Source organism: Lissotriton helveticus, chromosome 12 (genome assembly GCF_964261635.1).
Source record: "Lissotriton helveticus chromosome 12, aLisHel1.1, whole genome shotgun sequence".
NCBI classification, from domain to species: domain Eukaryota; kingdom Metazoa; phylum Chordata; class Amphibia; order Caudata; family Salamandridae; genus Lissotriton; species Lissotriton helveticus.
This window is the reverse complement of record NC_136073.1, coordinates 233628019-233772197: the sequence shown is the minus strand read 5'-3', so window position 1 is coordinate 233772197 and position 144179 is coordinate 233628019. Positions and strand designations below refer to the sequence as shown.

General features: G+C 45.0%; 1 protein-coding gene across 1 annotated transcript; it reads left to right on the top strand.

Annotated features, from left to right (window-relative positions):
- The first annotated feature begins 40807 nt into the window (after positions 1 to 40807).
- On the top strand, positions 40808 to 132249 carry MVD (mevalonate diphosphate decarboxylase). The gene is made up of 10 exons (XM_078670355.1): positions 40808 to 40940; positions 44091 to 44161; positions 44763 to 44877; positions 77678 to 77824; positions 80929 to 81128; positions 93852 to 93926; positions 94431 to 94649; positions 98493 to 98608; positions 126856 to 126964; positions 129035 to 132249. Exons 1-10 carry the CDS (start codon positions 40871 to 40873, stop codon positions 129113 to 129115), a joined length of 1203 nt encoding a protein of 400 aa, XP_078526481.1. The 5' UTR covers positions 40808 to 40870; the 3' UTR covers positions 129116 to 132249.
- The last annotated feature ends 11930 nt before the right edge of the window (positions 132250 to 144179 follow it).

Genomic DNA, 144179 nt, shown 5'->3' with positions numbered 1-144179 from the left:
CAGATTTATACAGCAGAAACTAGACCTGAAGGTACTGGAGCACTTTACACGAGCACCAGTTACGTTACACAAGAGCACATTCATTTTTGGTAGGCACGGGCAGATTAAGTGGTTTGCCCAGGATCACAGGATGCTGAGCCTACGTAGAGGCTGGTAGCTGATTTCCTAGCTCAAAAGTCGGCATCTCTAGGCATAAGGCAAAGTACGAGCCGATTAGTGAAAACATTCCTCATGTAAATGATGCATCACACATCTTGAAAAAACACCATAAGACGCCATCCAGCGGATTAGAGCTTTTGCCCTTTAAAAGGTGAACTAGGAAGAGTAAAGGCATTGGTAGAATGCGATGCACAGGTGTAAAGCCTGCATCTTTAAGCCAATAGAAATTGAAATCTAGTGCCCACATTTTTATCGTTGCAGAAACAAATAGAAAACAAAATACCTTACTAACAAAAGTCTCCAAACTGGATGAAAACGAATTTATATTTTAAATATACAAAAGATACACTAGGAACTATATTTTTAAAACAATCAACAACGATTCTTGTATATCCATGTGCCGTATAATGAAACTAACAATGCATGCACACACAGCGTAGGAAACTTCATTCACCACGCTTTCAGTCATACACAACAGTTTCGTATTTCAGAAAGTAATACATAAAAATTATATTGTACAGAAGAATTGGGGAGCTGCACATAGGAAGGAAACGGGGACGGACGTTAAATATTTTCATGCTGTGAATAAACTTGGATATTTCTGGGCCTGATTTTGTGTCTGGTAGGACTTTCATTGTCTCTGGAGGTAGACATGAGGAGGAAATGTTGCAGACACTTTCATTTTGTTTTCATTCAAAAATGTGCTAGGGTCTTTAACCCTGTACTGCGGTCTGTCCAAGAATCAAAAGAAAACGTGGCGCGATTGATTTAGTTTGCCGCATGCATAAGGCGCCTCAACTACCAAGAGATTCTGTTAGTAATGAGGAACGATGTAAGGAGAACATTGTTTATGCCATAGATGTGCCTTATATATTCAGGCTGTAGATGTCACTGGCCACCACGTGAGGCACCTTTGTTTGGTTAGGTGTGCACCAGGCGTTGCCGGAATACTCACTGATAGCTCGGCTGTGTGTACATAGGCAAAGCAAAGGTGGCAGGGCGTCAAAATAAAAAGCCTTGGCAAAGCCAAAAGAGCTAAAACATAAACAAAGTGTGGTGTCCCTGTAGCGGGCACCGCTCTTATCTTTAAAGAAAAAAAAAGGAAACATGAAGCGCAGTGTCCCTGAAGTGGACACCACACTGAGGTTTAGAGTAAAAAAAAAACAAGGATGTAGGCACCCGAACTGTAAACTGTGGGTACCAAGAGAGGACCACAACGAGGCTGGAGAGCAGAACCAGTGCCAGTGTTAATCACGTCATGATATCTGTCACACACTACCATGGACCTGCGCCTGATGCCCAGCAGTGTCTACAAGGAAGTAGGCACCCGGACTGTAACCTGTGGGCACCCAGCGGGGACCACAACAAGCCCAGAGCAGCAGAACCGATGCCAGTGTCAATCACATTATATCTGTTCCACACCACCTGCGCCTGGTGCCCAGCAGTGGGGTTCGGACATGGGGACAAGTTGTAGAACCCACTAGAATCGCAAGCGTGGGATACGGGGCTAATTCCAGGGAAGCTCCTTTCCTGGCAATGTGCCCTACGCCGAAAACATGCAAACGGTGTCCGCACGAGTTTACTGGAAGCAAAGTGCTGCGACGAGGAGACAGCCTCAGCACGGGTCTACAGCCCATCTGTGGTTGTGTGCCTGCAGTCCTGATGCTAATTTAAAGGAATCTGCTTTACAACCAGGATGTGAACAGGTGTGTGCGCCAGAAACATACAAAAGCTGTCAGTGGAAAGACGGGGTCACACAGTCCCGATTCACCCAGTTTCCTGTAACTTGGACGGTGCACCAAGGGCGCTAGAGGCAGAAGTGACGCATTGGGAGAGGCTAAATGTGAATCGCAGTCCGGGATGAATGCACACTTGAAGAACACAGCGCCGCTGTTTGTTAAAGTTAATGCAGCATGGAGATCTAGGAACTCACATACCTAACAATGAACGCCGCGGCTTGTTAAAATGAAAGTGCCGCGAAAATCAAAGAAGTACCATATCGAAGAACGTTGCGCCACTGTTTGTTAAAGTGAAAGCGCCATAAAGATCTAAGAAGTTACATAACACGCAATAAACGCGGCACACTGTTAAAGTGAAAATGCAGTGAAGTGTAAGAAGGCACATACCGGGAAATGCAGTGTAGCTGCCATTGTCCCGAACCGTGTGTGTATAAAATAGTACTGAACCAACATATGAATCCCACTATGTCACGCCGCCAGTGCACAATCCAATCCAGATGGGCGAGCCGAAAAGGAGATAGGGAGGGAACAAACAAGCCTCACTTCAAATAGAAAGCAAGCATTTACTATAAAGACTGACGCGTGCCAATAAAAAACATGGGCGTAGCTTCCACTCCACTTCCGAAATCTCCTCGATAACAAGAGCTCTCGCGGAGTGAGCAACGCATGCGCTGCAACGCTAGGCGAGACCTGAAAAGGTGCTGGACACGGTGGTTCTGTCGTTTTGTAAACGTTCTCACCGTGCACGTGAAAGTCTACAAAAACATGTGAGCAATTTTTTATTTACTGAGTTAGATCAGTAAATAAAAAAATAAGTATTTTCTGTTTTCTTTTCGAAGCACAGGGAAAGAAACACAGGATTTGCAGCAAGCATGACATTTATTGTAGATTTTCTGATGCAGTGACTCTGCAATCTTGGTGTAAAAGAGGCTTGAGTGAGTGGGAAGGCATTAGGGGCCACTCCACTTTATGTGCCAACAGGAGAGTGGGAACCTTAGCGCTTAACAGTTCCACCATCTAAGCAACATTGAAAAACCATGCACTCTCTGTGAACAGTTCCAATGGAGCTGAGCTCTGTTGTCCCACTATGCCAGAACTGTGTCTTGATATATCTGGTATAGGAGGTGGTGGGCAAGAGCAGGCCCTAGACAACAACTGTCTGATGCTACCTAGCAGAGAAAGTGCTGTATAGCCTCAATGGGCAATGCAGCGATATCTAAGGCGCTGCCAGCTTATCTCATGTTTTCGGTGACTGGCGTCAAGGGACCGCAGAAGGAAGCTTCAGATTTCACAAACGAACAAAGCAAGATGTGTGACATCACTAAGGGCTTAGAAAACCTGCATCACACCCCAGCAGCCCTGGCCAACTCTCTACATGCCATAACTCCACAGAAGATATCCGGGAATCTCCAAGCGATGAACAGCAATCCTCTTGACGGGCTTTCTTCTTCACAGGCACCGGCGGCAGTTCCTTCTCAAATGCCTTCAAAGCATCTGGCTCAGGCAACTGCGATCGAGGAGATTCTACATCAAATTTTAGGTGAACTTTGGGAGATGAAGGTCTCGCAGGAGGAAGCCCATAAAAAGACGAATGAGCAATTGGGCCAGATCAACGCCAATATTCAGTTGCTTACTTATCGGGTTTCTCAAGTGAAGCAAAGAGTCTCGGAGCCAGAGGATTTTAGACATGAACAAGATTCAACAAGTTTGAAAATTCAAGCAGAATTATTCGAACCACAACTGAAACTCTACGATGCTGAGAATAGAGTACTCTGCTCTAACTTGTGGTTTGTTGGATTTCCAGAGTGCCGTGAAAGTGGTCAGACTGTCATCGAATTTGAATTGGATCTTATTAACAAGCATGTGTGCCCTGAAATGGCAACTAAAGAAAAAGACCTCCCAACTACCCAGGCCTACTACATCCCAGCATTTCAGCCTCCCAACGCTAAATACCCTCACACCATTTTGGTGAACTTTGGCGACTTTTGTATCAAAGACTGAATTCTGTCCAAAGCCATTAGGGACAAAGCACATCCTACCCCAGAAAAATATTCCTTCAAAATATTTTCAGATATGTCTCTATTGGGAGCATGGCGGAGTCGGGACTTCAAAGGGTTGATCAATAACTTCAAGAGCCAAGGTGCACCAGCTGGGATCATCCAGCAATACAAGTTGAAGGTCCTCTACAAGGGACAATCATGAGTTTTTCACTCAGCGGATCAGACTAAGGACTGTGAAAACACAATATTCCCCTAGGGTCCTATTTACCACTGCATATTACTTGCATCTACCCAACAACAGTCATACATTCCCTCATGCACACAATCTGTGGGATATAATACAACTTCAACGGGCACCCCCTCTACAGGAATGGTCCAACCAAATAAGCTTACTGAGATTGAAGTATAGCGCATATAAAAACTGTTAGTTTATTAAAAATAACAATTTATAACATTAAAACCACGAGGATCACTCCTCCAGCTACTGGGGTTCTAATAGAGACAGTTTCATAATCATCTAATTTAAACAAATCAACTTACATGTATACAATATACAGTGACACAATACAATAAAGAGAAAAAAAATCATACAAATGACTACATGGGAGGAAACCCTATTCACATAAGGAAAATTCCATTGTCTGTCAAAGTCCAATTCTAGCATAAAGGGAAGGAAAACCAGGTGAGAGCCTTGCTGTTATCTTTATCGTTGTTCCCTGATGGATTCCTTGTACACAAAACTGGCGTCGACGCGTTTCGGTGGTGACAGAGAAATTTAAAAACCACCTTCTTCAGGACAAAAGGTATTACAGGAAATTATTCCTCCATCTGGTATCTTGAGTAAGGACGTGCCCTTGGGAGGTAGCCTCTGGGGCTTGTGAGGTCGTCTAATCCTTTACTTAAATCCCCTTCTTGTTGATAAGGTGACTTAAAGCTCCTTGTATAAAAACTCTCTTATTCACTCTAATATTGGGGAGTGATGCCCTCCAATTACATATTGAAAAAGAGAGACGTAGGTAGAATGAAGTGGTATTCACGTTGCAGGGAATCTTCTATTGTTCCCACATGCAGCCCGTCCGTCTCATGAAGGTCAGGCCTAAACCACTGCTTGTACTCGGTATTCTCCTACCGCGGTTCGTGTCTTGTGAAGGACTTCCTACACTTAATTCAAAACTCTGAGGTGGGAGGCGGGGTGGGAGAAGGTAATATTTGACGCAATGTTCCATGTTTGTTACTGAGTGGATCTCCTTGCATTTTGGTTATGCATCTTTATTAAAGTGTGAGATATGTCTTTTTTTTCTGGATAAAGGCCATGGCACTTCGTAGTAGACTTGGAAGCCCTCGGCTAACCCTATTTGCAGTCTCAGGAGAGCCATGACAGGGGGGGAAGGGAAGGGGATGGGAGGAGGAGTGGGAGAGGGCACACACAAGGGTGCGGGGGACACTGCTTCAGAGGGAGCATAGGGCAGGCGGGCTCCTGGGGCAGAGGGTGATGGGTGGAGTTGTGCGGGTGATAGAGCGCACAGGTCACCCGACCAACAATTTTACCACATACGTATCGGGCCCATATATTTCAATTCTCCATATTTATTAATCGGGTAACCTTACACTCTACTACCAGTATCCCTTATTCCTTCCTATTTATTCCTACTGTACCCGACTTACCAATCCACCGTTACGGGTACCTATGATCACAATGGATCAGGGAGCTAGCTGTAAATGAAAGGCAGACACAAAAATGCCTTTTCTATCTTTGCACTCATGAAAATAACCAGAGACACGGGAAGTTTTAAAAACCTTTATCTAAACTTCATCAGATTCCGAAAGCATAAGATTTATAATAAGTAAACAATCAATAACCAAGATTACAAAGAGCACGTATCCATAAAGGAAGTAAGTGAGACCAACCATTTGGATCTTATTAACAAGCATGTGTGCCCTGAAATGGCAACTAAAGAAAAAGACCTCCCAACTACCCAGGCCTACTACATCCCAGCATTTCAGCCTCCCAACGCTAAATACCCTCACACCATTTTGGTGAACTTTGGCGACTTTTGTATCAAAGACTGAATTCTGTCCAAAGCCATTAGGGACAAAGCACATCCTATCCCAGAAAAATATTCCTTCAAAATATTTTCAGATATGTCTCTATTGGGAGCATGGCGGAGTCGGGACTTCAAAGGGTTGATCAATAACTTCAAGAGCCAAGGTGCACCAGCTGGGATCATCCAGCAATACAAGTTGAAGGTCCTCTACAAGGGACAATCATGAGTTTTTCACTCAGCGGATCAGACTAAGGACTGTGAAAACACAATATTCCCCTAGGGTCCTATTTACCACTGCATATTACTTGCATCTACCCAACAACAGTCATACATTCCCTCATGCACACAATCTGTGGGATATAATACAACTTCAACGGGCACCCCCTCTACAGGAATGGTCCAACCAAATAAGCTTACTGAGATTGAAGTATAGCGCATATAAAAACTGTTAGTTTATTAAAAATAACAATTTATAACATTAAAACCACGAGGATCACTCCTCCAGCTACTGGGGTTCTAATAGAGACAGTTTCATAATCATCTAATTTAAACAAATCAACTTACATGTATACAATATACAGTGACACAATACAATAAAGAGAAAAAAAATCATACAAATGACTACATGGGAGGAAACCCTATTCACATAAGGAAAATTCCATTGTCTGTCAAAGTCCAATTCTAGCATAAAGGGAAGGAAAACCAGGTGAGAGCCTTGCTGTTATCTTTATCGTTGTTCCCTGATGGATTCCTTGTACACAAAACTGGCGTCGACGCGTTTCGGTGGTGACAGAGAAATTTAAAAACCACCTTCTTCAGGACAAAAGGTATTACAGGAAATTATTCCTCCATCTGGTATCTTGAGTAAGGACGTGCCCTTGGGAGGTAGCCTCTGGGGCTTGTGAGGTCGTCTAATCCTTTACTTAAATCCCCTTCTTGTTGATAAGGTGACTTAAAGCTCCTTGTATAAAAACTCTCTTATTCACTCTAATATTGGGGAGTGATGCCCTCCAATTACATATTGAAAAAGAGAGACGTAGGTAGAATGAAGTGGTATTCACGTTGCAGGGAATCTTCTATTGTTCCCACATGCAGCCCGTCCGTCTCATGAAGGTCAGGCCTAAACCACTGCTTGTACTCGGTATTCTCCTACCGCGGTTCGTGTCTTGTGAAGGACTTCCTACACTTAATTCAAAACTCTGAGGTGGGAGGCGGGGTGGGAGAAGGTAATATTTGACGCAATGTTCCATGTTTGTTACTGAGTGGATCTCCTTGCATTTTGGTTATGCATCTTTATTAAAGTGTGAGATATGTCTTTTTGTCTGGATAAAGGCCATGGCACTTCGTAGGAGACTTGGAAGCCCTCGGCTAACCCTATTTGCAGTCTCAGGAGAGCCATGACAGGGGGGGAAGGGAAGGGGATGGGAGGAGGAGTGGGAGAGGGCACACACAAGGGTGCGGGGGACACTGCTTCAGAGGGAGCATAGGGCAGGCGGGCTCCTGGGGCAGAGGGTGATGGGTGGAGTTGTGCGGGTGATAGAGCGCACAGGTCACCCGACCAACAATTTTACCACATACGTATCGGGCCCATATATTTCAATTCTCCATATTTATTAATCGGGTAACCTTACACTCTACTACCAGTATCCCTTATTCCTTCCTATTTATTCCTACTGTACCCGACTTACCAATCCACCGTTACAGGTACCTATGATCACAATGGATCAGGGAGCTAGCTGTAAATGAAAGGCAGACACAAAAATGCCTTTTCTATCTTTGCACTCATGAAAATAACCAGAGACACGGGAAGTTTTAAAAACCTTTATCTAAACTTCATCAGATTCCGAAAGCATAAGATTTATAATAAGTAAACAATCAATAACCAAGATTACAAAGAGCACGTATCCATAAAGGAAGTAAGTGAGACCAACCATTTATAAGTCTAAAGGAAGGTAAGAACAGGGAACATGCTAATATAGTGTTCAGGGTTTAGACTCAGTATGCTGTCTAAAGGACGGGAAAAATAAGGAACATACTAGAATTTCACAGTGAAATATTTCCCCATGAAGAGGAACTATAGGTAAAGTAAGAGTGGACCATACTAATAAAACGGTGCAATTACGTGAATCGACTAAAGGATGGGTAAAGAAAAAGAACATCTATATATTGTTTGAGTAGTACTTAGAATAGTGCTTATAGGATGGGGAAAAATTGGAACGTGCTAGTATAACAACTACAATATAAGACTTTAACATTTGTCAGTAATCGGGAGGGTAAGAAAAAGAACAATATGCAAATACGATTTATTCAAAAAGCAAGAAATGGAGAATGCAAATGGACGGGTTCCCTCATAATTATATTTACCTAGAACGGTGTGAAGACCAACCCTGGCCACGGGTCAGTTAAGAACAGGAGGAACCCCAAAGAAGGACAGTCGCCAGTAGGCCAGCAGGTGCAGAATGGACAACCCAGGACAGGACAGGAAAACCAGATTAGGATCAGGACAGGACCACCAAGGTAAGACCAGCACCCGCAGTTGGGAAGCAACGCCTGCGCTCCACCCTCTCTGCAGCTATCAGTCAGAACCCCGATTGGGTTATCGAATTCCCCAGCAAAAGTGCTCTGCCAGCACTTAAGGTTTCCAAAACCCCGCTTGGGTCTCTGGAAATTACGGACAGAGTGCTCCGCAGCAGTCTGTATCAGTCACCTATTGAGTGCGTTGGGTCAGTGACAGGTCAGCTATTCGGACAAGTCGGACAATTTCTCTAGCTAAACCTAGGCTAGTTATACTGTTTTCGGGTCAGTGTACCACCCCCCAAATGTTGCAAGTGTCAGAATCCCCAATTTCGATTGGTCCTCAAGTAGGATAGGTTAACACACCAACCAGGACAAACTTCTACAATACCACATTTGCATATTCTGGGACCGCCTATTGAATTTGAGGTTCCCATGACCTAAGTTTCTATATTACAATAGAGCATCTATGAATTATGATACATTGAGAACAGTTCAGCTTCTTTTGCTAGGCGAAGGTGCATCTTCCCAGGCACATCTTGGCTGGGACTTCGGATTGGCACCGTTTCAATGTCACTGGCAGAAGACGGTCATGCGCAGAAAGGCTGTTCAATATGGAATCACAAGTGTTCCTCGGGCCCCAAATAATACGATACATGAAAAGTAAGCGAAAACAATTTAGAAATACAGAAAAAATGAATACACTGTATACCATGAATAGCTACTCTATACCCCTTACTTTATAATAACTATAGCATTAGGGTGAGTGCGGAACAAACAACTTCGCGAAAGCAGCTTTGCAAGCACGGAGCATATGAGAAACAAAGCGGCCATTTTAGCTGTATTGCGCATGAGCAAACATTTCCCACCAGAACTGCGAGTACGTCACGTCACGTGAGTGTGACCAACGCATGCGTAGAAGAAAACCCCGCTAAGCAGCGGCCATTTTAATGACAAGCGGTATTATGTTTTAGTAAATACGTAAGCAAGCATCGCTAGGACACCCAAATGTCAGAATATCGGGGAAAATTAGTAAAACAAACATATTGGATTAATCTATTATTGTTATTCAAGGTTCATGAGTACAAGCAAGTCGCGCTACGTGCGAATTCTGGCTCCATCAATCCCCTCTTTGATGATATTTACTATCATCACAAAACAATAGAATCAGATGGCAACTTTTTACAATTTGCCCATTTCAATCTCTTCCAACATTTGATTCAACTTCTCTTTCGTTTCTTTGTTAGGGTGAGAATTCTTCACCCTTTTATAAATCTGATTATTCAGTTCCTCTAATTCAAGTTCATCCACATTCCGTTTCACGCCTCTTTTGTTCACAGTATATTGCTTTTGGTGTTTGCGACATTTGCAACAGACAAATATGAGGAATATGATAAAACCTATTCCTGCAGTTGGCATCAGTACCTTAAACAACAAACCTCTACCTAAATTTGCAAACCAATGACCTACAGCAGAGAGACCATCAGTAAGTCTCTTCCAGGCACTGTCAACCTCCAGTGGTTTAAGCTCTTTTTCCAAATTTGTAATGTTCCTCACATACCTTTGGATTCCTACGCTTTTATCAGGTATGTAAGTGCAACAATGTTGCGCTTTCAACATTCTGCAGACTCCGCCCTCTTTTGCTAATAGAGTATCAAGAGCAAGTCTGTTTTGTAAAACCATTGATCTGATCGCAACCATTTCGGTATTGACCATCAGGAAACCTCCAGCAGTGTCGGTAGATAACCGATCTAATACTGTTGACAATTTGCAAATTTTGTTTGCGTTCAGAACCACTCCCACTGCAGGTATTATTGCGCTAAAAATATCTCCTACAATCTCTCCAGCAGTTTCTCTTTTATTGCGTACTAATTGGTTAGTTTCTTCAGTGCTTCCAGTGATTTTCCCCACATGGTATATCTTTGGGAAGACAATACCAAAATAGCAACTCCCGTACCAATGGTCGGGCAATTTGAAGTAAGCCTTGTTCCCACAAATAAAATAAATTCCAGGAAACACAGGCTCTGTCCCATCTTTGAAACCCCAACCTCCAATTACCTTGTAATTATGTTCACATTCACTGGAACCAATGAAAACATTGTTATAATAACTAGTCTTTTCCCTTTTAAGACACAGCTTCCCCTTCTTTTCGAAATCAAGGAGCATAGCAGCATTTCCTCCACCATTTGAGGTGCTCCCTATACTTTCTGCCCATTTAGGAACCTTTTGGTTCTTGTCTTTGGTCTTCTTTTGGAAACTCTCTCTTCTCTTCTCTACCATGTCCAGGAATTCTTTTTCCTTTTCATGTAAAGAACAGGTCAAGTTATTTTTATGTGCATCATCTATATAAATTTTTCCTACAGTTTGAAAATAATCACTCATGAATTTAGCTACATCTCTAGTCGTATGTACAGGGTTCAGGTTTCTTCGAACAGGAAGTTCAGAAAATGTTACGTCAGAGTTTGAATAGTAATACTGTAAAGGTCCTCTTTTGTAAAATAAGCTAGTTAGTATGCTACAGGAGATTCCATAGGTTAAGGGCAAGTGATGATAGGTCACGCCTTCAGCTACAGAAGTAGGTAGCTTCATGCAGACATAACAGTCGTCTATTTCAATAGTTTCTACATAATGCAATAACAGGTTTGCGAAAACATTTAAATGAGTCTTGTTCTTAATCTTGTTAAAGTGTAATACTTCCTCATCTGGTGCTTCTAAATCTAACTGTCTTCGTTTCAGACTAAGTGGTTTGTCCAAAGTGTCTACTCTTCGTGGTGTAATTCTAGTGTGTGATTCTACAGTGTCGTCAGGTAAATTATTATTTGGGTACAAACTTGGGTTCTTACTTATCATAGAAGGAAGGGTTACTGTTAGTCCTATCCAAAGGATCAGTACTATTGTTACACTACATAAACATACTTGGCAGCATGTTTTACAACAACTTCGTCTCGGTCTTTCATTCACATTTGAATCAGACATTTTCTCTCAAAAGAAGCTTTCCAACCCCTCTTTGTAACTTTGCACAAGTTGCTTACACTGGGCAACTTCAGGTTGGTTCTTCTTCTTCGGCAGACTGGTCAACAGTCAATTCTTCATCACTCGTCACTTATCTCAAGATCCTCAAATTCCTCCAACACCAGGTAAGTCCATTCAGGACCCCGATACTTTTCGTTCAGTCTTTTTATTCGGTCACTTCCTCGCTTGGTGTTCTCACCAGTTCGTTCTGTTTTACTGGAACCTTGCTTTCTTTGCTCAATCTTTTCTTCTACTGTTTTTAGACTTAGTCTCAGTCTTTTGATGTACCTTGGTTCTCTATTCTTTTTCTTGAATCTTTTAACTGGCACTGTGGTTTGGCTTTCTTCTAATGCTCTTTTATTTTCGTTTTGTTGTGGCACTTCTGTTTCTGTTTCCTCCCTTTCTATCTGACTAGTCCCAGGTCTTATTTCAGTTTCTTCTGCCTGGTTGCTAAGCTGGCCTTGTTCAGGTGTAGACTGGATTTGACTTTTAGATGTTTCAATTTCTGTGTCCTGAACACATTCGTCTAATTCTATCTGATCCTGTTCAAGCACTTCGAACCTTTGATTTTCTTCCGCTTGAACTTTTGCCCTAATTTCTATCAGTCCCTTTTCAATCTCAGGAGTTCGTGGAGGTGTGTCGATCACCTGTTCTGTCCCTATATGATCTTCTTCCTCATCAGATTTGACATGGATTTCGATAATCTGATTGTCTCCTCCTATTCCTGTCTCTTCCTCACTATCCCACTCTCTGTCTGAGTATGTTTGGCTTCTGGTTCTTATGGGATCAAATGTCAGGTCGATTACAGCTATCCATCCATCTTGACTGGTGCTCGGTTGTTCGTCATCAGCTACCTCAGGACCAACGTCTAGAGAACCCTCAGCTGGACAACCTTCAGCGTCAGTTACTTCGTCTTCGGTTACCTTTTTCGTATGGCTGGCATGGATCCACTTTGGCACACCGGCACACTTCACCGCTGTTGTGGTCACCAGGATCACTTGTCTTGGTTTTCCCCACTTTGGTGCAAGGCAACTTGAACGGGTGTGTTTCTTTAGGACCACCCAATCACCTGGATTCAGATTATGGACTGGAGTTGCTGGGCTGGCGACGGCGTCTTCCCCAATCTGGTGAGAGATAGAATGCACTTGGTCACCCAGTTGCTTGCAGTACTCTCGTACAAAATCATCAGAAATGCTTATCAGTTTGTGTCCTGGTACCCATGCTTGTCGCATTACTCTTCCCATCAGGAGCTCATGGGGACTCAGACCTGTTTCTCGGTCTGGAATGCTTATGATTCCCATCAGGACAAGAGGTAAAGCCTCTATCCAGTTCATGTCAGTAGATTCACACATCTTTCCTAGTCTGGACTTGATAGTGCCATTTAGTTGTTCCACCACTCCAGAAGCCTCTGGACGATATGCACAGTGCAGTTTTTGAGTAATTTTGAATGCTTCACAGATCTGACCAATTATTTCATTCTGAAAATGCCCACCTCTGTCTGATTCAATTGTGACTGGAACCCTGTACCTAGGTATTAGTTCTCTCAGTAACAATTTGGCTACAGTGATGGAATCATTTTTCTTGGCCGGATAAGCCTCTACCCATTTTGAAAACAGGCAAACAATGACAAGGACGTATCTCATTCCTCTACAAGGGGGTAACTGAATGAAGTCAATTTGTAACCTTATAAAAGGACCGTCTGCTTTCCCAATCTTCCCCAGGGAAACTACTGTTTTCTTCCCAGCATTGTATTGCTGACATGTCAAGCACCTCTGGCAGAGTCTTTCTGCTATCTTCCTGAATTTCGAATTGAACCATGTCTTCATAGAAGACACGAACCATGGCATCCCTACCGATGTGTGCATCTCCATGTATTAACCGGGCCATAGGAGCAAGCAAGCTGTCAGGCAACACAGGCATACCATCAGAGCAAACAATGACACCATTCTCGTTTCTCTGTTGACAACCAAACTTTCTCCATCTTCTCTTTTCCTTTGGTCCTGCTGCACTCTGTAAATCTCTCAGTTCCTCCCAGTTCGGCACATTCTCAAACACCATAAGTTGGCAGCTGTTTACATATCCCCCCCAATTTGATGTTGACTGACATTTGATGTCTTGCACAATGTTGGGCCAGTTGGTCAGCATATCGATTACCGGCTGTCACATTGTCATCGCCAGATTTGTGAGCAGCACACTTGACCACTGCCAATTCTTTTGGTAACTGGATTGCTTCCAGTAATTCCTGTACCACTTTTCCATTTCTGATAGGAGTACCTGAAGAGGTCAGAAACTCTCTTTGCAGCTATAATTGGCCAAAGTCATGCACAACCCCATAACCATACTGACTGTCAGTATATATGGTTACTCTTTTATTTTTCCCAATTTTACAGGCTCTTGACAATGCAATCTATTCGGCTACTTGTGCAGACTTTATTCCAAATAGATAGGATGCTTCTACAGCACGTGATACTGTGACTACAGCATAGGCAGCACTTAGGCCTCCCTTCTCATGTCTCAGACATGAGCCATCTACAAACAGCTCATAATCTTCTACAGGCAGGGGCATTTCCTTGATATCTGGGCGTGGTTTGGTACTAAACTCAGTCAGGTCAATGCAGTCATGCTCGACCTCTCCCTTTGCTTCTGCAATCAGTGAATCTGGTAATAGGGTAGCTGGATTCAATATGTTACACCGAGTAATGATTACATTTGCCGCACCCACAAGAATCCTCTCATATTTAGTCAGCCGACTAGGTGTGAGATACTGGGTTTTAGTTCTGCTCAGTAAGATTACAACTGCATGTGGAACATACACAGTTACAGGATGTCCCATTATGATGGATTCGCTCTGTTCAAGACTCATGCAAGTTGCAGCTACCGCTTTCAGACATCCAGGCAATCCAGCAGCCACTGGATCCAAAGTAGCAGAGAAGTATGCTACTGGACGTCTAGTCAAACCATGCTCTTGGGTTAGGACTGACAGTGCACAATTGTCTCGTGTATCACAAAAAAGTGCAAATTCTTTCGAATAATCAGGCATTCCCAATGCGGGGGCTGTACATAGACATTCTCGTAATTTAGTAAATGCTGTCATGCTTTCTTCATCCCATTCTACTGGGTCCTTTGCTCCTTTCCTGGTCATTTTTATCAATGGTTTTGCTAGGACTGCAAATCCCACAATCCATTGTCTGCAGTATCCTACAACTCCAAGAAACATTCTGATTTCTTTCTGAGTATTGGGTAATTGCATGTTTCGAATTATTCTAATTCTTTCTGAAGTAACTTTCCTGATACCCTTCTCTATCTGGTGCCCCAGATATTTTACTGAAGTGGTACAGAACTGTAGTTTGTCAGGTGATACTTTGTGTCCTCCTTCCCCTAAGTGGTTCAGTAAGGCAATGGTGTCAATGACACAGTCTTTCTGACTTTTAGACGCCACCAAGAGGTCGTCTATATATTGCACCAAAACTGATTCTCCAGGTAAAATCAAAGATTCAAGGCACTTTTTCAGAATCTGATTAAAGATTGAGGGGCTTTCTGCATACCCCTGAGGAACGCGATTCCAAACGAACACGTGAATGTCGAATTCAAATGAGAATAGAAATTTGCTGTCTGGATGCAATGGGATCGAAAAGAATGCGTGGCATAAATCAATTATGGTGAACCACTCAGCATTCCATGGAATTTGATACAAAATCACTGCTGGGTTCGGAACAATAGGACAGCAAGGATCAACGATTTTATTTACCCTTCTTAGGTCCTGCACTACCCTGTACTTTCCACTAGGTTTCTTGATTCCGATTATGGGTGAGTTGAAGGACTACTCAACACTTCTTGTATGATGTTTGCTTCTAGCAATCTTTTTATTTCAATGGCAACTCCTGCCTTTACTTCTGCACTCATTTCGTATTGTTTAGTATTTGGGTAAACTGCATCTCCCTTTATGGCTATTTTAATTGGGTCTACATTTGCCATTAATCCTACATCTTTTCCAGTAAAGTCCCATACTTCTGGCTTCACTGTTTGTTGAAGTTCTTCAGGTAAGTCTTGTATTGTTAGTCTTTTAATTTCTGTGTCAGGCCTTATTAACATTAATTTGTATATTCCATCTTCGTCTGGGGTTTGTATTTCGACGCCCTTTGGTGTGCAAAAGATGGTGCAGTTCATTTTACACAACAAATCACGTCCCAATAGATTTACAGGACTGGAATCACAGACAACAAATCTATGCATTTCCTTGAAATTCCCTATTGTAATCTCCATGGGCTCAGTAACTGGGGTACTAATCAGTTGATTAGATACACCCACTACTTGGATCGCTTCTCCCGAGATTGGTAGGTTTGGAACGTCTACTGTTCTTACAGTAGAACGGGTAGCCCCAGTGTCCAACAGAAAGGTGACATCATTTCCTTCAACCTTTCCTTCAATGTATGGCCCTGACTGGTCTACCAGCAAGGAGGCGCCAAGTACGCACTCATCGTCCCCCCCCCTCAGGCACCGTCAGTAAGGTTCATCACAGGGGAAAGTATCATTCAACAAAAATTGTGAAGTTGCTGCATTTCTAACCTCCTTTCCTCCCCATACCTCGATGTCTTCACCCTGCTGTGCTTTACCCTTAAAATTCGGTCTAGGTGTACGGGGCAACTGACTCTGTTTTATCTGTTGCTGGGTCTTTCTTGGCTTTTCATTCTGCGTCTGTGGATTTAAATCATTAAGTTGGGAGTTATCATTTTGTGCGTATCGACACTCGTCTCTCCAGTGCCCTATCTGTCCGCACCCGTGACAGTGGAACTTCTTTTTGGCCTCCTCTCGGCTCATTTTTACTTTGGGCTTCCCCTCCACCCCCAGAACCTTGATTTTGGGTATTGTTATTCATTTTACTCAACTGCTTTTCCTGCTGTTCAGCTAGTTTTACTTGTGCCCACATGACCTTTTCCTTTAAAGCCTTTTGTTTGTCAGCCATCTCATCTTCGCAGTATTTTGCATACCTTAAAACTTCATCAATTTTCTTAGATTGCCAACAGATTTTGTTGTCTTTGATCCATTGGCAAATTTCAGGTCTTAAACCGTTTACAAACCTGTAAATGAAGTGAGTCATGTCCTTCATCTCAATGTTGTCTATGCCGCTGTAAGTTTTGAACACCTGTAACAGTCGTTCATAATAGGAATGCACAGTTTCATCTCTATCCTGGGTAGTTCTATCTATTCGGGTCCAATCAGTTTCCTTTGCAGGCACTTTTCCCTTCTAATGCAACATTACCTGGTTGTATTTTGCCATTACATTATCAGAAGGAGCCCCTGTGAGAGGGTCCCTCGGGTATTCCTTATTAGGCCAATCAACAGCAATTTTACATTCTGTCCACAAATCTACAGGAACTATGATATCGAAAAACCCATCCAGATCTTTCCACAGGCATTTTTGTACTTTCACAAACCTTTCTACCTGCCTATACCAATCCACAGGTTTCTCTCGTAATTTTGGGAAATCATTGGTAAAGGACACAATATCCTGTCGGGACCATGGAACATGTACATATTTTCCACCTGGCACTTCTCGCATAGGATATCATTTTTCTGCTTTGTCTGCCTCCTTTAGGACATACTCTGAAGCCATCTCTTTTGATCTAATTTCCTCCTTTTTTTTGCCCACCTGGCTTTCCATTTTTCTAATTCTCCCCATTTCTGCAATAGGTTTAACAATTCCCTGATCTGTACCTTTTTCCCAGACACATTCATGTTATCTAAGTCTTTATCCGAGAATTCTGCTCTATAGGGTTTTTGCAATGATTTAGATTTCCCAATATCAATTCCCATACTAGCCGCGGTGTCCATTAATTTCTCATGAAACACCCGGGTATTACGGGTGATACTCTTACAGATAAACAGCAGTTCTTCTTCCGAAAAGGTATTTAGTCTGTCTAACCCCACATTTCCAGCCGTTAGTTCTTCCAATTCTATTCTTAATTTGAAAATATCTAAAGGTTTTGTCTGGGGATTTTGTTTCTCCAATTCTCGACTCCATCTCTCAATTTCATCAAGAGTCACTACGGTAGCACTTCTAGTACCGGAAGCTGACTCTATCTGTACTTCTCCTGCACTGAAAGGAGTGTTCTTCTTTCTGGAACCCCTCTCTGGTTCTCTTATCGGTAAATCCATTAGGGAAATTACAGACTCACATTCACTTTCTTGGTCATCTACAATTAAGGGCTCTTTTCTCGGCTGTACTACAGCTGGAGTAATAATTGGAGTCTTTGCACACCCCTGTTTGTCCCCGTACAATGGAACCACTGGTCCAATAGTTACTGGAATTGTCAAGGCTTCAGGACTTGTGTTTAACTGGGAAATTTTCTGAATTAATTCTGTTCTCTGTTTGGCTATAGCCTCTTGCTCTCTTTCCTGTAGTATTCTTTCCAGGCTTATCTCAGGTACTATTTGCGGAGTCAAAGTTGGGGCGGTTGGATGCGTCATACTTGGTCCCTCACCATAATTAGGTTTCATGTATGGATTTCCTGTGCTTAAAGGTCTCGGCATCTCCTGATAAGGAGGTATTTGACAGTTGTCTCTTACATTTACTGGTCTAGATCCCTCCTGGTAAGGAGGTCTCAAGCAAGCATCCCCTAAACTTGAGGATCTGGGTCCTTCATTATAAGGAGGTGGATTCTTCATGAACAAATCCTCCAAATAATCGTCATCCGAATCTCCACTGGTTACCCAATGTTTGTTTTTTTCTGTCTTTTTCCCTCCCACCGGGTCTCCTAGGGCCATCATAGGGTACAATCCTTCTACTATCATTTTCTGCCTCCACTCTTTCATTCTTTTCTCTCGAGTTTCGGGTTTCACTTTAGGATACCATTTGGTTAACCCTTTATCCATTCGGGGTTTGTCCCTCTCAAAAGCCTCTATCTCCCATTCCTCTAGGGCTTCGTACTGTGTCAATCTGGGTCTGAGATGTAAATCGTTCATTCTGGTTCTCAAATTGAACAGAATCCTGCCATTAAACGTACCTTCTAACGGAAATGCCAAAATTCCGTCATTTTTAGTGTATTCCACCCAATTCTCCAACCATACACACGAGTGGTACCCTTTATCAAACATCATGAATGATGCGGGAGTGTTAGGTGGTGGAATGACAACACCTTCTCTAGTTTTGATCGGCTTATCCTTTTTGAAATAATTCCTCACCTTGTTTACTAAGGTCATCTTCCTCTTGTTTCCGTACATAATGTCGTATCTACGACCTTTCCACTTTTCTTTCCCAAACCCTAAATATTTTGGATCAGGTCTAGTCTCCGGGTTAGTTATATGCCACATATACTTTCCCGCAAGCAACTTTGTTTACAAGTCACTTCCAATCCAATTGCGTCTGTTATATATTTTTTTCTTTTTTTTTCTCAGCAACCAATCAACGCGGTGGTTGCAAAAATTCTCTGACCAATGGGTGCGCGGCCTTTTCGCGAGACAAGTTCTCACGCCTCGGCGCTCACCCCTCCTTTACAATACCAGCTCCGCTACACACCCGCTGTCTCTACCAATCCCAGCGCGGCACAAAGTGACATCAGAGCAGCTTCGCAACTGACTCCCTCCTTTACAAGGTAACGGAAACTTTCTTTCCCTCTTAAAGTGCAAGTGCTTTAATTAATTTACAACATAACACATTCGCCACTGTACTCGAGTGTCTAGAAAGGAAAGATTTGTTTCACTGCAAGTAAACTTCTTCTATCTACTTTTCATACACTACGGATAGATCTCTTCACTCAAGCATTAGAGAACCTGCTACTTCTTTGACTCATCCACTCTATCCGGGATATATATTAAGTCTAAAGTTTCACTAGCGAACCCTTTTGCTATCACCCAAGCTCCGATGAACCTACTACTGCGTTCTCGTGTGACCCTTACTAGGTTATATCACAACTGAAGTTTCATTAGCGAACTTGTTGCTATCATTTATTCAACTATTCATACAGAAACCCTAATTAGCGCTTCCAGTTCTGCCTAACCATGCACTAATTTTCCTCGAGCCACTGACCTCAGAGCGAAGTGGATTCTCCTCACCACTCGCTATTCAATTCCCGGGGATTCCAGACAAACATATAACAATTTACTAACGAGTGATATTAGTACATTTATCAATATAACAGCAAGAAAAACAATTTAAAACATTTCATAATTTTTCAAAGCAATAAACATTTGATCGATCGATACCTTTAGCAGCAATAAAATGTTCACATTTAGCAGCAAATAACCTATCTTAACTAGTCCTACCTAACATTAACTAGTCCCTAACCATAGCTCTGCTACCAGAAAAATACTGATAGAGCGCGCAGGTCACCCGACCAACAATTTTACCACATACGTATCGGGCCCATATATTTCAATTCACCATATTTATTAATCGGGTAACCTTACACTCTACTACCAGTATCCCTTATTCCTTCCTATTTATTCCTACTGTACCCGACTTACCAATCCACCGTTACGGGTACCTATGATCACAATGGATCAGGGAGCTAGCTGTAAATGAAAGGCAGACACAAAAATACCTTTTCCATCTTTGCACTCATGAAAATAACCAGAGACACGGGAAGTTTTAAAAACCTTTATCTAAACTTCATCAGATTCCGAAAGCATAAGATTTATAATAAGTAAACAATCAATAACCAAGATTACAAAGAGCACGTATCCATAAAGGAAGTAAGTGAGACCAACCATTTATAAGTCTAAAGGAAGGTAAGAACAGGGAACATGCTAATATAGTGTTCAGGGTTTAGACTCAGTATGCTGTCTAAAGGACGGGAAAAATAAGGAACATACTAGAATTTCACAGTGAAATATTTCCCCATGAAGAGGAACTATAGGTAAAGTAAGAGTGGACCATACTAATAAAACGGTGCAATTACGTGAATCGACTAAAGAATGGGTAAAGAAAAAGAACATCTATATATTGTTTGAGTAGTACTTAGAATAGTGCTTATAGGGAGGGGAAAAATTGGAACATGCTAGTATAACAACTACAATATAAGACTTTAACATTTGTCAGTAATCGGGAGGGTAAGAAAAAGAACAATATGCAAATACGATTTATTCAAAAAGCAACAAATGGAGAATGCAAATGGACGGGTTCCCTCAGAATTATATTTACCTAGAACGGTGTGAAGACCAACCCTGGCCACGGGTCAGTTAAGAACAGGAGGAACCCCAAAGAAGGACAGTCGCCAGTAGGCCAGCAGGTGCAGAATGGACAACCCAGGACAGGACAGGAAAACCAGATAAGGATCAGGACAGGACCACCAAGGTAAGACCAGCACCCGCAGTTCGGAAGCAACGACTGCGTTCCACCCTCTCTGCAGCTATCAGTCAGAACGCCGATTGGGTTATTGAATTCCCCAGCAAAAGTGCTCCGCCAGCACTTAAGGTTTCCAAAACCCCGCTTGGGTCTCTGGAAATTACGGACAGAGTGCTCCGCAGCAGTCTGTATCAGTCACCTATTGAGTGCGTTGGGTCAGTGACTGGTCAGCTATTCGGACAAGTCGGACAATTTCTCTAGCTAAACCTAGGCTAGTTATACTGTTTTCGGGTCGGTGTACCAGCCCCCAAATGTTGCAAGTGTCAGAATCCCCAATTTCGATTGGTCCTCAAGTAGGATAGGTTAACACACCAACCAGGACAAACTTCTACAATACCACATTTGCATACTCTGGGACCGCCTATTGAATTTGGGGTTCCCATGACCTAAGTTTCTACATTACAATAGAGCATCTATGAATTATGATACATTGAGAACAGTTCAGCTTCTTCTGCTAGGCGAAGGTGCATCTTCCCAGGCACATCTTGGCTGGGACTTCGGATTGGCACCGTTTCAATGTCACTGGCAGAAGACGGTCATGCGCAGAAAGGCTGTTCAATATGGAATCACGAGTGTTCCTCGGGCCCCAAATAATACGATACATGAAAAGTAAGCGAAAACAATTTAGAAATACAGAAAAAATGAATACACTGTATACCATGAATAGCTACTCTATACCCCTTACTTTATAATAACTATAGCATTAGGGTGAGTGCGGAACAAACAACGTCGCGAAAGCAGCTTTGCAAGCCCGGAGCATATGAGAAACAAAGCGGCCATTTTAGCTGTATTGCGCATGAGCAAACATTTCCCACCAGAACTGCGAGTACGTCGCGTCACGTGAGTGTGACCAACGCATGCGCAGAAGAAAACCCCGCTAAGCAGCGGCCATTTTAATGACAAGCGTTATTATGTTTTAGTAAACACGTAAGCAAGCATCGCTAGGACACCCAAATGTCAGAATATCGGGGAAAATTAGTAAGACAAACATATTGGATTAATCTATTATTGTTATTCGAGGTTCATGAGTACAAGCAAGTCGCGCTACGTGCGAATTCTTGCTTCATCACGGGCACTGCAGGTGAAAATTCAGGTAGAGAAGTCTGGGTGTCCATCTTTTGTTTTTGGAATGATTAGAGAGTGGCCTCAACATGGTTCTTGGAGCTGGGGGTCGCAGGAGGATTGGGCAGAACCCAATCTGGTGGGGGAGTCCAGCCTGGTACTATTAGGGTGTGCTACCAGACAGCCACTAAAGTCAGTATGAATTCCCCTGTCATGAATCTCAGGTGTTTTAGGGTTGTCTCTTATAAAGCCAATGGTATTAACAACCAAGCCAAGGTTAGGTCTATACTGGCGTGGCTCAGGGAGTCGAAGGCACAGATTATGCTTTTCAAGGATACCCACCTTAAAGCTTTGGTTGAACTACCGAAGACCCCAAGCTTTATCTCACATGTATTATATGTGTCAGCCAAAGCGGCATTCAGGGGGGTGGTAATCTTGATTTCACATGATTTCCTAGGCAAATTGCAACAGGTCATCAGAGACACAAAGGCCAGGTGGATCTTGGTTAGCTTGATGGTGGATAAACAGCTCATCCATCTTGCTAGTTTTCAAAGCCCAATCAAGGATGAAGTTACCTCCCTCAATGAGGTGTGCAACACTCTCCTCCCATTGAATAGCTTATTGATAATAGGGGGCTATTTTAATATTATACTAGATCTCAGATTAGACTCTTCTTGCTGCAATAAACATCAAAATAAACCAAGAGCACCACAATTTCCAGCAAAAGTGAACAGCGATCTAGCGTTAATTGAACCCTGACAAATAAATCATCCGCAAGAGAGAGAATACACTTGCTTCTACAAACGCTTTAACTCCGCCTCGAGAATCGATTTTGTTCTTGGTATCCTATAAATGAGCAAGAAATAGATTGGTTATTCTGTCGAACCCGTTTTTGCATCATTCAGTCCCCTTCCTAGACATGTCAGTGAATGATCATCAAGTCCTGTGGCAGGGAAAGAAGGCCTGCACGAATTTGATGACACTACAACTCAATATTGATGATGGTGGCTGGTGCTCCAAGCAGCCTTTCTTGATTGACTTATTCGAGCAGTATCCTCGAGTAATCAGTGAAATTGTTTTTACATCTAGCAAATGCTACACGATGCCGAGATTCAGCTCCCAGTTTTTCTTAAGGTCCCCAAAGATCCCGAAGCGTACTAGATATAAGTTCCCACACGTTCTGGACTTTGGATACACAAAATTTAAAGGGGAATTCGAGTTTTCCCAATTTCATCCCTGCGTGTATATTTGGGAATGCGCCCTTTTAGGTATTCAGCTAGAAAATTGAGTTATAAGGGTTTGGGGAAAGATGGGCTTTTCAAGGCTTTGCGACTTTATGCTGGCTGGGACAATGAAATCCTAGGAACAGCTGACTACCAGTACTTTTGCGACCCCCCCATCAGCTTTTTCTTATGTACAAATTAACCACTACATGAGGAATAATCAGCAACAGACAACCAATTCCCTAGCGACAATCATCAGCCAAGCTTACTTTGTACACAGCTTAATTGGAATAGCCAACTGGTATGGCTTGCTTCAACAGCAATTACGTGAAACGGTTGTTCCTGCCGCACTGATCAAGATCGAAACTTCCACAGGCAGCCTGTTCGATCAGCGTACTTAGGGCTGGTATAACCAAATGGCTCACAAAGCCATCAGGGGTGCACATTTTAAAAGAATGGCTTTTTGCCCAAATAGATGCAGCCCTATACGCCTTATCGCATCCAGTAAATATTTTCAACTAACTCAGTTGCATGCTTTAGATGTGACAGAACCAGGATGACTTGCTGCATATATGTTTCACCTGCCCAGCCCATGTCCACTTTTGGACTAAAATATTCTTGTCGATTAGGAACAGGCTACAAGTCCACATGAACCCTGAACCTCTCAAGGTGATATTTGGTATACCGGCCCCTCACCGGCAAATTACTTGAAGACAACAATAGATTTTTTATTGCCACCTTGGTAACCAAATCTTTAATCCTACAAAAGTGAAAGTCGTCTACCTACGATTCTTAAATGGGCAAAATAAAGCAAAGAGAAAAGTAAGTTGTATGCACAAACAACTGAGGCCCTTATAAAAAATCGGGATATTTGGTGCTAAGTGTCGGAGTAATTGAACTATCATGGTTGCATTCATTAGATAAAGCTTGTTTTGTGCAAGCCCATGGTTTCTTTCTGTAAACACAGGGAGAGGATAGATGGAGTGCTGAAACTTTTCAGACACTCTCCCCCAGGCACAGATCTGGGTTGAATCCATTATCGTTCTTTAGCTCACTTTGCCACCTCAATTCAGACACAGCTAAATGCAAATCAGTCTTGACCCTGTGCCTCATGGAAACAGTCCAGCCCGAACTGCCAAACCAGGTCTTCCCTGAACTGGAAACAAGCATCCTGGGACCGGTTTCGGGTAACACCCCTCATCAGCCAGGCTAGCTTGAATCCAGTGGCAAAGTGAGCAAGGGCCCCACGTCTGGGCATACCCTGCCAACAGTTCGGGCTGGACTGTTCCCATGGGGCTCATGGTCAAGAGGGATTTGCATATGGCTGGGTCCAAACTGGAATGGCGTTGCGAGCAAAATAACAATGAATTAAACCCGGATCTGTGATTGGAGGTGAATGTTTGACAATGTTCAACATTCTGTTCACATTTTTGTGTTGCATTTTCACCCTAAGTGGGTAGGGAATGCCCAGACGTGGGTCACTGCTCGCTACGCCACTGGTTTCAAGCTATCCTTGCTGATGAGGGGTGATGCCCCGATACCGGTCCCAGAATGCTTGTTTTCCAGTCCAGGGTGGACCTGGCCTGGCAGTTTGGGCTGGACTGTTCCCATGGGGAAGTGTCAATACTGATTTCCATATGGCTGGGTCCAAACTGGAATATAAAATAACGTTGGATTACACCCAGATCTGTGACTGGGGGTGAATGTTTGACAATGTTCAACATTCCATCCATCATCTGTTTCTGTTGCATTTTTTTGTGTTTCATTCTTTGTGTGCCAGTACGTAAGAGGGATTCTCCGGCAGCTCACTTCTGCTGCTCTTCCATATTTGCTTTACATAAGGCTGCTATGAATTGTTGTAATGAACTTACAAATTCGGAATCATGCTTCTGTGCGTAAGGGTGGTTTTATACCCCCACGCCCTTCTGGAATGGCTTCAGCCTGGGGTTCTTCTATTCATTTTTGTTGATTCTATATTTATTGTGTGAATGTTGGGGCTTTATTTACGCAAGCGTGTATGTATTATTACTATTGTTACTTTGAATTCCAGCTGATGGACTTGTGCAGAATGAATTATGCCAATTGTTTGTAACGATTCTTTTCTACTTAATCAGGAAAATAAAATGTTTTTAAAAAAAGGTTTCATGTGCCTGACTCTCAGAGACACAAACGAAGAAGAATAGCATCCTTGGGTGATCAGATCACCTGGCAGTGGGCCTGCACTGAATGGTCTGGGGGCGGCGCAATACCCACACCACAGCTGTTAGTGTCTCAGTAAGTGAATGTGAATGACCTCATACTAAACACTAGAAATATTATAGTTATACCCCTCATTTCGAGTGTTTCTTATTTCTAAACGTTAGATCCTCGGTTTCGAAGCATAATATATGTGACTGCAATAAAACTGTCAAATAAAAAGACGTGATGCTACTTGCTGCCATCTACAGGTCACTTTGAAAAATACATCTTATTTTCTCGGGAGGGCTTTCTTCAAATATCGTACATATTGATTAATATCAAATATCGTACATATTGATTAATATCAAAGGAAATAAATCAAAATTGTATTTTTAAGAGGTTTCTAGTTGTATATTAATGCATGCCTCCGTCATCAAAGTTAGAGTCAACAGTATTTTTCCTTGTTGCGGCACCTGCCGCAGTTAGTAGCGGGGGTGGCGCCAACTGGCCATAGGGTCGCGACCCCAGCCTAATTGAATGTACACTAAGGAGCAGATTTACAAGCCCCATACGCCACTTTTGCACCGCCGGTGCGCAGCGGCGACGTAAAGCCAGTGCCATCCAGCGGTGTATTTACAACGTGATGCATCTAGGGAGATGCTTCACGTTGTAAAGCCCTGCGCCACATGAAACCTGTGTCAGGTTTCCTGTGGGTGTTCTGGTGTAGGGGGGGGAGGGGGCGTTCCGGCGCAGGAACGCCTCGGAATAGTGGCTGAGTAAAATCTACAAGATTTCACTCAGTCACTTTTCCGACCCCACTGCGTCAAAACCTTGCGCCTGCTTGAAGCAGGCATAAGGCTTGACGCACCATGTTAGACATAGGCAGGGTTGGCACAGTGCTGGAGTTGCATCACGCCTGCGACACAACTCCAGCACTGCGCAAACATTACGGCAGCAGATGCGACACACATCTGCATTTCCAAGCGCCATGATGCGCCGCATTGTAAATGCGGCGCATCCGTGGTGGCGCAAGGATTGACATGCGTGTCGCAAGTTTCCTGGCGCATCCCTGCTGATTTGCAGGGATGCGCCCGGAAACGTAAATCTGCCCCTAAGTATCAGCTCACCTAGCTAGACTGGTCGGCGCTCGTGACTTGCATGACATGTTTATGTATTTGTGTGTTTTTATATAGCGCATACTTTACCCAGAGGTGTCAGAGTGCTTTGCAATACAGCGAATAACATTAGATCAGACATTCCAGGTAACATGGCAGAAGTGGCACAACGTATAGCTACTACAGTTAAGCAGAGTGATGCTTACATATTTACAAAATATAAATTCACAAAAAATACACATTGCAAGCTAAAGTTGGAGGGAATAGAGTTTGTAAGGTACATACTCCACAGTTGAAGTGGAAGGTTGAACTAGTTCTCCAGTGAGGAACATGAAACAATCAGAGAATTATTGGTAACAGTGTCTTTGGAAGAGAAGAGCTTTAAGGTCCTTTTTGGAGATGTGGATAAAGTTGTTAGTGCAAAGGCATAGACGAAGTGAGTTCCACATTCTGGTCGCACTTCCTGAGAAACCTAGGGGCCCGATGTAGGTAAATCTAATTTACCACTTCTAAAATACCGAATCATACCGAATCGGTATTTTAGAAGTGGTAAATTAGAGGGGGGGAGATGTAGGTATTTCAGATTCGGTAAATACCGAATCGTTAAGATTCGGTATTTACCGATTCTGTAAATACCGATTCGGTATTGCCCATTGAATCCTATGGGCCCTGAAGCCCATAGGAATCAATGGGCAATACCGAATCTGTAATTACAGATTCGGTAAATACCGATTTTAGCAAGGGTGCAGGGGGTGTCACTTTGACACCCTCTAGCACCCCAAAGACGGGCATGTTTGCCATGTGGCACACAGACATGCCCTAAGGGCATGTCTGTCTGTCACATGGCTAGGTGTGCATGCACACATGTGCATGCACACCTGGAATCGGTATTTTACCACCCAATTGGATTGGGTGGTAAAATACTGATTCTGTAAGGCCATAGGGACTCTGAAGAGTCCCACCTACATCTGGCCGTTACCAAATCGGTAAAAATACCGATTCGGTATTTTACAGATTCGGTAAATTTACCGATTCGGTAAATTTACCGAATCTGTAAAAATGGCCCCCTACATCTCAAGATGCCAAATACCGGTCGGAAACGGCCGAATTCGGCCGTTTCCGACCGGTATTTGCCACCTACATCGGGCCCTCTAGTGACATAAGTCTCTCCCTTTTGAAAGATGGATGATCGATCATTATGTTTTCAGTATTACGTGAGGGTCTCGATCCACCTGAAATTTTGAGTTTGTTAGCTAGATAGCACAGGTGGAAGTTTCAATGGCTGTATATGGGTAATACAAGCCGGCTTATGTATTGACCTGGCTTCAACAGGAAGCCACCAAAGAGTTATGAGCATTCGCATGATATGGTCGTTTCTTTTGGCCTCGTAGATGAAGCGCGCCGCCAAATGAAGGATGGATTTTAAAGGAGAAAGATGGATCTTGGGGAGGTCTGCAAGGAGTGATTTACAATAGTCAAGTCTGGAGACTACCACAAATTGAACAGTGTTTTTCAGGTCTTGTTCAGGAATGAGACGTCGGATGCCCCTGAGAAGGCATAATTGGTAGCCTAACGTTTTGGCCATGGTGTTGATTTGGGATTGGAGGTTATGTCTCTTGTCCAGGATGAATCCTAGGGCTTTAGTACTGTGAACTGTGGTAGGTTTGTAGTTAAGAATATTCAGATTATCTATCCAAGATTGTACAGGAGTTGCAGAGTTTAGATAAAATGGAACTCAGTTCTCAAAGGATTTAGTTTTAATTGGCGATATGTCATCCATTCTTGGATAGAGCTGAGGGTGGTGGCGAGGAGTGAAATGTCATGTGTGGAAGACACCTTGAGACAGAGTTGAGTGTTGTCAGCATAGAGGTGATAACAGATCCCAGACTTTTGTTGTGGTTCTCCTAGAGGTTCCATGTAGAAATTGAATAGGGTGGGAGCAAGGATAGAGGCTTGAGGGACACCATGATCGACAGACTTTGATGTTGAGAAACAGTTTTCAATTTTGATCATTTGAGATTTGCCTGTGAGTTATGACTCAAACCATTTAATAACTGCGCCTTAAAAACCCATTCACTGTTTTAGTGTGTTGAGAAGTGTGTAATGGTCTACACAGTGTCAAAGGCTGCAGGGAGGTCAAGCATGATAAAGAGGCAGGAGCTACCTGAATCGAATACTCGGAGGGCATTGTTGATAACATGTAGCATCGCTGTTTCGGTGCTGCAGCCTTGATTGAAGCCAGATTGAAATGCATCAAGTAGGTTATTATCCGTGATGTGTCTTTCAGTAATTTTAGTAAGGAAAGGGAGAAGGTGATAGGGTGAATGTTATTAAGGTGATTCACATCAGCAGATGGTTTCTTTAATAGTGGGGTCACCTGACCTATTTTGAGGAAATCAAGAAATTAACGGTCGCTAAGAAAGAGGTTAATCAGATCAGGCCAAAAGGAGAGCATGTGGGTGTAAAGGTCTATTGAAAGATTGCTTGGGATAGAGTCCAAAGAGTGATTTGAAAGGTTTGTTTCTAAAATCTTCTTGAGGTGGGTATTATAGGGGAGGAAGTCAAAGCTGTGCTTGGAGCCTTTGAATTTGTATTCCTCGTGTGGGATTGAATGTGACATATGGACAAGGAGCAAATTAACTTTTATATCGAAGAATTGAAGACTATCTGCTCCTTTCTTGGGAGGGTAATCAAAGTTGATGTTTGAAGAAGAGGGGGTATTAGTGGTAGTTCTGATTAAGTCAAAAAGTTTCTTTGGTTTTGTAGGACTTGTCCCTGCTTGCAGGGTCATCCCGGAACTTTTTTGCCTTCCCCCTAATTTTTCCCAACGTGAAATTGGTGGTTTAAAATGAAACATAATAAATATGTGTGTTTGGTGTGGTTGAACAGAGAATAATAAATGCTGCGCATTAGTGTACGCAGGTTTATTCTTACTGTGTTAGAAGTGTCACTTTCCATAGTCGCCATTTTGAAGTACCTTGGGCCTGCCTGCCAGAGGTGGGTTGGCGGTCTAGTGCTCGAAGTGACAGGGTGCCATGCACCTCCCCAGAGTGACAGTTGGGACTGGAACTGCCAGGACCCTTCTAGAGACTTCTGGTCCTTTCTAGTAGGTGGGGTGAGGAGTGTATATATAGGGGAGCTGAGACTCCATGTGGGAGACTGTGCGTGGACTTTGATTGAGAGGTGACACTCTGGCAGGAGGTCCTGCAGCAAAGGCCTGTGTGCTGGCCCTGAGCCCATCTGTACCCCTCTGCTGTCCACAGGGCCTTGGAGAGCCCTTTGCTGGAGTAAACACTGCTATGTCAGGAGGAGTGCCACTTTATGGGGGTTGACAGTTCCTAGGAACTGCTGTCCTGTTATGATGAGTGCCCACTGTCTGCTGACCTTACCCAGCATTGCCTGTCTGCTCTCCTGCCCTAGCGCCTTGAGATAGCTATCATTTGGTGACCTGCAAGGAGGTGAGGAGTGTGGGCGCTACCTTCTCGTGTGGAACCCTGGAGCTGCGAGCCATCTAGCACCTCATGAGTGCTACAATTCTCCTTTGCTGGCTGTTGTCACCTCTGTGCCCCAAGTGAAGGGAGAGAGAGGGACTGGCTCCTGCAGCGCGAGGCTGCGAGGGAATCCCTGGTGAGGGATTCCCCCTTGTGCTCCTGAAATCGGCAGGAGCCCACTCCGCATTTATGTGCACTGATGGATATTTGAACTGGCTGGGTGCCCAACCCGCATGCTGCCAGGGAGAGCAGCAGATTTAAAAATACCCCAGGAGCCTACCCCACGTCATTGTTGTGTGGTGGGAGCCCACCCCGCACTCTAGGATTGCCACCAGAATTACCGACGCGACCTGAGCCCAGAACGAGAAAGGAGCCGCCGCGCTGCCCGCGGCGACCTGGAAGGAGACAGGAGCCTATCCCGTATTGCTGACCTTTGCGGACTCCCACCCCGCGCTGTGTCACCTTTTAAGCGAAGGTGGGCGCCTACCCCGCGCTTCATGGATGGAGAGAAGAGTGCCATAGAACAGAGAACGGAAGACAGGCGCCCGCGTTAACGGGTGAGCGGGGCCTGCCAGGAAACCATCCGGAGACGCAGGGCTCCACACCGAAGTCCCGGGTCCCAGGAGGGGGCCCAGGTGAAGTCCGGTGAGGTGCTGGCGTTGGTGGGGCTCCCCGTGAGCAGAGGAGAGCGCAGCGTGTTGAGCCACTGTTGGCCTGTGTCAGGAAGTGCGGGTGAACGGAGGACGGGAGCCTACCCCGCCTCCGCCGGTGAGGAAGTGCGGCAAGTGATTTGCGGGGCTCCCAGGTGGGAGAGCCCCGTGAGCAAGAGCAGCCAAAGTCCCAGGTCCCATGAGGGGCGGCCCGGGTGAAGGGAGACCGGAGCAGCGCGAGAGGAGCCGGGTGAGTGGGGCTTGGTGGCGGATCTAGGGGGGTTAGTTGAGGCACACTGTTGGTGCCTTCCCCCAGTATTCCCAAGCCCCAGAGAGAGAGAGAGGGGGCTCCCACGTGCCCCGGTGGCCGGGGCTGCATTGACCTACTTTTCCAGCTGCCCTGCTTGACAGTGGGCAGCTGCAACGAGCAGCCACATTGGTTGAGAAGCCCCCGTGGGGCTTTAACACGGACTGGACCACAGTGCCACGAGGGGCTACCCGGCGCCACCGCAGTTACGGGTCGCTGCAACAGGAGGCATTTTTCTGAGCCTCGGGTCCCTGGAGGGGACTCAAACTTCGGCACCGACTTGTGCACCACAGGCTACATCACTGCAACGTTGTGGGCACCTCCATTTTTGAGAGGCTTTGAAGAGGGGCTCCAACTTGCCCAGTACTGTTTACTTTTTTTCTTTCCCCAGCTGCACCGCGGAAGCGGGCAGCTGCAATGCTGGACAGTGTATTCATACTAGTGGCCATGCCAGGATGTTTTAGGGTTAGGCCCCTGCTAATGAGGCTTGTACCTAATGCTTGGGCCCTACTGATGATGCCCTGTTGATGTTAGGTATGAGGCCCTACTGTTGATGTACCTTAGGCCTACGCCTGATTCATGTATAATGCACCCATACTACTGTTGATGCTCCTATACTCACAGGTTTATCCCTAAGGCTATGAAGTTTATGCCTACGGTTATGTTCCTGCTGGTGTGATGCATAATGTACCTGATACCCCCTGTTAATGAGGGTTATGCTTATTTTTATGCATAAGGTGTCTTTATGCCTATGGAAACGCCTCATGTGTTAGGCCCATGCTGGTTATGCATAAGGTTTATTTGCTGACTCATAACAATGTTGACAGGCCCATGTGATTGTGCCCAATGCTCATGTGAGGAGGCCTAATGTTAATGCCCACATGTTTATGCCATTAAGAAGCTGATGGTCAGGCCTGCTGTTATGCCATGCTGTTTTAGGTTTATGCCTGACCTAATGTGCTCTGGTGCCTGAGATGATGCCTTCTGCTATTAATGTTTCCAGGCTAATGAAGTTTATGCTTCATGTTTAGGCCTAATCTGATAAATGCCTGAAGTGATTTTTGCTTACCGTAAGGTTGCTCAGTGCACGGTCTTGCCAGTAACTACTGGCTGTTGCACATTTATTACTGATGCTCTTACATTTATCCTAACTGCGCTTGTGATGGTTCTGGCAGCTGCCCGATTGGCCCTGCCCTGTAAATAGTCCCCCTGTATATGACTACCTGGTGCCAGTTGGCACAGTGTTATATGTGACTGTGATAACGAGTCTAATGTGGTTCTTAATACAAAGACTAGTTTTACACAACATGGTGTGAAGTCTCTTTTTGTAGTGTGCCTGGTGTGTCGCTTGTGAGTGCCTGCGCAGAAGCTTTACACAATGCTCCTGGTTTAGCCTACCGCTCCGCACCACGCTACCCCGTTTCTAACAGGTCTGTTCTTGGCAGAGACATGAAGTGTTCTGACGTAATTCGTTTTTTGCAGAAAATTTGCTTGTGGTAGCGTGATCTGGCATATCGGAGACTGGAAAGATTAATAGTAGAGTGTGACTGTCTCCATTTCTTCTCCAGCTATCTTAGATGTTTTCTTTTGTCATAGAGGGACTTATTGAACCATGAAGCAGAAGGTATGGGGCTTTTCCATTTGCTTTGAAGTGGAGCTAAATTGTCTATCAAGACAGAAAGGTTGGTGAAAAATTGGGTAGTCATGTCATTAATGTAAGAGTTGGAGCTGATGTCTGGAAGAGCCATCTTATCTAAACTGATGAGAGTGTTAAGATTTATGTTTTTTTGGGTGTGAAACCAGGTAGTGGTCCTTTTAGATTGACCCAGAGTTACAACATGAGAGAGGTGGAGTGAGACGGGGGTGAGGAAATGGCCAGACCAGTCTTCTGGTACAGGATCATCTACTGTTAACATGTTGATTTTGGAGATGATAAGGTCAAGCGTAGAGCCCTTGGAGTGTGTTGGTTTAGAATTATGTTGCAAAAACAATGACAGGAGTAGTCACCAGGACATAAAACACTAATGGTCTCAAAACAGAGAAGAATGAATGAGAAAAAAAGAAAAAATAAGTTTTTTTCTTTTATAAGAAACCCCTCACTCACCGACCTGGTCGGTGACATGCTTCATCATCGGGGCCCACCCAAGTAGACTAGTGCCACTTAGGTGTGCTACGACGCCTGCAATTGCAGCGGAGCTGGTTTTTTTGTGTGTAGTGAGGGGTGAAAGAATAAAAGAAATAGTATGGTAATTAAAAAGTATACATCAGATACTCCTTCAGACAAATTTATTCTGGAGTCAGTGTAACCAAATTAAAAACTGGTGAGATACTGCTCATGGTGCTATTGGCCATGTAGTATCTAGAAGTGATTTAAAAGGTGGTCGACATGTTTCAACTTCTTGTAATTATAGGTTTTCTTCAGGACCAGAATGGGAAAGACGAGAGGTCTGCACACGCTAAGGTGCACCCTTCTTAGACCCTTCAGTGCAAATACCGCGTACTCACGGTTATCGTTCTATGTACAGCATTCTGTGTAAGGACTTAAATAAGGTACTAAATGTGCCTCATGGACATCGTGGGGGGGGGGGCAGCCTTCGAGCGTTTTGTCGGTCGGCGTCAGCCCGCCAGAAACCTATCTTTCCTGCACAGTGTCTCCACAACACAGTAACTTTACAATACGGTTGTTACAACGACCGCGTTGTTACCACGCGTGCCATTACATCGGAAGTCGGATCAACGACTTGCTGTAGGGGGCGTGCAACCAACACCTCCCCTGCTGTTGCACAAACTTGAGTAGGAATAGTAATTAATACTATTCCTAAGTCCAGCGTGCCCCCTACAGCAAGTCGTTGATACGACTTGCAATGTAATGGCACGAGTGGTAACAACGACTGCGTTGTAAAGGCATGCGTTGTAACGTCACATATTCGCTCTATTTCCGTATGACCAGCTGTCCTCGTTTTAATTAATGGGGCAGTAGGAATTTCAATTTGTGAATGGTTAATGACATCAGTCCTGCCAAGCGTCACGCAACAGGTGTGACGCTCACGCATTTCAGTGTGGTGATCCGCATCACCGCACTGAAATGCATTGTCACGCATTTTGCCTCCTGCTGCCAGGCGAGCCACCAGCGGTGCCTGTCACTGTGCCCAGGCTCTCTCTGCTGCTGAGGTGCGCCTGCTTCTGAGTTCCTAAACAGTTAATCAGAGACTTTTCTCAGCTCTGAGCGCTACAATGTATTTCTCTTTGCACTCTGCCTATTGCCGTGGAAACAAGGGTGCGACGCCAGCGCGGCTCATCATGTCATCACACACTGCAGGGGGTCGGGCTGCATAGCTGCCAAGGTTTCAGATTGCTGTGTGTGACATTTTCATAATTTCAGGGTAATTATGAGTGACATTTCAACGACTATGAGTGACACTTTCTCGGGAGCAAAATCAAGGAATGAAGATGCTGGAAACATATAAATATCAGAAATTACAGCTATTTGGGCATCGAGAAACTGTAAGAAGGTCTGAAAACTGCTACAAAGCACCAGAAATGGAAGTGCACTCATTGGAGGCAGACTGTATGACTACAGTTCTCAGTAACAGAGGGCCGGCAGGCACTGCAGCCGCTCAGAAGATTATTTCATTGATATGATCATTCAAGACCACTCGCTAGCCTAAAATGCACACTTTATTGCATAGCAAGAGCAACTAGGAGATTTTACCGTTACTCCGTCTCAGGCACTTACTGTTTTTGTGAGCCTGGCAAGCTGGAACCGCAGCAACAGGCAGGCCCTGTCACACTCACTAGCCCAGCTGCAGATCTCCATGGCAGCATAAACTTCACAAGACAGTGTATGAACTACTTAAATGAATGCAGAGTTTAACACAAAATATATATTTCCTTAAACAAGAACACAGGTAGCCATTGGACAGAAAGTGCCTGCCTGCACAACAACAAGAAACAACTGCAGCTAACCTTGAGATGTGCAATGAAAACATAAAAAATTACGTGATAACGTCAACTTTATGCGTGGTAGCAATACACTCCAGGGGAAACATGTTTGTATACGTTAAATTACACAGTGTTCCTGAGTGGAAAGTCATGCTCCGTTTGCATGAGATATGTGCAGAATCTACAGTGTCTTTGGTGCTCCTTAAAACACATTTAACTCCTTGAATGCTTCCCTTGAGCTACCTCGGTAAAGACACTGGGACCTCAACCCCAGTTTGAAACTCTGGTATTCAAAGCAGCATGTAGTGCCTGGAAGTGAGTCAACGGAGCTATGCATCTGGGCTTTTACTGAAGCTTGCAAGTGCAACACTGCTATACAAACCTACTCACTTTACTGGGGCGCAGTGGTGTGGGCACTGTTTCAGCCTATTGCTTGGTGGTTAGTGGTGCTGTTATAAATAAAAGGACAATGGAGTGACAGTTCGGTTTCGCTAACTCATAGTGCTGTGTATATAAGAGTTGTATCACAGCCCTGAGACAAGTGTTTCTCATCAAAGTACAGTGAGGGGCAAGCCTGACAGTGCATCTGTGGGTGAGATGCACATTTTGTTAGTGTTTAAAATATATCTTGCATGACACCCGTAAATTGCTAGTAATTTGACAGGTGTGCATAGTTTAAAATATATTGTCTGATTTGGTGCTAAATTGAAGTAAATATATTTTTGTCTTTACACAGCTGATCTACATATTCTCCTTCCTTTTTTTAGCAGTGAGTTGGTGTGCTGCCTTGCGCTGATGGGCGGCTGTCTGTGTTTTCACCCAAGGTGTTACCAATTCTAAATGTTAGCCCCTGAAATGCAAATGCGTCCTGTCTTGTCAGTGAGCTGCTAATTGCTCTGTCACTGCACCAGGCCCAGCAGTAACTCAGAGAGTCACCCCCTGCGGGTCACAGCATGTGCCTCAGTATTTTTACACTACGACTTACACAGTAAGGTTTACACTAAGAAAAGCTACGGGCCTGCCGAGCCTGGCTCACTATTTACTTATGGGGCTGGATGCCCCTACAGTCCACTCCTGCCTCGCGGCCTTTTAACTTGTATTGGAGCAGAATTTGAAAATTGGGTGCAGCAAGGAACGATCGGCTCTCCAAGCCAGTGTGACCTCGAGGGCGAGGATTTCCCTGAGAGGCCGAAACTACGGGATTTAACATCAACAGTGACCAGCATTTCGCAAGAGAAGCACTAGAGGCTCTGGTCAAGAGGCAGGGGCTCCCATCGCCGGCGCCTGCTTCGAGCTGCTTCCCATCTGCTGGGTACCTGGGGTGAGAGTTAATTTATCTTTGTGTCAATAAGAGGGCGGGCGTGCTAACAGACGTACTTCATTAGGAATCACTGTGACCAGAGCCTGGAGTCCAACCACGATATTTTGTGGCACGGTGTGGGACCTGCCGCTCCTCTCCCTCTCACGTACCCCTGGGCCACTGCAGCCCATCGCAAGGGGGGAAACGGACATGCCGCGGTCCACAGGGTGGCTTAGTCTTCTCTAACCAATCACAGGAGGAAGAGTAGTTGCGGTCCACAGCGTTGCCCCAGAATGGGGAGGAACGGAAGGATCTTCACTCCCCGTTCCCTGCCTCCCGAGTGGCCGCACCATTTTGTAAACAGGAGTCGGCATTTGATCATTTTCATGCACAGGCTGGAACTTACTTGGGCCTCTGCTGCAGTGGCTGACGAGGGTCACAGTCCGGACTCGAAGACTGGCAGCAGGCTGCTGCTCCATAATTGCACGCACGACTCTGCTGTGCAGGGCTGGCTGCACCTGGCAGGCAGGCTCAGGCCGTATGCCACCACAGGCTGCAAGGTATTCAGATCCTATTTTAATAATCACTGGCTGATGAGAGAGGCTGTCTCGTGACCAGCCTGCACTCTCTCAAATCCCCCCGCCGCTTCTGCTAAATTACTTTCTGTTCCTCCGGACGTGACGGCACTCTACAGCCACACATCCGGATTTAATCCCGGCCCCCTGGTGACACGGTCGGTGATTGACACAATTGCAGTACTATCGGTCTGAGGGCAGCCCGGCCCCCTGCAGTGTGTGATGACATGATGAGCCGCGCTGGCGCCGCACCCTTGTTTCCACGGCAATAGGCAGAGAGCAAAGAGAAATACATTGTAGCGCTCAGAGCTGAGAACAGTCTCTGATTAACTGTTTAGGAACTCGGAAGCAGGCGCACCTCAGCAGCAGAGAGAGCCTGAGCACAGTGACAGGCACCGCTGGTGGCTCGCCTGGCAGCAGGAGGCAAAATGCGTGACAATGCATTTCAGTGCGGTGATGCGGATCACCACACTGAAATGCGTGAGCGTCACACCTGTTGCGTGACGCTTGGCAGGACTGGGGCTGCCCTCAGACCGATAGTACTGCAATTGTGTCAATCACCAACCGTGTCACCAGGGGGCCGGGATTAAATCCGGATGTGCGGCGGTAGAGTGCCGTCACGTCCGGAGGAACAGAAAGTAATTTAGCAGAAGCGGCGGGGGAATTTGAGAGAGTGCAGGCTGGTCACGAGACAGCCTCTCTCATAAGCCAGTGATTATTACAATAGGATCTGAATACCTTGCAGCCTGTGGTGGCCTACGGCCTGAACCTGCCTGCCTGGTGCAGCCAGCCCTGCACAGCAGATTCGTGCGTGCAATTATGGAGCAGCAGCCTGCTGCCAGTCTTCAAGTCCGGACTGTGAACCTCGTCAGCCACTGCAGCAGAGGCCCAAGTAAGTTCCAGCCTGTGCATGAAAATGATCAAATGCCGACTCCTGTTTACAAAATGGTGCGGCCACTCGGGAGGCAGGGAACGGGGGGTGAAGATCCTTCCGTTCCTCCCCATTCTGGGGCAACGCTGTGGACCGCAACTACTCTTCCTCCTGTGATTGGTTAGAGAAGACTAAGCCACCCTGTGGACCGCGGCATGTCAGTTTTCCCCCTTGCGAAGGGCTGCAGTGGCCCAGGGGTACGTGAGAGGGAGAGGAGTGGCAGGTCCCACACCGTGCCGCAAAATATCGTGGTTGGACTCCAGGCTCTGGTCACAGTGATTCCTAATGAAGTACGTCTATTAGCACGCCCGCCCTCTTATTGACACAAAGATAAATTAACTCTCACCCCAGGTACCCAGCAGATGGGAAGCAGCTCGGAGCAGGCGCCGGCGATGGGAGCCCCTGCCTCTTGACCAGAGCCTCTAGTGCTTCTCTTGCGAAATGCTGGTCACTGTTGATGTTAAATCCCGCAGTTTCGGCCTCTCAGGGAAATCCTCGCCCTCGAGGTCACACTGGCTTGGAGATCCGATTGTTCCTTGCTGCACCCAATTTTCAAATTCTGCTCCAATACAAGTTAAAAGGCCACGATGCAGGAGTGGACTGTAGGGGCATCCAGACCCATAAGTAAATATTGAGCCAGGCTCGACAGGCCCGTAGCTTTTCTTAGTCTAAACCATACTGTGTAAGTCGTAGTGTAAAAATACTGAGGCACATGCTGTGATCCGCAGGGGGTGACTCTCTGAGTTACTGCTGGGCCTGGTGCAGTGACAGAGCAATTAGCAGCTCACTGACAAGACAGGATGCATTTGCATTTCAGGGGCTAACATTTAGAATCGGTAACACCTTGGGTGAAAACACAGAGAGCCGCCCATCAGCGCAAGGCAGCACACCAACTCACTGCTAAACAAAGGAAGGAGAAAATGTAGATCAGCTGTGTAAAGACAAACATATATTTACGTCAATTTAGCACCAAATCAGACAATATATTTTAAACTACGCACACCTGTCAAATTACTAGCAATTTACGGGTGTCATGCAAGATATATTTTAAACACTAGCAAAATGTGCATCTCACCCACTGATGCACTGTCAGGCTTGCCCCTCACTGTACTTTGATGAGAAACACTTGTCTCAGGGCTGTGATACAACTCTTACATACACAGCACTATGAGTTAGCGAAACCGAACTGTCACTCCATTGTCCTTTTATTTATAACAGCACCACTAACCACAAAGCAATAGGCTGAAACAGTGCTCACACCACTGCGCCCCAGTAAAGTGAGTAGGTTTGTATAGCAGTGTTGCACTTGCAAGCTTCAGTAAAAGCCCAGATGCATAGCTCCGTTGACTCACTTCCAGGCACTACATGCTGCTTTGAATACCAGAGTTTCAAACTGGGGTGGAGATCCCAGTGTCTTTACCGAGGTAGCTCAAGGGAAGCATTCAAGGAGTAAAATGTGTTTTAAGGAGCACCAAAGACACTGTAGATTCTGCACATATCTCATGCAAACGGAGCATGACTTTCAACGCAGGAACACTGTGTAATTTAACGTATACAAACATGTTTCCCCTGGAGTGTATTGCTACCACGCATAAAGTTGACATTATCACGTAATTTTTTTTGTTTTCATTGCACATCTCAAGGTTATCTGCAGTTGTTTCTTGTTGTTGTGCAGGCGACACTTTCTGTCCAATGGCTACCTGTGTTCTTGTTTAAGGAAATATATATTTTGTGTTAAACTCTGCATTCATTTAAGTAGTTCATACACTGTCTTGTGAAGTTTATGCTGCCATGGAGATCTGCAGCTGGGCTAGTGAGTGTGACAGGGCCTGCCTGTTGCTGCGGTTCCAGCTTGCCAGGCTCACAAAAACAGTAAGGGGCAGATTTATGAAGCTCTTGCGCCTCGTTGCACTGCAATTGCGTCACTTAATTTGACAAAACGGTGGCGCAAACAATGCACCCTATTTACAACGTGACGCGGAAAGCCCTGCGCCATAAGGAGGCGTTCCTGCGCAGGTGGGGCGTTCCTGCGCAGGAACGCCTCCTAAAAGTGGCTGAGTGAAATCTATGAGATTTCACTCAGTCACTTTCTACGTCAATTCCTTACGCCTGCTTGAAGCAGGCGTAAGGGTGACGCACCATGCATTGTAGGGGTGGCCCCTGTGCATTGCAGGAGTCATGTCGCACTTGCGACATGACTCCAGCAATGCGCCGCCCGTACGCCGAAAGATGCGTCACGCATCTTCCCTGCCTTGCACCATGGTGCGCCGCGTTGTAAATGCGGCGCACCATGGGTGGCGGAGCTGTGGCGCACATTAACTGGCGCATCCCTGGGGATGCGCCAGTTAACATAAATCTGCCCCTAAGTGCCTGAGACGGAGTAACGGTAAAATCTCCTAGTTGCTCTTGCTATGCAATAAAATGTGCTTTTTAGGCTAGCGAGTGGTCTTGAATGATCATATCAATGAAATAATCTTCTGAGCGGCTGCAGTGCCTGCCGGCCCTCTGTTACTGAGAACTGTAGTCATACAGTGAGTGCACTTCCATTTCTGGTGCTTTGTAGCAGTTTTCAGACCTTCCTAGAGTTTCTCGATGCCCAAGTAGCGGGAATTTCTGATATCTATATGTTTCCAGCGTCTTCATTCCTTGATTTTGCTCCCGAGAAAGTGTCACTCATAGTCGTTGAAATGTCACTCAGAATTACCCTGAAATTATGAAAATGTCACACACATCAATCTGAAACCTTGGCAGTTATGTGACATTGTGGTAGAGGAAATATAATTATATTCCAATAAAGTTCCCTTATCGCTATTTGTGTAACAAGACCATAGGCTATTTCAAGATGGCCGCCATACCGACCAGCCTTCTCCTTCTTTGGTCGGGATCAACTTGTAAGACCTTTCACGCGACCTTTACCGCCTCATTTGTAGTATTAAAAAAGTTGACGGATCACCCCTGGGTACACCTTGCTTTTATTAGTGCTTTACAAATCCAGCCCAGGGTGCACGAGACAGTGATTCTCTACACCCCGAGTCACCCAGTGTCCTTTGATGTGAGCTTTAACTCCGCCCCGAAGAGGCGGATTTTGTATCTTTCGATTCATATTATTGGCTGAATGGCTCAGCGGTATGCCAATGTGTGCCACTCACTGACGTTCCGTTCAGGAAGTAGCCAATGGTACGTGTGGCGTGGGATGGGCCGAGGTTCGTCCGCTCGCCAGACCTGGGTGAGGGAATATATTGCAGACTAGAGCGCTGACTGTGTTCCGATCCCGAGCACTGAACATGTCTGCAGAGAAGAGTGTCAAAACTGTAACTTGCACTGCCCCAGTCAACATCGCCGTTATTAAATACTGTGAGTATTCTGCAGATTGTTAGTGTCACAATTGCAGTGGCGGGAACGTCGATTTATGGTACAGCTGATGTGAATGCACGTGCAATACGTATGTCTGTTGTGAGTTTTACACTGCATTGACTATTAGTCTTGTGAGTATTCTTTACGAGTAATGTTTAGTTACTGTCCAGTACTCTGACATTATTAGTATCGGGAATTTACGAATTCATTATGGTGATATGAAGCCTGTGTGTGTCAGAAGTGTGAGTATTGTCATTAACCACTTATGTGACTACTGTTTATTGTTATCTTGTAATACTGTCACTAAGTTTTAGTGCCGTGATTCACATTTAATGAACACGTTTTATGGCTGAGGTTGTCGCTGCTGTGGGAATTTCTGTCATTGAGCACTGGAGTATTGTGCACTGTATAGCATAGTTATAATGGTAGTTGTCTGCCATTGCACAGATGTGGGGACACTGCCTTTTTTGTTGTGCCGAGTAATCTGAGATTTAATTTTAGAATAGTAAACGCATAACTATCTGCTATCCCGTGTTTCCCTATTCCCGAGGGTGTGATCTTGTGCATGGTTTATGATGTCACAGAGTGGAATGCTCCTCCTCTGGCTTCCCTGTTCACTGTTGCCAGGGTACTAGACTGCGAGGCTGAGCAGGTTCACTAGCCTCGTAGTGGGCCATAGACATGTCTCTACCTATATTAACCTATATTTGAAGTAAAGAAACTGAAGCAACCTGCTATCTGCGTGATGACCTGTACCACCTGGTAACCTGCATTATAATAATTGCCTTTAAATGATTCCCATTAGTAGCAGTGTTATGAAAAGTGTTGTCATTGAGTACAGATGAAGTGTGTTTTCTGTCATTGAGCGATATTGATGCAGCTGTCTTCTGTCACTAACTACTGATGATACCTGTACTGCTTTGTTGGTCACTAGGGGAAGGGGGGTTTGTGACTGAGTTGTTGGCCTTGAATAGGCTGAGCTCCAGCACTTGACCAACAACTGCGTCCCTCTGGACACACCACTTTACCATTTTGAACCATGAATAGTACATTAATGTGCTGTGTAAGTTATTATCCCGTTTATCACCATAACCACTTCTTTATGTAACCATTTTTTCGTTACTTGTAGAAATTGGTAATATATTTAATCAGTTATGCAACCGATCCTACACTGAGTATTGGAGGTTATTGTGCTATTATTGAGTATACACTTGGATGGGATTAGGTGACAAAACAGTATGAGCCTGACTGCACATTGGCGCGACACTCTCAGCTGGTACCATATAACTTGCGTTTAACGAGTGAGGGCAAAAAACCTTTAAATACCAAATAGTGAGGAAATATTATTAAATGAGACCTCTTTTTTCTGCAGCATTTCCCCTTGTGCCACATACAGACCCTGTACCAAGGTTGGGATACTCCAGAATGTGTTTAAAAGGCCTGTCCTAGGCTTGACACAGAACAAACTAGGACTCCTAATGAGTGAACGATCTGTACACTCGAAATCACATGTTTAAACTGTATACCTGGATCTGGATCTGCATGTATAATGCTGTTTCCTTCTACAGCTTACATTATCCGATTGCTTGCTATCTAAAAAAAAACTCCCCCCCACTATACTCCTAAAACACTGCATGAAAAATTTACCTTGACGTACTTCCACTTGATTCCTCTCTTTTCTTTCTTCAGTGACCCTCTTCTTACCTTCTATCCTCTGCATGCCATCTATTTCTGAGTATAATCTCTTCTCAGTCTCATACATGCCATAATCTTTCTTATTGTAACTCTGAAATTGGCTTACATTTCATTTCATAGATCACAAGCTCTCCTCTTTAAAACCCTATCCCTGTAAACTAACAGTAACTAATCTCCACCAGCCTATCTGACCAACCATGCACCTGAAACCACAGAGTCCCCACTAATGATCACACCTAACTTGTAGTAATATAATTTATCAGAAAGTAACAAGTAAATACTTGCCATTTTTTTCATTCGAGCACGTGATTAATCACAACCAATAGATTAAACAGTATACTTGGGTTCCGGAGTAGCGTGATACTCGCCGTAAAGCATTTCAGTGTCTCGCCAGGGGTAATAAGCATTGTATAAATACAATTACAATTCGCATTAAGTAATGATGTAAGCATTTTTCCATGATACTGCCTGGGAGTGCAGTGTCTTGGTGATGTAGACAGTTGGTTGTGGAGCATTAGCGATGCATGTACTATCATACTTTGAGTAAGGTTTTGTCGCTTAGTCGTAATGCTGGGGTTCTTTCATAACTAATAGGATTGTGAGTATTCTGCCTCTACATATTATTTCTGAGTGTTCTGTCACATTAAGCACAGTTAGAATATCAACTGTCAATGTTTTCAGAAGGGATATATGTGCTAGGGGCTTTCCTTTCCCACATCTTTAGTTCACCACAGCCAAACCTTCGAACCCCTCTCAGATCCTTTCACTCTGCTGTCTGTGTAATAATAATGTATCGGTAATGTGTGGCAAAACAGAACTCATCAAATGTTATCCCTGCGTGCAGGAAAAGGATTCTATTGATCCCAGCTCTGATCACCAATGTAATAAATCGGGTTATTAGTTGTGATGGATATGAGTTCTTCACAAGTAATAGGTCCACAGTGGTCTCCTTACTGGGAACCAAGTAGCCCATTGTAGCACTTGACTCTCTCAGGGTAGTGTAGCTCAGCAGTTCAAGGCCTACTCAGCGGAAGTGGTGTAGGTTAAAAATCTTTATTTGCTGGCACGCAACAATAATGTATTTAAAGAACGTTGGTTAATAAGAAAGTGAGGCACAGAGCCGAAGCTCACCTCTATGCTTTCTTATTTTGCTCATCCCTATTAATTGTGGTCAGAAAGTTTACTCAACACTAGTTACTTTTAGGCCAGGTCGTTTTTCTTACTGGGCAGTCACCTCATAGGATTCATCAGAGTGAATTGATCTAATGTGTAAGTAGTATTCATCCATGTTGACCTCATGTTCTATCTTCTCTTTCAATTGGAATGGTTCTCTCCGTCAGTGGTCCATTTGAAGAGCAACACTTTACTCAGTACAGCTTTATACCTCAAGTGAAGATAATCCAGGAAATGTTTTTCCTTTTTGATGCTGAACATAACCTGTGTAATGTCTTGCAGGGGGTAAAAGAGACGAAGAGCTGATTTTACCAATCAATTCATCACTCAGTGTAACACTGCACCAGGATCAGGTAGGTATCTGCTCGTGCACATTGCAGTGTTAAAGCTCCTTTCTTTTTGAGGTGCCCCCACATTCTAATTTTGGATTCTTCTATGTTTTTAGGCATTATTCACTTACTGATTTCTTATGTTTGTTAGTAATTCCTTTTGTATATTAAACATGGCTAATCCTCAGACGGGATTTTGTTAGTATGTCTGGGGTAAACCTAGCTGCGTATACTGTTACTGCGTATTTATTGGAAAAACAAGGTAACAACCACATTGCCTCCAGAACAAATAACTGAAAGTTTCTATTGGTCTAGAAGGGATCATAATTGGCGTAGATTTTGAACAAGGTGGGAGGATGGCCTTGGTGGTGGCCCGTAAGGCTTTATGCTGCCAAGTGCAATGTCCAACACGCCTTTACTTCTAGCAGCCCTTCGTGCTTGGTTAAAAGTTGGAACTATAACTCACTCATGCTCAGCTTAAGGAGAGAATGTGGTTAATTGAGATTTTAAATAGGAGGACTCTTGCCTTCCATTGTTTTAGGTCTACCAAATTGTTTGCAGCATTTCCTTTATTCAATTGGGGTCGAGTGTGTTTTGGGGGAGTGAACATATTTTTCTCTTCTAGTTGAAAACCACCACCACTGCTGCCATCAGCCGAGATTTTAAAGAGGACCGTATATGGTTGAATGGTGCAGAGGACAACATTAACCACCCACGTTTGCAGTCCTGCTTGCGAGAGGGTGAGTAACGTTTGAAAGGAAGGTCCCCTTCACGTAGTGTGCAGAAAAACCGATGGCCTTATTGTTAATTGAGTTACACCACGCCTGCAAAATTCAGCTAACTGTAATGGAAATGTGGCCTTGTGACTGAGTTCTCAAATGTGGGATCTCGTAACCCAAGTAGTTACCTGTGGCTGGAATTAATTTAAGAATTCGATGCATCACTTTTTGTGCTGTGTAAACTGCAGTCATATCCCGGCTGTCGATTTGCCCAAATTGAGTGACCATGGACAAAACCCATTATTACCCTATGTTCCGGTTCTCTTATTTTCTAATAACTACCAGTTGTTCAAACCTGCTCTTCCCCACAATTAAGCATTATATAGACAAACTCTGTGCTGTACTGGCTTACTGAAACCATTATAATATGTTTTAGCAGATAGATCCTTGTTGAATGAGCCTTCAGAGCTCTATATGCAGGATGTAACCCCATGAAAGAAACAAAAGTGATAGTAAACTACTCTGCACTAGAAGGTATTTGTATTTCATTAAACTCCTCCTATTGAAGAGGTCTTTATCAACATTGTCCTTTACATTGTTCCAGGTCTAATCCACCTCAGTCAGAAACTATTTGTAAACATTGAAAAGTTCAACCTTGTATCAAGAAGTGTGTAGTGTCCAGTGTGTCCCCATTCCCTGTATGTCTGAGCTGGTGTCCGTAATGCTGCGAGTGAATGATGTAATACAATGCAGGTGTGGGGTTGGGGTGGAAGCTAGGATTTGAGGATGGAGCTGTGACCGGACCTCCCCTTCGGCTTGGTCCATGCTTGGGGTACCGAAGGACAGAGCGGGCCTCATTTACCGAGCAGTTGCCGGGTGAGGTGAGGCGTACTCCCACAGAAAGATGGGAAAGAAACTGTATTTTTACTAACTCTGAAACCTTTGCACATCTGTGCTCATCAGGTTCTGGTAGGGTGGTTTGTAACCACGATTATTCAAGTTTCTGTTTGAAGTAATGTTTTTGTTTTTATTTGTAACATTTTTGCAGTAGCGTATAGTGTTCTGGGTCCTGGCGAAAGCCGGGCATTGTTACCTATACGGCTGAAACATGTTGATCTTTTTCCTATTGCTATAAGATAGTTATTCTTTCAAACTATCAGGTTTTGTTTTTAAACTTGAGACTAGAAAAACTTCCATTACAAATTTCTTTTGTTTGTCCTGGTAGCCATTTTTAATCTTCACATTCACTTTGCACTGCAAATTATCAGCACCATTTTTCGAGATCACACTTGGCTAGGCCGATCACTGGTTTTGAATCTAGTGCAGTAGAGTTCCCCCAAATAAGGGGTGGACTGCATTGATTTCATGTTACCAGCTCTCAGATGACGATGCTCCGCCAGTGTGGTGGGCTCATGGGATTTATTTCGACCAAGTGAGGTGGAATTTGTGTTGCTCTGAGCCTTTCTTCTTTCTGAGTCTCTTTTTTTTTTTTCTGTGTGTATTGACCGGTAGTCTCCTCTTGTGTGTTTTTTCGGATATATTGGGGATCCGAGACCACCGGGTCGGTAAAATTTTTTCCCCAGGACCCTCTTTTGTAAATATGTGTTTTGCTGTGACAGGACCTACCTGCTGTTGCTGTAACCAATGGGCCAAACGTGTAATCATACTGCGTGGCTCTGCCAACAAGGAGTCAGGGATAACTGCTTAGCACCAGTCTGACATGTGAAAAAGGCCGTTTGTCAAACGCGAGGCGTGACTGGGCCAAGAGCAGGCCCTCCTTCCCCCATCATTGTCAGGAAGAGGCTGGGCTGGGCCAACCTGCTTGGCGCCCCCGTCGGTTTCTTCATAGCTGCTCCTGGAAATCATTCAGGGTAGTTAAGTTCTGTGGCATACATGCATGGGGCTTTATGCTTTTCTTCCTCCCTCTTTACATTGTGCTGATAGTCATGTACTAAAAGGAGTGCCATTTGTGGGTCTTTCCCCTGACACTATTTTGCAATTGAAGGGGTGCTGTGCCTGTCTATGCTGCTGCTGATTTCCCCATATTATTATCCAAGTACTATGGTAAGTGGGAAGTTACCCCTGCGGCACCATAAACTCAAGTCTAGAAAGCTATGGACTGCTTTCTTTCCCGTGCCGTAGGCGTTTTCTCTAAGGAAATTACATTAGCTGAACGCCAACTCTCACTCTCAGTTTTCGAAGTTGCTTCATCTTTGTTGCCCGCCCCACAGACCCTTAGTGATGGCTTGACTGGTGACCATGCTTGTCCTGGAGTGTGTTCAGTTACAGAAAGCGGTTCTAATGGAGGAGACGGCTTTAACATTGACACATTTGAAACTAGCTCTCCTGGCCCTCCCCTGGTGGCTAAGCAAAGAAGAAGAGCCCTGAAGCCTAAGAAGAAGTCCCAAAAAGCCAGATAATCTCCAACTCGCCTGGCATGGCTTCAAACCCCAACCCACCGCTGCCTACAGCATCAGATTGCTCACACCCACAAACACAAACCCCAAGCACCAGATCATCCACAGGGACCCTCTCACAACTCAAGTTACTATTTCCATCATGAACTCTGTGCACTCGAGTATACCCATGGACCCCTGCCCTTACCACGTCTTCAACCTCGAAAGCAAGACGATTGGCGACGAGCTCAAGAAAGTCCTGAACACCTCCAACAACATGGCCTTCTTCCCTGAGGACTGTAAACACACTGAAGTGAGACCACCTCCTGAGGAAACCATCCTCCGACCCAGCAGAACCAAGGATTTTGAGCTAACCACAGTACAGAGATAGCCCTGATCGTAGCCACCGATGACATATGAGCCCTCCTGGACCGTGGCGAAACAGCAGCCCTCATCCACTTGGACCTGTCAGCCGCCTTCTTCTCCCATCACATCTTGAGCAACAGACTCCACCACATTGGAATCTAGGGAGATGCCCTCATCATGCCTCAAATGGATCGCCTCATACCTCATTGAACAAACCCAGAGAATCAGTCTGCCACAATTCACATCGGAACCCAAGAAGATCATCTGCGGCGTCCCTCAGGGAACATCTCTGAGTCCCACCCTGGGCCGGACTGGCTACCGGGCAGTTAGGAATGCTGCTGAGCTGGGGGCTGATTTCGTTAATGGGGACCTGCGTGAGCTAAACAAAATTCGTTTTGCTTTCAGTATTTCGAATCGCACGCAGGTCTCCATGGACAAAATCAGCCCCCACTGCTGTAAAATCAGGCAGCAGCTCGGCAGCATTCCAAACTGCCCGGTAGCCAGTCCGGCCCTGGTCCCACCATCTTCAACTCAAATGAGCAGAGACTTTCTGACTCTTCTGAACCATCTTCCAGTTCCAGCGTCATGGGGGGGAGTCATACGAAGGCTCTGCCCCAAGAGGGCAGGCATCCAGTCCTATTAGAGTCGATACCTGTTAAGTTCCCCTTCTTTTGATTAATCTTTCTCCTGCCTCATGTCCATACATTGCCATCCTGGCAAATGTACCTAGACTGGTTCCCGGGGATGATGCAGTCTATGCTTGAATTGAAAAATAAGGTGAGTCATCGGCTCGACATAAATGTGAGATGTCATTTAAATCTCTATGAGGAGATCCTCTTTGTACATAGAGTTGAGGGGGTGGGCCCCTTACCCAAGAATTTCGATGGATACTGCATAATTGTAACTTACCACCGTCCTATGGTCGCTGGCGAAATTCTGGCTCAAGCTAGGGCTGGTGCAGTAAGGTCCAGCTCAATAAAGATCTTACTTTTGGGTTTTTTCTACACGCACCTGGCTCCTACCATCCCTGTGCAGGATGATAAACATGCCTCATTCCATTGCCTTCAATATGTGGCCCAGTCTTTAATTGGGAATAGATTTATGATGTTATCTGGACTAGAGGATACTGACTTGCGGAGCAGAGCTTGATTGTACTATTTTCATGGGCACCCGGATGTCTGCGATAACAGGCAGCGTGTCCTCTGGTTGTAAGATTATTCTTCCCACACTGGAAACTTCGGCCGGTCTAGGCCTGCTCACTGGATATGAAAACTTGAGCAGTGAGTCTTGCCACCAATCCTCCATATTAAGTCCAACGGAAGAGGAGAACCAGCCCCCTGTTTGTATTTCTCCCACTCTGCGGCCTCCAGTATGGAACAGATGATAAATCACCCTTATCACTTTAATGTAGATGTTTAGATTGTTATGCTGGAATATTGCTGGGTTGGCATCCATTGATGGGCATACATGTTTCAATCTTCCAGCTTCCCCATCACCCTCAGGATGGGCCAGGGGGATTGGGGGGGGTGGAGGGGGGCTGGCAACTTGGTTTAACATTGATTTTGGCTGCAAAATAATGAAGATACAGACAGTGGGAGAAAATATGCAGCATTTGTCTTGAGTTGGGGCTCCACTCTTAGTATAATCCTGATTAACTTGTACAATAATTACTTTTCTCCAAGTGATAGCCAGAATTTCCACGGGCTATTCACTCTTGTGGGAAAATTAGCAGATGGGAGTGTTAACCTTGGTGTACCATTTAATTTAATAATAGCAGGAGGTTTTAATCCCACAATCGGTTTGAATGTCCCCGCAATGTAACTTCGTACTATGTCTCAAATCTTTAGCGAGGGTCATGGTTAAAATTATAACAAATCCAGAAAGCCAGGGTTTATAATGTTGCTCGCGCCGCGGGAGAATTTGGCAGTGTAATCACCCCTTAGAAAGAAGCACTGCTAGTTGGAGCTGATTATGAAGCTTGCTCCCAGTCGGCCTCAGTAGCTCTAACAGTGGGATTAAAAAGTCGTACTGCTTATCTTCCCTTTAATAATTAGGGTCGAATTTCCAATAACCGGCAAAGCCTGTCAACATCTGAGAGTTAACCACTTTGTGTAAAACAGATACAATGTTAAAAAACACTGTTGCTTGAGAACCTTGCGCTTCAGGTGCCTTGTCGTCAACAAGTGTCCGTAGCTGGTAATCCAGATTCGTGAATGAAAGAGGAGATAGTCGCTGCGGTCCCCGGAATAACCTTGAGTGGGTTTTTACTTCGGGATGATGGGGAAATCCCTTGTCAAAGGAAGCCTGTGAGTTCCGTGCCGTTGCCGTCATGTGACTGAGCACCTATGACTGAATGTCCTGTGTACATAAATGTTGTATGCGGTCATTGCGAGTGTGGAGACATGTGGTGGAAGGACCTCATGTCTGAGGAGATCGCAAGAGGCGCACATCTTTGACCTTTTTGCGATTGTAGTCATTACCTATTTGTTGTCTTATTTATTCTTTGTGTGACATGAGATGTTGGAAGCATCATGTCTTGACCCATCTCTCAGTTTCTGTGACTTCTGTTTTTTTGTTTTGTGGGTATTGAAGAGTTTAACAAGATGTGGGATAAATGTGCCAGCTAGACATGGAGATTGAGTGATTGTGAATGAATATGCGCAAGGCAATCACTGTTCTTTGTTTTGTTGCTTACAAGAAAGGGAGGTGTGTAGTATGCTGTGTATCCCCATTCCATGTGTGTCTTAACTGGTGTCTTCAATGCTTAGAGTGAAAGATTTAATAGAAGGTTGGTGTGTGGTGTCGAGTGGAAGTTAGGGGATGGAGAGAGATGGAGTTCTGACAGGGCCTACGTGCTGTTGCTGTAACCCAAGGGCCTATCATGTAATATAGAACTTTAATCCTACTTGAGTGGCTCCATACTATTGTATGAAAACCCTGCCCACCAAGTACTATAGGTTGCTAAGACTGGAATGGCGTTATTTAGACTCGAATATCTATGTAAACAGGAAAGTATACTTTTTAGAATCCCAAAAAATGCAAAGAATCTACATACTCGGCTTAGTTACATGAATAACACTGTGCAAGACTAGACTGTGGTTGTGTTGCACATTGTGGGAGTTCAAGTTGTGTTTGTACATTAACAGCCGGGAAGCCGAAGAGGCTATGTAGTGTTCTACAACACCCAGTCACCATGTCCTGTAACTCCTTACTCCTCAGCCTAGTACAAGTATGCGTCTTTTCCGCCTTTATGGAGGGGCCTGAGCCATTGGTCCACAGAGGTCCTTCTTCAGATAAGTTGGGCGAGTTATCAAATCTGGATTCCAACCTGTGAGGCTTTTAGAGTGGCTCCCTGAGACGCTCCTGGTATGGTGAACCACATGCTTTATTGGTGCCTCCTGCAGGCCAGCTGCAGCCCTCCCAACGCTGCTAGATAGGTACAAATAGGAGTATATGTTAGTTGAATCTGTGATCGTTTATTAGTTAAACCCTTGATTAGTTGAAAAAATGCATACTCTGCCCCCTGCATTTATTCCTGATGAGTAGCCTTAAGCAACATGACAGCAGAGAGGCCGAACATTTATTCAAGGTTGATCACATTAGTCATATTCACTTGAAGACACATTTTAAAAAGATGAGTTGATAGGAATGTCATTCACAAAGAGTAGGTCACAGCTCAACTGCTGACTGAAATACTCTACCTTTAGGATCATATTAGAAGTTTAAAGATCAGGTTTAAATTTTATGTAATTGAGTAGTGCAAATGGTAAAACCTCACTTGATTTGAAAAATCGAAAATCATCTCCCAGCCAGTCCAATTATATACAGTACTCCATTACTCACAGATGAGGTTTATCTTGCATATAAGAACCTTAAATATTGCAATACTTATAAAAGTAAAAAGGGTAGTGATCAGAAAATAGCAATGGCCTACTACTGTCAGGCACATTGTGCGCCTACTTGGTGTGTTCAGAGAATAATGTCTGCATTGCTCAGGGCAACCTCTGCCCTATGCAAGTTTCTAATATGGTTCCTCACTTTGTTAGCTCATGTGAAGGAGCATTCTTGACTCCAGGCACAACAAAGAAAACAATACCCCAAAAACAACTTGCCCTTGTCTGATAGGATCAGGACAATGACTCCTTCCTGCACATAGCAGCCAGCAGTGTGTTAACTCAAAAGGCCCAACAGGTGAATGAGGGAAAGAGTGATAGAATGGACAGAGACAATCCACTGTAAAATTCTGAAGACAACATCTGAGCAAGCTTACGGACAAGTAACTCATGAAATACTAAGAAAGACACCATGAGAGCTACCTGCTGCTAAAAATGGACCAAGAAAGAGAAAAGCGTAAAGGAAAAGATTGATGTACAGAGCACTGTACAACTACCTATGAAATGTACCTATAGGGACCAGCGTGTAAAGTTAAATCCTGGAGTGGAGTTTAAGCAACTCGGGCTTGACCAGGGCAGAATGAGAACACTGGGATGTACATTGATGTGGAGAGCCAGCATGAGCAGGAGATGCACAAAGGGAGTTCACTGGCTCTGACTGGCATTTTCAATGAGGGCAGATAGCCTCTACAAAGCAGGCAGAGCCACGCATGTGTTTCCATGCCTTAACCACACATGTCTTAACCAAGCATATGGGCAGGAACAGGAAGCGTCGGGACAGAAAGCTTGACGTGGACAGGTAAGAGGGGCAGTGTTAGATTTTAGGGGTCAAAGGTAATTTTTAGAGCTCGGGGGGGAGGGTTGTTTATAGGGCAGGAGCCAAGGATTTAGGGTTCAGGGCAGAGGGGCTGGGGTGTGATCTTTACCACACATCCCTTTACCAATCATGCCTTTAACACAAAATTGCATGGTAAAGGAATGCGTTGTTCAGATGCATTTGTTGTTCGGGCTGCTTTGTTGAGGCACGCCTGGTTTAGCCATGCGTGCCTCTGTCATACAACCCTTCATGAGTGGCAGGTACACCAGTAGCATCAGCAATAAGAGTGAAGATTGGGAGCAGCAGGTTAGAGCAGTGGAAACTGGGAGCAAGACCACTGGAGACAGAAACACACCTGAAAAGGCAGAGGGGCTTTGCAAGTTTAGTGATATTTTGATTACTGCTACTTAAAAGCATTTCTTCAATAGGAAACAAAAACAGCCTCGGGTTGTATCTAGAGAACCACTGCTGACACCAGTCGTGTTACTTCAGAAAGGGAAGCAAGGTCATGAAACATCGTTTTGACTTCTCAGAACCTCCCCGAAATTATTATTGGAAGCCTGGGACCCTCGGCCTAAGCTTTTTCGATGAAATATTTTATTTAATTCCCAAAGAAGTTAAAAAAGAAATACAATTTTTTATTTTAATTGGAGCAGTCAGTCAGTCATTAAGATTTATTTAGACTGTTCAAGCCATAAAAGCTACGCAAAACTTACATAGTAAAACACAGTTAAAAATAAAAAAGAAGAAAAATTCAAACAAGGCAACCCACAATAGACATGCAAAAACTTATAGCTCAAAATTGTAATTTGACAGCAAATTACCTGCATGGCTAAAACATGTTAGTTCAATGTGATCAAAATTGCATAAGGAGCTCAGTTCAACTACTCGCAACAGTTAGAATAATAAACACACCCCTGTAACAACCGGCAAATGCATACCTTCTCAGTTCGACAGCAGTCAGCTGAGAGTTGTACATCATCAGAATATTTAGTACATTTAAAAATAAGATTCAATAATTCAAAACGTGTGTGGAATATAAAACTAGTGAAAGATGGTAAAAGCATCTATCAGAAGAAGTCATGGGGTTGACCTTAAGGTACACCTCTAGCAATCCGGTTATGCAATCAATCTACAATAAAGTGCTTGTGCTACGTCTAAAACATGTAGGAGTAACCTAGGTTTAGTCCCTGGAACCCAAAAGGCAACTCAAACTAAGGGTCAACCTAGCCCTTACTAAGATGATCTCATAAGTGCCTTCCTTCTAATGCTCCACATGTGGCTTAGGAACTTGGCCATGGCACAGGCAAAAAGGGGCCTGGCATCCGACTTCAGTATGCGAGGTACATCCCAGTGGTACCTTGTGCCCAGTTGACAACAGACTGGTTTGAGCCACTTGTCCCTGGGCTGTGTAGAAGCAGGACATGCAAACAACACATGGGCTACGGACTCCACTGAGGCGTTCCAACCGGGGCAATTGCTTAAACTTGAAGAGTTAGGGTGCCACTTAGCTGTAACCTCGCCAACAGGAAGGGTACCAAACCTGAATTTAATGTATAATGTTCTGTCCTGGGGGACCTGGATTGTCTAGATAGGGTTCCAACGATCTAACCTGTTTATGGAGCAAAATTCCTCTGTAAGTTTCCCCAGAGTTGGCTTGGTAAGCTCACGTTGCTCTACCCATTTCCAGTAGTATTGCTTCAGGACCTCTTTTCGTAGCAGGGTGGGATCTGGCTTGTCTTAAAGTCCCTTGAGCCCGACATCTGACACCAAATTCCTGAAATTTTTAATCCACCCTACCCTATTGCACGTGTCAAGACTTGTGACCTCTGCCAGGGCTTCCACAAAGGGCAGTATCTCCGCTGTCCTCCTAATGCGTGCCCAGTAAAGCAGCGGGCGGAGCTTTGCTCTGTCACTAATAGTGTGTCTGCCGATAACGAGCATTAGTGGTGTAAACGGGGTACTATGGGAAAGCATCACGAGGTCCCCGAGAAATGTATTCTCTGAGGTACTAACCTCAGGTGTCTTATCAAAGACCCACAACTCTGTGCCATACAGCGCTGCTCTAACCGCCTTCAGATCATAGACCTCCAGGGCTGCAGTGACCAGTCTACTATGCGAGGAGCGATGTTCCCTCTCTAGCACTCCGTGACACGCTTGTGGCCCAGTAACATCTTGGTTATGTGGGGATTCCAGGACATTCTATCTGGGAGGCGGACACCCTGGTAGTCAAAGTTACCGACTCTTTCCAGGGGGGACCCATCTAGCACTACACTGTCTTTAAATGACTTATGTGGGTTAAAGGCCATGAATTTGGTTTTGGTAGTATTAATGACCAAACCCCTGGTATCACAGAACAATTCAAATCTATTGATCAGAAGCTGAAGTCCTGCCGGAATCTTGGACACCAGCAGGTATCGTCTGTAAACAATAGGGTTGGTACCTTGTCACCCCCAAGGTTGGTGCGTCTGCAGGTTCCTGTTGCAAAAAGTTGACCACCCCGTTCATGTACAATGAAAAAAGGGTGGGAGCTGGGACGCAACCTTGGCGCACTCTCCTACTAACTGGGATACGCTCTGTAAGTTGTCCCTGTGGCCCCCATCTGACCTGTGCATAGTTCCCTACATGCAATAGAACTAGCAAGCCGAGGACAGGTGGCGGAATCCCCTTGTCATTAAGCACAAGCCATAGCTTATGCCTGGGAACTAAGTCGAAGGCAGTCTTTAGATCGATAAAAGCTAGATAAAGACTGCCCCGAATGATCACAACCACTTTCCAGTAGAGAAGGAGAAGAAATATTTGATCGATAGTCCCTGTCATTTCCCTAAAACCTGCTTGGTAATGGGAGAAGATTGCATTTTCTTCCTCCCAAGCCTGGATTTTGTGCAGAAGGGCTCAACGGAAGACCTTTTGGAGGGCATCTAACAAGCTCTGTAATTTGAGGGTTTGCCTCTGTCACCTTTTTAGGTCGAGCCTAGCGTTGCAGCGCATGCGAGGCATGCTGTAGTAGGGTATGTTTTAGAAGTGGAGTGGAAGCCCCGCTCATAATTTTCATCAATCAATCAGTCATTTGTTAGGCGCATTACATACCCGCGAGGGACTCAAGGCGCTGGGGGGGGGGGGGCGCTACTTATCGAACAGCCAGGTCTTTAGTGTCCTCCTGAAGGTCAGCAGGTCTTGGGTCTGTCGTAGGCTCAGTGGGAGGGTGTTCGATGTCTTGGCGGCGAGGTGGGAGAAGGATCTCCCGCCAGTGGTTGTTCTTCGGATGCGCGGGACGTTGGTGAGTGAGAGGTCGGCGGAGCATAGCTGGTGGTTGGGGGTGTAGAAGGAGAGCTGTCTGTTGAGGTAGGCTGGGCCGGTCTTGTGGAGTGCCTTGTGTGCGTGGATGAGTAGCTTGAAGGATATCCTCTTGTTGACGGGGAGCTAGTGCAGGTTTCTCAGGTGGGGTGTGATGTGGCCGTGTCGTGGTACATCAAGGATCAGTTGTGCTGAGGCGTTTTGGATGCATTGTAGTCGATTGATGAGCTTGGTCGGGGCTCCCGCGTAGAGGGCGTTTCCGTAGTCGAGTCTGCTGCTGACAAGGGCCTGGGTGACTGTCTTTCTTGTATCTGTCGGGATCCATCTGTAGATCTTGCGGAGCATGCGGAGGGTGTTGAAGCAGGAGGAGGAGACGGCATTGACTTGCTGGGTCATTGAGAGCGTTGAGTCGAGGATGATTCCCAGGTTGTGTGCGTAGTCGGTGGGGGTCGGGGCTGCTCCCAGTGCCGTTGGCCACCGGGAGTCGTCCCAGGCTGACGGGTTGGAGCCGAAGATGAGGACCTCCGTCTTGTCCGAGTTCAGCTTCAGATGGCTGATCTTCATCCAGTCGGCGACAGCCTTCATTCCTTCATGGAGGTTGGCTTTGGCGGTAATGGGGTCCTTGGTGAGGGAGAGGATCAGTTGAGTGTCGTCGGTGTAGGAGATTATGTTGAGGTTGTGCTGTCGGACGACGTGTGCAAGCAGGGCCATGCAAATGTTAAACAGTGTCAGGCTAAGGGAGGATCCTTGGGGAACGCAGCAGATGATCTTGGAGGCTTCAGAACGGAATGGGGAAGGCGGACGCTCTGGGTTCTGCCGGAGAGGAAGGAGGTGGTCCATTCCAGAGCCTTGTCTCGGATCCCTGCGGGGTGGTGGCGTGCGCGTAGTGTGCGGTGGCAGACGGTGTCGAAGGCGGCGGAGAGGTCTAGGAGGATGAGTGCTGCAGTTTCCCCGTTGTCTAGCAGGGTCCTGATGTCGGTGGCGGCGATGAGGGCGGTCTCGGTGCTGTGGTTGCTGCGGAACCCTGACTGGGAAGGGCCCAGGATTCTGTTCTCTTCGAGGTATCGGGTTAGCTGTCTGTTAACGATTGTCTCAATGGCCGGGAAGGGGAGCAGAGAGATGGGAAGTACTTGAGGTATCTTGGGTCTGCCTTGGGTTTTTTGAGTAGGGCGTTGATCTCGGCGTGTTTCCAGCTCTCTGGGGAAGGTCGTGGTCTCAAGGGAGAGATTGATGACGTTGCGTTGGTGGGGTGCGATGAAGCTGCTTGCTTGTTGAAGACGTGGTGCGGGAAGGGGTCTGACGGAGAGCCAGAGTGGATTGTGCTCATGATGTTGTAGTTCGGACTGGACTGTTCCCATGGGGCAACAGGGTCAGAGCTGATTTGCATAAAGCCATTATCTGACCCAGGGTGGTGTGGAGTGCAAAAAAACGATGGATTTGGGCCCAGATCTTTTGACTGGGGGAGTGTGTGACATTGATCCACATTCAGTCCATCACTTGTTGTTTTTTGCAATTGCCGCCCTAAGTGCGCTGGGGATGCCCAGACGTGGGTCCCAGGCACTCCACACCACTTGGAGTCAAGCTAGCCGGGCTGAAGAGAGGTGTTACCTCGAAACCGGTCCGGTCCTCGGATGCTTGATTCCGGTCTGGGAAAGATATGGCTGTTGTAGTTCGGACTGGACTGTTCCCATGGGGCAACAGGGTCAGAGCTGATTTGCATAAAGCCATTATCTGACCCAGGGTGGTGTGGAGTGCAAAAAAACGATGGATTTGGGCCCAGATCTTTTGACTGGGGGAGTGTGTGACATTGATCCACATTCAGTCCATCACTTGTTGTTTTTTGCAATTGCCGCCCTAAGTGCGCTGGGGATGCCCAGACGTGGGTCCCAGGCACTCCACACCACTTGGAGTCAAGCTAGCCGGGCTGAAGAGAGGTGTTACCTCGAAACCGGTCCGGTCCTCGGATGCTTGATTCCGGTCTGGGAAAGATATGGCTGTTGTAGTTCGGACTGGACTGTTCCCATGGGGCAACAGGGTCAGAGCTGATTTGCATAAAGCCATTATCTGACCCAGGGTGGTGTGGAGTGCAAAAAAACGATGGATTTGGGCCCAGATCTTTTGACTGGGGGAGTGTGTGACATTGATCCACATTCAGTCCATCACTTGTTGTTTTTTGCAATTGCCGCCCTAAGTGCGCTGGGGATGCCCAGACGTGGGTCCCAGGCACTCCACACCACTTGGAGTCAAGCTAGCCGGGCTGAAGAGAGGTGTTACCTCGAAACCGGTCCGGTCCTCGGATGCTTGATTCCGGTCTGGGAAAGATATGGCTGTTGTAGTTCGGACTGGACTGTTCCCATGGGGCAACAGGGTCAGAGCTGATTTGCATAAAGCCATTATCTGACCCAGGGTGGTGTGGAGTGCAAAAAAACGATGGATTTGGGCCCAGATCTTTTGACTGGGGGAGTGTGTGACATTGATCCACATTCAGTCCATCACTTGTTGTTTTTTGCAATTGCCGCCCTAAGTGCGCTGGGGATGCCCAGACGTGGGTCCCAGGCACTCCACACCACTTGGAGTCAAGCTAGCCGGGCTGAAGAGAGGTGTTACCTCGAAACCGGTCCGGTCCTCGGATGCTTGATTCCGGTCTGGGAAAGATATGGCTGTTGTAGTTCGGACTGGACTGTTCCCATGGGGCAACAGGGTCAGAGCTGATTTGCATAAAGCCATTATCTGACCCAGGGTGGTGTGGAGTGCAAAAAAACGATGGATTTGGGCCCAGATCTTTTGACTGGGGGAGTGTGTGACATTGATCCACATTCAGTCCATCACTTGTTGTTTTTTGCAATTGCCGCCCTAAGTGCGCTGGGGATGCCCAGACGTGGGTCCCAGGCACTCCACACCACTTGGAGTCAAGCTAGCCGGGCTGAAGAGAGGTGTTACCTCGAAACCGGTCCGGTCCTCGGATGCTTGATTCCGGTCTGGGAAAGATATGGCTGTTGTAGTTCGGACTGGACTGTTCCCATGGGGCAACAGGGTCAGAGCTGATTTGCATAAAGCCATTATCTGACCCAGGGTGGTGTGGAGTGCAAAAAAACGATGGATTTGGGCCCAGATCTTTTGACTGGGGGAGTGTGTGGCATTGATCCACATTCAGTCCATCACTTGTTGTTTTTTGCAATTGCCGCCCTAAGTGCGCTGGGGATGCCCAGACGTGGGTCCCAGGCACTCCACACCACTTGGAGTCAAGCTAGCCGGGCTGAAGAGAGGTGTTACCTCGAAACCGGTCCGGTCCTCGGATGCTTGATTCCGGTCTGGGAAAGATATGGCTGTTGTAGTTCGGACTGGACTGTTCCCATGGGGCAACAGGGTCAGAGCTGATTTGCATAAAGCCATTATCTGACCCAGGGTGGTGTGGAGTGCAAAAAAACGATGGATTTGGGCCCAGATCTTTTGACTGGGGGAGTGTGTGACATTGATCCACATTCAGTCCATCACTTGTTGTTTTTTGCAATTGCCGCCCTAAGTGCGCTGGGGATGCCCAGACGTGGGTCCCAGGCACTCCACACCACTTGGAGTCAAGCTAGCCGGGCTGAAGAGAGGTGTTACCTCGAAACCGGTCCGGTCCTCGGATGCTTGATTCCGGTCTGGGAAAGATATGGCTGTTGTAGTTCGGACTGGACTGTTCCCATGGGGCAACAGGGTCAGAGCTGATTTGCATAAAGCCATTATCTGACCCAGGGTGGTGTGGAGTGCAAAAAAACGATGGATTTGGGCCCAGATCTTTTGACTGGGGGAGTGTGTGACATTGATCCACATTCAGTCCATCACTTGTTGTTTTTTGCAATTGCCGCCCTAAGTGCGCTGGGGATGCCCAGACGTGGGTCCCAGGCACTCCACACCACTTGGAGTCAAGCTAGCCGGGCTGAAGAGAGGTGTTACCTCGAAACCGGTCCGGTCCTCGGATGCTTGATTCCGGTCTGGGAAAGATATGGCTGTTGTAGTTCGGACTGGACTGTTCCCATGGGGCAACAGGGTCAGAGCTGATTTGCATAAAGCCATTATCTGACCCAGGGTGGTGTGGAGTGCAAAAAAACGATGGATTTGGGCCCAGATCTTTTGACTGGGGGAGTGTGTGACATTGATCCACATTCAGTCCATCACTTGTTGTTTTTTGCAATTGCCGCCCTAAGTGCGCTGGGGATGCCCAGACGTGGGTCCCAGGCACTCCACACCACTTGGAGTCAAGCTAGCCGGGCTGAAGAGAGGTGTTACCTCGAAACCGGTCCGGTCCTCGGATGCTTGATTCCGGTCTGGGAAAGATATGGCTGTTGTAGTTCGGACTGGACTGTTCCCATGGGGCAACAGGGTCAGAGCTGATTTGCATAAAGCCATTATCTGACCCAGGGTGGTGTGGAGTGCAAAAAAACGATGGATTTGGGCCCAGATCTTTTGACTGGGGGAGTGTGTGACATTGATCCACATTCAGTCCATCACTTGTTGTTTTTTGCAATTGCCGCCCTAAGTGCGCTGGGGATGCCCAGACGTGGGTCCCAGGCACTCCACACCACTTGGAGTCAAGCTAGCCGGGCTGAAGAGAGGTGTTACCTCGAAACCGGTCCGGTCCTCGGATGCTTGATTCCGGTCTGGGAAAGATATGGCTGTTGTAGTTCGGACTGGACTGTTCCCATGGGGCAACAGGGTCAGAGCTGATTTGCATAAAGCCATTATCTGACCCAGGGTGGTGTGGAGTGCAAAAAAACGATGGATTTGGGCCCAGATCTTTTGACTGGGGGAGTGTGTGACATTGATCCACATTCAGTCCATCACTTGTTGTTTTTTGCAATTGCCGCCCTAAGTGCGCTGGGGATGCCCAGACGTGGGTCCCAGGCACTCCACACCACTTGGAGTCAAGCTAGCCGGGCTGAAGAGAGGTGTTACCTCGAAACCGGTCCGGTCCTTTGATGCTTGATTCCGGTCTGGGAAAGATATGGCTGTTGTAGTTCGGACTGGACTGTTCCCATGGGGCAACAGGGTCAGAGCTGATTTGCATAAAGCCATTATCTGACCCAGGGTGGTGTGGAGTGCAAAAAAACGATGGATTTGGGCCCAGATCTTTTGACTGGGGGAGTGTGTGACATTGATCCACATTCAGTCCATCACTTGTTGTTTTTTGCAATTGCCGCCCTAAGTGCGCTGGGGATGCCCAGACGTGGGTCCCAGGCACTCCACACCACTTGGAGTCAAGCTAGCCGGGCTGAAGAGAGGTGTTACCTCGAAACCGGTCCGGTCCTCGGATGCTTGATTCCGGTCTGGGAAAGATATGGCTGTTGTAGTTCGGACTGGACTGTTCCCATGGGGCAACAGGGTCAGAGCTGATTTGCATAAAGCCATTATCTGACCCAGGGTGGTGTGGAGTGCAAAAAAACGATGGATTTGGGCCCAGATCTTTTGACTGGGGGAGTGTGTGACATTGATCCACATTCAGTCCATCACTTGTTGTTTTTTGCAATTGCCGCCCTAAGTGCGCTGGGGATGCCCAGACGTGGGTCCCAGGCACTCCACACCACTTGGAGTCAAGCTAGCCGGGCTGAAGAGAGGTGTTACCTCGAAACCGGTCCGGTCCTCGGATGCTTGATTCCGGTCTGGGAAAGATATGGCTGTTGTAGTTCGGACTGGACTGTTCCCATGGGGCAACAGGGTCAGAGCTGATTTGCATAAAGCCATTATCTGACCCAGGGTGGTGTGGAGTGCAAAAAAACGATGGATTTGGGCCCAGATCTTTTGACTGGGGGAGTGTGTGACATTGATCCACATTCAGTCCATCACTTGTTGTTTTTTGCAATTGCCGCCCTAAGTGCGCTGGGGATGCCCAGACGTGGGTCCCAGGCACTCCACACCACTTGGAGTCAAGCTAGCCGGGCTGAAGAGAGGTGTTACCTCGAAACCGGTCCGGTCCTCGGATGCTTGATTCCGGTCTGGGAAAGATATGGCTGTTGTAGTTCGGACTGGACTGTTCCCATGGGGCAACAGGGTCAGAGCTGATTTGCATAAAGCCATTATCTGACCCAGGGTGGTGTGGAGTGCAAAAAAACGATGGATTTGGGCCCAGATCTTTTGACTGGGGGAGTGTGTGACATTGATCCACATTCAGTCCATCACTTGTTGTTTTTTGCAATTGCCGCCCTAAGTGCGCTGGGGATGCCCAGACGTGGGTCCCAGGCACTCCACACCACTTGGAGTCAAGCTAGCCGGGCTGAAGAGAGGTGTTACCTCGAAACCGGTCCGGTCCTCGGATGCTTGATTCCGGTCTGGGAAAGATATGGCTGTTGTAGTTCGGACTGGACTGTTCCCATGGGGCAACAGGGTCAGAGCTGATTTGCATAAAGCCATTATCTGACCCAGGGTGGTGTGGAGTGCAAAAAAACGATGGATTTGGGCCCAGATCTTTTGACTGGGGGAGTGTGTGACATTGATCCACATTCAGTCCATCACTTGTTGTTTTTTGCAATTGCCGCCCTAAGTGCGCTGGGGATGCCCAGACGTGGGTCCCAGGCACTCCACACCACTTGGAGTCAAGCTAGCCGGGCTGAAGAGAGGTGTTACCTCGAAACCGGTCCGGTCCTCGGATGCTTGATTCCGGTCTGGGAAAGATATGGCTGTTGTAGTTCGGACTGGACTGTTCCCATGGGGCAACAGGGTCAGAGCTGATTTGCATAAAGCCATTATCTGACCCAGGGTGGTGTGGAGTGCAAAAAAACGATGGATTTGGGCCCAGATCTTTTGACTGGGGGAGTGTGTGACATTGATCCACATTCAGTCCATCACTTGTTGTTTTTTGCAATTGCCGCCCTAAGTGCGCTGGGGATGCCCAGACGTGGGTCCCAGGCACTCCACACCACTTGGAGTCAAGCTAGCCGGGCTGAAGAGAGGTGTTACCTCGAAACCGGTCCGGTCCTCGGATGCTTGATTCCGGTCTGGGAAAGATATGGCTGTTGTAGTTCGGACTGGACTGTTCCCATGGGGCAACAGGGTCAGAGCTGATTTGCATAAAGCCATTATCTGACCCAGGGTGGTGTGGAGTGCAAAAAAACGATGGATTTGGGCCCAGATCTTTTGACTGGGGGAGTGTGTGACATTGATCCACATTCAGTCCATCACTTGTTGTTTTTTGCAATTGCCGCCCTAAGTGCGCTGGGGATGCCCAGACGTGGGTCCCAGGCACTCCACACCACTTGGAGTCAAGCTAGCCGGGCTGAAGAGAGGTGTTACCTCGAAACCGGTCCGGTCCTCGGATGCTTGATTCCGGTCTGGGAAAGATATGGCTGTTGTAGTTCGGACTGGACTGTTCCCATGGGGCAACAGGGTCAGAGCTGATTTGCATAAAGCCATTATCTGACCCAGGGTGGTGTGGAGTGCAAAAAAACGATGGATTTGGGCCCAGATCTTTTGACTGGGGGAGTGTGTGACATTGATCCACATTCAGTCCATCACTTGTTGTTTTTTGCAATTGCCGCCCTAAGTGCGCTGGGGATGCCCAGACGTGGGTCCCAGGCACTCCACACCACTTGGAGTCAAGCTAGCCGGGCTGAAGAGAGGTGTTACCTCGAAACCGGTCCGGTCCTCGGATGCTTGATTCCGGTCTGGGAAAGATATGGCTGTTGTAGTTCGGACTGGACTGTTCCCATGGGGCAACAGGGTCAGAGCTGATTTGCATAAAGCCATTATCTGACCCAGGGTGGTGTGGAGTGCAAAAAAACGATGGATTTGGGCCCAGATCTTTTGACTGGGGGAGTGTGTGGCATTGATCCACATTCAGTCCATCACTTGTTGTTTTTTGCAATTGCCGCCCTAAGTGCGCTGGGGATGCCCAGACGTGGGTCCCAGGCACTCCACACCACTTGGAGTCAAGCTAGCCGGGCTGAAGAGAGGTGTTACCTCGAAACCGGTCCGGTCCTCGGATGCTTGATTCCGGTCTGGGAAAGATATGGCTGTTGTAGTTCGGACTGGACTGTTCCCATGGGGCAACAGGGTCAGAGCTGATTTGCATAAAGCCATTATCTGACCCAGGGTGGTGTGGAGTGCAAAAAAATGATGGATTTGGGCCCAGATCTTTTGACTGGGGGAGTGTGTGACATTGATCCACATTCAGTCCATCACTTGTTGTTTTTTGCAATTGCCGCCCTAAGTGCGCTGGGGATGCCCAGACGTGGGTCCCAGGCACTCCACACCACTTGGAGTCAAGCTAGCCGGGCTGAAGAGAGGTGTTACCTCGAAACCGGTCCGGTCCTCGGATGCTTGATTCCGGTCTGGGAAAGATATGGCTGTTGTAGTTCGGACTGGACTGTTCCCATGGGGCAACAGGGTCAGAGCTGATTTGCATAAAGCCATTATCTGACCCAGGGTGGTGTGGAGTGCAAAAAAACGATGGATTTGGGCCCAGATCTTTTGACTGGGGGAGTGTGTGACATTGATCCACATTCAGTCCATCACTTGTTGTTTTTTGCATGATCTTGATGGTGTCATAGACGCTCACGCTGGTCAAGGCTAGCAAGGGGACGTGGTCCATGGTGTGTGGAGGGTCTGTTGTGTTGCTGTCTGTTGGGGCTGTCTGGGTGTTGAAGCTGTCGTGGATGTCTGCTATCTTGCGGTGGAAGAAGGTGGCGAGGGAGTCGCACAAGGCTTGCGACGGCGGAATGTCGTTGGTGTTGGAGCTGGGGTTGGAGAATTCCTTCACGATGTTAAAGAGCTCCTTGCTGTCGTGTACGGTCTTTGAAGGAGGTCTTCTTGGCAGCCTGATAAGGTGGTGGTGGTTGTGGACGGCGTCCTTGTGTGCTGCGTGGCTGTCCGGAGTTTGTTCACTGTGCCATTTATCCTCTAGTTTCTGGCAGCCTTGCTTTGAATCTAGGAGTCCTGCGGTGAACCAGCTGGCCCTCTTGCTGGTGTCGCTGTGGGGGGTTTCTTCAGCGGGGCGAGGGTGTTGGCGCAGTCCTCGATCCAGCGTCTGAGGTTGTGGGCCGTGACGTCGGTGTTGGAGGGTTCGGTGGGTGGGCTGAGAGCGAGGTTTGCATGTAGTTGGTCTTCGGTGATTTTGCTCCAGCGGCGGCGGGGGATCTGTTGGGTGCGGTGGTGTCTGGTGGGTTTCTGAAAGGTGAAGTGGATGCAGCGGTGGTCGGTCCAGAGGAGTTCGGTGGTGTAGCTGACGGAGACGTGCGGGCTTGAGGAGAAGGCGGGGTTGAGCATGTGGCCAGCGGAGTCGGTGGGCGTTGTGACGAGTTGTCTCAGTCCGAGGTTGGCGAGGTTATCGATCAGGGTTGTGGAGTTGTTGTTCTCAAGATGAAAGTTCAGGTCTCCGAGGAGGATGTAGTCGGTGGAGGTCAGGGTGTGCGTGCTGATGAAGTCAGCGATGGAGTCGCTGACTGGGGGCGGAGTCCGGGGGGTCGGTAGACTAGGGTGCCTCTGTGGGTGGAGTTGGGGTCTTTGATCTGGAAATGCATGTGTTTGGCGGTGCTGAGCGCGTCGTCTGTGCTAGTCGAGACCCTGATGCTGTTATTGTGGACGATGGCGATTCCTCCTCCGACTCCGTTGGTGCGGTCTCTGCGGGTGATCTTGTAGCCGTCTGGGATGGCTATGACGATGTTGGGTGCGGAGGAGTTGTTCAACCAGGTCTCTGTTAGGAAGGCAACGTCCGGGGAGGTTGTGTTGAGCAGGTCTCAGAGCTCGACGGCGTGTTTGCGTGCGGAGCGGGTGTTCAGTAGTATGCACCGGAGGTGGTTGAGCTCTTTCTTGGCGGGTGGTTCGTCGGCTCTGTGGGTGGTGTAGCTGCAGTTCCGGCAGGTGAAGAGACCGTGTGTATGTTTCGGGGCGGCCTTGAAGCAGTTGTGGGTCCGTCCGGGGTTGAGAGCGTGCGGAGTGCTGGCGTCGTAGTGGCGGCGGTCGTCCTGGTGGGTACGGGGTCCAGGGGTTCTGGTGCTGGGCGCGGTCCAGGCGCGGACGGGCGCAGACGGGCTTGCCGCGCGCGCCAGCATGTATGGGGAGGTGAGAGTGAGGAGCAGCTGGAAGGCGGGGGCAGCGAATGGGCAGTCAGGAGGGCGGCGACGCAGGGGACGCAGCGGCGGGGGCGGTGAGGGGCGACGAAGGAAACAGAAGGCAAAAGGCAACAACAATTGAGGGGGAAACGAGTGGCACAGAGGGCAGAAAGGTCACAAAAGGCCAAAGAGTCACAGAAAAACAGGGGGAAACGAGTGGCACAGAAGGCAAAAGTCACAAGAAAAGGGCAGAAAGGTCACAAAAAACACGGGGAAACGAGTGGCACAGAAGGCAGAAAGGTCACAGAAATGCAGGGGCAGCTAAGCAACAGAAGGCAAAAACGGACAGAGAGACACGGGGGCCGTGAGGGGAGCAGAAGGAAAAACCGGGCAGAGAGACACGGGGGCGGCGAGGGGAGCAGAACGAAAACCGGGCAGAGAGACATGGGGGCAGCGAGGGGAACAGAGGGAGAGAACGGGCACAGACCACGTACAGGCAGCGGGGGGGGACAGACAACAGATGTCACAGGCACAACAATGAAAATGCAGTCACTACAACAGGAGCAATGAAAGAAAATACAGGCAATACAATGGAGGATGAGCAAACCTACGGCCTACCACTGGCCACCAGGGATGAGGCGCAGGTGGTAGCCTGCGGGTGGAGGAGGACCTCGAACTTCCTCAGCAGCGGCAGCTGGGGCAGGGACACACGGGCGGTGCTGTGCGGAGGGGGAGCGACCTACCTGGAAGGGTCATTGGCTGGTGGCATTGTCCTTGGTAAATGCTGGCTTCCGATTCAATATGAGGCTTCGTAGTCCCTCCTTATTACCGCCCGTCTCCTTTTGTGACCGCCCATCAGGACTGGATCTTTTACTTGCGGCGTTACATGGTATCCTTCATTTGTCGCTAAGCACTATTTTTGTGTTTATTTTTGCATCGTGCTTTCACTTTAAGAATAGCTGCAGCCCCACCCCGCGAGTGCTGTGTGGGGCGACAGTTATTGATAAAGTGAAAGTGTGATTCAAAAATAAACAAGCGGCTGCCTTTGCGCAATGGCGACAACTTTTTCTTTTTGTTCCCGTGCTGTCATATGAGCGTGTTACACAAACATCCTTTATCCTGGTGCAGTAGCCTCTCCCTCTGTGACACGGAGCTAATTTGCATGCCTTAATGATCTTTCCTTGTGTGCATTTTAATATCTGGCCTTGGGAGGCACGGGACGCCCCCTTTGTTCACACACAGCTTTTTACAAATAAATGTTGGAGTTTGTTTGATTGTGCAGTGTTTGTTTGATTATTCGGAACTCTTTCCAAGTCCATACTTTTCAAGTCATCTGCGTGAGATATATGTGTGTGGGTAATTTCGGAAACATATTGTTTGTTGCAGCAATCAGTGCATACCACATGAGTTACTAGTCAGGCACCCACTATATTTTTTTGTGTATAATAGGATATATGTTATTGGCAGTCGCATAGCGCTATCAGATATTCGTGTGGAGCCAAACACTTTATGTACTGATTTGTGTAGCTCCTTCAACTATTCGTATTACACTTTAGCCCTTAATGAGGTGTTTTTTGGCTTCTTGCACACAAATCCAATTATCGACATGTTGTTTTTGTTTCTTCTGAAACATGGCTGTGTTTTACATGTTTAGTTGCCTGTCTTAATTTGTGTAAGATGTGCTTTTGTGTGCGAGGGAAGCAGCCGGCCGGATTGATTTAACTAGACTGATTTCTTCTGGTCACCCCGGAGACAATACACATTCAGGTGCCCCTCCCTATCCCACCCTCCCCACCCTTCAACCTCTCCCCCCCCCCATCCGACAAGAAAGAATGCAGTTACCGCATAGGCCACTCTTACATCTATATACTTTATTACCCATAGGCACCAAACAGATTAGCCCCTTACTTGACCTCCTGGAATCCTTTGGCACCTCGTCATGAAGCCCTATAAAAATGTATGAAGCACTATAAAAATGCAACCGTTCAGTAGCATCCTTATGTTCGAAGTATGCACCCATTTCTGTGTCTAGTTACAGCATACTGTTTATCCCATCTTTTAAGAAATCTGGTTTAGGATGTATATCCAATGCTTTCCAAATGTTGAGGTAGACTTTTCCCCCTCTCTCAGTGTCGCGTAAATCCCCTCTCCACAGCAGGGGATTTTCACCTCAAATCCGCGCAAAGGGCACGTTTCCCAAATTATCAGCCCTCCCCCACCCAGAATGCACTGCATGCTGGCCAAACCCTAACAGCTCCTACAGGGGAGATGAAGGGGAACCTGGGGGGATTTTTCGATTTGACATTGACAAAGAAAAGTGGACCATTTGGATTTTTTTTTAGTGAGAACATGGAGAAATGTCAATATTTGGTCTAGCAGTTATATAGCACAGTCTGCTCTTAAGGTGACGAGGCTGAGCTCCCAGACAGTCCTTTTTCTCTTGCCTCTTAAAATAAGCATTTGCAATGCAATAGGTCACGCATTTATGTGAGTTAAAGCTATTGGCATTGTAAATGACAATGCCTTTTATTTATGTTTTAAAAACAAAAATAAAAGGCATTGGTATTTGTAATGTCAATAGCTCAAACTCGCGTAAATGCGAGACCTATTGCCTTGCAAATGCTTGTTTATAAATTCGGACCATCTCGGCCCCCTTCCATGACGCTGGAACTGGAGCACCATTGGCCAGAGCACTGAACAGGAGCAGGATGTAATTAGCCCAGCTTGGAATAACTGATAAAAATAAGTCCCACGGCATTCCATCAGGCCCTGCCGACTAGACTGTATTATTCTCAATAGAAAGGACTCGATGTTGTTCAGGGTAAAGAACTAGTTTGTCGAGTGCTGGATAAGGGTCCCAGCTTCCTCCATAGTGGACGTTTCCCCAGAGGCCGAATAAAGCTTCAAGAATTGATCAAACCAGGTGTGGCCAGTAAAATAAGTGGGTGGTGATTGGACCTCTCCTTTATCCGTGCACGCTTTCTTTAATTGCTGCCACCGGGATTCATCCCAGGCCCATCTTGCCTGATGGCAAGGTTGACGTATAGCTCTTCCTAGAGGCTTTAATTAAATCACCATCTTTTACTTTGATGGCTAAAGCTAGAGTTGAGCGTGCACATTTACAATCCTTTGTGTATCACAGGACTGTTCCCCCTTTTGAAGTGCATGGCCTTCGGTCTGCTCTTGAATCAATTAAGTGGGAGCTGAGGTGAGCAAAGATACGTGTATGGGTGGTAACTACCTCTTCCTCGCTACCTGGACATGTGGCCAGAGACTGAAGCTCGATAGTGCTCGCTTCCAAGTCGTTATGTATGTTCCTGATTTTATCTTCCTGTAAGACTATCTTCCGCCATCTTAGTGCATGCCTGTTGTTGGATTGGTGAACCTCCTTGGTGTTACTCAATCGGGCGCCTCTCATAGAGGTAGGTAGATCATCCCACAGGGGCTTCATAATGAGACAGAGGGGATTGTGATCACTGTCTTTTGTAACACCCACGTTCATATCCATCACATTCCTCTAAAGCCCCACGTCGAGGAGGATGTAGTCGATGCGGGATGGACCACTAAGCCTATTGAACGCGTTCGCGCCAAACCTATCCGGGAGGGTTCTTCCATTCACTGCCCTTAGCCAAAATTCAGCGCTTAGGGCATGCACGTGGAGTGCCAGCTTTGTCCATTTCTTAATTGGGGGACAGCCCATCTAGAGTCATCTTCATCCGACCACAATAAGTCCTCTATGTCTAGGGGCTCAAAGGGGATGTTGAAATCGCCTGCGAATAATAGTCTTGAATAGGATGGGCACCTATGTAACTCCTCTTCCATAAGTGTGAGCGTGGGTCTCATCCCTTTGATTCCCCTCACATAGATGTTAAATAGGTCGATGGAAACGCCTCCCTTACAACCTTTTAATGCGGACTCCCAGGATATCAGGACTGGAACTTGGGAGGAGGGTGCTCTGACATCCCAGCGCGATCACCACCTATATTATCAACACCCCAGCTGGGCGTCCTCTTCCTCTAGTGGTCGCTGTAGAGCAATAGCATGCATACCCAGATTTGAACAAATGTCAAATCCCTCAATTAAGTTGTTCCAGTGAGGGAGTGATGTTTTGCTTCTTAACCCTGCCACATTCCAGGAGACTATTCTAAGTTGCAGGTCAAGTTCTGGTCTGGGAAGCCAATCAGGTCCTGGACTAACGGGGCAGGTGCTGGTGGGGTACTGCATGATTACATGGCAGTCGATGTTTCTACCAGGGTCGAACTCTCTGGAAGTAAAACCGAATCCTCCCACCTCGGCATCTTGTGCAGTTTCTTCCCCCCACCCTATGGCCCTTCTCTGAATGGTCGGTGAACTAGCTCTCATGATCATGTTTGTTTTGTGTGTCGAAAAATGCATAGAGTTGTAACGCTCCTCCCCCTGGAGTCAATCGTTCATATCTAGATGAGAACCCCAGATAGCCCCACCACGGTCAGCAAATGAGCCAACAGCTCTTTGCGTTTGTGGGCTATAGCGTTTAAATTGGATTTGAGAATAATCAGGAGAGCAAGTGCGATATTCCGTAACAAGAACACCATCAGCCAGATCTGCGCCCTTTAGAATTAGTTCAATACAGTCATGGGGTTGATCAGGAGATGTAAGTCTTCTTACCCTGATGACATCGTCACGGACCACAGAAGACACCCCTGATGTAACTGATCCAATGAATCGCTTTGTTGGTTAGTGCAACTTCTCCCTCATACCCCACTCTCCCATTAAGTTTGGGGACATTGACCATATGAATTTTCTGAGCTAATGCGGAGTTAATAGTGGGTGGTAAGTCGGCTTTGGCCTGTAATGGTTTGAATGTACTGAGTCTTGGTGCGAGATTGTACTTCTTAACCCTAAGTGTTTGTAAGGGCTGTTTTTGGACATTACAGTGGGGAAATGGTTAATTGGAGTGGCATTCTGGTAGGCTGGTCCTTGGATATGAGAAATAACAGCACAGTGTGGACAGGGTTGCCTGTGGGCAAGGCAAACCGCTTCCGATGTGCCAGACAAAAGTGAAGTGGGTCCTGTACTAGTTGGATGATTGACTGTTCCCTGGGCGGGCTCAATGGGCAATTGAACTCGCGTGTCAATCTGTAGAAGTTGTTTGACCAAAGTAGTAAGCCCATCAATCATAGATCTGAAGGTCCCTACCTCGGTTCTAAGGTCGCTGATGAGCTGATAAGAGCACTGTGGTGAGAGACAGGTGCAGATACTGGTTCGTCTAGCCCATCTGGGCACTGATGGTCCAGCGTCTCATCAATCAGTTCAGAAAGGGGGGCACCTATTGGTGCACTCAGGTGCTGGCTCAAGCTGGCTTATATGATGTGTAATAGAACTTAAGCGTGGCGAGTGGACCCTCACAGTATCAGACAGTTCCCCTGTTTGCTCAACAAAGCCCCCTTAGGTGGTAATCTTCTGAACATATCCGGGATGGAAGGTGGGTTGGTGAAACTGGTGGAAGGTTGACTAACGGCAGGACAGGGATCGGGGCCAGGTGAGTCAACTAAGGCACCATCGCACTCGCTTATCGGGCAATCAATGCAATCCATAAAGCAATTGTTGCCCGTGTGCTTCAGCGGTTTGGTGGACTTAGCTTTCTTGCCCTTTCCGGCTGGTCCCCCATGTCCTCAATAGCTTTCCTTTTCCCCATCCCTCACTGGCACAGGCCAAATCTGGTCGCTATTTTATGGGATAAATATCATGAGGGAGTAATTGAGAGTGCTTAGGCAGCCGGAGTTTAGGTGTCACCAAGAAGCTGAGGCCCTCCCAATATAACAAATACAAAACCAGGAGCCCATCAGAGTACACACAATAGGGAGAGAGGAGGATTAACAATCAAAATGCACACAGCTTATAATTAGTTCATTTCAGTTAATCAATTGTCCAGGGAGGGGCGAATGTCCAATTCAATGTCCAACCTAAAAATGTCTGTGTCAAATCACAGCTTGAGGGGCTGATGAAAGCTAGCCATGGCCCAGCAGGAAAACAAACGGGAGAGTTACAGTACCTTGCAAAATAGGAAGTGACTCCGAACGCAGCTGTCCTGAACTGAACGCAAGGGGGGTGTCCCTGCCCTGCCTCTTCCTGGCAATGATGGGCAAGGATGGACCCGCCCTTGGCCCAGGTGCAGACCGTGCGCGTCTGGCGTTGCGGGAGTGAAGATGCGCTTAAAAGCACTAGAGTGCTGTCCTTGGCCCCTCCTTCTGGGGCAGTGCACACTGGGACAGGGAGTCCCCCTCCGGCAGGCCCCGGCAGCCAGGCAGTGGAAGGCAAGAGTCCCGCGGCGCCCCACGTGGCGGGAGTGAAGATGCGCTTAAAAGCACTAGAGTGCTGTCCTTGGCCCGTCCTTCTGGGGCAGTGCACTCTGGGACAGGGCACACTGGGACAGGAAGTCCCCCCTCCGGCAGGCCCCGGCAGCCAGGCAGTGAAAGGCAAGAGTCCCGATGTGTCCGGTCGAGGTATCTGAATTACATAGAAGCCACTCATGGTCTGTACTGTACTCTGTTTGATGCACTTACACTGCTCCCAGGAATCAATCTGGGGATACTAACTGAATTTTTAGCCTCCAATTAATTTTTTTTCCACGTTTACAGAACGTTTTAAAATCTTGGATTTTACATTTTGCTTATTTATACATTTTGGTAATCTGTTAATATTATTTAATTTCCTAAGCAATCATGGAGGCTTCGCGCACCCTCAGGGCTTTCCGGCACTATAGGTTAATAACCACTGCCATAGTAAATATATTATTTTTTTTTATTTAAAAAAAAAGCATTGCACGTGTTCACAAACACAGTAAAATGCATTCTGGGAACTGTAGTCCATGTAAACCAGTGCATGAGTTCCACGTTTCGAAAGGTGTTCAGTAGCCTATACCTGCTGACGGAGGAGAGTCCTGGCCTATTAGTAGTATCAAGAGTTAGGATTGTGACACTCTCCAGTGACGTCAAAGAATGCTGCTAAGTTGATAGCTAAGCACTGACTCCTCCCCTTACTCCAGGTAACTGTGCTTACTCTGTGTCTCGGACACAGCAGCCAGTGGTTTGCATCCCACTTGTTAAGACACACTTCCCCAGTCTCCTGGTGCTCTGTTGCATCCTTGCCCAGCCTTCTGCCATCGGTGGTCCTACAAGTTCCCATGCTGTGCCATGTCCTTCTAAAGAACAGCCCTTTCTAATTTTCCATCTTTTGGTTTCCCATATAACAAATTTTCTGACAACACGCGTCTTCTCCTGTTCGGTGCTCTTCCCTTTCCTTACTCCAAGAGCACATCGCTCACAACCACTCACCTCTGGATGGCGGTGAACTCCCTGATGATGTGAAGCATGTTCAGACATGCTATGTGAACTAGGTCACCTTCTGGGAATTGACGATTTGCATTACAAGACTCCCTGAGCCGAGTAGCTACTCCTACTTTAGCAGCCTACATATGTCCTGCAATTCAACCGCGAGCAGCCAGGACTAGCGCAGCTGAGCCCAACCGACATGCCCAAAAACACCACATCAGTGGCAGACAAATGACTGCAACAAGACATTTGATATACTGTGCCCAAAGCTGGACAAGGTCAGTTTAGTGAAATAAATAAATACAATAATAGACGGTTGCAGTCAGATCTGCACCGTTTGGTAGAACACGCTGTTGTGTCACGCCTCCTGCTCATCACTGGATTTAGAATAGTGTTTACCAATAACTCTTGCTGAGCTGATCTCGTCAATATAACTCAGTGTATTGAATATGAATGGTGCACTGTGCAACACTGCAATTCTGTGGCAGTGAGTGCTATTGTAGTTTAAGCACAATACAGCGTGGGCTGCTGCTAAAAACGTGTTTATTTACCCAAAGTGCTTCAAGTAGGTCATTAATCAGTGGCTCAGTTTTGTTTTTCCTCTGACCTCTGAGAAGGTTTACCTCCACTTTCCCTTTTTGCACGCATAGGAATTTCTTTTCTATGTCTGAGGTCAAAAGAACACTCAAAGAAGGATAAGTTATCCATTCAATTAATTTTATTTATTGTAAATTCCACAAAAGATGCAATGAACTGTGTTGATTAAAAAAAAAAGGAAAAAAAAAAGCTTGAACGAACAATAACCGAATTGAAACAAAAGTAATTGCTTCCAACCATGTAACAGGGCAGGTGTGTGTTTAATATTAGCAGTTTGTAAAACCTGGTGTGCTATAATGTAGTCCTGTGTGACCAATAATTATCTGCAGCCTGGCCACTCCCTGTCTTAAAATGACGCACATATCTAAATTGGCTCTAAAATAAAATTGCATTCCTATGGTAGGAAGATAATTACATAACAGCACCGCCCTTTTTATTTTAATACAATAATTATAATCCTGATCATGACTTTCTACTCTTGATGAATTTCTGTAACCATCTTTTAAAGCGGTGTTCTTCAGTGAGTATCATAATCATGGATGCTGTGGAATCTACACAATTGGGTGCATTTGTACAGCTAAGTAAAACAACGAGTGATGCTCCAATAAAGTATATTCCTTATAGATAATGTATTTAATTGAATTAAGATCACAGGTTTTAAAAGATTGCCACATCTGCATAATTTGCTAATAGCCACAAGAAAATGTCTACCATATTCAATTCCAGCCGGAGGCCCTCTATCAAACAAATTGTCCTCATTATTGAGGAATGGTTTCAAGAAGTGCTTTCAACCTGGGATATGGTTTGATAGTGTTCCTGATCTAAACCCCTATTGTTCAGAAGAAGTGAAGCTATAGGTCATTTGTCGTTCTCATATATGGTAATTGCATTTATATATCGCTTACTACCCCTGACGAGGTGTCAAATCGCTTTTTACTCCAGAACCCAAAAAGCATCAGTGGTGAAATAGTATAGGGAAATATTAAATACATTTGAGCAGTGGACATGTTAGTCTGTTATTTGGATTGAAAAGATTAGTGGAGGGGTAGAGGGGGGAAGGGTTTGAATTTATATGGCACTTGCTACCCCTTATGAGGTGTTGCAGCACTTTTCGGTGGGTAGCACGCTACTTCAGAACCCAAACAGGATTAGTGGAGAATTAGTATAGAGAAATATGAATTTAATTTGAGTTGTGGACATGTTAGTCTGTCATTTGGATTGAAAAGGATCAAAGAGGGAAGTTTCTAGAAAGTGTTTTTTTGGAGATCATACCAGCAGGGGGAGGTTTGGGGTGAGTAAAAGGTAGGTGGAGGGGGGAAGAGTCAGAGGAAATGGTTTAGAAAGGCTTGTTTAAGAGATCTGAATAGAAAAGAAGTATGAGATGATGCAAGAAGGGAAAGAGTCCAGAAAAGGTCATTTTGGGGGTCATAGTAGTAGAATGGGATTTGGGAGGAGTGAGAGGGTGGAGATAGCGGATATATTGAGAGAGGTATGGCGAGAAATAGGTTAGTGCATTGGAAGGAGTAGTAGAATGAGGTTTGAGATGAGTCAGATAGTGGAGGTATAGCATATATTGCGACAGGTATAGGGTGAGATCTAGGATAATGCATTGCAGATGCTGAATTAGAAGCAAAGTAATACATATAAAGATACATAAGTACATGGAAGGTCTATATGTACAAGGAAGGTAACATGTGTTGATTTAAGTCTTATTTAATAAACTCAGACTTTCAAGTGTTGCTGTACTTGAAGTTAATTTATTTGTTTTTATTATTATTATTTCTATTGTAATTCAATAGTAAAGCAATTGTAGGTAAATAGATGTACTTATTCATGCAGTCACCTAAATACATGTTCATAGAATAATATAACCATAAGTAATTTGTTCATTTGTTAAGTAGAACGAACAAATATCTATATATTTAAAAACATATTTACTATACACTTTAATACAAAGCAATACTTCTATGTAGGTACACATATATAGTCCAAATACATGCTTATATACAGAGGGATATGCTGTAAATTTATGTTTGAGTATGATGGTTATGTGGGTAAGAGCCAGCTTGCGAGTAGTCTTCTGAAGATAGGGTGGTTATCCATGCATATTAATGAGCCCTTCCATGAGGGAGAATACTACGTGTTTTGTCATGCTAGTGGGAGAATTGAAGAAAGATTTTAGCCCATTTCACAGTGAAATTTGGATAGTCTTAGTGGTATCTCATCTAGGCCTTCAGCCTGGGAAGACCTGAATGGCAAAATCAGCAATATGTTTTTTTTAATTAAATATCAGAAATAAAAAGTGTGTCAACTCTGCACACCTATTGGCATAGGAAATTCTGGGGCTATACTACGCTTCATGTCATAGAAGCCACAGATGACCAGAAGGATCACATGTTTCCACTACGCAGGCGCTCATATTTGTGGTGTAATGCCTGCGTATTTTACAGATCTCTGAGGTACATGGAGTTAAGTGTTGGCCGTTAACCTTTTGATGGCTTCCTATGGTTAATACAATATAATCTCTGTTTCGGTTAATATTTGGCATATGATAAATGAATAATATGAGATGCTGCATTAAGTGCAAACTGGTATACTGTCAAAATCTCATGCATATCAGTGTATTGAGTTGACTGCAGAACTTTCAGCAACTGTTTCAATTTATTTTTTGAATGATGATTCCATTCAAGTACATATTTTATTTCTAGATTTTAACTCTCCATTTAATTGTTTAAGCCTGATGGGTGGTGAAATAGACACGCAGAGGGTTAGAACAACTTGGTCATGATTACTTACTACTTCTGATCTTACTTTATAAATAAGTCATCTTTTTAACTCTAAAGTCACCATATCAGTGAGGCCATATGAAACAAAACATAGTATCAGATTTTATTGGTCTGCGGCATTGTGTGGGATCTCTGAGTACATCACCCACTGCAAGACCTTTCATAATTTCCAGATTCAACGTAATAGCCTAGTCTATTAACCCCTTCCGCGCTAATGACAAAGCCAGCTCCTCATGGGCATTACCTGCGCTACGCGGATGACGAGCTGGCTTTGTCATAAACAGCGCATTTTTGAAATTCCAGCGCACAGCGGGAAAACGTGGTAGCGCGGCAGCGGTTAAGAGCCTTCCCACCTCTCGAAATCAGTGTTGTATACTAACTGCGAACCAAACCTACTCTGAATTCAATTGGTCTCCATTACAACTTTTGTTTATCAACTAATACAACTAATCCCCCTAAGCAAAGTCATAATGGTTTCTTCCTATCATATGATGCAAGCAAAAGGAAAGCGACACTTGACCTTTTCAACAAACCTATTTAGGCCAGCAGTACTCCAGGATAGTAACTTTATCTCTGTTGGGCATTACACCTCTGCATGTGAGAGCTATAATTGTGGTGTAAAAAAACAGTAACCCCTTGCAAAACATCAAGATCGAGCTTAGTGTTGAACACAAGCCTTTCACCACAGCTGGCAGATACCCGCCAGCAGGTAGCATCAGCTGTAATGGCTTCAGGAAGCGGGTGGGTAGTAAGTGGGCGGTACATCTGTGACTTACAGTAGTAAAGAATTTATCAAATCCATAGTTAAGTATTTTTGACCACACTCTTGTAGATTTGGCACAGTTACTAGTACACTCCGTGAGATTGCAGTGTTCCCATATGTGGTGAAAGGAAAGTTTAGCGGATACAGAATTTAATGTATTAAGTCAGTAACTTCTTATTTACTACTCTGACATGAAATGAAATGACAATTGCTAATCATGTCAAAGTAAAAATAAGTGAAAAGCTTTACAAATCTTCCTCTGCGTGTTTTGCAACAGCCTCCTTCTAACTCCGAGGCCTTCAGCTAGATTGTATATGAATATGATTAAAGGGCACATTTGCAAGGATGAAACTCTAATATTGTGTCTGCACCACTTTTCATAAAAGGTTTTGAGGGGTGTCTGTGGCGAGTCAGTTCCACAACCTGACAGACTTTGTAGTGCAACGTTTGTGATACCACAGGATGAAAATTGTTTATATGCACCATAGTAGCTGAATTGCAGTGGCTATCAAATATGTTACCTTGCTGTTTGAGGTAGTTTCTACTTTTAATCTGGTTATTTCTGCAGTTCGCCGCCTGGTGAGGAAGAGACGAGGTGGTGAAGAGGATGAAACCACGCCATGGTCCATGTCTCAGAAAGTTCACATTGCTTCCGTCAACAACTTCCCAACAGCTGCTGGGCTGGCCTCGTCTGCAGCTGGTTATGCCTGCCTTGGTGAGTGACAGCACTACCCTCTGTGGAACTCCTTTGTAGCAAACCAAGCCAAAACTTGTATAATTTGCCACTTTGCTGATCAAATCCTGGATTGGAGATTAGCTATGTTTTGCCAGTTAATGGCCTGCTACACCTGTTAGTATTTGATTTAGAAAAAGGGGACCCCTATATATCTGATAGACTCACTATACATAGGGAAAAGAACATTAAAGATAAAGGTATATAGCTAAGTCAGTCACATTATTGACAGAAGCTGATGCAGGTCTAGAGAAGTTTGAATGTGCCACCCCACTTAATATACACAGATAACATAAAACCAAAAGTATACGGCCAGTATATTCAAAAAGCTTATAATCTTTTATTTGATAATTATATTTTCAATATTTTTTGTGTTTTACCTTTCTGTGTAGATTACATAGTATATATCATGATTCACAATTTTTTCAAGTATTAGTATTCATTTAAACATTCTTTGTACAAAAAATAATAAATGGATAGAGAACCGTACAACCAAAACTTAGACAATTTTGATGGAGGCAAGGCAGTAGATAGGACTACGCGCGTTTCGGCGTTATCGCCTTCATCAGGTCACCGACTTATTGCACTGAAAACTGATTGAAGGTGTAGGTATCTAATCCAGATGTCAGGTACTGATGGACTAATAGTCCACGGCTCATAGAGGGGTGTCCATCTCCCACAGAATGGGTGAGCTCTTTCACTGTATGCACGAAGAGATCAAGATCAAAATTATGGCAGTGAAGATTCCACAGGATGATTGAGTAACCGAGGCTATCGGGCATATGTATTCAACATGCTTAAATAGCGTACTTGGTTTGTATAACGCATATTAGGCCTCACATATGTATCCTTAGATGGCGGGCCCTGGCACTTTTTCTTCCACAATTCAACTCCGTTGATAACCCAACTCCCTAACTATAACCTCCCTCCTACCTTTTCTTCTCTCATTCAATTCCTCTGGCACCTAGAAGCAATGACTTTTTATCTTAGGCACTTTATATGGAGAAAAAAAACACAGTGCCAACATTTTGTCTTTCAGTAAGTTCAGTAGGATTGAGAGGCTGTCAACCATTATAAAATTTCGAAAATAGTGGCATCTAACGTGCAGGGTTGCTCTGCATCAAGGATTTTTATTACTGTACCAAGCAAAGCGCATGTGTTATTGAATTAGAAACGGAAAACTCTGAAGGTGTCTCCAGTTGATCGCGAGCTGCCAGCAGCTCACAGACACTTTCAGAGTAGCTCACAGCCTTGAGTTCGTTTTTCAATCAGCACAGGGTCACATTTTCCTTTTAAAGTTAAGGGAGATCTGTATTTATTTCACATTATTATCTTCAGGCTGCTGATAGCAGGCCCAGATAATGAGCAGTGCTGAAGTGAGATTTATGACCCAGGGCACAGAGGTGAAGAACTGAAGCATTGAGGTATTTAAACAAAAGAAAAAAATGATGCTTCTGAATGCTTTTAAAGGGGAGAAAATTAAAATGAAGAGTTAAGTTAATGATTAAGTTAACCCTTCATTTTAGAGTTATCCCAAGTGTTGAATTTACAAACAGCAGGCCTCCTGCTCCCTGTGGCCAATAGACAACCCATATTTACAACTGAAAAAAACTGTAATTTTTTTCAAATAAGAGAAATTTAAAGTGGATAAAAATATTTCTAGGAAACACGGAGTCTGTTTTTACCACTTTCAGTTACGCCAATTGCATCTTACTATTTTAGGAATCATGTTTCTTCACTTTAACCCGTTGGCTGCTGCCGTCGGCCATTGGCCGACGGCAGCACTACCTCGCTGGTGCTGCCGTCTGCCAAAAAACGGCCACACTGCCGCAAAAAAGCGGAAGCAGCCAACGAGTTAAATTCCTCCTGTTTAAACAAATGACTGTATTTTTCTGTTGTAAATATGGCACCATGTGTACAGGGCATTTACACACAGCAGACATCTTGGTCACTGTGGCTGGTAGATACAGTGTCATATTTATAACTGAAAAATACAGTCATTTTTTGAAGTATGACAAATTTAAAGTGCAGAAAATGTTCCATTTTATGAACACTTTTTTGCAGAACATTTTTCTGCAATTTAAATTTCTCCCATTAAAAAAAAATTGCTCTGTTTGTTTTATACATGTAACAGTGCCACATGTGGAAAAAAGGTATGTCCTGTGCCACAATTACATATGACAAACTCTCATTCACCCATATACACACACATTCCATTCACACGCACACATGTTCATGCATCCCCAAAGATCACAATCTCAATGACTCAGATGGCAGACCTGTCTGAGTGCCCCTAGTCAAAGTATTTTATTTAAATCACAGTCATTGGCTCTATTGACATTAGGCTTAATCATTGAAACTGGGCGTGGAGGTGTCTGGTAACATTGCTCGAGTGGCTTGACCTTCAGTAGCTCACAGTGATTTTCACTGATCAGAAGTAGCTCTCACTGCAGAAAAGGTTGGAGACGCCCCAGCCAGGCCGTTCTAGCCAACCTATTTTGTTATTCTAAGTAGATCCTCCTGTCTGCTTAATTTCTATATGTCAGTACTCTAACACTCACTACTCCTTGAATATTGAGGCCTGTCCACTAAAGATGGTTCTTCTCTATTTAGCAAAACAATAACTGTGCTTTTTTAAAACTTGAGTTTTGGTACTTAAAAGAAGAACAAGTAATGCTCTCTAGTCCTGCTTTGCTCACAGCTAAGGTGCTGTATCATGGCTGAAATACAGCAATCGTAAACAAAATTATGCTACGTTGTGCATTATCATGGGTTCAGCTGTGATTGTACTTTCCCAACTTGTCTTTTGGAGTTGTCCTCATAACTACAAATAGATATTATTCCCAACTCCACTCAAGTGAGCCTTGACTGGAGACTATTGTACCTTCTGTACTATCAAGATACCAAAGATTTTCTGTCTGTGTGTTATGTTTCACTTCTTCAATCTGACCCTCCCCCGCAAAAAAATCTGTTTCCCACAAGGTGCTAAGTGATACAACAGGATTAAGAAAAGTTTGATGAATTAAATAAGTTGGAGATGGTGAACATCATGATGTTAATCCCTGCCTTTTTGTTTTTTGTCGCAGTATATACGCTCGCCAAACTCTATGGTGTGGAGGGCGAGCTGTCGGAGATTGCCCGCCAGGGATCGGGGAGCGCATGCAGGAGCATGTACGGTGGCTTTGTGCAGTGGGTCATGGGACAAAGAACAGATGGAAAGGATAGCCTGGCGAAGCAGGTGGAAAATGAGATGCACTGGCCGGATCTTCGAATCCTCATCCTTGTGGTGAGTGCAATGCTTATTCCATTCCTTTCCTTTTTGTCAATATTTAGGCCACCAAGACCTTTCATTCAAGCTTCTCTTGTAAAACTTGACATGTACCTGGTACAGCTCCCACATAATATGAAAAGTTGAGACACATGGGTCGCTTGTTGCTTCAAAAGTCTTGTGCTTGGGTGTGTATAGTAAAGCTTTAGCTTCACCAACCACCAAGAGATCACTTTTTCCTATTGCGCCTCCAGTAAAATTCACTCTGTTCATCGCCTAGCTCAGGGGTGTCCAGCGTATGTCCAAGGGTGCCAGAGCCCATGTAGATTTTCGGGATATCCACATAAGATCAGATAGATTTACATAAAATTAATCTAAATGCTTTGTTCCGTTCAGCCTCTCTCCAGCTACTCAAAACCCCGGAGGGTAGCTTGACAATCTAGAAGACCAGTGAAATCTGAACAATATTTCACCCGTGGTCAGGAACCCGAAGTTACAGTGAAACCTTTACTTTGTGTTAGTGCTGGCCGTATACAATAACCCTAATTTATCAATCTGAGTAAATATGCAGGCAGACACTATTTTTTTAGGTTACACTTTACATACTTCAATCCAGAATATGTTTCTAGAGTTTTGAGCTAATTGCTTTTTTCTCTTATTTACATATAGATATTTGTGTATTTTTCTGTTTGTTAAGCATTTCTTACAATTATCCATTTCATAATATAATGAAGAATAAAACCGCAATTCATTGTACTCATGGAAAAAGACAAGGCAAACTAAGGACTCAATGTAATCTGTAAAGCAGAAGAATTTCAGTTCATTAATACTGCCACTTCCCCAACCATGCATAAGCCTTATTTCCCGGTACATCCTTTCTGCTCACTAGCGAAACAATGCCCGGCTCCTTCTCAACTTCCCATGCCACCTGCAGATGGAATCCCTTTATCTTCCTTGCTGACATTAGGCTTCTAAGAAGGAGCAAATCAGTGCTCACCCTAGTACTATATTACTTACTGGGGCCAATTGCCACTGAGTGAGTGTTGCTATTGCTGGTTCTGCAGTCTTCAACGCCATTAGGTTCTCTGTACTGCTCAAGAGCTTTCAGGCCGCTTGCAACTGAAGAAAGAGTATTGACTTTTCTGACATGGGATTTTGAGCAATCATGAAGTCACAGAGACAGTGCCTAACTAGTGTTTATCTTGAACCTCTGCAGAATAAATTTGTTTTATTTACCCTGGTAACCTGTTTAGACAATCCTCTTTTACTGCTGAGAAGTCAAATTTCTCTGTATGTTTTTCATCCAGATAGGCAGCAAAAGCATGGAAAAAAACTATTATTTCTTAAGTCTAGATCCTGTTTGTTGGAGGCTGTCAATGCCAGGCAGTGCAGGCTGGGAACCTGGGAGTAATCGAGGATTCAGCTCTACCCTTTGAACCCCAGATAGGGCTTTATCTGTGACTTGGTACATGGGTACCTATCAAGCATGAAGGAGAATAGAGGAATACAGGTGTCAGTACTTGGTTGTTAAGGGCTTCTTGGAGGGGGGGCATGCACAAGTCCTGGTGTATCCAGGTAGTGGGCCTAGAGGTTAATTAGATGTCTTCCACAAAGAGAGACTTCGGAGTAGTCTTACCTGGAACGCAGGCTGCTTGGGTAGAGGATGAGATGCAGGTGCTGCAAATTTGCTAGCTGTTTGTGTTCCACATCTTGAGAAACACCTCCTGTTTTCTGGAGATGAGGGACTATTCGCTTGAATTGAGTAATAACCTAAAAGGAGATGGTGTCCTGTGGGGTCCAGGCAGAGATTGGAGCAGGTTAGCTTCTGCATTATGTGTTGGCGTTTTTGATTCTCCCCTAGACGGCTAGGGCTACGAGGATTGGCCCATTATTGGTTGGTTGAAAGGAGTTCATAGACCATTTTTTCTCTTTCCTCCATTTTGACTTCTCTCCAGCAATACATATTCTAAAGTTCAATTCTTGAACCATCTCTCCTACCTTTTCTTCAATTAACTTTATTGATTTTAATCACAACAATGTGCACCACCAAGACTGCTTTTGACGGTGAATAAATAAAAACTTAATTGCAACATAGGAATCAAAATTTGACAACAGCTTGAAAACAGATCAAGCAGCACATTAATCAAGCAGCATGGAGCAGGGAGCAGCAGTGAACTGTTACTACATAGTCATGCAGCTTTCCTTAAAAAAGTGTGTCTTCATTTCTTTAATAAATTGGAGCAGGGTTGGGGTAGTTCTAATAGATACTGGGATCTTTTTCCACATCCCTTGTGCCTAGATGGAGTATGCTTGCCGCCTTATTTCTTTTTCTTTTTCTACACTTCTTTGTCTGCAGTCTGATGGTATCTTGGCAGTATGTGTACTGAGAGCCATCAGAGATGTTGAGCTTGTCAGCCAGATAGGGAAGGGTACTTCATGGGGCTGATATGTGCTATTTCTTCAAGCAAAGAGATGTGCTGCTGTGTGTAGGATGCCATTAAGTGGATCAAGGGTGGAATCTGAGAGGCCATTTAGCAGGGTGTTTTCACCAACTGGATGCAACAATATGAAAGCTTTAACCATAGTTCTGAAGTCCTGGTGGAACGGTTTCGCCTTTATTTTTTATTTTTTCATTTAAATAAAGCTGGTACAAGGTCATCTTTGTATTCTTGGCTGTGTGTTCCTTGAGGGTGAAGTGGGTCCAGGGTGAATGCAAGTGACTTGGCACTGGGTGAAAGTTGGGGGTTCAAAGCCATCAAGATTCATGTCGTGGGGGGCGTGGTCTGGCCACGCAGGATGATGGCTGCCTGAGGGGAGAGCTCTGCCGAGGGACGGACCCCTGACGAGCTTTCCTGCCTTAACTGCCCACCGGGATCCTGCTCTTCATGTTGCTTTGGCAGCGGTGAACTCACTGCATGCAGCGACGGTCATCTCTGCAGAGCAGCGCTGAATTTCGCTGATTTATAGCGATTTCAAGTCCTGACTGGCTGCCCAGACGAGTGCACCGAGATGTGCGTGTTCATGCTGCAGCGCTTCCTGTCAGGGTAAGCCGCGCCCTTAACAACTCCAGGGCCGGGCTTCCTCCCGCCTTAGGCCGCGCCTCTTCAAACTTCGAGCCTGAGCCCTATTAACTCTTACAATGCTGTGCCTAACATTGAGGCTATTCTTAATACACGGAACATTATTCAAAAGCCATTTCAGAGGTTTTTTCTGAGAATTACGTGGTGAAAGAGACTTGTCAAAAGGCTGAAGTTATGGAGTAATACCCCCCAAAAGAATGGAATAAAAAAAAAATACTAATGAACACCTTGGAACTTACATTTTTCATGGTACCTTTTATATTTTGGAGGCTTATGTAGTATTTTGGACAGGAGTCTCTATTTTGCCTCAGTTTGCTACAGCTTCTTCATTTTCTCACAGGACCTCTATGTCTTTCATTACCCTGCCTCTGCCTACCAGCTGGTAACATTTTCGCCTCAATCCAATTTTGTTACTCCATTTTCTGCAATACCTCATGACTCTGTTCTTTATTATACTACCTTCTGTGCACTTACTGTACCTTTTGCATGCGCACCACCTTATTATCATGGCCTTATTGGTCTATTGTTATTTTCCTTTCATGCATATACATGCTTTCTCTCTGTGATAGTTTTGAAGCATATGTTTGATTCATATCATATTATACTGGTTTGGTGTAGCAGTACTTGGCGCTTACTTATCTATGTTATAATGCTTATCATTCTCCAGTGTTAATTGCATGCTGCCTTGTTGGTCAGTCATTTATTTCCTCCATCTGCTTCCCTGCCTCTTCTGTCATTTACTACATGGTTGGTTCCATTATTGCCTCCTGTTCTGCTGTTAAGTCAATTCGCTATTGTAGGTCATCTTCTCAACGACGCAAAATCATGTCCAATAATAAGAATGGAGGTCGCGGCCCTAAACAGCCACTTTTTACTGAGGTAGTAAAGCAACCTTCTACTTCGACAAACAAAGGTAATGGATCTGCGTCATCTTCCTCCTCACCGGCTTCCTCACTTCAGAGTAACCAGACTCTGTCTGATACTATGCAACGTATTCTACAAGAACTTTCTGGAGTTAACCGTCGCTTGGAAGGTTTGGATATTACCATGACGTCATTGGCTGCGGAGACTAAGTCCATTCGAGCTGAACTTGTTACTTTTCATTCTAGGATTGATGCCATTGACTCTAAAATGTTGGAGATGGAGGGGCGGTTGGACTCTGCTAGAGGCTCGGATCAGGATTTACTCTTTCTCCACAGTAAAATCATTGATTTGGAGGATCGTAGTCGTAGAGACAATATACGTTTTTTCGGATTTCCGGAAAATATTGAAAAGCAGGACGTGAAGAAATTTTTGTGCGACACTCTCCCCACTTTGACTGGGCTTTCTTTTACCCCTCCTCTTGAGATTCAGCGTGCTCACAGACTTGGTCCACCACGTTCTGGAGCTTCTGCGAGATCCAGACCAATTATTGCCTGTTTTCTTCGGCATGAGCAGACCAGACAGATTTTATCAATGGCTCGCTCACATGGTTCCTTTATCTTCCAAGGTCATACCATTCATATGGCTGCAGATTTTTCTAAAGAGACTAATGACCGGAGGAAGGCATTTCTTTCCCTGCGGCCGAGACTCCGCCAACTGGATATCAAGTACGGTCTCTTTGAACCTGCGCGCTTTCGGATTACCTGGAATGGGGAATCTAAAGACTTTTATGATCCTGCTCTGCTTCATCAGTTCCTGGATGATATCAAGTCCAATGACATGGAAACTCAATCTTCTTCCTACACTCAATCTTCTGCATCCAAGGCTTCCTCTACAAACTTGCCACCATCTCATTTGAACGCCTCTCCTGACTTCAGGCAACGTGGTAGGGATATCACCCGTTTGCCTCGCTCTCAAGAAGAGAGGGACTCCGCTGTACATTCCGTCTCATCTCTTACTAACACGCAGCACAGAGACAAATCCAGATCGCCTCTTAAAAATCCCTCTGATGCTGACTGAATTCCTTTTTGTGTTCTACTGATTTTGTTTTTCCATGAGTTGATGGCCGCTCATGTTGTTGATACTGCTCTGCTTCTTGATTTGTCCACTGACACTCCCTAGCACTGCATGATGTGTCTAGATCGCCTCTTAAGACGCCATTTGATGCTGACTGCATTCTTTTAATGCTTTAATGCTTTATTTATTACTTTTTCTTATTTTATAAGCTTATTGCAGTGTTTGTTGTTCACAATGCTTTTGTTGCTCGCTTAGCTCACTGAGATTTTACTGCATGGTGTTGTTGTTCTTATATGTTGCTTCATGCTCTATTGTTATTTTCTACTCGTTACAGATTTTAATGCATGGTATAATTAGATTCACTCTCCTTAGTGTCCTCTATAGTACTTTGTACACTATTATTCTTCTATATTTACTGATAATATGTGATTTACAGTTTACAGTTATTTAATTATTTCAGGTTTTGCTTATTATATACTAGAAGACTGTTCCCATCCCACAAGAGATCTTTCTCTCCTCCTGTTTACTCCCCTAGCTATGGTGTTATTGTTGCCATGCCTATCATCATTTGTTTCATGTATACATTATTCTGGTTTTATTTGCTGTTCTTTGTTTCACTATTTTCTTGGTTTAAACTTGTGCTTGATCACTTTTTCTTGTTTCTTCTCTGTTGTATGACTTTATGGGGGTTTCTCCTCCTTTTCTTCTACTTTCTATCTCTTTCCCTCCTTTTTCGTGACAATGTTGGTATGTCCCTCATTCCTGTTTATATCTTATCTCCCCTTTGCTTGATCCTTTTTGCTTCTTTTCACTATTTTCATGTCCTTCCCATGTAATCTTTAGGATGATGGGGGTTTTGATGTGTTCTTAAACATCTTAATACATTTCGTGATGGACTCCTGTGGAGACGTTCAGCAGTTGGTCCAGACTGTTATGATGATATTTTATTCTCCTATGCTTTATGTATTTCATGTTACAATCTATCCTCTAGATCCCCATTCTTCTTTACTCGTAGGGGGTCCGGTTCCCCCTGGCGTTGCTCTAAGTAAGTGCACCCAGACCCGTAGTTAACAGTCCAGGTTGCTCTTTCCTCCTACTTTTCTTACTTATTTTTCCTTTTCTTTTTCCTTCTTTTCTTCTCCTTTTTCCCTCCCAGAGTAACATTTCTCCTTTTTCTCTCTGCTTTTCCTCACTTATTGTTAACTTAATCCTATTATCATGCCTTCTATCCATCCGTTGTCTGTGGTTTCTTGGAATGTTCATGGCCTCACCCATTACATAAAACGTAAGAAAGTTCTTTCCTATTTACATTCTAAGCATGTGGATGTGGCTCTATTACAGGAGACTCATTTGGATGATATTGAGTCTAGTAAGCTCAGCAGAGATTGGGTTGGTAAAGTCATTCATAGTTCAGTCTCTAAACCTGATCCCACCAATCCTAATCCTATTCGTAAATGCGGAGTCGCCATTCTTTTTCGGAAGTCTCTTCCTTTCACAATTTTAAAGATATGGTCGGATCCGGAAGGTCGGTATGTTTTTGTTAAATTGAAGCTTGGCAATTCCTTCCTTTGTCTTGGTTCTGTATACGCTCCGCTTGGTTCCAAAAAACAATTTTTCCTTCGACTGAATCGTCTTCTTACGGAAATAAATGCTTCTCAATTTCTCATTGGTGGTGATTGGAATTTAGCACTGGATCCTGCTCTTGACAGAACGGGTTGCATTGACACTATCAACGCTTCTGACCGAGCCATTTTAGGTGACATCCTTGCTGACACTGGTCTGGTTGACCACTGGAGACTAAGTCATCCACAGGATAAAGAATATACGTTTTTTTCCTCTACTCACGGTACGTTTTCGCGCCTTGATTACTTTCTTCTTTCGCAAGATTCTGTCCGACTTGTTACTGATTCTAAGATTTTAGAAGCAGCTATTTCTGATCATTCTCCTGTACTTCTGTCTCTAGATTTGGGTCTTATGAATCCGGGGCGCAAATCGTGGCGTCTGAATATCAACAAATATAAAACGCCATCGGGTAAACTTCTTTTGCAATCCCACTTACGTGATTATCTTCTCAATAATGCAGATTCGGTTTCTTCTAAACGAACGGTTTGGGCAGCTGCTAAGGCAACCATTAGAGGCCAAGTTATGCGGGACGCTGCTCTTTATAATAAAAAGAATGCTGCCAAGCAGACTGAATTGGAAAAGGATATTCACCGACTCTCTCAATTATACATTTCGCAACCATCTCTCCAAACCCGAAAGTTATTGGAACAGGCGCGTATGTCTCTCAATACTCTTTTTACTTCTAAGGCGGAATATGCCTTACAAAAAATGAAAGGCCGTCATTATGAACAAGGAGAAAAAGCTGGTCGGTTATTGGCTGCGCAGTTGCGCCAAAGAGAGGCCGCTATGGCGATTCCAGCAATAAGAACAAGTGGTGGTGATATCCTTACTCGACCACAAGAGATAGTTGAGGAATTCGCCTCATTTTATAGATCTTTATACTCCCCTGGCACTCAGGTAGATAAGCTAGTGATGTCTAGATTTCTGGATGAAGTTCATCTTCCACGGCTCTCCGATGATGGCAGGGCTTTACTTGAGGGAAATATCACGAAGGAGGAAATTTCTTCAGCTATATCTTCCTTACCGTACCATAAAGCTCCGGGAGATGATGGTTTCCCTCCTGAATTTTTTAAATGGACTGCTCAGAGTATGCTTGATACTCTTCATGCTGCCTTTGAGGAAGCCGTGGAGGAGTCTTCTCTTGGATCTATCTCTAACAAAGCCATCATAGCAGTCTTGCCAAAACCTGGCAAGGATCCTCTATTGTGTAGTAGTTATCGTCCTATATCTCTTTTAAATTCTGATGTTAAGATTCTTGCCAGCATTCTAGCATCACGACTCCGCAAAGTTTTGCCTTCTTTAATACATAATTCCCAAGTAGGTTTTGTTCCCGGTCGTTCCTCCCGCAATCATTTACGTACTCTCTCCCATGCCCTATGGTCCGCTAAAAATCTTGCAGATGATGCCCTCCTTCTTTCTTTAGATGCTGAAAAAGCATTTGATCGCATTGAGTGGGAATACCTTTTTACTATAATGCAAAAATTTGGATTAGGTGATCAGTTCATAGCCAAAGTACGACTACTTTACGATAGCCCATCTGCCCAAGTTAACTGTGGAGGTTTTCTCTCTACTCCATTTCCTATTCGGCGGGGTACCCGTCAAGGTTGTCCACTCTCCCCTCTTCTTTTCCTTTTGGCTATGGAACCTCTGGCTGCTGCAATTCGTCAATCGGATGCTGTGGTGGGTGTTCCTCTTCCAATTGGTCATTCAAAAATCTATTTATATGCGGACGATATTCTCCTTACACTTACTAATCTTCCGCGATCACTCCCTGCTCTCCTCCGTGTCATTGATGATTTTTCTTCTTTTTCTGGCTATAAGATAAACTGGGACAAAAGCGAAGCCTTACCTATGTCCCTTGGTACTACAAAGGATGCAATCTCTGGTTTTCCATTTCACTGGCAACCTTATCGGCTTAAGTACTTAGGAATACTCCTCAATAGGGGGTTGGATAACGTTGTCACGGACAATTTAACTCCCTTGATTGCGCAAATGCAAAGGGACTTCGATAAATGGAAGGCCCTGGGTTTATCCCTTTGGGGACGGGTTCAGGCGATTAAGATGGTCACCTTACCGCGTTTCCTTTATGTTCTGGGTATGCTCCCTTTGACTATTCCTTTGGCTACTCTTCGGTCCATTGATTCCAAAATTAAACTTTTTATATGGGGTACAGTTAAACCGCGTCTCACCTTCGCAAAATTAAAATCCCACCAATTGCAGGGAGGTTTGGGTCTTCCCTCTATTGAGCACTACTCCCTTGCCCTTCATCTTTCCCATCTTTCTTTCTTTTTACCTAAGTCTAAAGACATCCCTCAGTGGGTGCCACTTGAACGCCATTTATTGGCTTCTGGCCCTGGTTTGTCCCTTTTATATGGCAAGGGTTCCAGTTCTCTTGACCCCAAAAATCCTATCTTATCTGCCATGTTTAAGTCTTGGCAAAAAAGTCACCGTCTCCTTAAATCTAATTCGCGGCTTCACTTTAATGCTCCTATATGGTCTAATTCGGCTATTCGAGTTCGAGGTCGAACTCTATCCTGGCCTTTATGGCAGGAAGCTGGTATTCATTCCCTGGAACAACTGTTTTATGGTGACAATTTTAAATCCTTTTCCCAATTACATGAGGAATTTCATCTACCGCCCACTCAATCCTGTAAATATTCTCATCTTCAGCAAGCTCTCACAAAACATCTAAGTTCCCCACCTGAATTGTTGTCTGCTTCTCCTATTTTGTCTTACCTGAATTTATGGGGAACTTTTAAGGGTGTCACTTCTGGTCTTTATAAGACTTTTCTGCACCCTCTATTTTCGCATCCCCTTTCGAAAGCTCTTCAATTGAAATGGCAAACACGCCTCTCGGTGACATGCTCAGATACTCAATGGGATCTCATTTTGGAAGGACTACATAAGGGTGTTCGTGAAGCTCGCCTTAAATTTTGTATTTTTAAAATTCTTCATGAATGGCACTGGTCTCCGGTCAAATTACATCATGCTAAGTTACTCTTGCATTCCTTGTGTTGGAGATGTTCTGCTTCCGGCTGTGACATAACGCACATTATATGTGAGTGCCCTCGTACCAGATCATTTTGGCTTTTTGTACGAAACACTTTGGCTCATTCTATGTCATTGCCCTTACCCTTTACCTCTGCAAACATAATTCTACATGACTTTCGTGGCCTTTCCAAGTTTACTAAACCACAGATCCGTCTCCTCCATACTGCTTTAGCCACAGCAAAAATTTGTATATTGCGTCATTGGAAATCTTCCTTACCTCCTTCTCAGGAGGAATGGTTGGTGGCAATGATACAAACAGCCTCTTATGAACGTATAATTTACAGTCTACAGGACCAAGCTTCCATTTTTCTTCAAGTATGGTCCCCATTCCTGGAAACCACAGTGGATAATGATTCTGTCTCTACTCCTTCTTCTTCTGCGACTACTCTTCCTCCTTAACTTCACCTTCCTTGTAACATGCTTATTTTCTCTTTCCTGCTTCTTATTATCTTTCCTGCTTACATCTCTCTTCACAACTAGTTTGTTACTCTGGGGCTTCCTTTCTCTTTCTTTTTCTTTCCTTTTCCTCTTTTCTTTTCTTTTATACCCTGAATTTAGCCTTATGAATACTAGAGGATGTGTTGTTTTATGCCTCCTTTGTTATATTTTATGAATAACTTCCTCATTTATACTGTGTTCCATTTCTTCCTCTGCATATATATCTGCATTTGTGACTTATTTGAAATGTTCTTAATAAACAATTTCAACACAAAGATTCATGTCGTTGAAAAAGTTGAACTAGTTTTTGCTTGTTCTTGTCAAATACTAGGAATTCTGTCTTGGTAGCCAAGTAGCACGTTACTGATGATAAAAAATGCATAATATTCTTTTGATCGTGTTTGAACAGAAACAACATTCATTACATGTAAATTTTCCTTTTGCCAAATCTATCAAATTGGTACTCGGGAGGTATGTGGCGTGCTGGTCTTGAGTGCAGTGATCTTGGGATCCCATAGTTACCATAAAGTTTGTTTAGAGCTTCTTCTTTCTGAACATAGTCCTCCTTCCAGCAGCCCAACATCTTTTCACAATTCCAAAGTCATCCCACTTCAATCTTCCATTTAGGGAACAATGATAAACTACCTCCATATAACTTTACAGATTTACCTGCATGGTAGATATAAACGTTATGCATGATTTTAATATGCTTTTGTTATTTTAACAACTTTCAAATGAGTCCACAGTGCTCCATACAGGGAATAATACAACCCACAAAATGAATGTGATGAAGGGTCAGGTCATGCAGCGATCGTGTGTTTACAAATGATAAGATTCATGCAGGCATTTGGGCGTAAACACCTATAATGCATTTGCAAGCCCAACATCCATTCGTGCATATCCTTAATGTTCCACATTTTACCATTTCCTTTCTATCTGCTCATGTGCCTCTTGATTATTTTGCCCATTGATATTGGATTCATTTTTCAAACAACATGGTGTTCAGAGATTTTATTATAAATTGAAGGCTAAATACATTCATCACACATGTAGTCTAAAACCTATGTACCAAAATGTCAAAAATTGGACTGAACGTGTTGATAGTGGGTTGAATAATAAAGCAAAACAGTAGTCCCTAAACTGGGAAGTGTGAAACTCCTATATCCTTGGAGCGAGTAATTTTGACCATCAAGGTATTGGTTCCATTTCTCAATTGGTCAATTTTATTTTAATTTCTTAACAAATACAAAAAAAATAGCAATTTTAAACTTAAATAAATTTATAAGTAGGAAGTAGATTCCAAATGGCGCAACAACACAGTGCAAGTGTAAATAAGTGAATGTAAAGTGTGTTGGTGCTATACAATCTATGCACATACAATAGTGACTGGTGAAGGATGCATAAGATGTACACACTCTAAAACAGAGTCAAATGCTCGAGAATCAAAATTAAAACAGTACACTATTATTGAGTCAATTCAACGTTTTGACCCTAAGCATATAATTTAGACAGTGTCATCTTCAGGGCGTAGGTTTGGAATGCACCTGCCCAATTGTGTAGGATGGATGTGGAGATATTTTCTGAGTGCTATTGACACATGGGATGCTTCAGAAAAAAACTGATGCATGGGACGGGTTTGAGGAGTGGATGGGATTAAAGCCCAATCTATGTGGTGTGATCCTCAATTAAAGCATGTATGCCACTTAGGTGGGATTCTTGGTTAGAGCTGTGTTGTGTGCAGTGAATAGATCTGCACGATAGGTGTCTTCAAAGAGATATGAACTCAGGCAACCTGTGATAAACAATTGCCTCTAGGCGCTGTGCTGCAATGTCCTTGACTGTGGAAATCCCACAACGATTGCTAGGCAGCAAAGTCGATCGTTTCGAGTGAATCAAAAGCACACCAGCCTGCACGTCTGGTTTCATGTGCAGTGATAGTGCGTTGAGGCTACTTGTATTAAGTGTAGAAGTGGTATGTTACAGCAATTTGTACTGCTTTAGGAAGAGGTCAAACCTTGTTTAGATTTGATTAGTTTTCCCTGAAATGGCACACAAAAGCCCAAAAAGTGATGCAATACTGACCAGGGAAGTTTTCAGCGGTTATAAAACACTGACTTAATCTTTACTGTAATCACTTTTTGTCTACCTCTGTGATCTTCCCTTATGTAGGAACATAGCTCAGGTGTGGGTCCTGAGCTCACTGTGTCATATGATTGAAGATGCAACTGATAAGCTCCAGTTGATATGTGTCTGGAGTTACATGTGTTACTGTCCAGAAAAACATTTCTTTAGTAATTTGAGTTCCACAGCTTTGATTGGGCAGAACCAAAATTGGTTAGAGTCCGATTTGAGCCATTCACTTGATGCACCAGTGTGCTTTAAAATAATGGAAAGATGCCCAGAGAAATTCTGTGCAGTTAAGAGGTACTGGTTCAAACATGAACATACATCACTTCTTTTTTATTTAAGACTTAAACTGCATTTGTTATGCTGTGGTGTACTGCTGGTGCTCTTTTGCATTGAGTATAAAACAAATGGCTGTGCTTTAAGAGCAGTGGTGTGCCCTGCAAGGAACGGTACTTGTATAATGCTTGTCTTGTTTACTTCCCAGGTGAGCGCAGAGCGGAAGCATATTGGTAGCACAGCGGGCATGCAGACTAGTGTGGAAACCAGCCCTCTGTTGAAGGTAACTAAATGCTAGCATTTGTAAAGCGCACAGATACCTCCGACGGAGGTGTCCCGGCGCTGGGGGGCGCCGGGAAGATTAAGCAAGCTATTGCCCAGAGTCACATGGTGCTGGGCTAACCTGCCGCCGGAGCCGGGGATCAAAATGTGAACCCTTTGGTCTGGAGTCAGGCACCCTGGCCACTGCGCCACACCTCTTCCACCTAACCAAGTTCATTGTGTTCTCATAGCGACTTTCTGCCTCTGTTGCTACTTTGCCACATCTCTTGGAGTGACGAAAGCAAATTGTTAGTCTTGAACAACTTTTTATCCCTCAGTCCGTCATTCTTGGGCACGAGCCATCTTTCCAAACTTTCCACATCTTCCGCTTGGCGATAACGATTACCTCATTATTTTATGCAGGGTTGCTCAGTCACTGTGGCCTTTGCCAGTATGTTTCCTCTCCAAGTAGAGGCAACTTTAGAACTGAATGTAATTGAAGTATTGTTCCTTTATTTTATTTTAGCACCGTGCTGAGTGTGTTGTGCCAGCCCGAATGGAAGAGATGACTGAGGCCATCAAGCAGCGAGACTTTGAAAGGTTTGGTCAGCTAACGATGAAGGACAGTAACCAGTTTCATGCCACCTGTTTGGACACGTTTCCACCCATTTTCTACCTCAACGAGATCTCCAAGCGCATCATCAACTTGGTTCATCGGTATAATGACTACTATGGCCAAACCAAGGTAAAATATGTCTGGTGAACTACTAGCAAACTGTGTCTTGAGTCTTTCTATGATATAATTTCCTTTGTCCAAAAACTCTATGAAAATATGTTCTACATGTTGCAGAATCAATTGACTGTTATACATGTGATCTATGCATTACATATGAGCAAGCTAATCTACCCCATGTGCATGATGAAACTAAGGAAATGATTTGAAGATACAAAGTGGGGAAATTACCATTTTCTGTCCTGCAGGCTCTGTGGACCTGTCAAATCAGTCTTTTTCGCAAGAAAAGTAATCTATGCCACGCACACTCTCAGTTGCTTTTTTCTCACACTCTCTGTTTCCATCTTTCTCTTTCTTGCTCTCTCTTCTAATCTGTTTCTTCTTTTCTCTATCTAACTTTTTCCTGCTGTTCCTAATTCTTTCTTAAAAATCACTTCTGTTTTGTAAGCTTTTGGGACCAACCTAAGTCAATTCTTTTTGCCAAGGGAATCACTTTCTTATGGCTTGTGGGAAAACTAAGTTTGTGTATTTCATGAACCTTAGGGGACAAACTGTACTGCTTTATTCAACAGCTGTCCTTGTACAACACTGGCAAACTATTGTAGGGAACCTGTTGTTTGTAAACCAATGTAAAAGTTGTTCCACTGATGCATCGCTTAAATTAAGATAGCATTTCCTGTGCATTGTAACGCAGTGTGGTTAACTCCACACTTGCATTGGGTTCAGAAAGTTGTTCTTTTCTTTTAAGGTTTGGAATTTGAAGCCGATATGTTCACGATATAACAGTGGCTGTATTTTGGCAAAGTAGAGGAATTGTTCATAAAAGCATGCAAGTGTAATATTTTAATAGGGTTGATGGAACTAATAAAGCTCATTTATATTCGGTTGCAACACTCCATAACCAGCTTATAGATAATCTAGCTAATATTTTAAATCCCATTAATCGCCCAAAAAAAACAAAGGATTCACCACATATGTGGTATAATGATGAATGCCGTAAGGCCAAGACAGCGTTGTTGGCGGCTATTAAAGGGGAAGAAAAGCTATTGATAAAAAGCAGACGGGCTCACTACAAAGAAGTTGTCTCTAGTGCAAAGCTGTCCTGGGAAGAAAATAAATGGCTAAACATTAAATCTGCCTTACTGTCTCGGGACATGAAAGCATTCTGGTCACTAGTAAGAACGGGTTGCAAGGAGGGTACTCTTGTCGGCGAACCTAATTTGCCAGCTGAAGTGTGGACTGAGCACTTTACAGCTCTGTTCGCAATTGATCCAGAACAGGACCCCCAAAAAGATCCTAGGGGCACGTTTTGCTCACAAACTGCATGTGCAGAAGTCCAACCGGAACTATTGAGCAGACAGGCAAATGATATCCACGAAGGAATAACACTATGTGAGGTTATCCTAGCAATTGAAAGACTACCAGCCGGAAAAGCACCTGGCTTAGACAAACTCCCTGGGGGATATGTTCCGGGAAGAACCGCTAATATGGGACCCCTATTTGTTAGTGCTATTCAATGCCATCATGAATGGCATGCCCATCCCCGACACCTGGGCCGGGGCGAAAATTGTCCCAATTTTTAAAAAGAGTTCCCGTTATACCCCGCAAACTATAGACCGATCAGTTTGATCGACGTCACACAAAAACTGTTTGCTCGGGTAATATTGGAACGAATCCAGGGCTGGCTGGAAGAAAATGACATCATCATCCCCTATCAAGCCGGATTCAGGAAAAACACCTCCACACTCGACCAAGTGTTAAGATTCCAACTAATCACTTGGAAGACAGTATCATTGGAGGGTGGCAGCCTCTATTTGATATTCGTGGACCTGAAAACTGCCTTCGACCTCGTGCCTAGACCCAAATTGTGGGGGGTTCTAAGAGATATGGGGATCCCTTCCTATCTACTTGATATTCTGATCAAGTTGCATGATGACACCTATGCTAAAGTTAGATGTGGAAGGGGGAGGACTAACCAGCAGGCTCCCAGTTGGCAGAGGTGTAAGACAGGGCTGTGTGCTCGCACCGACCCTGTTCTGCCTCTTTGTGAACGCACTAATCCCACTTCTGGCTGAGGTAGCAAACAATGATGCCCCAAAGATAACAAACACCAAGGTGGCAGCACTCATGTTTGCTAACAATACCCTCCTCTTATCAAAGACACAGATGGGTATCCAGAGGTTATTGGACAGTTTCTCTTTATTTTGTAGCACTAGGGGACTGGCCATTAATACTACTAAAACTAAATTTATGATCGTCAATCCTCTTAAGACAACACGCCCCAAACCACAATTGAATGGAATCTGTTTGGAAAGGGTGTCTGTCTTTGAATACCTCTGTGTTACCCTCTCAGAAGATATGCAGTGGGCACCCCAAATAGCCAAAGCCAAGCTTAAGCTATCTCAGATTGCTGGGAGCATAGCCAAACTAGCCAGGGAATCATCTTTTAAACCCATTGGTCCCACGCTTGAAATGTACAGGGCTCAAGCGCCTGGAACAACTCTGTATGGGGCAGAACTATGCGGGCACTGCTCGTCCTCTACCCTAGCTGTAGTCGAGAATAGATTTCTAAGACATATAACGGATCTTCCAGTAGGTACCCCGCTAATTCCTATACGACTAGATCTGGGTATTTCGCCGATTGAAGACGAGATTGCCCTAAAACCTTTAACCTTTTGGCGAAGTCTCTGGGCAACCCCCGAACTAGTATCCTACCAGGCTGAAACAAATGAGCTTTTATCCTACCCGGGTTTGCTGAAAAGGGTTCCTTGGTTCGCCCATGGGAAGCATGAGTGTGAAAAGCTTGGTAACCCATCTTTGTGGAGCACTCCAGGGGCTATTAGCCCCTTAGTTCCCCGTGCTCTATTACCAAGGACCTATCGCACCCTAAAGTTTGAAGCCATGCACACAAATCCCAAACTGGGCACCCTTACAACACAGTTTCTTGCAGTGAAGGATAACTACGAACTTAAAATTTTTCTGGATGACATCCTCCCCCAGGTTGCAAGAAAATTGTATGCCCAGTTCAGATATATCACTTTACCTGTACGTGCTGTTACTAACAAATGGGCTGGGCAGAAAGAGGAGGGATGCCCAGTATGTATTACACAAGAGGAAACAGAAATGCATGTTTTATTTTTCTGTCCTGGTTATCAAAAAGCGAGGCGCTACTGGCTTGTACAGCTTTGCTGGAATCTGGGTTTCAAGCATTGCAGGGAGGCTTTTCAGGTTTTAAAATACGATACATCCAAACCCATTGTGTTTGCTGTTTCACGTTACTTAAATACAATGTGGCGAAGGAGATGGGCTTTTATTGAAAAGGGTAAAACATTATAAAATGCACATCGGCAGTAAATGTTTGTATAATGTGATCACCATGTGACCAGTTTCTGCTAGATAGTGATTTCGTTTTTATATCACCATGTATATATAAGTATTCCTGATGAATCTGATTTTATTGTAAATAGTGTGATTTCTTTTTTAAATTATTTATTGAAATATTGCTGCTATTTCTCTAGCTGTTGCCGTTTGCATCATATTAATTGATATAATCCCTCCCTGCTGCCCCATTCTTCTGCCTCCCTTCCTCCCTGCCCAGCTGTCTGGTAAAAAAATTTGGATGTGATTTAAAATTAGAAATTGTCTTACCATATGGAGTGTTTTTAAGCACGGTCTGAATTTCTTAATTATGTATGTTATTTTGTGTTTGTGTCCACTTTTTATGGTCCTAGTGACCGAAATAAAAGTTTTTGAAACAAAAAATATTTATTCTAGGGTAATTGCACGTACCCACTCTTTATCATCCCTCCGAGAACCCAAACAGGATTTTACGTGCAGTTCACTTTTGTTTTGCAGGTGGCATACTCATTTGACGCAGGTCCCAATGCTGTAATTTTCACTCTGGAACCTGTAATGAACGAGTTTGTGGAGGTGGTAAAGCGATGCTTTCCTCCCGAGTCCAATGGAGGCCCGTAAGTACCAACTCATTTAGCAGACTTACAATATTTGCTCAGCAGCTAGTCCAGAAAATACATTTAGACAACATTACTTTCTGTATTTATTCTCTGTAATTTCTTTTTTAATGTTGAAGGCATGAAAGTTACTTCACACAGTAGGATGTGAGTGCAACATGTGTTCCCTCTTGATGGATGGGGAGATTTTGGGTCTGGGAACTAAAAAGATTTGGGCATAATTTAGAATTTGGTGTATGGGATACTCCATCACAAATGTGACAGATATCCTGTTCCCCGTACTACAAAAGCATTATCTTCAATGCCACTTATAGTGCAGTGGATGGGCTATTTGTCATGTTTGTGACTGAGTATCCCAAACACTAAATCATGCTCCCTTATTTCTGTAACTTTTGTTTTCTCCATGAATGCACTTAGAAGGGTTCTTCTCTTGCAGTTTAACATGCAGGAGACTAAATACAGTCTCCGGAGGCAGACACCATTCTTATGTGAAGCCTTCAAAGCTGAACATGTAAATTACATTTCTTGTCTCCCTACTGAGTAATATCTCTATATCTGTACCTGTGATTTTGGTTGATTAAATATACACTGGAATCGGCAAAACCCAGCATGTTTCAGCTACAGCCTTCATCATGGGTTGCAGGTATCAATTTCCCAACGTGACTTAGAGGTGAAGGAAGTGTCATAAAAACAAACAAAGGGTAACCTGGTGTTTCCAACTATGTGTAACATAGCAGCCATCTTATGACATGCAGTTACAATACGAGATGCATGGTAAATACATAATATCAACCACAAAATTAGAAAATATAATCCAACATAACATTCGAGATATTATCTCATGTAATGCAATATTTCTGGTGTTCCAACTAGAATGTATCTCCATGTCAGTTACCCCATCTTTATAAAAATCAATAGATTCTAGAACCTGTTACTCATTCATTCTACAGTTCTAAGTGTGGGAGCAAAGAGCTAACCCTTCAAAACAAGGAACACTATTGTGAGAAGTTAGCCTGGCATATGATGTCCACTAGTTCTAGTTGGCACCCTGCACCAGTCTAATCGACCCTTATTGGATGTGGTTGTAAAGCCAACCTTATAGATAGCTGTCCTAGGGGCAACATGGACCAGCAGTCATCAGGCTAAGACGTCAGAGAACGAATAAAGCAAGTTGTTTTACCAATTATAATCCCTTGAGTACCAAATGAAAGGACCTCACACAAGGTATATATCAAATATATATGTATGTATTCTAAACACAACCCCTCTGCACTCTTTATGAGGTCAGAGGTAAAAGTACAATTCAAGTTACTTAATTAGCATAGGATAAGTTGCACAGAATACGTTTTGCCCTAGCGGCCTTATATATATATATATATATATATATATATATATATACTATATCTAAGTAAGGGGTGATTACACCACCTTACCGAGGCTGTTTGAATAGACCTGTGGTGTCAGTTTGGAGGGCTAGCCAGGGGTGGCATAATACATGCTGCAGCCCCTGGTAGGCCTTGGATGCACCTATGCCCTGGGTACCTATGGTACACTATACAGGGACTCACAAAGGTGACCCAATACCCAATCTGGTATGTACCTAAAGTACATGGTATCAATTTAGAGAGAGAACAGCTAGGCTGTGGTCCTGATTAGCAGGGCCACAGCCAGACTAAAGTCGAAAAACCAGAGAATCACAGCAAAAAGTGGGGATAACCATAGGAAGCAGACCCTACTCTCCTACAACTATTACCCTCATAATATCATAGTACGGCCCTAGAGGGCAAATAAATTACATCATGTTTGTAGTTATAGTTATCTTTAGTAACTATAGCTCATGCTATTAAGTAACTATAGCTCCTGCCCTTCCTTGCCATGCACTGCTTGTACCCTCACATTTTACATCACTCGTGACATGTTCAGTGACTGCATTGATAACATCTCTAACGATGTATGAAATTACATCATTGATAACAACATTGTGAATGACAAAGGTGTGAGTTATAGTTACTTGAGAATGCCTAAATTTCAGTGTTTTGTTAGTTTAAAGCTGTGTACTATAACTGTAACTATAATGTCCCTTTAACCTTAGCTTTTTTCCAGCGATTTATATAATCCTGTAAGTTAAATCTATACTATTTGAAAAACAGTACCCTTCAAAACCAGGACATAGTGGGCTTACTATCAACTGCAGACTGGGTGGTACAAAGCACAGAGTACAACCAATTAAAAAAAAAAATATGCTCTGTTCTGTTCTTGAAACTTAGGGAAGACTTTACCAAGGAATAGCATTTCCCTCTTTGTTTCCTGCCCCATCTCCCTTCTTTCCATCTCCCTTCTGCTGTAGTCATTTCTCTCCTTTAACCCTTCTGTTCACTTCTCCTGCATTGTTCTATCTTCTTTCCCTTTTCTGGTCTAGTATCCACGTTCCCCTATCTTTTTTATTTTTATCACTCACACTATTTACCAATTTTGGGATTCATGATGGTGTTCGGAGCCCCTTGTATTCCTGTGTAGAAGAGGTATGGTCTAATAATTTGGGCTGGACTACTCTTTTAGGAAAAGGTCACACTTTGTTTAGATACTATTCGTCTCCCCCGTAATCATACACACAAGCTACAATAATGATGGACTATTGCCCAACAAAACATTGACTTATGCAATTCCATAATCACTTTTTGTTTACCACTGTGACTCTCCATAAGTAGGAAGGTGGCCCAACTGGGCCCTAAGCTCTCTGTTCTGAAGATTGAAGCTCAAACTAAAGAGACCTGGAGTTACATGTATTCTTGTCCAGATTAAACCTTGTGTTAGCAATTGGAAGTAGAACGCTTTGGTTGGACATTGTAAAAACTGGTCGGAGAATGTTTAGAGCCAAAGAAAAACCAAAGGTGATGATGGACGGAGCGTTGACAATACAAACACTCACCCCCAGTCAACTGATCTGGGTTTAATCCATCACCGTTCTTTAGCTCACTCTGCCACCCCAGTTCAGACATGCAAATCAGTCTGACCCTGTGCCTCATGGGAACAGTCCAGCCCGAACTGCCAGGCCATGTCTTCCCTGGACCGGAATCAAGCTTCCCAGGACCGGTTTGTGGCAGTTCGGGCTGGCATGTTCCCATGAGGCACAGGGTCAGACTGATTTGCATATGGCCATGTCTGAACTTGGGTGGCAGAGTGGGCTAAAGAACGGTGATGTATTAAACCCAGATCTTTTGACTGGGTGTTAGTGTTTGATTGGTTCAGATGCTCCGTCCATCACCACCCCCTTTTGTACCGGAATGTTTAGAGCCATTCAGTAAAGCATCAAGCAGCTACAATATAACAAATAGCTGCCCAAAGAAATGCTAAGTAGTAAAGAGTTACTGGCTCAAACATTAGAATTCAACAGTTTTTATTTTTTAAGGTTTAAAAAGTATTTACTGATAGCACTGTGCTGCTGGTGCCTGTTCACATGGATATAAACGAATGGCAGTGTTTTAAGAGCACTGGAGTGCCCTACAAGGAGCACTTCCTGCTTGCCTTTTCTTTCTACAAACTCATTACCACAGAGGCAGCTGTCTCCTCTTTTGCACCATTTGCACATTGGTTACAGAGCATCGCTTTTTAGGTCTCGTGGCGTTAACCTCGCGAAAGCGCGGTCTCACCAGAGACCTATAGTCAGCGACGCAGCTTTCCAGGAGACAGGACCTGGCCGCGTGCATCTCCTCTCCAAGAAAGCGATTGTAACGGGCCACGCGCACGAGAACGCGCGCTCCATTGAGCAGGCCACAATACCCTGAAGTCCCGCCCCATGATAGGTTTCGTTTTCTATCAGACCTGCTCTCCATGTTGAAAATGCCGATCCGTGCCTTGTGCTTTACCGGTGATGGTGCATGTAATTTCTGGGGGGCCGCGTTCTCTCAGCAGTGTGTAAACTAAATATAGGGCAGTCGCATTCTCGCATGTTTCTGTCTTTGTCACTAGTTTCTATGATAAGATAAGGTGTTGCTGGTGGACCGATGCATTTTATTTTGGATGTTCTCCATCTGAAATAGGTCTCCCAAAGCACCTATTTGTGGTATTACAGATGTATTGTAACTGAAGCATGCGAATTGTAATATGATTGAGCGTTGAGCTCGCAATGCTCAGATCAAACAGCAGAAGAGCGTCCTTGTGATGTCAGGCTGGAGCTATTTTCTCTTGTGAGCAGGACGGTAAGCTTATGTCTCCGCTATGTTGGTTTGTAAAGAGTGACTTATTTTGGTTTATAGGTGTTTGTACTTCGTTAAAAGTGATACACGGTGAAATATACCCTGATCTACAGGGAAGTTGTGATGTTAAAAGGCAAGTCAGTATGGTTGGGGTTGATATAACGGAGTGCTGTTAATTTGCAAGCGCTTTGGTATACAGCTTTGTTGCCATGTATTGCTCATGAAGATGTCCGGGGTCTGTCTAGTGAGATTGTTTGAGAGAATTTAATTGTAAGTTTAATTGGAAAGGTTTAGTGTAGTGATCGCTGCTAGGTAGATGGTGATCTTGGATAGCCATTTCGGGCATATTGGAAGCATGTTTGGTGATGAGGTCTGACTTCTGTGTACTGACTTGGTGGTTGTGCAGTGTGTCTAAGACTTGGTTGCTCCTTGTAGCATATTTCTTGCTATTGTATGGCAAATGTTAGGCATCTTGTTTGTTCTACAGGAATGTTGTGGTTAGAAGAGGCAATTCCTGAGAAGGCTAAAGAGAACATCGGTATATGGAAGCTGAGTATATGTGGGCGTGCCAAATTGAAAATTTCTTTTAAATGATTTGTTGGCCAGAATAATCTAAGGGGGTAGTTGTCTGAAACCCCAACCACCTTTTGGCAGTGGCAGCACTTGAACCTCAGCCAGCTGCCTTTTCCTGATTAATATTATGTTCAGGGCTCACGAGCTACAGAGGGAGATAGGAGTTATAGCTGGGATGATTGGTACACTCTCCTTCATTTTCCTACGTGCTGTGACCTCAAATGCTCTGGTATTGACTTGTAGTAGAATGCCCCTCACCATTTAAAAAATATATATATTTTTATTGAACATAAGCTTGGCAAAACCGGTTTTCAAACATTCATTGAGTCATCTTTATAGGAGTATCCATGACATTGTACATTTTCAATATTTACTACGTTATAACATTTCTGCAACAAATTCTTTATCCATAATAGCCACAGCTCAGCATCATCCTGAACCCAATCCGTAGCCCCATAGGAGCGTGTTGTGGAACCTTTCCGGATTGGTGATCTCCCCCCCCCCCCCCCCCCCTGTTCTTCTATGTTCGCATGGACCTTAGTGCCCTCTATATGCCATCCATCTGCCCCAGATCTTGTCCCACTTCTTTTGGCAGCACCTGCTTTGGTTCACCACTTTGGCCCTCACCATTCTTGAGAACGATGCTGTGGCACTCCCTGAGCTCTGAGGCCTGGCTGCTGCCGCTGCGGGACTGCAGGGGTGTCCCCCATTTCACTGGCATCCGGGGACCTGCAAAGTCACTGCTGCGACCCCCTCATCTCCGGATGCACTGTTTCTCCGCGGGGTTTGCCTGGACGGGAGCTGGAGGCGGCTGCTGACCTCCTATTGCCCAGACCCCACCGAGACTCCGTGAAGCTGTGAGGAGGTAGGTGCACTTTCTACCGACGGCTGAGGTGCAGGGGGGTTCCTGGTGCCACCGATCTGTCCGTGGCCCCTCGCTCCTTTTCGTGCTTTGGGAGGTCCTGTTCTCTGCCCTGCATCCCGCTTTGGCTCTACTTCAACTGGCATAGCGGCGGCACCTAGGGACATCCAGTGGAGGTGTAGGAGAGCATACCAGACGGCTTAAGGTCCGAGCCTTGTGGTGCCTGTGGGTTGGCATCTGGCCGGTGTTATCGGCCACGCATGTCGAGCGGCGGGGATCTCCCGGCACGGCATTGACACCTAGAAACAACTTGTCATTTATCTAGTCTACCTTTAGCTGTAGGAGGAAGCATCTAAGATCCTCCAGGACCAACCTCAGTATCCCCTAAAAAAACAAAAAGGACAGTTTCTCAGGTGTTCTTGTATTGTAATTGTATTGTAATTGCGTTTATAGAGCGCTTACTACCCCTGATGAGGCGCCAAAGTGCTTTTTCAGCACGTAGCACGCTACCTCGCCACCCTAAAAGGATTAGTGGTGAATTAGTATAGAGAAATGTGAAAGTGATTTGAGTGATGGATATGTTAGGTCAGTTATTTGGATTGAGAAGAATAGTGAAAGGGTAGAAGAGGTAAAAAGGTTTGCCTTTATATAGCGCTTGCTACCCCTGATAAGGTGTTGAAGTGCCGTTTCGGCAAGTAGCACGCTACTCCGGAACCCATAAAGTATAGTGGTGAATTAGTATAGTGAAATATGAAATTAATTTGAGTGGTGGACATGTTAGTCTGTTATTTGGATTGCGCCAATACAGACTTTGCAAAAAAATTCATGCAACACATTGTCATATACAATGCCAATAACTCAAACTTTAATGCTGCGAGACCTATTGCATTGCAAATGCTTGTTTAAGTGATATGTCTTTAATTCTTCCTCCAATGAGACCTCCCACCATCCCAGCTATTTAAATTAGTTTTCATTAAGTTTCAGGCTTTTTAGTATTGTGACTACTATATAAGGCTGTATATAAAGTTTAAGGTTTTCTCCAGACCAGTGGCGAGATACCTCCATTTAAGGTATTTTCCACTTAGTGTAGTCTAAATTGCCATCATCCATTATGAGCAAAATGAGATGAAGAAAAGACAAACATTTTTTGAGTAATAATGATGTACATCCATTTGGACATTGTGGCCCAGATGCATCAAAGGAAAATCTGGTCGCAAAGGGGCAGATTCTCAGAATCTGCCCCTTTGCGACCGGTATTTTTGCATTTGGGATGCATCATCCCAAATGCAAAAATCGCAAATTGAGAATTCGCTAAATTGCGATTACTTGCATTTAAGAAATCTCAAATTGAGATTCCTTAAATGCAATGCATTAAAGTTTAAAAAATAGCGATTTCGCTAATAGGACACGCAAATTACCATGAAGTACAACTTCATGGTAATTTGCAAAAACTTTGAAAAATGCACTAAAGTGCATTTTTCAAAGTTTCATGTTGCGCACACACATGCCCTAAGGGCATGTGTGTGTGCAACATATGTGCACAGATCAATTTCAGGGGGATGTATGACGTTATAACGCATACTTTTACTCCGCAGACCATTACAACGCGACTTTTACACCGCATACCGTTACAACGCATAGCGCCTTGGGGCGCTGGATAGTGGTAAGTATAATTTACTATTCTAACTCCAGTCCCCGTGGACCCTAGGGAAGGTGTTGGATAGTAAATTATACTTATTCCCTATCCTAGAGCGCCCCCCAGCGCAATGCGTTGTAATGGTATGCGGAGTAAAAGTCGCGTTGTAATGGTAGTGCGGAGTAAAAAATGCGTTGTAACAGGTGTATACCATTTCAGGGGTGCAACAGGGTGTCCTTTGGACATCACTGCACCCTTGAAATCGAATTCTCATTTTGCGATTCGCTAATTGCGATTCGCAAATTGAAAATTTTTCCCATTCATTCCTATGGGCTTTTAGGCCCATAGCAATGAATGGGGAGGTATTCCTTAATTGTGACTCGCAATTTGCAAATCGCAATTAAGGAATTTTAAAAAATCACTATTTTTAAAGTGATTTCTTCTTGCATACCATTTTGCTATTCCTTATTAGCGATTCCTTATTTCTCGCTAATAAGGAATCGCAAAATGGATGCTTGATGCATCTGGGGGTAAGTGTTTCTTTTCCTTAGCATTGTAGAGTTATGGTTCAGGATAGGGTTAGGTTTGTGTGAGGGTTATTGTATTAATTTTGTTAACATTTAGGGTTTTCTTTTTATGATTGGAATAGGGTTAGGTTTAGGATTTCTAGGATTAGAGCTGTAGTTAGAGTAAGTATTGGGTTTATGGTAAGATACAAACCTATGTTGGGTTTAGGGTTAGATTAGCACGAGTGGGATTAGGCCTTTTCAATAACTGTGATAGCTTTTCCTAATATAGTCCCCTTACTCTTGATCTTTCTTGTGTTGTTTCCAGCCTATCCTATCTCAGAGATGGTTTTCTCGACTTGAACCTTGTTTTTTTCACTGTATTTTAATGCATACAATTTGTTATAGTGATTGAAAGGGTTTTTTTTGTACACTGTTTATTGATTATTGTATGTCTTTGTTGTCCATCCAATCAAGCTCCTGTAGGGCAGAGTCTTGTTGTTTGACCACTGCACAATGGCTTAAAAAAGCAGGTTTAGAAGCCATGTGTTATGTTACCAGTAGGGATGCTCACTGCTTTTCCGGTGAGGTTCTCTTTTTACCGCCCTTTCTAACAGAACAGCAACATTATAAGAGAATTATCTCATAATCCCTGAATTCTCTCAAATGCAGACACGTCAGTTCAGGCAAACCCTTGCTTTGTACTCTTTTGTTTCTCCTTTGGGAAGATAGATTCACTCTAAATGCCTGATGGCCCTTCTCTCCACTGTACTGTTCAGCACTGCCCAAGTCATCCGGATGTTCTCACTCCTCAATGGCACTAGAGATCCACAGTATCTCTTTTCTCAGGAACGTTTGCAGTTTTTTAAAAATAGATTGAGAGGTTGCCAGCCTCCAAGAGACCACCCTTCCCTCTTCCTTGCTCCCTCCCTTCCTTGGTCTCTACTTTTTAGGTCTTGGCCTGCGTAGGCTGCGCTTGCGCATGCTCACCGGCGAGATCTTATGTCTCTTAGTGTGGGGCTTGAACCCGCCCCTCTTCTCCATTGGCTGGCTTCCTAAACGGAAGCCAGCCATTGGAGAAGAAGGGCGTCTGTCAGTTTAAGCCCCGTCATTTTGGCGTGTTTTTTTCATGTTCTTTCTCTCCTCTTCCCATTGGCTGGAATTTTACATTCCAGCCAATGGGAAGAGGAGAGAACGAAAAACACGCCTTCAATCCCAAAAATGACGTGCGTTTCTGTGGTAAATAAATAAATAATACCTCTCTTTTTGACTAGACATATATCATAACAGATAGCTCAATAAATAAGAGTCAAGATTCGAGGTAGTAGGAGTTTTTTGCAGGTTTAATACAGCATAAGGACAGGAACAGGACAACCTGCATAGGAATAGGATGGCAGGGCCCAGCAGCTGCTGGGGCTGGATCTGGGATGAGCGCGCTGACTTTTAATAACAATACATGAGCATATATACATAACGCAAACACATAGCATTACATTGCAGTAGGCGTAGCAGTGGGTGGAGCAGAAGGCGTGACGCGTAGCAGTCGCGAAAGATAAGGGCGAAAAGAGGTGTAACAGGGCGTATACATAGACATGTGATGCAAACGTAACAGAATATGTCATGAATGGGGCGGAAACATTGGAGGGGGCTACCTAAGGAGCCGGGACCTCTAACCTGATGGTGCGCGCAAACTAGCAATGACGTATTACTAGGAGAAGCTGGGGGCTATGAACTCTGTGCTAGGAGCAGAGACTGAAGTCTGGAGAGTCAGGGCGACATGTACCTAAACAGTATCTAGTATCTGATGTTTAGAGAACATGTTGATATAAACTAGAAGTCAGGAGGGGAAAAGCTAACTTGATTCTAAGACTGGACCATGCATTATTCTACATGTAGTGCGTGATGAAGAATATTAAATGACCATTAAATGCAGTATTTCTCTAACGTGGAGACGTGAAGGCTAGACAATGACGGAAACTATTGATGCAGTTCAGTAGTTTAGGAATGCAGAGAAGGAGGACTGAACTGATAACTGGAACTATAACATACTTTTGGCAGACTCAGAGGCTGAGCCAGGCTGGGCCGGGCACTGCGAGGCAGGAAGTAAGTGAAGGGTCGAGGATACAGGTGGGGGCTGTATCGCTCCTCAGCGAGGCTTCAGGAGACAGGAGCTGAATCTGGTGTCCAGGCCCTTTTGAGGCCTAGAAACGGGGACTTTATAATAGAATAACGTGCACACTGAGAAACGTGGCAACGTAGCTTTACATAGGCCTGATATTCGTAGTATTCACGAGGACTGGAAACTGGCATACTAGAGGTGGACACAACTGTAATTGCGTCATTAATCGGACATGGGGAATGCATATGCATATTTAATCATGCACACATAACATATGATGGATGACACGTAGGGACACAGAACATGGCAAAATTTACTTTTCCACATTCCCTCCTTGTCACTACGTTTCCATCAGGAAACATCAATTTTCATGATACCATCTATCATTTCATACAGTATCATTTGCTCGTCTCGAATTATCCTGGAACGGGATTTAGAACGGGGCTTGGGACTAGGAATACAAGAGGTAGCATAAATGCCGCAAATCGCAGGGCCACATTGTATACAGAGGCAGCAGCTGAATATGATCGCTACTGCAATACCTAGAAAGGACAATATTTTCCATCCCCATGCGGAAATTATATTCCAGAACCAACCGGACCATGTCCAGGTGCCTGGATCTTGGTGTATCAGATGGGCAATTTTATGGAGTCTGGTTATAGCTGAATAAACAGACGGCGCGTTATTTGGAATGAAAATGCAGCAACTAGATCCGATGACTCTACAGGCCCCGCCCCTATCGGCCAGTATGACGTCAAGGACGAGACGATTCTGTAAAACGACAAATCTCATAGCAGACTGCTCTTCGGTTAAGTTACCTAGAGCAGAGGCAGTCTCATTTACTACAGCTTCGAGGGTTCTGGTTAACCTACGGATTAACTTACTGTTCTGGATAGGTCCTATAAAGAAGAAGAAACCTCTGTTGAAATCTGTATACTGTTCTAGAGCAGTTTCAGTATAATCGACAATTGGGGACTCCCTTCTATGTCTAATGTGTACTAGATGTGTATTTCTATGATAATCAGGTGGGGCTAGAAAAACTGGTGGCAGTAGGAAGGCAATGTAACAGGTTCCCTCCCAATCGAGGGGCAGACGAACATATGCGGTTTGACCACAAATAAAATAAGAATGACGTGAAGCTTTAAAGATAGATTTCCCACTGTCACTATACTTGACAATAGTAGTACAATCACTATGTCCTACATGTATGGAACCCTTATTTCGGACACATAATTCGCCTTTGACTGGTAGTACTGAAATAGCAGGTAAGTCTGGAGTAGTATCAGACTGAACATTCAAGACCATAAAATTCGACGAATAATTACCTAAATTATACACTTCATTTTCTAGATCTAAACCTGTTCTGTGGGGAAGACCTTGCTTGTCTGGAAAACATGTACTGTTAAGAAAAGACATATCTGTTGAGGATGACGTTAACGTGGACCATGCTCCACACGAACCATTATGTGAGAATGGATAAGGAAAGAGTGGCAAAACTCCCTTCTGTGTCTGGAAAGGGGGGAGTCGACCACACACCCAACAATTAGTGGCATTGCTGGTCTGGTGTGAGTAATGTAACATGCGGATAAATGAGTTATTTCGCATAGCGAGGCGGTAAGAGAGTTCATGAGGAGGCAGATCACTAAACGTGTGCTCTACTGTAGCATTAGCAGACTTATTTACATGAAGAACTGGGAAATACAGGTAAAATGCATAACTGGTGCAGGAAATCATAATGCTGAGAAACAATATGAAACATAGAAAAACGATACATCGAATTGAGTTTTGACTAACTCTCTCACTATGGGGGTCTATTTTATACATGTCAGAAACAGTCTAACCGTTTCACCTAGGGGAGGACTTAGACAATCAAACTGACTGACTTATTTTACTAGACCTTAATTTCTGTTTATACTCTTGCTGCGGAGTTTTCTCTAACAGGGGAGGGGTTGTAGCAATGTCTTTTGCGGGACAGTCCTTGAGAACAATGCTTTGGCAATCCTTCAAATCCTGGGAAATGTTCTTTAAGACGGGTTTCAGTCCATTAAAAAGTTTAATATGAGAAAGGTGCACCCAGCCTTTGCGTCCTTCCAACTTCACGGCTGTACGGGTGGTGAGGAGGACCTGTCGGGGCTCTTTCCAACGAGGCTCCAGCGGACTTGATCTGTCAAAGTTGCGGACCATCACCATGGATCCTGGAACGATTTCGTGCGGTGCCACCTCGGTATTGTCTGGAAATGCGGCGGCAACCTGTGAACGACATGAGTTGAGGGCAGACATCAAGGAAGCTAGGTAATCTGTCAGCATATTACTTGAAACATCGGTAATACTTCGGGGTCTAGGAGTACCCCACATGTTTGGGGGGCGGCCGAAAACGACCTCATACGGGGACAGACCTGATCTGGAATGTGCGACCATGCGCATATAAAATAAAGCGACTGGCAGAGCTACTAGCCAGTCCACACCTTTTTCTTTACACACTTTTGCAATACGGATTTTTAGAGTCTGATTATGTCTCTCTACGAGACCGGCTGCTTCAGGATGGCGTACACAATGAAACTTCCACTGGTACCCTAACAACAGGGAAACGTGCTTCATGAGTTCAGATGAGAATGGCTGGCCGTTATCAGAATATACGACTCTAGGGAGTCCATAACGAGGGAAGAACTCACGAACCAACTGCTTGGCAGTGGTCGCGGCTGTGTAATCTGGGACTGGATATGCTTCTGTCCACCTGGACAAAGCGCATACAACTACAAGGACATACTTGAAACCTCGACATCGCTCCATCTGAATATAATCCATCTGGAGGACTTCAAAAGGGTGGTCAGGGGGCTGGAATCCACCTTGTTCCACCGGGACACTTTTACCTGGATTAAACTGACAACATATCATACAGGTACGGACTTTCTGCTTGGCTGCAGCTCGTAAATGCTTGTTGAACCAAATGTTCTGGATACTGTCTAACATAGCTTTTTCTCCTAAATGTGCTGGACTATGTGCGGTATTGATAATGACTTGAACCATAGAGTCGGGGAGAAACCATGTGGCTCTACCCTTCGTTAACCATCCTTGATCTGTCTGGACCCCTCCTTGTTCGGACCATTTCCTGATTTCTTCGGGAGTAGCATGTAACTGTATGTCTATGACATCTTGTGTAGGGTCCTTAACTGTCATGCATGTAATCGGATCTGGAGTGTGTGTCATGTTAACTGGAATGTCTAGAGTCTGTGCTGTAAGCTTGGCTGTGCGATCTGCTAGATCATTACCTTGAGAAATAATGTCAGTAACTTTCGTATGTGCTTTGCACTTCATGATAGCGATAGATGTCGGCAAGTGTATGGCATCTAACAGAGCTTGAATAAGGAGACCATGCTGAATCTTGGTTCCATGAGAAGTCATGAAACCTCTCTCCTGCCAGAGCACTCCGAAGTCGTGTACGACTCCAAATGCGTAACGTGAATCTGTGTAAACATTAACTTTCAAGTTCTTGGCGTGTATGCAGGCTTGTGTCAGAGCAACTAGCTCTGCTGCTTGAGCGGACAGGGTGTCAATACGGTGTGTTTCAAGAACTTCAGTGTCAGTAGTCACTGCATACGCGGCGACTAGTTCTCCTGTACTTGTTCTCATACATGAACCATCCACATAAAGTGTCAGGTCGGGGTCTGGTAACGGAATATCTGTCAGATCTTGTCTTGGCTTTGTCATAATGTTAACTACTTCCACACAGTCGTGTGTGGCAGGATTTGAATTAACTGATGGTAACAGTGTAGCAGGATTCAGGATGTTGCAGCGTCTGATTTCTATGTGTGGCTGGAACAGTGTCAATTCATAACCTGTTAAACGTGCAATTGTCAAGTGCTGAGTTTGTGTTCGGTTTAAAAGAACTTCCACGGAATGTGGAACTTGTACTGTCAAGGTATGTCCTAAGACTATGGAATCACTTTGTCTGATAGCTAGTGCTGTGGCTGCAACTGACTTGAGGCACGCAGGCAGAGCCTGGGCTACAGGATCTAATGTGCTCGAAAAATAAGCACAGGGCTTGTATTGTCCTGCTTGATCTTGTGTGAGAACAGATAATGCTGTACCTTCACGTTCAGTAACGAAAAGTGTAAAAGGCTTACTGTAGTTCGGTGTAGCTAGAACTGGAGCTTGGCATAGGGCTTTCTTTAACTCATTGAAACTAAGTGTATGTTCAGATGTCCAAGGGAGGACAGTCGATACGGCTGCCTCCTGTGTCGTTAACTGTATCAGTGGTTTGGCTAGAAATGCATACTGAGGAATCCATTGTCTGCAGTAAGAAGTAAGGCCGATAAAAGCACGTACCTCCTTCTGTGTCTTGGGCTGGGGAAGACTCGCTATTAACTGGATACGGTCTGGTGTCAACTGCCTACCCCTCTTGGACAGTAAGTGTCCTAAGTAGACCACTTGCTGGACACAGAATTGAAGCTTAGAAGGGGACACCTTGTGCCCCATCTCGGCTAGGAAATACAAGACTGTAAGGGATGCTCGCTCGCAAGGACGTTCGGAACGGGCTGTGATCAGTAGATCATCGACATACTGGAGCAGGGCAGTGTCAGTTGGCATGTGAATGTTGTCTAGTTGTCTCTTGAGTGCTTGACTGTAAATACTAGGACTTTCTGTGAAACCTTGAGGAGCTCGTGTAAACATATAGCTCCTTCCATTTAAACAAAATCCGAAAAGGAACTGGCTGTCTGGATGAATAGGGACACTGAAAAATGCGTTCTTGAGGTCTATGACAGTGAAGAACGTGGCTTCGGAATCAATGGCCGTTAATAGGGAAGAGATGTCTGGGACAACTGGGTACTGAGGAATAATACATTTATTAAGCTCTCGTAGGTCAATCACTAATCGATATACTGGGGGTGCATTTGGATCAGTACGTTTCATGACTGGAATGATCGGAGAATTACATACATTGGAGTCAGTTTCTACAACCACTCCTTGAGCCATGAGCTCGTCAATAATTTTGGATAAGGCTGCTACAGCCTCTGGTGGCAATCTGTACTGTCTGATTCGTGGTAACACTACACCTGGCTTGAGAGTCACACGATAGGGTGTGATTTGCATGTAACCTACATCAGTTGGACCTTGCGCCCATAGATGCTGTGGAACATTAGACAGTCTTGAATCAAAATCTCGTAATACATAGTGACCCTTGAAGTCACGTAGGAACAATCGTATTCCCTCTGGGGAACAGCATATAACTGCACCTAACTCTTTCAGTGTCTTAATGCCTAGTAGGTTTTCTGGACATGATTTAGTAAGTAACAGATCAGTAGTGCGGGACAATGGACCTACTTCTAGAGTAACTGGCTTTGAAATCTCATTTACGATAAGTTTTCCTGAAAATCCAAGGGAAACATTTCTTGAGCCTGAGAGCGGAGCCCCTGGAACTTCGGCGTGACTAATTGTGGTCCTACTTGCCCCTGTATCAATCAAAAACTTTCTGTCTTTCCCTAATACTTGACTGTGAACATAGGGACCTTCTTGATCTACAGGTATCTCGATGAGAGGCAAGCCTACCTCCCTCTCTAGGCTGTTTCATGAATACTGCTGGTACTCTGGATACTCAGACTGTGCATACTGGTACATCTGCGATGTAACATGCTGTGTTGCAGCAATAGGCTGCGGTGCGGTAACTGTCTGTGGTGCATTCTGTGGCTGAGGAATCTGTGAAACTTGTTCTTGTCTAGGCGGACGTGGTCTTTCTTTAGTCTTACCAGTAGCTATGTTGTGTTTCAGAACTGCACACTCATTTATAAAATGACCTGGCTGTTTACAATAATTGCAGTTCCCTTTAACGGGAGCTGCAGGATGACTGGCTTGATTCGGACCCCTCTTCTGACTGTCTTGAGGAACAGATTGTGCAACTAGTACTTTCATTTTCGTGTCTTTCATACGTTTTCTCTCGTGTTCTTGTTCTTCTCTGATTCTATTCTGGTGGTATTGAAGCATTTGCAACATCTGGGACGGGGTATTAGCTTGCCAGGTACTTTCGACTTTCAGAACTCGATTTTTAATTTGTGGACTTGAATTCTCGACTAATTTAGTAACAAAAAGGTGAGGGTATGACTCACTACTTGTCTTGAGGCCACTGTTGATACTAAAACACTTTTCAAATCTAGAATAAAAATCACTAATATCCTCATCTTGCTTTTGTTTACAGGCTGAGATTGCATCCCAGTCTTCTTTTCTAGTTGTCAATAATCTGGGTAAAACTTGTATTAATAATTCTGGTAATTCTTTACATTTATCTCCAAGACCGGTACCTGGTACTCGTGCCTTGTCTTCAGCTTCTAGAACTGCCCAATCGATCTTTTTCTCTCCCACCTCCCATTCTTTTTCCTTGAGCTTTTCATACACCCCTGCGGGCAGCAGAACCTTTAACATTTTAATTATATCTGGATATGTGTATTCTCCCATACGGAGCATGTCTTTTAATTCTCTATGGAACCCTGCTGGATCTTTGTCATGACAGGGAATTAATTTCTTCATCTCGAGGAGTTCCATCTTTGTAATCGGAGTGTAAACAAACACTCGCTGCATTTCGCCACCCGTTCCTTTAACTGGGTGGACTTCTCGTAACGGATTCTGTCTCTCCATGTAAAATGGTTTACTTTCTGGAGGTGAGGCATGAACAAAATGCGGGTTCAGAAACGTTCTATATTTGTGACGCTGTTCTAGAATGACACTAATTAAATCGGTACCTAGACCTTTCCATCTATACTGGAGTAACTCGTTCAGGATATCATGTAACGGACCTGGATCAGAGTGCTGACCCTCATACAAAGTAATGAGGTACTGAATCATATACATACCCGCCAGTCGTTGTTCGGCTGGGGGCATTTTCAGAAACATTTGTGCCACTATTTCGTCTGGAAAAGTGGTAGAATCAGTAATCCATCGGACTGCTGATCGGGCTAGTTCTTGTTCATGCATAGTACTTAACTCACTGTAACCGATTCGTGATTTCAGAATGTGATCGGTAGCTTGAAACACTTGTTCTAGTGAACCTTGTTCTGGTGCTGGAGAATGAAAAATAGACTTGTGTTCTAGGCGTAAATGGCGATCTGGAAATCTAGATTTTCCTACATACGCTATTCTGGCGGGATTCTCGTCCTCTACCTCTTCAGTATCAGAGTTACTTTCTTTCTCGCTTACTTGTGCTGCTTTACGCTGTTCGTGTAATTTTATTATTTCTCTACGGATTTTCTTGTACATACTCTCCATAGCACCGATGGTCTTGTGCTTACCCTCGGCTATATTATCACTCCACCTTGTCAGGATTTTCATTTCGGCCGGATCTTTAGACGGGTAATCTTGTTCTCTTATTAGACAATTGATCAGAAACTTTAATATCATGAGCTGGATCTCGGCTTTCCTTTGAGACATGGCCTCGCTAATGCTTTCTGGATCATCCCCTGTACGGATGAAACGATATATTCTGTCTAGATCTTCTTTCATATTCGGTAAGGTGACTAGATACTCGGCCACCTTTCTTACGCGGAATGAATATAAAACCATATTATCCTCGCCTGGGACTGGATCATAGCCGCATTCGGCAAGGGATTTTCTTATTTCTGCTACAGTCTGATGTCTGGGCGTACGCTGTGACGCTTGTGCATGTAATTCGGCTAACGTTAAACGCTTGTGTGGCGGCGGGGTTTGAGGAGTACCTCCCCCTGCGGCCCCTAAACTGGAGTCTAGGTCTACTGAGGCTCTTCGTCCTGGCAGAGTGGGAAATGGAAATGTAGGCTGGACTTGTATGACGGACTGGACCGGGGGTACCGTAACAGGTACTCCGGTGTCTGGAGGAGCGGGAAGTGCCTGATTTACAGGGACTGGCGGAGCGCGGACAGGATTTGCATATTCTGGGACTGTGTCGTCCAAATAGGACGAAATAAAAATATCAGCTGCGGTCTGTTTGTGACGTAGCTTGGTCGGAACTAATGGTGGCGGGAAATTACTGGATGCCTCTGGGGTCGCTTTTGGCAAGCCCTCGGCAAGGAGAGGATACATACCCCTAATAAGGGCATGCCTCTGTCTATCTGACTGTTCGGCTTTGACTTGTTCACCTATCTCGATTGGTTCTTTTTCTTGTGCTCGTTCTAAGGATTCTCTACTTAATTCTGACTTTCTGATTTCCTTTTCAGTTCTTTTATGAGATTCTTTACGCCATAACTCGATGGCATCTTTCTGTGACCGTCTGGCTTTCTTTTTCCATAATGCTTCTTCTACTCGCATGATGCACTCGGCATCCCATGTACCCGATACGGGCCATCTATACTTTTCTTCTAACTGTTTGGTATACTCTACCCATAAATCTAGATACAATATGGCGCTTATGCCATGCTTCTGATACATAAAATGACCTGGACTGTCCCTCGGCGGGACAGGAACTGCTTCTTCTAACAAACCCTTTCTAGTTTTTAGCTGACGTAATCTCGAAAAGAGAGACATTGTAAACTTGAATCGGAACACAATACAATACACGAGAAACAATAACAATTGGGAGAACAATTCAGGCATACCACGACATTGGAAATACATTGAACAACATCATAACATAACAGTTCGGACAGAATATTACCTGGAATACTGAGAACAGAAACACAAGAATTTCTCGAGAACGGAACAGACTAGAGTTTACTGGATGCACTGCTGAAACAGTACGGAACATACCGGTCCCATAAAGGGACGCATCAAGACCCGTATCCACCTAGGTGAACACTTCGTTTGTGAGTCTGTGTACCACCAACCCACGGACCAGAGTCAATTTAGATTGACCCTGTCTAGATACTACCCCAGTAATGGTACTCACCGGGCAGCAAGAACGGAAGGCCTCGGACTGGACTGGACTGCTACGACGACGGACGACGAACTTCGGACTTCAGTTACGGGTGGACCTCCGGATACCTCGGACCTTGGACTCTTGGCTTGGGCTCTGGTCGGGACTCGCCGCGTTCCTCCACCGTCTCGTTTGGATGCTGGACCGCCTCCTCCGTCTCCTCCGTGGGCCTGAGGGATACTTGAAGCAGAAATATCTGCCGGTGCACAGAAGAGTTCCGTCACGACTGCAGAGGGTCAGGGGGTCGGCGTGGCTTCACCGACGCGTGGGGAAAGGGCAAGTCCCTGTTCGGGCGCCATTATGTGGTAAATAAATAAATAATACCTCTCTTTTTGACTAAACATATATCATAACAGATAGCTCAATAAATAAGAGTCAAGATTCGAGGTAGTAGGAGTTTTTTGCAGGTTTAATACAGCATAAGGACAGGAACAGGACAACCTGCATAGGAATAGGATGGCAGGGCCCAGCAGCTGCTGGGGCTGGATCTGGGATGAGCGCGCTGACTTTTAATAACAATACATGAGCATATATACATAACGCAAACACATAGCATTACATTGCAGTAGGCGTAGCAGTGGGTGGAGCAGAAGGCGTGACGCGTAGCAGTCGCGAAAGATAAGGGCGAAAAGAGGTGTAACAGGGCGTATACATAGACATGTGATGCAAACGTAACAGAATATGTCATGAATGGGGCGGAAACATTGGAGGGGGGCTACCTAAGGAGCCGGGACCTCTAACCTGATGGTGCGCGCAAACTAGCAATGACGTATTACTAGGAGAAGCTGGGGGCTATGAACTCTGTGCTAGGAGCAGAGACTGAAGTCTGGAGAGTCAGGGCGACATGTACCTAAACAGTATCTAGTATCTGATGTTTAGAGAACATGTTGATATAAACTAGAAGTCAGGAGGGGAAAAGCTAACTTGATTCTAAGACTGGACCATGCATTATTCTACATGTAGTGCGTGATGAAGAATATTAAATGACCATTAAATGCAGTATTTCTCTAACGTGGAGACGTGAAGGCTAGACAATGACGGAAACTATTGATGCAGTTCAGTAGTTTAGGAATGCAGAGAAGGAGGACTGAACTGATAACTGGAACTATAACATACTTTTGGCAGACTCAGAGGCTGAGCCAGGCTGGGCCGGGCACTGCGAGGCAGGAAGTAAGTGAAGGGTCGAGGATACAGGTGGGGGCTGTATCGCTCCTCAGCGAGGCTTCAGGAGACAGGAGCTGAATCTGGTGTCCAGGCCCTTTTGAGGCCTAGAAACGGGGACTTTATAATAGAATAACGTGCACACTGAGAAACGTGGCAACGTAGCTTTACATAGGCCTGATATTCGTAGTATTCACTAGGACTGGAAACTGGCATACTAGAGGTGGACACAACTGTAATTGCGTCATTAATCGGACATGGGGAATGCATATGCATATTTAATCATGCACACATAACATATGATGGATGACACGTAGGGACACAGAACATGGCAAAATTTACTTTTCCACATTTCTCCGAGGCATTGCAGCTTCGCCTCTGAGAAATATGGTGGTGTTTCCTTGTTCATGGTGTGGGAGCGGGTGAGTGATCGGAGGACGGGGCCTGGTTGCCCCCAGTCTCCAACCTGCCGTACTTCGGCTCTTTCTGGAGCTGCTCGGCTCTGCTCGCCTCCCCCCCTTCCCTCTGCCCGCAGCCCTCCTCCGTCCCGCTCTCGCTTCACCCACACAATATGGGTGCAAACGGGCTTCAGGCTGCACTCTCTGAGCGGGAGATTACTAGTTTAAGCATACTTGCTTAGCCCTCCCACTTGTGCTGCTCGGAGTTTCCTTCCCCCTGTGCCCATGCAGCATCGGCCGCGATGCCCTGTCCTCTCCTCCCCGTGTGTATGTGTCTGCGCTCCTGGGCCGCTCAGCATGCCGGGACTTGTAGTGCGATTGTGGATTCTGTAGTTTTCCGCCTGCGGCCAGCGGGCGGCGCTGAACTACATTTCCCGGTAGTGTTCCGGGACGGCTCTCGTACTCTCTCGCCTGCTTCGCTGCTGTTTCCCAGTGTCTCTGTGAAGCTCCTCTGGCAGTGGCGGCGTCCGACCGGCAGAACCAGGGGCCCTGAACCCTCCTGTAACCTGCCGGCTGCCTGGAGCGGCACCCCACCCCACTGCCGCCTGACCCCCGGGGTGCTGGAGAAGAACCGGGCACAGGTGCGTACCTCCGCCCCGCACGAGTCTCTCAGCGCCGCCGGAGTGCCGGGAACCACCTCCGCCCCGCACAAGTCTCTCAGCGCCCTCGGAGTGCTGGGGACCCGTACTGGGCGCCTCCGCCATGTCCCCTCAGCTCAAGAGCAACCCCCCGCCTCCACACCGACCCCCATCACCGCCTGAAAACTCTACTCGTCGCCACCTCCCAGATCCCTGCCTTGATTCCGGGCTGGGGGTCCCTATGGAGACGGTCGGAGGCGGAGGGCTCAGCCCACCCCAGACGTGCCTCCCAGGAAGGGGAGTCTTGACATCCTGTGCGTGGAGCGCATCCCGAGCCTCACCTGTGCAGGAGGGCACGGAGTCCCTTAGGATGAGGCGCTTGGTACGAGCGGGTGCGGGCTGTAGAGTAATCCGAGTCAAGATCTCTGAAGGGACTAGACCCGAGGAAGGGACACGGGAGCGGGCTGGAACACTCCCGGGAAGTAGGCACGGATGGCCATGGATGCGGGGCCGATGGCCTGAGGGGAACGGTGTTCGAATGGTTTCAATCTTTCCTGGCCGACCGCAGACAAACGATCTGGGCCCCCCCTTTCTCCGCCCCTATGCCGCAGCTTGAGGTGGGGGTCCCGCAGGGTTCCATACTCAGCCCCTCCCTTTTTAACATCTTTATGACACCTTTGGCGGCACGGGTGGAGGAGCTAGGGGCTCAGATCGTGTCCTATGCGGACGATACACAGCTCCTATTCACTTGTGACAGGGGCTGTGATTTCGACGGAGCGGCCATCCGGAAGTGTCTGGAGTTTGTGTTTGATTGGTTTGGGAAAAGTGGCCTCAAATGCAACTCAGACAAATCCGAGATATTGTTTTTTGGTTGTTCTGCCGACCCGAGATGGAAGCACTGGGGGCCTTCGGCCATGTTCCCCTCTGCCAGCGATTCTGTTACAGCTAAGAATCTGGGCATGTTGGTCGATAACACCCTCTCCTTCAAGGCCCAGGTAGCTGGCCTGACGGGGAAGTGCTTTGCCATCTTAAGGATGTTGAGAAAGTTTCTGCCGTACCTATCTCTGGAGCACAAGAAGATTACGGTGCAGGCCCTGATAGGCTCACGCCTAGACTATGCCAACATCCTTTATCTGGGTCTTCCTGAATATCTGCTGACCCGCCTGCAGATAGTCCAAAATTCGGCAGCCAGGGCAATCTTTGGTCTTACCAGAAGAGCCAGGGCTAGCAACCTCCTTGTGACTCTGCATTGGCTGCCGATTCGTAAGCGCATCTTCTTTAAGACCCTAACCACAGCTTTTAAGGCGCTTCACAATCTCGGCGCTGGCTATTTGCAGAGAAGGGTCAACTTCTATCTTCCATCTAGACCCTTGAGGTCGGCTGCCCAGGCCAATGACATCGTGCCGGCAGTGAGACGTGTTCGTTGTGGAGGTCGCTCCTTTAGTTACCTTGCCCCCCGTCTTTGGAACACTCTGCCCCTGACGTTGCGAACGTGCTCTAATTTGTCTGCTTTCAGAAAGGGACTTAAAACATATCTCTTTGCCCTGTAAGTTGTTTTGTGGACTTTTAGTGCCGTTTTGGCTGTCTTGTTAGTTGCTGGTGTTTGTGTGATGATCTATAGCGCCGGGACGCTCTCTTGAGCAGCTGAGCGCTTTACAAAACCCCCAGTAACATAACATAACATAACAATGGCACTGACAGAACCCACACTGCTAGATGTGTGTTTCTGAGAGGGGTATTCAGCTGTGCTGGGTGTACCCGGGACTGTGAAAGGTGTACCAAAGTGAGGTCACGGGAAGCCCTGTGGTATAGGTCTCCTTCAGTTGTAATCTTATGAGGTCTTGGGGATGGCGAAACCTATTTTAATCAGATGATGCCCAAATTGTGATAGGATCTATACTAGGGGATGAACAGTCGTATGTCGAGGTAGCTGTTCTCATTGGGGGAATCTGAATCACTGTGTGTGTGGTTACTCAGTTTATTGGCAACATTATGCTGGTTATGGATGACGTGGTTTTTTTACGGCAATAAAAATAAAAGGGGCGAGCGCGTTTGCAGTGCACCGGCAGCTTAGCCGGGTGGGCGTCAAGGAGCCTTTACCACCCCCGTCCCGGCCGCTTGGTTGCATCCTCCTCTACGGCTGGCTGGGTTAGATGAGCCGCGTCCGCTGGCGACCCAGCTGAGCGGGGGTGACTGCAGGGGCAGCGGCGCTGCCCGGGGAGAGCTTCGTGCCTCGTCTCCATGATTACAGCACGGTAAAGTGACCGCGACCAGTCGACAACCCCGAAGGATGATATGCGCCACAGCTGTGGCACCGCTGCCACCCCCACCACCCCCAACTGCCACCTCCATCGGACCTGGATTCTTCCCCTTGCACCCGCATCCTTCGTCTTCTTGTAGCCCCAGGCTGGTCATGGGCTCCGAGGGGGGGCTCGGGTCGCAGGCCGCCGACTGCCGGAGTCGTTACCAACTGCTGCTGTCGGCCCGGGCCCTGGCAGATAGGTACCGGCGGATAAACACGGCTGCACTCAGCGACAGGGACCAGGGTGGCCACGCCAGCAGGTAATATGCGCGTCACTCTGGTGGGTGAGGGTAGGGGAAGGAGGTTCCCTCGTTGTGATAGTTTTTTCTTGCCTCTGTTCCCTATGTGTGGTTGTGTGTGTGTGTGTGTGTGTGTGTGTGTGTGTGTGCGTGTGTGTGTGTGTGCGTGTGTGTGTGTGTGGGGGGGGTGTGTGTGTGTGTGTGTTGGGCTCGGTGTGTGTGTGGCTCTCTTTGTGTGTGGCTCTGTGTGTGTGGCTCTGTGTGTGTGTGTGTGGCTCTGTGTGTGTGTGTGTGGCTCTCTGTGTGTGGCTCTGTGTGTGTGTGTGTGGCTTTGTGTGTGTGTGTGTGGCTTTCTGTGTGTGTGGCTCTCTGTGTGTGTGTGGCTTTCTGTGTGTGTGGGGCTCTCTGTGTGTGGGGCTCTCTGTGTGTGGGGCTCTGTGTGTGTGTGTGTGTGTGTGTGTGTGTGGCTCTCTGTGTGTGTGGCTCTCTGTGTGTGGGGCTCTCTGTGTATGTGTGGGGCTCTCTGTGTGTGTGGCTCTCTGTGTGTGTGGCTCTCTGTGTGTGGGGCTCTTGTTTGTGGGGGGGCTCTCTATGTGTGTGGGGCTCTCTGTGTGTGTGTGGGGGGGTTCTGTGTGTGTGTGTGGGGCTCTGTGTGTGTGTGTGTGTGTGTGTGTGTGTGGCTGTGTGTGTGTGTGTGTGTGTGTGTTTCGTTTGTAAAAGCTTTATTTCGATAAATAAATATCTTAAAAGCGATGCATTACAAAATACAATTCCAAGGCTTATAATGATAATCAGTTATAGTGTTATAGTGTTATAGTGTGTGTGTGTGGCTCTGTGTTTGTGTGTAGCGCTCTCTGTGTGGGGGGCTCTCTGTGTGTGGGGGGGGCTCTGTGTGTGTGTGTGGCTCTGTGTGTCTGTGTGTGGCTCTCTGTGTGTGTGGCTCTGTGTGTGTGTGTATGGCTCTGTGTGTGTGTGGGGGGGGGCTCTGTGTGTGTGTGTGTGGCTCTGTGTGTGTGGCTCTCTCTGTGTGTGGGGGTGCTATCTGTGTGTGTGTGGCTCTGTGTGTGTGGCTCTGTGTATGTGTGTGTGGCTCTGTGTGTGTGTGGTTCTCTGTGTGTGTGGGGGGGCTCTGTGTGTGTGTGTGGGGCTCTGTGTCTGCTAATACTCTCTACTACTCTCTAATGCTCACCTATTGCTATTGTAAATGACAATACCATTTATTTATGTTTAAAAAAAATGCCATTTGCAATGCCAATAGCTCTAACTTTAACAAAGCCGAGGCCATTGCATTGTAAATGCTTGTTTTGTTCCCTATCATTTCCTTTGACTGTGCAATCCTTTCCTCCCACCTTGCTATCCTTTATCTCTCACACTCATTTCAGTCCTTTCTCCATCATCCATTCTTTACTTCTTAAATACTTATTTATTCCTCACCTTTTTTCTTTTTCCTTTTTTCCTTCCTGCCTTCTTTGCTTGTCTGATCACTTCTTCTGTCCTCTTCTTCTTCCCAACATCATTCCCCTCACCTGTCCCTCCTCCCTTCCATTTCTTCTTCCCTTTGTCCTTCTTTGAATCCTCTCAAAATTCTTTCCTCTTTCAGTTCTTTGCTCCTCTTTTTCCACTCTGCCCCTCTGTTTTCCACTTGTTCCATTTCCCACCGTTTCCCCTTCTTTCACCCCTCTAATCCTGCTCTGTCAGTAGGTGTTTGCAGCAAGTATTTTACTAGGATGCACCTGCAGTTTTTAGGTCTCACCTGAGGCAGCGTGTGCTATCTCATTTGTTAGACATTTTGTTTACTTGCAGGAGGCTCGAAGCCCGCCCATTGCTTACCATTCATTTACTTCCTACTTCCTTGCCAATCTTATGTGCTGGCTCCTATTTGGTAGGCGCATGTTGGCTTCACTTTCTGATAGTGTGTTTCCCCTGGCACTGGTGCATGTACCAAGTACTGTTTCCTTTTTTTAGGAGTGTCCTTCTGTCCACTTTCTGTCTCAGCCTATTTTTTTCTTGTACCCACAGCACTTCATAAGAGTGTATCTGTTATCTCATTTACCGTGTTCGTTCCCTTTTACTTTTCATCCTCTCCCCTTCTGCTTTTTGGTACAGCATAACAACACAAAGCAGGCTGTAGATTGTTAGCGGGAAGCCATAATTTATTTTGCAATCCATGTTAAAGGTATCACTATTAAGTAATCATTTGTTTAGTTTCTAACACAGTGCTTTTTGATACTTGTTTCATGATTTATAGGATGTCTTCGGCATAATTAAAAAGTTTTGTGCAAAAAATAGGGTGTGGTCTAAATTGGTTTGTGTTTGCATGAATATTAGTTAGATAGAACATTTTAGCGAGAAAATAACATTTATATTGGAAATCGCTTTTTTTCTTGTTTGACCGCTCCTGTTGCGCTTCCTCCCTTAGTTTAATGTGTACATTGTGACAAAGATTACCATACAAATTCATACTACACAATGACGGGCCATACCATACCATACAATGTCAAGCCAAACTATACTATACTATACAATGGCATAGTATACTATACAATGACAGGCCATACCATATTATATAAACAGATACCATAACATACTATACAGGGACAGATCATATCATACTACTTGACAGATCATACAATAACATACTATAAAATAATAGGCAATAATATACCATATCGCTGCTAATGGGTTTCGCCATTTATTCCACCCGGATGTTTAGCTTTTTATCACCCTGTTTTGGGATCTTTACTGTGGGGGTGGTCTCAGTACCTGAGTTGCATTGGACTGAGCGTGTTTACTGCCAGTGCCTGCCTTTCAAGGAAATGCCACTGTAGCAAGACTGGCTGCTTCCATAGGGAAATATTAGGCTACATTGTTACATTTAATATACTCAATTTCCTTCTGGTATCAGCTAGAAAAGTTATTTAAAAATCCAATTCAATAGTACAATACATTTGTGTCTATCTATTGAGCAAGAGGCACTATGGAAGCCTTTCTGTAAGAATTCGACTGTCCCCTAGAAGCTGGGTGGCTCCCCTATAGAGAGGTGTGAATTTCTCCCAGGACAGGGGGAAATGGCGTTTGATGTGGGGAGGGGTTGTCCTTCCCTTGACAGGGTAGCCTGGAGGCTGTGCTCAGTAACTTGATTAGCTTCAAAAGGGCCTTCCCTGTTACAGGCAGATGTCGCCAACACCCGGGCCTGCCTTATCTTTTGTTATTTTAGTCAGGCTGGCTCTAATCACAGAAGGAGTGGCCATCCCATAGCATACCATACAATAACAGGCCACCCCATACCACACAGTGACAGACTATACCATACAATTACGGGCCATACCATACCATTAAAAGATAGGCCATACCATACCATACAATACAATGATAGGTCATACCATAACATACTAGACAATGACAGGCCATACTATACCTTACCATATCATACTACACAATGACAGGCCATATTGTTCCATACCATACTATGCTTTACAATGACAGGCCATACTATACTATACAATGACAGACCATACCATACTATACAATGAAAGGTATAGCATACCACACAATACAATGACAGACCATAGCATACCATATACAATGAAGAGGGCATACAGTACGATGCCATACCATACTATACAAAGACCGGCCATACAATACCATGCTATACTATACAATAATAAGCTGTGCCACACTGTCTATAAAAATACAAGCCATACCATACAGTGATGGGCCATAACAACTTTACCGTTACAAGCCATACCATGTAGGGATAGGCCATACCCTACTAAACAATGGGAGGCCATAACATACTAGATGATGATAGGCATACTGCACCTTACCATACTTTAGCACACAATGACAGGCCATACCATACAACGACGGGCCATAGAGTTCCATACCGTACAGTACTTTACAATGACAGGTCATAGTATACTGTACAATGACAGGCTATAATATACTATATTACAAATGAAAGGCATACCATACCACACTATACAATGACAGGCCATAGCATACCATACCATACCATACCATACAATGACAGGCCATACAATACCATGTAATAGTATACAATAAAAAGCCATACCGTATCATACCAAGTATACAATTATGAGCCGTACCATACTATAAAATGACCGGGCATCCCATACCAACTATACAATTACAAGGCATTGTTTACAGATAACCTGCACCTTCCAAACTAAATGTAGCTCGCTCTTTATTGCTTCTACTAGTACCAGGTGCATTTGCACTTTTCATATTTTTGTAACTGACCCTAATACCGTGCTGTAAAAAAAAGTGTTCTATGATTAATAACGCCTCTATTTAAAGAATGCATACTTAGGATCTTGACTAGTAGATCTGGCGCCTCCTCCACCCCCAGACACTCAGGCACTAAAACAGGGTATTTAACTGTGAAAAGATCCTGCATCTAGTGTTTCTCTGCCAGAGAGAGTGTATCAAGTACCCCAGAATGACGGGCGACCTCGTACCTTGAACATTAGGATCACCCAGGCTAGGATTTGAGTGCTCTAATATGTCATGGCCTCAAAAGATGCAGTGATGTCCCAGCACCAGGCGTCTTGGTGCATAGTCGAATTTGAAAAAAATGCTGGTGGCTTAACTTCATAAACTATTGCAAGGTTTTGGAACTACTCTTTAATATGAGAGAACAAAGTTTTCTAAAACAAAGAATGGACTAGAGTTCTCTGGTTCCCCACTTTGGTTATGCTCTGAGTGATGTTATTTTTCTCCAGATTCTTGAAAGGCCTGCCGGTCAGCTCTACTGACCTCTCAGACAAGCTGCGATCTGCTGTTGAAACTGAGCCAACACCGAGCGGAATTCAGTACATCATCATCACCAAGGTATGTCTACACCTAGGAGAAACATGCTGGGAGTGGGAGTGTGCAAATGATGCAGAATGCTAAAAAAACAGGGGCACAAAACAGACCAGGGACAAATAAAGTGACTAGGACCCAGGTTCCAGAAGGAAGTCCAGGTAAGCTGGTCTGGTGTTATTTAGTACTAATTCTCACACGGTAAGCCATATATAGGTATACTCGCTTTACATGTGTTATTTTCATCCTTTTGTCTTGTTTAGCCCAGTGACACTGTATGTTGCATCTGGACTACATGGAGGTTCAGTTATGGTGCATTGAGCGGGGAAATGACTAGGAAGATGAGTGGGAGAAAGTATTGGGGTGATTATGTCCCAATCAGGGAGACACTAAAAGTTCAGGAGACACTATTGTCTTTGTATCAGTTTAATTTTTATTACTAGCTCTTGAAACTTAAAATGCTGCATACAAAGCTATGAAAGTAACTGTTTTGGCCTTGGTGTTTTGGTTTGAGGATCCCTTTTCCATCCACCACTGCTTTATGAGCAACATGGAAGCCTATGATGGGAAGTTCAACATTAGTCAAAGACCTCATGTGATCCTTGACAGACCAAACCTCTGATACTCCTGTTTGCTAGCAGGCAAGACACACCATATTTTTTCAAAGGTTGGAAGAACACGCTTCCTCCTCCATGACAAAGTAAAAAGAAAAAACAAAAAGCACAATGAAAACCAAAAAGCAGAAGTGGTTGGTGTGAAATTTCCCCAAAGTCAGGGGTGATATGATTTCGAAAAGCACAAGGTGGGAGTAGCAGTTTCATGCGGGACGTGTGGTACGGGGAGGACACAGGCCGGAAATTCAGCTCAGAGAGAGAGAGAGAGAGAGAGAGCAGAGGAAAGATTTTACACCGAGTATTGTTGAGTACAAATAACTGTATTTCCCCATAGTCCTCGTTTTCTCTCTACCCCCTCTACCCAAGAAGACCCTGTTTTGCACTACTTCTCATACTCACATCTCCTTTTATTTTACGCGGATCTCGCCTTACATATTGCTAGTGTTATAAAAAAGGTCTATCACCTTTTCATTGTATTTTTTGCCTATAATAAAATATTAATATGCAAAACACTCTGGCCTTGTCAGCACTATGTAAAATCTCATGTATAAATAAAGAAATCATTGTAAGAAAGAAATCTTCTTCAACACCATTGAATGAAGTTACCAGCACAATATGTAATTTTAACTACAGGTAAATATGTTAATTGTTTATGGAACTTTAAAAAAAGCTATAAATAGGGAACCCCATTTAAATTATTTCAAAAGTCACAACGTATTAGGGATATTGCATAACTCCACACATTTTTCATACTTAAATAAGAGAAATAGCAACTGTTCTATTCATTTATTGGAACTCACTTTACCAGTCTTTTAAGGATGAAAGGTAGATTTGGTCCTGCAGGGATTCAAAAAAGAATGGACTTCGGGTCACACTAGATATCAGTGTCAAACATTGAATTCACTGAACTATTATGACACTATTTTGACATATGTGACTATTAAAGGGGAAGAAAAGCCACTATTGTCATCAGAAGCAAAAACAGCAGTTTGGACTTATTCTGGAACAATAGAACATGTTCACACGCTACCACAAACCTACTGTGCCACTGTAAGTAACAAAATACTCATTGGTGAGGCAAGGATGCCGAGAACTTTATAGACAAAGGGTTGTTTGCCCATGACAAGAGCATGCTTATTGATATTCAAGTTTAGACCTTAAACAATGAGGCCAATATAAATGTGAGGACTTTATCACTGGGTGCCTTACTTAGGTGTAATCTTAACACCAAGGGCTGCCAGTGAAGTGAATTTAGTCATATGAGGGCACGTGCAAGCTCCCACCGCCAAGCCCATGTTGGAATGTGTTCTTGCCTCAATGCAATAGATCATCTGTCTTGAACAGCTGAAAGGTAACCTCAGGTGGGGCACTCAGAGAGGGGGCGTATGAAGTCGTTGACACCTTTTGTATTAATGAAAATTCTTGTTTCTCGTCACTTTGTAAACGTTCCATTATAATGTTGGTGTTTTCTTTCCTCTTGCAGGCAGGTCCCGGCCCGCAGCTCTCTGAAGACCCAAGCATTCACCTCCTAGGACCAGACAGAGAGCCCAAGTCTAGTGCCTAAATCTCATTTTCACAACCGAAGCATTCTTGCGATGGTGTCCTCACTTGGCTTGTCCTCCATAGTGTTCCTCCAAGCTCTCAATCACCTTTTTAAACTTTTAAACAGGACCCTCTGCACAACAGGAGTTTGAGCTGCTACCTATCACAGGAAACACTTTACAGCAGAGGAAGGCCTCCATGCAGATTTCACTTGAATTCTCTGGGACAGTATTCAGTGTGGATTCAACCCATCACACTAATACCGAACGTTTACACAGTGCACAGCGCACACTGCACGGTCTCTTTTCTGGTAGTTGAACAAGGACCGCTGTTGTCAACCAATTCAGTGAACTTAATTTTACCAACTTTTAATAGGTTGAAAGGCATTAAGTGTCGTGGCAAGACTATAACCTATGATCTGTAGTTTTGATTCCATTATTGAGAAAGAAGTCACTGAGTGATTATCTGCAGTCTCTGAATGTTTATTTTGCTTGACACAAGCTTCCAGGAAGTTTGGCTGGCGCTTACAGTAAGATTCAATCGTCACATGTTAAAAAGAACAGCACACATGGACTTTAACAATACTCAATTGCTTAATAGAAATGTATTTCCATTGGTGTGTAAGGATCTGTGCTAATTGGAAAAAATTTCACAGCAGGGCCACCTCCAAGCAGCAAAACACCCTTCACTGCTTGTTTTAATTGCATTAACCATCTTCAGAAAGTTCGATTATGCCTACTTGGCTATGGAAATGCCAATGTATGTATTGTATCATCACAGAGTTCATGAAATAAGGGCTGACCTGTCAGGGAAATCATCCCATGGTTTTGCAGTTAAAGTTTTTGATTTCAAAAGTTGAATCGGTAAAAGGGCCAACATCCATATGAAAGTTACCATTTTTGCTTTACAGACAGGGCTTCCCTTTAGCTTTGGGTGGATCACGAAATCTCAACAAAAGGTTTTCCTCTTTTTTTCAGGTATTCAGTTATGATGTATCGCTGGCACCACTGTGGTGTGTTCAGTGTTATTTGTGTTAAGATGTGTCTGGAAGCGGGCCTGCTGTTTTAGTAGAGTGAGCTACCAGCTTCACTAAAACCTTCCAAAAATATAAAGCTTGTGTAGCTGTAGATAAATGTGGTGTGCATACTCATGCCATCTAGTGTTATGTTCGGACGTGTGCATGTTTTTTTCTTCAAATAAGTTTTCAGAATCACGAGGTATAGAGACTCCTACCATTAGTGGTAATGCTCATGGGTATCGACTCCATTGTTATATTGTTTTTTCTTCGTCATTGGGTCAGACGTGTTCCTTCGACCTCCAGTTTCTTCTACTGCTTCAGAGGATCATGAACAACCAATCCTCTAGCGCCTTCAAATGGAGATTGATGCCAGACAACTACAGATACATGTCAAGCCTGGGACTGGACACATTTTAGCCAAGCCGGCTTCCCAGACAAAAGACTCTATTCCTTTAAAAAGGAAATTGACTTTTGTAAGATTCCCTAAATCCACTGTCTAAGTTGGTGCCCAAGAAGCCTCTGCATCATGACAAGGGCACATCTCTACCACCTCCTCTGCCACGGCTACCTCGGCCTCGCACTTCACCTCCTCCACCTTTGTCTTCTTCTTCACCACCCTCACTACCACTAGTAGACTCTCCCGCACGGTCACCTAAGGGTTCCCCTGCTTCTGACTTGCGTGGGAAGGGCAGCAGTCCAGGGACTCCCTGTGGATGAAATACACCTATGACGCACAACCACACAAGGACCCATGGGAGGATTATGACTTTGAGCCCCCAGATGACACAGAGCGAGGCCTATATCCAGCTAAGCTAACCAGATAATACTACTGCTTACGATGAGGTACTGCGGAGGGCAGCGGCTTTCCACAAGAGGGAAATGCATAAACAGGCAGAGAAGGATGACTTCCTCATGGAAACACTATCTTCAGAGATCCATGCAGTATTTGCCATTGTTAAGAGAGATGTTGAAACAGGCCCATGATATCTGCAAAGAGCAATTCAAGGCAAGAGCCATCAAGCCTCCGGTAGACAAAAAGTTTGAGGCTTCACCCTCTGACACTCTTTATATCTGGGGACAACAGCCACCTGACTCATGCCGATGTTTATTGTTTCTATCCTTCTTTCATATTTTGCATGATCGTCTTTTCTGTATCTCTGCTCCATTTACATTCTCACCCCCTGTGTGGGAAAAAACAATCTATCAATGGAGCTGATGCCCATGCACATTAACACTAATGGGTGGAGTCACTCTACCTCGCAACTCCAAAGACTTCTTTGAAGTTCTTCAAACTTGCACAAGTCCGAGACCAACACTAGATGGAAGGAGTATGCACAGTATGTGAATCTGCAGCACTACATGCCACAAACAAATGCTTACCAGGTAAGTAACATTCCTCCCCCCTCCCATTCCATGTGACCATCCACTTTGACGACCTAGCAATCACAGTGATTCCTTTGGATTAACTTATAGGCACAATAAGATCTTCTTTGGTGTCCCTTAATGAGAACACCACAGATCATAAATGCATAGAAGAGCATAATGATTAGCGTATAATCAAAATAATTGACCTCAGAGACAGCTACATGATGGAATAATTTAGATGTATACGACCTTTCTTGAAACTTAGCATTCTAAATTTGAAAGGTGCTACTTGAAAGTGTATCAGCTCATGTGAAGTGGACAAGTGAGAAAATATGAAAACAGATAACACTAGAAACTAATAGGAAACCATTTTGGCTATCATCAAAATCAATTAAAGTAGGGTGGAATTATGATATATATTTCTACTCATGGTTTAGGATAATTATTGTTGTATTCTAAAACAATCTAAACTCACCTGTTCATATTAGACACCAACTATTTTTAGTCATTCCACTTTCCAAGAAACTTTCAATGTATTATTGACCTATTGTACTAGGTATTTCTGTTCCCACCTAGTTTGTGCAATTCACACATCTGAATCATTATTCCTCAAGTGTGTTATTAATTCACTCTGTAGTAATGTTTCTAACACTGATTTAAAGCTGTGCCACAAATTAGCGCTGCTGGTAACCTACATTTCAGCAGTTGTCAAAACATGTCCACCTTTGAGCTCCAGTTGGTATTTTGTGTAAATTAAATAAGGATTTCTTGTCTGGCAGCGTAAGAAATATTTTTTTCTCATCTCTGATTTTCCGGCTTCTTTCAGGTGATTATTGATTATGTGATCATTCCCCCTGTCATAAAAGATCATGTTCTTGATTCTATGGGAAGCTGCCCTCATTGTTTCTTGCGACAGGGAGCTTGGCATGATTGTAAGAGGACCTAGGCTTGCCTTGCTGATTTACCACACTGTGGGCAGAAACCTGTTTCTATCTCGCAATGTTTTTATTACTGAGCATTACCTCCGCGTTCGTCTTCCTTGCCACAGTAATTAACACATGAGCTTTAGGCTCCCACAGAAACTCCAAGCAAAATAAAGTTAGCTTACTAGTCTTCCATCCCTCCAACATGGCCCCCACCTTCATCCAGTAATAGGATAAAAAGAGGCACCATACACACCAACGACCTGTTTTATCATTTCTGCACTACTCTGAGTGCTGTTTCCAGTTTTTACGGTAAGTGGGATCGAGGTCCTGCTCTAGCGGACTCATGGTGCCCCTTGGTGTCGAGGTGTGCTAGGCATACTGGGGCGACCTCTCTGTTTTTATTTTGGTGGGTTGCACACTCCATGTGTCCTGCTTTAGTGGACTGCCAGGGAGGGCGGTTTCGGCATACTCGGCGGCCGCCTAATGTTCATTAAGTAACGCGCACTATACTTGTTTTGTCCTGCCTGAGTGGGCTTGCCGGTGGTGCGTGGTCTCGGTCTTGGGTATTTTGCAGTTGACCAGACCTCCCTGTCTGCTACTAAGTTTAGTTTGTTTTAAATTGTTGTGCTCACCTTATTTCATTCTCCTGGGGTTTCCTCCCACGAGCAGGGTCAGATCCCATCTTTTTTATCTTCTGCTTCCTGTCGGAGGTGTGGGGGCGTGGCTTATTGTGGCACCGGTTCCCATTCGCTGTGGCCCTGGATGTATTCTTTTGTTGGTTGGGTGGCGTGCACGCTTAGGAGGTTCTGGCGGCAGCCACAGTGCATTTTGGGTGTGTTTCCCTGGCAACCACAGCGTTTTTGTTTTTAACATCATGTGTTTGTAGGCTCAGCTGTTGTTTCTTCCTGTCAGTACTATGGTGGTGAAGTGTGCGCTGCTATGGAGTCAGGTGGTAAGGCACTGGGGAAATCACATAATGTGGAAGAGGTGGAGCCTCCGTAACCTCTGCCTTCATTGGCAGTTATTCAGCAGATGATACATGCTGCTTTGGCAGCTGCCTTTCTGGAGAGGGAGGCTGTGTCTCCTTCTAAAAAAGTAGAGGATGGATCCTGGTATCTCCCATGACTTTGACGGGGAGGAGGATGTGGAACTTAAGGGGCGTTATGTAAGGGGTTCGGACTTGAAGGACGTGTTGCAGCACATTTCCTATAATCTGTTGTTTCCTGAGTCAGGGGTGGCTGAGGAGGACACTGATTTCAAAAGAAAGAATCAGAATAATTACCTATTCACTCTTCGGTTCTTAAGGTTTTGGAGGATGAATGGAAGAATGTTGATAAACATGGGTTTTCCTGTTTTCTGGCAAGGCCTTATCCCTTGCAGGACTTTGCGGATAAGTTTCCTGCTTCTGTTAAGGTAGATTCCTTGATGGCTGGAATGGCCTCCCAGGGCCCTATTATTTCGGAGCATGCTACTCCGGCTGACCCTGTGGATAAGAAGGTGGATGCAGCTGTGAAACATACTTTTTCTGCTTCTTATTTTGCTGTTAGGGCTGCAGCCTATTCCTCTTATACTATTAAGTCTTTAATGAAAGACTTCCAATCTTTGGCAGAATTGATGAACCAGGGCGAGGATATTTCTCAAACTCTAACTCTGATGGGGCAACAGGTTCGGCTCCTTTCCGACATTTCTTTTGATTCCTTAGGTGTGTCGGCCTCTACGGCTGGCTCTTCTGTCGCGGCTCGCTGCCTGATGTGATTGCGTTCATGGAAGGCTGATGCAGTTCAGAAGAGTTTGTTGATAAAGATTCCATTTTCGGGGGTGAAACTCTTTAGGCCTCCTTTGGAAGATCTGGTTAAGAAGTCTGCGGAGTATCGCAAGCTTCTGGCTCCGGAGAAGTCGGCCCATCCCTGGTTCGTTGGTGCCCAAATGGCCTTTGGTCCGGACCGCCAGCCCTTACGTGTAAGGGGGTGTGGCCGGGAAGCTCCTTCCACTGACAAATCCCGGTTCCCTACCTCTTCTTCCGCCTCCTCTGCCTTTTCAAAACCCTGACTATATGGCTGTAAGCGGGGTGCAGGTGGCGTGTCGATGGTCCCTCTTTGTGAAAAATGAGGTGTTCCATTTCGGATCAGTGGGTCCTTCAGGTTGCGTCTGAGGGGTTTTGCGTTGGTTTTTTGGTGAAGCCCCTGCCAATTTTTGGTTCACGCCTTGTCCCCAGGATGGGTTGAGAAGGGAGGCTCTCCTGGGAGGTGTTCCGAGTCTTGTGGAAAAGCGTGATGTGGTTCCAGTGTCCCCAGAACAGGTGGAGCTTGGGGTTTATTCCTTTCTTTTTCTGGTCGAGAAACATACCAGGAGACCTTAGGCCTGAGTTGGGTCTGAAAGGGCTGAATTGGTTCATCCCCCCTGTCAAATTCAAGATGGTTCTTCCCTTTATCAATCAGGGGGATTTTCTTGCTTCCTTCGACCTGCAGGATGCTAATTTCCATGTCCCGGTTCAGGAGTCCGCAAGGTTTCTACGCTTCTGTGTGTTGGGCAGTCATCATCAGTTCAAGATATTGCCTTTTGGTCTTTGTTCCTCTCCACAGGTTTTTACTAAAGTGCTGGCTCCTCTGATTTGGCTATTGCATGGGCAGGGGATTAAGATTTTTCTTACCTGGATGATCTTTTTTGATTCCTCCTTCTTTTTTCCCTAAGGTGAAGTGTCATGTCCAGGAGGTTGGCCAAGTGCGGGGAGCCCATGGATTTCTGGTAAATCTGTGGAAATCTTGCCTTGTTCCGATTCAGGATCTCACATACATTGGGGCTCGATTCATGACTGTTGAGGATGGCTTTTCTTCCTCAGGTCTGAAAATTGACACTGATGTCGGAGATTCGTGCCTTGTTGTCCATGCCCTGTCCTCCTGTGAAAGTTTTATTAATGGGGCTACCAGTACTGAATACCAATGGGACAGGCGAACCGCCTCCCTTGTTGGAACTTGTCCCCATCTTTAATTTGTCCAACCATCAACTGATTTCCACAGAAATGTCACTTCTAAGTAAAGGACTTTCCTATGTACTTACAGAGAAACCTGATTGGTTTACCCTCCAACCGATATTTTCAATTCTTTAGAAAAATAAGATTAAAATAATTTTTTATGACAGAGAGTACCTACCCAACCACGACACAACAGGCCCAAGTCCCAAATCGACTTTCAATCCACCATCTGGCACACTACCGCCAGACGTCATCACTTTCGAGAACCTAATCCTGAAAGGCCCCGATAAATTGAAAAACCAACATGACTTTATTCCTTACAATATCAGTCTGGAAGAAAAGAAAAGTCTAAACAATTTGAAAAACATGGACAATAGCATAATTAAGCCCTGTGACAAAGGAGGTGGTATCGTCATCCAGGATAAAACATCATATGACAATGAGATTAAACGCCAACTCAACAACAGGACCCATTATGAAGTACTGAGACACAACCCCCTAGCTGAGATAAAAATCCACATCCAGACTATAAGTAAAGAAATATCAGTCATAATGAGTTTCTGTTTCTTAACAACAAGAATCCCAGGACTCCAGTAATATATACACTGCCCAAAGTCCACAAAAACGTAGAAAACCCTCCTGGCAGACCTATTCTATCAGGCTGCAGATCAATCCTCGAGCCACTAGGGAGATATATCGACTTCTTCATTCGTAATCTAGTACTTAACACCATAGCGTATGTTAAAGACACAACACACTTCATCAACCTGGTCGAGCCTGAACAGTTTGACACCGCACAAGAACTTCTGCTCACATTGGATATAGAATCCCTTTATACCAACATTCCGCAAGACAAGGGCACTACAGTCATCGAAACCCACTTGAATAACAGACCAAGACCACACAAATTACCGACTGAGTTTATCATCTCTCTTCTGGAGATAGCACTAACAAAGAACTATTTCATGTTCAATGACAAGTACTACAAACAGTGTAAAGTCACCAGTATGGGGGCAGTTTTCGCCCCGAATTTCGCCATTCTCTTTGTAGACTACATAGAGAAATCATTTGTCCTCAACCAAGCCAATCCAAATCATGACCACATTAAAAGCTGGCACCGCTACATCGATGATGTTTTCATGATCTGGCATGGCACCGCGGACGAATTAAATTCCTTCTGCATTTGGCTTAACAGCTGCCAACCAGACCTCCGCTTCACCTACAACTGGAGCAATAAACAGGCAGACTACCTTGACGTCACTGTCAAACACTATGAGGGAGGGCTCTACACGACTCTGTACAGAAAGCCCACAAAGCAAAACACCCTACTACACTACAAAAGTGCCCACCCCAGGGCACTCCGGGATGGCCTCCCATATGGCCAATTCTTAAGGATACGCAGAAATTGCAAACTGAAAGAAGATTACTTCAGAGAAGCAGACATCCTTTGTGACACACTCTTGAACAGAGGCTACCCTAGGCGACTGGTGAAAAGATCCATGAAAAGGGCCTGGTTTTCACATAGGGAATTCTTACTCGAAACCAAACCCAAAAAAACAAATCCCGCATAACTTGCGTGACCACTTTCTGCCCTGCCAGCAATAAAATAACCAAACTTATAAAACAAACACTGGCCGTTACTTAACATCACCACTGGAGCCCCCCTATTCTCCTTCAAATGTGGGCGTAACATTAAGGACCACCTGGTCCGAGCATACAAACCATCCCAAAATGAGATCACCTTGCAATCTTGTTTAGGTCTCCCACCTGTACTAGGCCATTTTAAATGTGGAAATTGTGCTGCATGCCCACTCACTAAAAACACCAAAGTAATTGAATATGGCACTGTCTCGTACAAACTTAATTTCTTTTCAAACTGTAACTCAATGAATGTGATTTACTGTATCCACTGTCTTTGCAACCTTCTCTATGTGGGACAAACCACTCAAAAGGTCAAAGCTAGGATTAGCCAACACAAAAGCCGAATACGATGTCAAATCACAAGTGCTCCTTTACTAGAGCACTTCCTGGATAAAGGACACGCTGAACAAGATCTTCGCTGGCCAGTAATTGATATCATTGACCCCAACAAAAGAGGCGGTGATCCTCAGGCGCTCCTTAACAGACTCAAATGCAAATGGATGTTCAACTGCCGTTCCATAGAAAATGGCCTGAATACTCTTGATGAATGGAACATGATTCTGTAATAAGCGACCCAGCTTATATGTATCCCGTTCACCTATGAGACTATTTCGCTAAATGGGCACATACCCCACATGGACTATGCGATTATGATGGACCTTGTCCCCCTGCCAGTTCTCAGCCCCATGAGAATGCACACTCAATTTTTTTTTTCAGATTTTAGGCTCACAACCATGAGTTGTATGTAAATATGTAATTTTTGCCAAACATGGGTATACTGCGCGATATGAGCGTATACCAAACTTGAACAAATCACGTAATAATACTTTTTTATTTTGTATCTATGCTGGCATTTACTTATCTATATGTATAATATGTTGTTTCGTTGCCACGAATGTTCCAGCAACCATGGCCAAGACAGGCTTCTGTATCGCCATCACAGGCCACACTACCTTTCCAACATGGCGGCAACCTCGCAGCCACCGCTGCTACTTGGCGTGCTGTCTAGCTCCCAATTGCTCGCGCTGTCGCCACGCATGCGCAAGACCCTTCGAGCACCATTAACCTCGCCGACTTCCTTGGGTCCCTCACTCGGTGAAACGTTCCCGACCCGCGCGGACTCACAGCGCTCCACAAAATAACAGTAAGTCATTCCTACGCTCGCTCCTTTCCCCTGCCCGCAACCCTCCGCCTCCTTGTCTCACCTGCTGCAATTTCCTTTCAGGGATTCACTCCTCCAATTTCCGATCCCGACGGATTCAGCTCCCCGTATACGTGATCAACTCAAGTTCACATGCCGCCCGGCAAGTAAGTCCTTCCTTCACCCGCCAGGGCCCTATGTCACCCGGCCCTTCCCGTCCTTATCACCCCTCTTTTTCCTTAGAGCAGGCTAATTATTTGAAATATTAGCTCCTGCAACCATCGGGCGGACGCCTCTTCGTCTCCACTAGTGATCGAATCACCCCAGTGACTGGGCTATTACTATCACAGGCCCCTCCCGTCCCGGACGCTGGCAAGTAACTGCCTTAGGAATTAACCCCTGTAGCCACATGGCTGCCCCGCACCCGGCCCAGCGCTTCACCCCATACGCACTAACTGAGCGACTCACCGTACACGCTTTCATCATCTGGTCTGCCTTGCCCTCGAGCGTGTCCTGCATTAGCTGCACAACACCGAATACTCCTCTTGATAACAGGTCTTCGACTTTTTCATGCGCTTTATTCCTCATTGAGTGGATTGATCTTTTAACCTCCCTCCTCCCACACCGCCTGCAGCGATGCTAGTACACCACCCAATTTTCTTTAAACCAGGAAACTCCTTCCACCTGGTTAAGATTAACCCTAGGCATTGACCACTATAATTTATTGTTTTTCTTTGGACCATTGGTTGATTTTTGTCTTTCCCCCAATAGATTCTGCCTGCTCACACTTGTCTCATCTTGATGATGATCTCAGATTCATGAGATCGAAACGCCGTCGACCCCCATAACCAAAACTCTATTACTTTCATTAAATAATTAGAGTTTTGCCTATTGCTGTTATCAATGCGATATAATTTTTAATGTCACAAACACCCCTCACTTCACGCACTTTTCACTTGTTGTGTGAGCACTTGGACTATTATCAGATTTATACTATGACACTCCGTTTATGCTGTTAATAAATGTGGGTTCATACTAAACCTTGTGTCCCAGCATATATTGCACTTCCAGCTCTGCCTGGACTACTACCAGTTGTTCATATCTGACTAACGCTGCTCTAAGTAATTTTGTGGCCTATGCCACATGAGGACCTCCGCGGCCTCCCCTTGACCATTGTTTCCCTCAAATACGTATCTACCCCGGGTCATAATATTGTGGTCCCCTTGTGTTTTGAAATACACTGTCCTCCTGTGAGACATTAGTTAAGGGTGCAGGGCCTGATGTCCGCTTCCTTGATGGTGGTTCCTTGGGCCCGCCTGCATGTGTAACCTGTTGTGAACCATATTTTGTCCCACTGGCTCCCTTGTGGTCTGGAGTTCTGTCAAGGGGTGCCAGTGACTGCCCAGGCCAGGGAGGATTTGGGGTTGTGGTTGGACAAGGCAAACTTCTCCAGGGGTAGTCAGTTTTTGGTTGTTCTTTCTCGAGTGCTGACAACAGATGTTAGTCTGTTGGGCTGGGGTGCTACCTTGGGGTAATCTTCGATCCAGGGCAAGTAGTCCAGGGCCCTGATGGCTTGTTTTTCATATTTTAGGGAGCTGAAGGTGGTTCACTTGGGTCTCTTTTCCTTTGCAGCTCTTCTGAAGGGTCACCATGTGCAGGTCAGGACGGACAACCAGGTTGTCATGTCGTACAGGGTGCGGTCCCGCAGTTGTCTCAGCTGGCATCCCTTTCTGCCATTTACCTACCGGGCAAGGAGAATGTGGCGACGGACTGTTTGAGCCAGGTTTTTCCCTCCATGGGTTCATGGTCTCTGACCCCAGAGGCATTCCTGATGTTACAGGGAAGGTTTGGGTTTCCGACTATGGACATGTTTGCCTCCTTGGAAAATGCTGTGGTCTGTTGTTTCTGCATGATTATGCCTTGACTGGGGGATTGGAAGGTGGATGCAATGTCCTTCCTGTGGCACCAGGGTCTGTTGTATGCGGTTCCCCTGATTTCAGCAGTTCTGCAGAAAATCATGTGGGACGGGGCTTTGGTGCTTCGGGTGGTCCCGGGTTGTCAACGCCGCCCATAGTTTCCTCTGTTGTTGGAGTTGGCGGTGCGTCCGAGTTGGACATTTCCGTTTCATCCGTATCCTTTGTTGGGTCTTCCGGTTCCCTTCCCAGTGTTCCAGTCCATGAGTCTTCCGACTTGGCTCTTGAACTGCAGTCTCTGATCCAGAGTGGTTGTTCCCAGGTGATGGCTGACCTCATTCACCAGTCCAGGCAAGTTTCTACTTTGAGAGCTTATGCTAAATATTGTGACAATTTATCTGGTTGGTGTCTGTTCCAGGAGTGGTCTGTTGATGTGGTGGATCCGGCTTGTGTTCTGGATTTTTTTTTAGGGTTTTCATCTGAGATTGGCCCTTTCTACTCTTCGGGCCCAATGGACGACTATTGGGGCGTTCCGATGTTCCCTTTATGTTGATATTGAGCCTCTGGTGGCTCACCTGTTGAGTTCTCTGGCCTAAACCTAAACCAATGTTGTCTCCCCCTCCGTGGGATCTTCCATTGGTGTTGAGGGCTTTACAAGGGGTTCCCTTTGAGCCCCTGGAGTCTGTAGACTTGAAGTTTTTGACCTTGAAGTTGGTCTTTTTGGTGATGATTGCCTCTGCCAGACTTATTGGGGTCTTTTTTGAGATTTGCCCCATTTTTGTAATTTTTGGAAGATGGGGTGGTGTTGAGAACGCACCCTACTTTTGTGCCTAAAGTGGCTACTTTCTTTCATGAGACTGCAGAGGTGGTCCTTCCTGTTTTCTTTCCGTATCAACTGTCTGAGGAGGAGTCTCTGTTACATCTTTTGGATGTGAAGCGTGCTTTGTTGGTTTCCTTGTCCTGCACTGCTTCTTTCTGTAAAGTGGACAATCTGTTTGTCACTTTCGGTTTGGCTAGACAGGGCTTACATTGCTCTCTTTCTACTCTTAGCAGTTGGCTTAAGGAGGTGATCCTTTTGGCTTATGGTGTCCAAGCCGGGGTACTCACTCATCCGGTCCAGGGGCGGTCTACTCGTTCTGTGGTTGTTTCTTGGGCCACTTTCAAGAGGGTGTCCATGGAGGATAGTTGCAGGTCAGCCATGTGATCTTCTCCTCATACCTTTACGACACATTGCTGGCTTGAGGTTGGGGGTGGTGCTTCAGTTGCTTTTGCCACTTCTGGTCTGGGTACTGTTGATTCTTAAATTTCTGTTTGAGCCCCTTGTGTGGTCAGTAAAACTGTTGTTGCTGACTTCTGTGTGTGGGCTGTCTTCTGTTCTACATAAAGCTGATGTTGCTTTGGTGTCTGCTCATGTGTTAATTACTGTGGCAAGGAAGACGGACAAGGAGGTAATACCCTGGTTACTTACCGGTAATCTTCATTACTCCGAGTCCTAGTCTTCCTCGCAACAGTATAGTTTCCCTTCCCGACCGGCCCTTAGTGTGGCGCTTCATGTTCTATGACTTTGCTTACAGGTCGTTGGGCTGTTTGGTGCCTCCTTTTATCCTATTGGTGGATGAAGGTGGGGACCATGTTGGAGGGATGGGAGATTAATAGGCTAACTTTATTTTGCTTGGAATTCTGTGGGAGCCTAAAGCTCATGTGTTAATTACTGTGGCGAGGAAGACTAGGACTCGGAGTAATGAAGATTACCGGTAAGCAACGGCGGCATTCCCTAAGGATGCAAATCTTCAATTTCCTACCTATGTTTTCACCAATCTTCTCTTGTTAAAAATGCAGTTTGAGACACAAATGCTTCCTGTCTCATTGTTTTCAGCTGACACTCGAGAAGCGCTTAGAGGTATATCCTAGCTATGCTGTAAGCAGTGATCCACATTTGTCATTAAAGCATAAATATACAAGCATGTATTTACGAAAGTTCTAGCCTCAGACCTGGGAGTGTTGGTAGAAGTCTACGGTTTACTCACCTGGGATCAGAGGCTTGGCTGGCACTGCCAGGAGTTGAAACACTTTGCTAAAATTATCCACTCATCGCACAAGGTGTGGGTGGCCGCAGGGACACTTTAAAAAAAAAACTTTTATATTTAAAGGCATCAGCCCTGACACAGCGTGATTTCAGACCATTCCCTAATTTAGCTGAATCTCAAAATGCTGATTTGCAGCAAAAAGTGCTTTCAGTCTTAAAAGACTTCTGAAATACTCTGATCCTGGATTGATGAAGTGGTAAGGTGAGGGTGTGAAAGATTATTCGTGTCCTGCTCACACTTGATGGTGCCTGTAAACCGGTCTAGCCATAGACTACAATGTTCATTCTTTTGTAACTTGGTATATTGTCATTCTATGTACAGTTGTAAATTATTAAACTGAATACCATTCAGAACTTTCTCTTGTCTGTACTGCTTTTGGGAGGGGAGATTGGATGATTCATCTGGCCTGGCAGTGGTTCTGCAGACAGAGCTTTGTTTGCTTCATCATCTATTTATGCACTGCACTCGCCCTCTCAAAATGGGAGCTACCATTTCTGAGTGCATACATCAGGTAGAAATAATTTAAAGTAACATGACACTGAAGCTGCCGGTATGCATACTGCAGGTGAGACAGTGTGTAAGTGCACATGGAGCAAGCCAGGAAAAAAGGAAAAAATTTCACATTCGAAACCACGAAACTAATGAATTGCACACATGAATGTGAAGAGCAGAGTCCCAAAGTCTGCCTGGGAGTTTGACTTAAAGTATAAACTCAAACACTGGCCCACCCTTCACTGGTACTAAGTAGTCTTTTGTTAGAGAGGTGTGTCCTTCAAAAATACTTGTTACTTTTTCAATGTTGTATCTGTCCTGCAAACCACTTGGTTACATTTCACTTATTCGTATTTATTTGTCACAGATACATTGCTGTTCTTCGCCATTGCACCAGTCTTCCACCCTATTTGTCTATCCGTCACCATTACTCTTATCTTTCACTAGGACCATCTAACCTTCTGGTACTACTGCTTTCAATCTCCAGTCCTACAGGCTCATGATGTGGCCACAGCCATCACAAAGAAAACCTTGTTTTCGAGAACAAGGTGCAAAGAGATCATTAGCACTCCCAAATTCCTGTCTCCTAACAGCCGGTTCTTTTACTTCTTCATCAGATAATTGAATATTGCCCCACAGTTTACTGTGTCTGATATGTTGTCAGTGTATACAATTGTACTTCTTCAGTTTTCCTATCTCTGGGAAGGGTGTCTCCAGTCTCTTCCCAGTTCTCACTCTGCCTAGGACTACTGAAGTCCAGAAATCTCACGCATGTTCGGATAATTTCTCTGAAGTTGACTGACCTAGCTACACCTCTGCTGCCCTGAGCCCATGGGCACTCCAGCCCTAAGTGCATGGTGGCTGATTACTTGTCCTTCATGTCTCAGGGCAGTAGGAGTTTCTTGCAAAAAGCATAAGGTGAACCCCTTGTGGTCCTCTTTTGTCACAGGCCCCCTTGACTCGTAGACGCGCTTTGCCAGCAGTTTCTCTCGACTGTATGGGAAAAGTTATACAAGCCACAAACTAACCCATGCCACTTCCACCTGGGATAAAGCAGAGATGCATTTTGCCTACCCATGATAGTGGCTCTCATAAAGTGACCTGTGTCACATGACAAGCACTGGAGAGTGTCTCCCTGGCTTCAGGGGGGACCAGAGGCTGGTGTTCCTCACAGCCCTCTGGTATCCACAAACCCTTTGCTTACAAGTGGTGGCCCAAGTGCCAAACAGGCCTAGGTTCTTTGGGGCTTGTCCAAAGGACTTACAACCCCCTCTGCCCCCGAGTTTAAGGACCTAAACTAAGACTATTTTGCAAGCTGAACCAGGCAGGGTCACTACCTACTCTGGTACTGGCACAAGCATAAAAAGGGCCCAGGACGTCAAGTTTTCTCCGGTTCCGGAATTCTTAAGTTTCAGAAACTAAATGGTCCATAGGACCGAATTCTAGTAAACAACCTGGCTCAAAAAAGGTGAAGAGGTCTTCATCTATATCTGTAGTCGTTGCTGGTGGAAATGGGTAGGAGGTCTTTGAAT

Coding starts and splice junctions, on each gene's coding strand:
- MVD (XM_078670355.1), top strand. CDS start 40,871: ATGTCTGCAGAGAAGAGTGTCAAAACTGTAACTTGCACTGCCCCAGTC. Junction 44,878..77,677: donor GCAGTCCTGCTTGCGAGAGG/GTGAGTAACGTT, acceptor TTATTTCTGCAG/TTCGCCGCCTGGTGAGGAAG. Junction 77,825..80,928: donor AGCTGGTTATGCCTGCCTTG/GTGAGTGACAGC, acceptor TTTTTGTCGCAG/TATATACGCTCGCCAAACTC.